Source organism: Oxyura jamaicensis, chromosome 5, assembly GCF_011077185.1.
Source record: "Oxyura jamaicensis isolate SHBP4307 breed ruddy duck chromosome 5, BPBGC_Ojam_1.0, whole genome shotgun sequence".
NCBI classification, from domain to species: Eukaryota; Metazoa; Chordata; class Aves; order Anseriformes; family Anatidae; genus Oxyura; species Oxyura jamaicensis.
In genome coordinates, this window is record NC_048897.1 from 48,174,040 (window position 1) to 48,317,443 (window position 143,404).

General features: G+C 46.0%; 3 protein-coding genes and 1 long non-coding RNA gene across 6 annotated transcripts in view; all 4 read right to left on the reverse strand.

The window, feature by feature from the left end:
- Positions 1-227: 227 nt before the first annotated feature.
- On the reverse strand, positions 228-9,913 carry SNAPC1 (small nuclear RNA activating complex polypeptide 1). Its single transcript, XM_035326810.1, has 10 exons — positions 9,642-9,913; positions 8,954-9,113; positions 7,618-7,758; positions 7,032-7,136; positions 5,897-6,055; positions 5,376-5,450; positions 4,704-4,766; positions 3,597-3,735; positions 2,502-2,585; positions 228-880 (listed from the first exon to the last, which is right to left on the reverse strand). The coding sequence occupies exons 1-10, from the start codon at positions 9,782-9,784 to the stop codon at positions 849-851; spliced, it is 1,101 nt and encodes a 366-aa protein (XP_035182701.1). The 5' UTR covers positions 9,785-9,913; the 3' UTR covers positions 228-848.
- A 2,267-nt stretch (positions 9,914-12,180) lies between these two features.
- On the reverse strand, positions 12,181-45,315 carry HIF1A (hypoxia inducible factor 1 subunit alpha). 2 transcript variants are annotated; one of them, XM_035326807.1, is made up of 15 exons: positions 44,988-45,312; positions 30,960-31,150; positions 30,061-30,206; positions 29,876-29,960; positions 26,887-26,999; positions 25,619-25,821; positions 24,179-24,285; positions 23,887-24,034; positions 22,857-23,077; positions 22,390-22,670; positions 21,731-21,853; positions 21,096-21,490; positions 20,133-20,241; positions 17,261-17,387; positions 12,181-17,111 (listed from the first exon to the last, which is right to left on the reverse strand). In XM_035326807.1, the coding sequence occupies exons 1-15, from the start codon at positions 45,020-45,022 to the stop codon at positions 16,960-16,962; spliced, it is 2,436 nt and encodes an 811-aa protein (XP_035182698.1). In that variant the 5' UTR covers positions 45,023-45,312; the 3' UTR covers positions 12,181-16,959. The 2 variants fall into 2 exon arrangements, with proteins under 2 accessions (XP_035182698.1, XP_035182699.1); XM_035326808.1 differs by lacking the exons at positions 12,181-17,111; positions 20,133-20,241 and having other exon boundaries at positions 44,988-45,315.
- A 5,134-nt stretch (positions 45,316-50,449) lies between these two features.
- LOC118168403 lies at positions 50,450-51,406 on the reverse strand. The gene is made up of 3 exons (XR_004751532.1): positions 51,210-51,406; positions 50,779-51,134; positions 50,450-50,691 (listed from the first exon to the last, which is right to left on the reverse strand). It is a non-coding gene; the product is annotated as an uncharacterized LOC118168403 (long non-coding RNA).
- A 31,477-nt stretch (positions 51,407-82,883) lies between these two features.
- The window catches only part of PRKCH (protein kinase C eta), a 115,811-nt gene continuing 55,290 nt past the window's right edge, over positions 82,884-143,404 (reverse strand). For both annotated transcript variants that reach the window (XM_035328470.1, XM_035328472.1), the window contains 7 exons: positions 143,325-143,404; positions 142,407-142,580; positions 128,802-128,956; positions 102,535-102,673; positions 101,500-101,688; positions 85,372-85,515; positions 82,884-83,902 (listed from right to left, as the gene is read on the reverse strand). The exon at positions 143,325-143,404 is cut by the window's right edge and continues 64 nt beyond it. In XM_035328470.1, the coding sequence (XP_035184361.1) occupies positions 83,756-83,902; positions 85,372-85,515; positions 101,500-101,688; positions 102,535-102,673; positions 128,802-128,956; positions 142,407-142,580; positions 143,325-143,404 (1,028 nt within the window). In that variant the 3' untranslated portion in view covers positions 82,884-83,755. The remainder of the gene's footprint in view (positions 83,903-85,371; positions 85,516-101,499; positions 101,689-102,534; positions 102,674-128,801; positions 128,957-142,406; positions 142,581-143,324) is intronic.

The following is a 143,404-nucleotide window of genomic DNA, read 5'->3' on the forward strand; positions in this document are numbered from 1 at the left end:
TAAATTCTAGTGCTTGTTGTTTACAGAAAATACGCAAATACAGCTTATGATTCTGTCTTTCTGCTTTTTCTGCAGTACTGTTGCCTAGCAATCGTTTCCCTGTTCCATACCTGTCCTTAATACTAAGCTTCATATTTATTTCCACGCCTGTTTCTACCACATCAGCACTCCAATTTATAAAGATCATTCTGAATTCTAGTCATGCCCTTGTACAGCTTGGTGACATCTTCAAAATTAATAAATGCACGTTGTATTTCTTCATTCAAATATACAATGATACCAGGTCTGCTGGAGACTGAGTACAATAAAAGACTTACCACCAAAGTCAATTCCAACACCTGTGGGATCAGTGATAAATATTGCTGAAGTTGCACACTATAAAACGTAGCAGATAAACTGTGAAAAATGACTTATTGTACTAATTTTAAACAGTCAATAAGTTTATTATGTTCACGGAGAAAAGATTCCAAACATCTCTCATATGGTAAAGTATTTTGTGAGCTGTTCTTCCAACAGCCTCAGCTAAAAAAATTGTTGCAAGTCAGCATGAGTTCTGAGTAATTACTCACATTGTACAAAGTAAATACAAGAAGCAACCATCTTCTTGCTCTTTCCACCTCAAACAGCACACAGCAACTTCATCTCCCACAGGCATCGCTCACCAGGTGCTATACCATGAGACTGCTAAGGTACAGCAGTCACTACCAATATCCCAGTGTCACCTGTAGTTCTGGTCCCAGCCATTTCCTACTGTATGTTCTAAGCCGTCCAAATAAGCACTTTGTGCTACATCTGACATATACAACTTGTCATTAAAATTCCCATCAGTGCTTCTCCAAGTGGATCTTCTAACGTCTTCTCCTCTTGGGGAGAGATAATTCTGAAAGGAAATAGAAAGATTTTTCTGACAAGGTTTTCAATCTATCTTCTCTCATGGGAATGACTAAAGTAGAATTAATTCTGCACAGAAAAAGGAAATGAATTAGATGAGCTCTTGAGATCTCCTCTTAATTCCTCTCTGCATAGCTTTAAATATGAAAAAAGTCTTTCTAGATTCTGTGGCATATGATATCAATCAAAATATTAAATACAACTCCACTAATTAACAAAATACTGTACTTTTAAACTAATTCAACCTTGTCAGCTTTCTGTTCCTCATGAACTCTCAACATTTCATTGTGAATTTGACACACACAATATTCACAAGATTAAGCACAAAATTGCTTATTGGTATGTTTTAACGCTTCAGGTTTACTGGCAAAGCTATCTGGAGAACTCCTGGTTTAAAGTCAAAACATTTGGACATTAACAACTTGAAGGAATAAATAAAATCAAGTACAATATTAAATGTACCACTGTGCCTTCAACCTGAACATCTAAAAGTTGAATGACTTCAAATTGTCTACAACTAACTAAGGTGATCAGAGGATGTAAATCATCTCAGTACCAAATACGTTCTTTAAGAGGAGAGAATATAAATGTTATGCCTCACAATGAACATATTTTGATACTTACTATTCTCTCTTTTAAGATAGTATCTTTCTGTTACATGAATTTGTGATAGTAAGTTAACTTAGTATCTAAGAGGTTAGCTCCTCTCCCTGAGAGGCTGCCTGTAAATGAGATGCAGCCGCAAAGCAGAACCCTCGACTCTTCCAAGAGCCCTACTGAATGAGGTGTCTCAAGAAAAAGATGATGCAGTTTGCTCTGGACAGTGTCTGTTCCATGGTACTTATGTTCCCCTCAAGTGATAATAACAGACACAGAGCAGTTTGAGATTAACATAACATAAACTAAATGCCTTTGATGTGTTGTACAGCAACTCCACCATCAGCTTTGAGAAAACTGGTTTACCAATGCTTCCAAGTAAAATTTACTTTATTTTCAGCAACACGAGTGACATCAACATCATCCATCCTTCTACATTGGTTCCCAGATTCCTACCCCAACACTTCCATATAGCAGAGGGAGCTATTACCATGTATGTATACTGGAACTTACGCCTCGAAGCATTACCCCGCTGAAACTAAGGCTAGATGGGAAACTTCTACGTCCCTCACTTCCATGACAGTGAAGGCAGCAAGGGCTACTCTGTCTTCAAGTGCAGTTTACAAAAGTTCCCAGAGGTACTACTACAGCTATCTTTAATAAGTAGGGATATAGGAATCACTTTTTACACATTAGTACTCTTCAAGGGAGATTTATACTATAGGAGAGTAAATAGTCTTTTAACTGGACTAATTTTAACACTGAGCACACTATAATGAATTCTACGTACAAAACCCATGATTCACAGGATTTTGCCGTCATGTGTGCTTACAATGAACCCTCAGAGCAAAGCTTCAATTTTCATGCAACAATTTACAGGCTGAAAACTAAACTAGCTTTTGCAAAGAAGCAAAACATGATCCAAAATACCAAGTTTTGTTTCAGAAAAAATACAGCATAGTATAAAGCTATTAAAACAAGTCTCCAGCTTGTTAGAATTTCAATCATCATACCTTCTTCACCTGAGTTATCTTCTTCTGTGATTATAGGCATCCCAATGTGCTGAGTAACAGTTTCCTTTTCTGCATGCATCTCACCTGTAGATATATTTTTTAGGAAAAAATGTCAGTTATTTTTTGTGTGTGCGTTTCTGCACCTCAGATCCAGCAGTTAAGACTGTTCTCTTGCTGCTATCTCAACTTTCCTGTCAAACGCTGTGAAGAAACACTGACGTTTCAAAGTATCTTCATATGGCTCAGTAGAGAAATCCTCAATAAAAAGTAACTAACAGTACAATCTTAGAGCGTACTAATCACCAACTACAGTTCAGAGATTATTCAAAAATCCCCTCCCTATTCCCTCTCCAATACTTTGTCTACTGTTCTAAAGTGAAGAAAAATTGCCCAATGCCCACCTCTGAAGAGGGTTGAATTTTCTCAGAAGCTCTTTCCTAGCAGAAGCTAAAAGTACATCAGAAAACAGACTTTAGAACTTAAAATGAAATCACTGTCTTCAAAGTAAAGTTTATGCAAAACTACTTTGTTGCTCAAATTTATGTAACCTCTAATAGTTAGTCAAGTGATTGACTGAAGTGGCTGAGCAACTTTTATCAGCTTAAAAGTCAGACATCAGAAAGCTGATTTCCTTCAGAAGACAAAAGCCATTTACCATGTTTTCTGAACTAGGAGACAAAGATAAAAAGAAACTCTTGGAGGACCAAAAAAGGAAAAAAAAAGGAAAAAAGAAAAGAGACGCATAAGCAGGGATGCTCAAATATGTGGAAAGAAAATGCAAAAAAATGCACAAATCCAGATGTCATAAACACTATGATAGTAAAACAAACCACCCACTGAAGAGTTCATATATGTCAAAGATCAGTAAAAATTCCCAGAACTATTTATGACACTTCAGTTTAACTATAAACAGCATGCAATCATGTCTTCCTACCTGAGTAGACTGTGGAAAACTGACAGAACAGTTCAATTATGACACAGGTAGCACAAAAGCTTTCCTTAATTTTTTACCTCCAGTAAACAATAAAAATTTAACCCAGCTGACTTAGCTAGCAAAGTAATTAATAAACTTCTGCAGTCTCTCCAGAAAAATACCTTTGAATTCCAAAGAACCTCTTCTCAGTGCTGGATGTGGTCTCCTACTGTTTTTTTTACTTCGGCTTGGAGATTTCCTATCTGATCCTGATTCAGAAGATTCTAATTTTACTTGACGATGTCTTCTGGATTTGGAGGCCTAGAAGGTAAGCATATGTATAAATGATAAAAACAAAAGTTAAACTGCTACAACCACACGTTGTTTTACATCACCAGTACTTAAGTCAGCACAGACCAAAGCACCAACTTCCTCATGTATCAGAGAAGGGAAGGGAGGAAGGGAAGACTCCCACTAGTTAGTTTTTCACTTCAACATGACAACATTAGAACTGATTCTATGATTTAATGAGCCCATAGTTTAAAATTCAGGTAAAAAAACTTCCATTTCTGCTCACACCACTCTGTTGGCATCAACTTACACTGTACTGCACACCACTGCATGTAAGCAAAGGGAACATTTCCAACAACTGCTGCATCATAAAGCTTATCTACTATCATATTTTTCTTTGGTGCCTAAAAAACAGTATTACTGCATATTCACAAGTCTGGATAGTTCATTGTGGATTCTAGAGCTCTTTTTCATTTAATAATGCACTCTCCAATAATTGATTTAAATAAACAAGGAATTATGTGATATTTATATAGGTCTGCCATAAAAAGGCAATTCAGCAATGTTTTATAAGTAGTACTTATTGAAACAATGTTTCAAAAGTTTGCCTAGTGACTTTAAAACCTGAAGTTCCATTTTCATAACCATCTTCACAGCTTCAAATACCTACGCCTTGTGGAATTTGAGCAATTAAAATCACAAGTATTTTAAAATTCCATTTACATAAAATTCCATCTATTAAAAAGCAGAGTACAGACATTAAAAGATATCCTAGAAGTGAAAATCCCCCATGCACAGATCATATTGCATTGCTTCCCTAAATCTAACAATAGTGAGGGCTTTAGGTTTTCCCACTGTGTTAGTTATGGAAACTAGAACATGCAAAAGTTGAATTACAGAGTGCAATTTTAACTTTCTGACCAATCACTTCCATTGAACTGGTACTTAAAGCTACTACTAAAACCAAATACATCCCTATCATCAAATTTTGTATCTACCTCAACAACCGCAGAGTAAGACTTGTATTTGATTCTAGCCAACGCACTTGCTCTTTCAGATCCCTGCAAAGAAACAAAAAGATCATTCAGAAAAAGTTTTTGTATGACAGCAATATTAAAATGAAATATTAAATTAGATTTGAGCAATATTTCACTATGCTTCTAATTCTACAATAAATGGTGACAAATTGTTCCTTAATGAAAAAATTTTCAAACTCCATTAAGAATGCAGAGCATAATTTTGGTTGCTTTCAGTTACGTAACCCAGCAGGAGACAATAAAATCTGAAACCTTGTATGTTACTCAAATTCAAGGTTGAAGCAAGCAGGTGAAAACAACACAAGGGAATTATGCAGCATAAAAAGTGGATACTGCATTTCGTTGAAACTCTAGGAGGAATCATAAAGGAGTTTGGCCAAGAAAACATGTCTCTTTCCCCTCCTTACTTGAAAGCGGCCATAGCTTTTTATTATAAGTGTCCAAGAACACAGCAGGTTTAACAGAAAACAATGCAATTTAAAAAAAAAAAACAAATCCAAACCTCACTAGCTATTCTTGGAATTTACTTTGACATGAGCTCTGACATACACCACTTCAGACCACTGTGATCTGAAGTTAAGAAAGTAACAGAGTTTGCTTGAGCAATGTAGCAAACAAGTTCATTCTTCTTACTTCTGATTCTAGTGAAGTTCCCTCCTCCTTTTTGTTTAGCACTTCATCAGCTTCTTTAGCATTTAGGAATAACTTCTGAAAAAATACAGAAGAGAATATTTTTAAACAAAATAAAATTCACAAAGCAGTTAACAAATTCAAGAATTTTGAAAAACAAAACAAATATTTAAGTAACTACATATGCTGATTTTTTCCCCACCAACATTACACTACAGCCTTTCCTCGACCCCAGACTGTTACAGAGCTATTTCCCATAGGCATTCTAATACTATCCCCAAACCACTTCTTCCAGGGCTTACCTTTAAGCAATCATTTACATTATCACAGAGGCAATATAAGCCATTGTCCTTCCACCACACCACAACTCTGCCTAGGGTTTTACTTATTCCGTGCCTTCAGTGTTCCAGTTCCTTCTGCTTGCTTCTGAGATTTACAGACCATGTTCACAGGTAATGACACGAAGCTAGTTCTAACATGTTCATGTAATCTGTTAGTTGCCACACCATAATGGTATTACCTACCATTCTTTTTTGCTGCCATTCCTGATGTTCCAAAGTTATGTCTTTAAGAGTAACTACAAATTCATCCTTTATCAAGCTCAGGGCCTTGTCTGGCTGGGATTTGTCAGCTGAGATGACACATTTCATTTTCTGATAGTGCTCATGAATATTCATCAGTTCCTAAAACAAAAAAAAAAAAGATCATTTTCAGGAAAAAGAAGATTACAGTAGTAGAGTGATACCAATTCTCACTGAACAAAACTAAGGTTATATAAACTGTTCTAGAGACCACTGCAGTAGCAGATGAGAGAGATTGTTTCTATCAGTTCAGTTTCAGGGAGCTTAGCAATAATGCTACCAAGCACTTTGCCATCAGTCCACCAACTAAGCAACAGAAGGAAGAGTACCTTTCGTTATTTAAACTGAGAAAGAAGTCTCTGCAAGAGCTGATCCTTGGTACCACTGAGATTTCAGTCTGATATGGTAGTGTATTTTCTCTTTGGAGGAAGCATTTTGCAGTCTATTCACACTGTCATTTCACAGATTACTGAATTTTTGTAGTACTGTAGTCAACCTTACTGATGATACATATTTGCTAGCAGCAACTGGAAAAATCATGTAAGCAAAGATATGCTACTGAGTCATAATGAGCAATGAAAGCTATACCCTGCTTGAATTATTTATTTACAAAAAAATGTTACCTATTAAATGAAACTATGTTTTAAAATGAAAAATAAAGGTTTGAGAAAACTATAATCTTGCAGATCATTCATTTTCTGTTATGAGTACCTAGCTTCCAGCTGAAACTTGCAGACATATCAAAACAAACCTGCTTCCCACAACCCACAGTTTTCCATTTTCCTTTGCCTAAGTGACAGTTTACCATTTTTTCCCTCCCCCTTTTACATCTTACTGAGCCAAAGCCTCAAAACATTGGATTGTATGGTACAGGTAACATATAGTACCAAGAGGTACCACAGATCTTCCAAAACATTCAGAAAAATTGCTGGCAGAGACTACTACCTTAGTAGTACCTTAGCATTCCTTTCTTAAGAAGGCTCATAAATGACAATCTTGGGCTAATTAGGGAAGTAACAGCTCTCAGACAACAGAAAAACAAAAACTGTGGTTAATCTATTGTTTAAAGTTACTGTACCTCCAACACGTCATTAGTGATGAGGCTGCTAACTCTGTTACTAGGGTCCTTAAATTCTTCTTTAAATTCATTTTCCGGAATCTTCTTTTTAGTTCTGTAGTTTAGCTAAAGCAGAGGACAACATTTTGTAACTTAAACAGTCAATTTAAACTGCACCTCCTCTTGAAAATCTTTACTGCATATCCAACAATCAAGAGATGCTCAAAGGCATAAAATTAACTCATCAACAATAGCATGCCACTTCATTGTCAAGTGCTCAGTCAGCACTTTTTGAAAATTATTCCCTAGTCAAGAATTTAATCAAGCACACAAACTCAAGAGCTCACCATTTCCACAAATCATGAGACATCTCAAATCTGATAAGAACATTAGATACTGGAAAAAAAAAATATTTTCAGGCAAGAAGCACACTACATTCAAACATCCTCTAAGCTTTGTATTACATACCTAGTTATATAAAGCAAGACATAGTACATCTCAACACAGCACGAAAGCTAAACTAAATAAATTAGTGCTGTTGAAGTGCTAGCCATTGAAAGGGAAGATACTTTATTAAAAATGATAAGCTATTAATGTAATAACTAACTAGCTTTGGCATGGCTGTGAAATGGAATGCTCTGGCAAGTCGCAGTGTCCTAAAGATGTATGCCGCATCATAATGCTGGGAATCTATCAGATCCTGTTGAAACTTCAGGATTTCAGGCCAGTCCTTTAGTGCGATTCTGATCTGCAACAAATGAATCATATATTGTTACACTGACAGTGTATTTCAGTGAATAAACACAAATACAGCTGACACGCACAATAATTGGATGTCTGGAGCAGCATGCCACACGATCACAGAACTATAGAAAGGATCCTACTATAACACGTTACTACTATCACGAATTTTGCAGATAAGCTTATTGTACTGTTGTGTTAAATATTCTTACTGCAGTTGCTGACTATGATAGTGGTAAGGGACAAAAGTACTCTATATCTGAAAAAGTTAATTCTTCATACTCTGAGGTGTCTGAAACAAAATGCACTCCTAGGAGGTTCCCATTCACTAGATAATGAGGAAACAATACTTATACCATGACCTGTTGTCAGTGAAATGTTTATTAAATCTCTCATTTCTTGCTTTTCCTCCTCTCCCATCTACTCTGTCCTCTTAATTTTTCTTCTACCTAAGCTACCTTCCTTCTTTGACGATTCCTGGACTCTCTAACATTTGCTACAGCAGCTGTTTTAAACTTTCCTAAATTCATCTCTGTAAAAGGCACGGACTTCTTTGAAGCTGAGATATGAGATGTAATAGGCATCTTTGCTGGACACTTAGATTTGTTTCCTATGTAAAGAATTTGGACTCAGTTGTTAACATGCACACAACATATGTGACAATTCCTGAATAAACCACTTCTCCTCGCACCGATTTTCCAACTGCTTTACGTACTGATCTCCTCCCCTAAAAGCAGCAAGCAGGCACATCATTCAGGCATTCAAACTTTGAACCTCTTTACAAATTCCACTTCTGGTTAACAGGAACTGGAAATAATTTAACCTGCCTTCATTCTCTTGAAATTCTAAGGAATGATTGGGGCTGCAATGGAGTTTTCCCTACATCTGATGAGTGCATTCTCAGTTCCCACTTTGAAAACTAGTCTTCCTCATTTCTTTAGTCTTACTAACAAGATTTCTAAGAACACAACTACAGTTTAGAAGGTATAAACAGTACTGTAGTCACGACCACTTAAGTTCTCGAACCCAATGGTGTCTGAAAGATTACCTTTTCCAAAAAGACCTTTTGATCCTAAATATTTTTACTTTAAGAAATTGAAAGGAAACACCCCACCCAGTTCTGATGACAAAACAGACACTACAAAATACACTACACATCTTATGTGTAGTACCGCCTGAGAAGGAAACCCAAGAACAATTACCTTCTGTTTTGGCTGGCATAGCTGCGTATTGTAAAGCCCATACAAAAGGTACAGAGCACCAACTCTAATCTGGAAAGCATACGGTGGCAAGAAGTACTGCTGTGCCAGTTCTAAGGTCTTCTTTGTGAGCTTATTCCTCTCCAGAGCTCTTATTCTACCACTAAAGTAAACAAAAAGGAAGTATGTTAAAAGCAAGTAACTATAGAAGCACAGGCTTTACAAAGTCCCTAACGCAGAAACAAGCATCACGTATTTTAAAACACATTACCACAGGGCTCAAGTTCTGTGAAGCGTTTAAAGATGGCCAGGCCCAGAGGTCTCACATAGTAATCCCTTGTAGTGAGATCTACAGTGAAAAATGTGATACCACATAGTCGTATTTTTTTATATCATTTCTTAAGGAGTGCACCAAGATCCTACTACTATACTATTGCTATAGTTCCTACTATCAGCGTTCAAACTCCGTGTGTAATTAGTATACAAAATAAACTGGCCTAGTACTTGATAGAACAACTGATTAACCACTTTTCGTTGCCCTTTACCAGCCCTCCTGCCAAAGCTCTCCCGGGAGCCCTCCCTGAGGGAACCGCGGCTCACCAACACCCCCTCACCACCCGGTGGGAGCTCGGCGGCGGGGGGCTGCGGGATGGGGGGCACAAGGGGACCGCTCCCTCCGTCTCCCACTCACTAGAAGATGGTGTGGAAGCGACGCTCCCTCCACAGCTCGGCGAAGCGCTCGAAGCGGACGGTGTCTGCCTCCTGGAAGGCTCCGAGCAGCTCCTCGCAATCCGCCTGCAGCCCAGGCACCGAGCTGGCCGCCGCGGCCGCCATTTCGCGCACGCTCAGCCGGCCCCCTCAGAGCGGCCGCTCATGCGCCCTGCCCCGCTGCCGGGGCTCCGCCGCCGGGAAGGGGGGGCTGAAATCAGCCGGGGCGAATCGAGCCGTGTCCCGCATGCACGGCCACACGTAGGCGGTAGGGTCGGGCTGCTGCCGAGCCGCACGTAGGGTGCCTGGGCGCGGCTTCGGCGAGCGGGCGCCGGCGGCTCTCCCGCCCCTCAGCCGCAGAGGCAGCCGAGGGAGCCCCCTGCGCCCCGCCGGAGCCCAGGTGGGTGGTGAGGGGAGACCCCCCGGGTCCACCCTGACGGGGGTGGGCTGAGGGAAGGGGGTCCCGAGCGCTGCTGGGGGGCCGGGGAGACCCAGCGGGGGGAAAGGGGGTGACTGGGAAGGGAGCGAGGGGTGCTCCCCTGCCGGGGGGCTGCTAAAACCTGAGGGAGTTTCTCGTCGTGGGCAGGGGGATGGATTCACGAGTTGCTTTCCTGACGATGAGCTGCGGAATTAATGTTAAGTTCTGGCTCTGCCGCTGCGGTGTTCCCCAAACCGGTTCGCCGTTAGCATCAGCTAACCCATCCCGAGGCTGCTGGTGGAAGCTGGGCACTGACAACCGCTGCGTTATAACCTCCACAGCGCTCGGGGTGCAAAAACATCTTTCTCTATGAATTTTATTTCCAAAAAGCTGTTGTTAAGTGTCACAGATCGCTGCTTTCATTGACGAGGGGCAGGGAAGCTTTAGCAGAGCTGTTGCATGTGGTCTGGGCACGTTTCAGCAGCTGCCAGGGGAGAGCTACAGCTGGTGGGGTTTTGTTTGTTTTCTGAAAAGACATTTTTCGTCTTATTTACAAATCATGGAGTGACTTCATTCCTTCGGGGCCAAGCCTGGCTCTTCATCAGTTTCAGGAGTAACTTCATTTAAAAGGAACAGAGCTTGGCATTGCAGTGACAGTGTGTAAAGCTCAACCAAGTGTGTTTTCGGAGGCTTGAATTGAAGAGCGCAGCGAGTGTTGCGATTTCTCAGAGATGCTGTTTCAAGAAGCACTAGGTGGGTTATTTTTTTATTATTCTAAGGCAGGTGGGGCTGCACATCGTGACACTTCTGTTCCCTAAGAGGATGTAAGACGTAGTGAGGATGAGGCTATTGTGCGTGCGTGTTAATGCGTGATAAGTCTTGCAGAAAATTTGGCTACAGTGTAAAGAATGAAAATGCAGAGGAGAAAAAAGGCAACAAGTTCTTGCAGAATTCCCTTTCTGTGCCATTTACGGTGAAATACAGTGTTATTTTTTTTGGTTAATCAATCGTCCGCTTAGTTTTCTTGACTCTATCTGGTCTGTGTTTTCATTCAGCGCTCCTTCAGATGCTATGTTTTAATTGTTCCTTGGAAGGCAGTCTGTTAACAGTGTGCTGGTTACTGTATCCTCTTCATATTCTTATTTAATTCCTAAATGAAGGGATGAAGTCCTCTTTGTCCTATTAATGTCTAGCTTATAAGCGGCAAGTTAAGAACCCATTCATCCTGTGTAGATATGGCTATAAATAACGGGTTTCTTCAGTTGCACGCAGTACAAGAGAACTCATTTATTTTTTGAATGCCTTACGTGATTTAGATCGTATTTGCAAATTGAAAACGTGAAAATCGTTTTCATGGATTTTCATGAAAATGAATCATGGATATGTTTTATGGAAGTGTAATCAAGCTTCCACATGTGCAAACCCATCACTTCTAATAAGTAACGGAATCATACTCTACTGTGACAGCAGTTCTGGATGCAGAAGGCATGCACACTTCTTCCCAGCAAAGCAAAAATGTGGTAGTAGATTCTGAATTTGTGCAATAGGAAATGGTATTCGTTTAAGGAGACAGTAAGAGTCCCAAGATCTTGTCAAAGTATTTGCATGAGGTGAGAGCAACTGAAATCACCTGGAAAAATCCTTTTGGATTTAAAGTTTCTTTTGTTACTAAGGGTGTTCTTGTTTACCCAGAGGTTTCCTTTAAAATTTCTGTCCCTCTGGCTCTGCATCTGTTGCTCTCCTTTCTCTTTAGCTTCCCACAGGAGAGCCTACACGATCACTGGTGTCTGACTTGTTGAATTGTATGCCTAACCTCTTCTGTTCATGGATGTAGTCTGTGTAATTTAGGTCACCATTCTGACCAAGGCAAACGGGATTTGACTGTAACAGCAAGACAATTTATAAATGCCACTGGAAAACAGACCACATGTATGCTTAGTGTCAAAGTTTGTTGACTTCAGTAGCAGGTAGGTCATGCCTCCAAACACTGATGGAGTTCTAGTTGTGCTGCACAGTATTTCTTTAATTCTTTTTAAATTATGTTTGCCATCTCCATCTTTTAGAACAGGAATAACTGATGAACAGAAATCACAGACATCAAAAATTAGAAACAAACCCTCTCTTTTATTGAATTTTATACTGTTACACAATCAAAAAGAAATACAATCACAAGTATGTCAAAATGTTTCAAGAGAAATACCAATTGCAATAGGTTGTACTTGGTTCCAGAAAAGAATTTCATTAAAATATACCACTTTTTCATGAGAGAATACTGCAATTATTCACAAAATCTACCATACTGTATAAATCCAGTAGCAAACTCATAACCTTTAGGTAACTTGGCAAGCCTTGCTCAAGGTAAGCAGGGAAGCAGAAGGAAAAATGACAATGCATTTTTAGAATGTGCATCAAATTCACAATTCTCCAGACTGGAGCTTTCTAGGGAGTCAAGTGTCTGATCGCTAATGGTACTTTTAATGAAAGCTGGATACCCAACTCATGAGTTCCTATGAAAGTACTGGCCTTTCTACAGAGTACTCCTGGCCTGTGAAATGTTTGTTTTCATGCTGGGTAATTACAGTTTGAATAATCTGCATGAGTGCAGTGCCATCTGTGCGCTGTTCAGTAGCAGCTAATCAGAGGGGATGGGGAATAGACGACTGACCTCAGGCATAGCCTCTAGTGCCTGCTGCACAGCACCAGGGTGCTCCTGGCTCCCAGGGTCATCAAAGGAAATGAGTCATTCAGCACTGTGACAAGAGACAAAGCCTGACAGCAAATCCTAGTGGAAGAGCCCACATCACCTATCTGCCTTTAGCTACCCTTGTTTAGCTGTTAAAAAACAATTTAATTAAATAATTTAAAAATGCTATTAAATATGCACTGGTTTAACCTGTAATGATCAGATAGTTGATTCCTATAGCTTTATTTCATTGCAAGCATGTAAAGTTTTAATTGTTCTTTCTGGCCTCAGTCTGTGACTTTAAAGTAATTCATAATTACTGTGAGGGAGGTTGTGTGTACACAGATATTATAGAAATGGAAACTGATCATAGTAAATTGCTTCAATTTGGTTTTCCAAGAACAATCTACAGTCCAAGCTATCTTACTATATGAGTGGAAGGTGCGGTTAAAAGTGCGCACTTTGGACTCCAGGCTACCTTTATGGAGTATAAAATCTGCTATCCAGCAGCTCAGGTGTAATAGGGACTTCTTTGGAGCTACAGCTGTAGTTAACTATGACTACTTTCAGGTAAAGGACTAAATGTCATCATCATAAATTCTTGTCAAAAAAAGGCCTTTAGCTTTTAACAAAGCCATCCGTGTCCTTGATGAAGACATCAGTTAGAATCCATATGCAAAAAATAATTGCTATGCCATGAGGAAGACATGGTGTGACTACTGCTGCAGTCACAATAACCTACTGAAAGCTATCTTTGTTATGCTCAGCTTATGGGGAAATGATAATTTACCATATTTCATATGCAAAAGCAAATACTACATCCAGCTGCAGTTTCTTATTTATTACTGGTGAAGAATAAGTGCTCTAAGTAGCAAGTCAAAGAACTTACTCAAAATTGCTAATAAGAAAACCTCTAGAAAGAAGTGTATTCTTCCTCCAAAGAAGGCTTACAATCTAGGACTTTATAGCCTGATGCTAAGGAAAAAAAAATTAAAGCAGCTAAAAAGGCTACTTCCTGATTTTGTAAACTTGCAGCAGTTTTTAGAGCAAAGCTCAGACTACGCCAAAGCAGTTACTGTTACTTTTCCATGCTTTCTTCAGCATTTCTACGAGCTGAATAACTGTTCTCAGTAACTGCAGCACATCATTCTTGGTCTTAAAAATTAATGTAGCTGTATCCTGGAAGCTAGAGCTTCCACAGGGGAAGCCCTAAAAATGAATGGGGGAGTTAGGGGAAAAAGGGGAACATTTGTTACATCTATGTGTAACTTTACAAGCTAGTTTTCAGGTTGAGGCTTTTTCTTTTTAATCCTCCGAAGTGCAAGCCTCTAATGGGTACTACACTTCAACTACTCCAAGGATTACTTATTTCACTCACTTTTACAAGCATCGTAAACAAAATGCTATGCCTCAGTAGTATGTATAATAGGAAATGTATGAGTGGGGAAGATTCTTAGAGGAGATGATGCTCATTTAAATCCCTGGCGGCTGTCATTAAGAACAAAGATGATTCCTGCTGGTTCATAACCATAGATCATGAGGGTCACTTACATTTTCTCCTCCTTGTAATATGGATTTTTCTCTCAGACAACTTGCTACCCTCTTAAAGTACATTAAAGAAGAACTCCAAAATAAGGAGTAAGCAACAGAACTACTTCAAATAGGACAACATAACATTTCTAGCAGGAGATGAAAAGATGGGTCAAAGCTTGGCAGAGAAGTAAGAGAAGCAGAACCCACTTGTACTTCTCATGTCTACCAGACTCTCCTCCCTATCTCACCTCCTGTCAGTCTATGCAGAGCTAAGGACAGGGGTTGCCCCTGCCAGCTGCTGCCTAACTTCACTATTACAACTTCTGCTGCTAGAGAAAGCAATGCTAGGGGAAGTGTGCATCCTTGAGGCCTCACACAGCGGTCCTAGTGCTTTTATCCAAAGAGCTTCATAAGCTTTGCATACAAAAGCTTTATTACAATTCTTTAATACTGAATAGCAGGTGTATGTATTCAAATTGTTCTCTCTGCACAGATCTTGAGCTCTAGCATAGTGTATCTACATGCTTTCCTCTCTATGAACTTCTACTCAAACTAAGAACGATGCAACCATGTTCTGCTACCAGTGCTTTACCTTTCTAAAGCTACTGACTTTCTAAGTCAGTAGCTAGTAGTCTCCATGTAGTTTCATTAGCACAGCTGTGTCAGTTTGAAAAGTGCTTTTGCTTCAGTGAAACTGTAACAGTAATTTTAAAAGACAGGTTAAGCTTATGCACAGTTATATTGATCTCAAAATACTCTAGACGAGTTCAGTGAAAGCAGTTTCCAAAATAAAAACAACAAATTTTGTGACACTCCACATTTGATTTCTTACACTGAGATATGCTGCTTAAAATAGTTACATAGGTATGAATGTACGGACTATCTTGACCCTATTTACACAGTACAAGGTTGTATCAGTAGTATCATGTTTTATGACAGTGAAATAAGTTACCTAGTCAAAGTTATGGAGTCAACAGCACAAGAAACTAGAACAACCTTTCTTTATCGTGGAGTACCAGCTTCATTTTTCATCAGGCAGTTTTGCAATTTAAAACAAATCTTCAGTTGACCACTCTTGTGAATTTTACATTTCCTGCTTTCCAGTGTTACCTTGATAATGCTTCCAGAGACAAGCCTTTAAGCTGTTCGTGAGGAAGAATCTTTCCACTCTGAAATAACACACATGCTGTCTTTGTACTTTCAAAGTTTGCTAACTGGTAAGATAACATTAAAAAATTTCACGTCTTTGGCCGGCAGTAGTACAACACTGTCTAGGAGACTTTAGTACTGAATAGTCTCAAATAATTAAGCTGGAGATGTTACGATCAAAGCAAGGAAGCAGTGATTTCCAATGAACTCTAAGTTAAAAAGGGAACACGGATGAACGATAACCACTAACAAAAATATAAATTATCTCATTTTTCTCAGATAACACACTCCCCAAGGGGGCCTGGTCCACATATAGTTTATTGATGTAAGAAAACAATACAGTTAGTGTTAGATCCAACCACAAGGAGCAAAAGAATGAGTGAATGAAGGTTTTGTACAGTACATATAGGAAAATAAGATGTTTGTGACAACTATATATTTCTAAATAAAAAGGCTTCTAAATATATTCAAGTTATTGAAATCTACATGAAAACATATGGATGTTAATAGCAACAAGGTGCGTGAAACCAAAACATCAAAATATTGAGCAACTCAATGATGTACTAGATAAAACTCTAACAATGCAAGATGTTTTACAATCTGCTTGAAATATCACCTATACCACACAGGGTAAGCTGAACATTTAGATTTAAGATCATACACAATATTAGCATTAACTTCAACAACTACAGGCAGGGATTTTTTTTTTAAGCTGGCAAAGTGACTACTTTAAGAACATCAAACTCTCTCTAAATTGAGAATGTACCCAAATAAAATGCTGCTAGCCCTTCCCAGATAAAAACCTTTCCCTTTGACTAACCACACTCGTTTAAGCCAAAAGCATAAGACAGCATTTAAGAACAATTTATATTACAACATGACTAAAATAATGACATAATCCAGGTTTAAACATGATTTCATAGGCAAACAAAAGATTCTTCTTAAAAACTAGTTTTTATAAACGCAGAATATATTGCATGAGGAACTGCTGGTATTTTTTAAGAAAATATATTGTGCGATTGTGGCTACAATGCACTGCTGCAAAGCATTGTTGTTTCTTATAAAAATTATTAAAATAAAAAAACTCAAACATAAACAGTAAGAGAGCACAAGTCTTCCAGCTACCTATGAAGAGCAGGATGGAAGTATTGCCAGTTGTTCCTGTGTTGACATTATACTAATGATAAATTTTGGTGACCAACTCCCCAGCCAAAAATAAATATTTTTTAAAATCAGGTGCATATTTCTAAGCTGCTATTGCAAGTGTGTTTTAAATGTAATGGACTTAAAAGTGTATGTACCAAAGAATTATAAAAATGCACTATAGTTTGAGTTACTGTTACATAAAGAACGTATTAAAAAGACTGTCAAAATAAGTAGAAAGGGGATCAAAACTGAACTAACTGAATTAGTGCAGTACTGTAGCCAGGCTTCTAAAATCAGATATAGAAAATATAAATAGACTGCTTTAGGTGATGATTCACCAGTGTCCAAAAAAGGAACAAGTATTGTGAAAGCTCAGTTAACTTGATCCAGAGCTCTGAGCAGTTCTTCCCCCTGTAGCAGGTTTCTGTTGCCTTGTATGGGAGCATTTACTTCACAATCATAACTTGTGAGTTGGGGTAGTCCACTTTCATCCATCGACTGCCCTAGAAGTTTACTTGCTATGTCTACAGAGGAAGGGGAAGGAAAAAAGTGCACTTTATTCACTCTCCTCCAAAACTGTTCATAAACGAGACACGTTTGGTAATGTTTTTCTCACTCGGTTCTCTTCCACGCAGCCCTCCCATCCTCTACATATTTAAAAAAAGATACTAACCAGTTGATAGTAGAATGATTGTCTTTTGCTCCACTCCATTATGACCAGTTGTTTTGCATGCCTTTACACGTTTCCAAGCAAGCGATGCATTTCCTCCACGGTCACCTGTCTGCTGGAATAAAGACCCCTAGAAAGAAGTAAAACAAAACTTCTTTATTGAATACTGTATCCTTCTCGCCTTCCACATCCCTCTTCCAAACCTTTTCCAAACCAGCAGTTCTTGCCACGAATTTCCGATGTAGGCATTATTACAATTTAAAGGGGACTTCGTTCAGGACTTAGAGAAAATATATTTTCAAGTACATTGGCCTTTAAGATTATTTAGAAGAAAATAGGATCTGATTTTTATTTAAAAGTAAACAGGATCAGATTTCGAGATCTCCCTTACACATAACAATTACTAAATCCTGGTTATCGCCAGCTACCATGCTTGCTATTAGCATGGACATGTACACACACCCACACCCATTTAATTACCACTGCTCTTGGGTGAGTAAGCATCAGGTTTTCACTGAAGTCTCTAAGGGTTTTCTGCACTGGAATTAACAGCGTGGACAGGAGATTCAGGAACCATGGTTGGTTGATTTTATCTAAATTTAAGATGTAAATTCTGCTTGCACTCCAGTTATTGCCACCAACCCATCTGATCCGAGTTTTGAGGGGAATGCAGTCCCAAGCCTTTCTATTGCAGATACAGCACCTTAACATAGTTTTTTGGCAGCAGCATACCAGGTATGGAGATCAGAAAGGTTTTAAGAGCTCCATATAATTAGCACAAGTAAGAAAAAGCCACCACCGAAACAGAAGACGGGATGGAAGGAGAAGCTCCATTTTAGTAACAAGTTTGCTAGCAACTGTGGCTGAATCAGCAAAGCTGTGTCTTGTTAGTAGTAGAGACTTGCAAAAGAAGAAAAAGCATTTCAGAAGGCTGCCATTTATCCTGAACTCTTAAAATAGTAAAGGTCATGATTTCAGGTTATAAAACACACATGCAAGTCAAAAAGACAGTTGTATAATAGAAGTTAAACAACTCAGAAGCTGCATTTCATAGTAAGGTAAGTCACCTACATTGTTCCTGGTTTAATTTTTTTAAACTGTGAATGCAATACGGCCCTCCATATCAAGACAGATTTAACTCACATTTTTTCCTTTAATGATTTGGATCATTATTTCATAATATTATAACACATTTTTCCCTTATCTAATTCTCCTGTTTTCTAAGAACAAACTAAAGTAGTATTGTCTTTGATTATTTTCATTCTCGGAAGTCACGGCACGTTTTTTCACAATCCCAGTTCATCATAAAATACAGGTCTGGATTTAATCTGATTTTTGTTCTGTGCATGTGTAAGGCCTAGTTCATAAACTCAAATCCATTTTGGAGAAAGAAGCCAGATGACAAAAGTACATGATTGTAGTAGTGTCAGTAAGACCCAGCTACATGGAAAAAAATCAGCTTCTGACTGTGCAGAAACCTTCAAACTAGAACAGTTTTGTCACATACAGGAAAAAAAAAAAGGGTTTAGCAGAGGATGAAATTTGAACCTATAAGCATTAAAAAGGCACTAAACGTAATAGTGTATGTCCACTATAGTGGTTAATATAAGACTGCTTGTGTTCTGCTATTTTAAAATATCTATCAGCAACGCTCTATCACAGCCATAGCACCACTGCATGAGAAAAAGGCAATGAAAAGCAATAAATGTTTTAGCAGAGCTGTGAATTCTTAAAGAGCTACTGGTAGCAACAGAAGAACATGCATGAAAATTGCAAAGCGTTTAACAAATAAGGACAATGGCATCAGTATGTTGCTTGCTTTTTATTAAAGTCTGCTAGGCTCATAGAAAAAAGGATGTATGAATGCCTTCTCAGCTCTCACAGAAGAGGCCAATGGTAAGGCAGTACACAGTGACTTGTCGCATTCCCAAACCAGAATGCTAACTCAGGAATAGTTCATAATTCAGAGGAAAAACAACCCTGCACTGTAAGACATGATGGATGACAACATGTAGGAGATGGATCACTAGAGGAAGAAAGAATCTCAAAGGCTACAATGCAGTAGAGGAACTAAGAACTAACCACTTAAAAACTTGAGAGAAGTGGGAATTTGCAACAAAAGCAAGAGGAGAGATGCAGTACACAGCAAAGCCCAAGGTTTCAAAATACTAAGAAATGACAGTAAGTGTCAAAAGATCTTAGAGACAAAATACCCTTACAGAAGGCAAGAAGCTTAATAGCCCCAGTTAAGTGACAGAAGCCTAAGAATACCTAAAAAAGTTTATTTTTGAATAGCTTAGACTATGATGAGGTACTTGCTATCACGTACTCAAACTAGAGAGACTGTGCATGAAATGAAAGTGGTAGTAATGCAAGTTTGCCAGATTGTAAGAATTCTACTAATTTCCTTATAGATCAGATGCTCTTGTTATCTGACCAAATTAAAAAAAAAAAGAAAGCAACCTCAGACTCAATGGAGAAATGATAGGAAGAAACATAAGAACACTGCAGAACTCACAAATATGAAAACTGAGTTTCAAACCAGGAACGAATAACAAAATAGATGACAATTTTGCCTTATATTGTGCATATTCTACTGACGAAGCCTGCCTCCTTGCATGTATGTTCACAAATAAGCATCTTCTACCTAATCAAGAAATGTGCTTGGGTACAGAGGGCACTTTTGAGACAACTAGTAGTAAGAGATAAAAAACAGTATCTGCATATACGAGGGAATTTCATGCCCAAACAATCATCTCTGATCCCAAGAATCCATTGCATACCAACAGCTAAACTCAGGAGTCTGCACTGAAGCCTCGATTCAGAAATTGCAAGGTTAAAAGTGAATATTTTAAAATGGTAAAACAAAACTCACAATTCCAACTGCCTGAAAAAGTGAACCATCATGTTCCATTTTTCGTTTTCTCTGAGCATTATGCAAAGCTAGCATCTTTGGATTTAGTTCTTCATCCATTGCAGTAGATCTAAGAAAAATTGATTCAGGCTGTTAAGACGTTTCTACTATCCTCAAGCCATTCTTTTTTTGTGGACACTTACATACAATATGACAAAACTGAATTTATGCACTATACTAGTTTTCTTTTGTAACTGACTAATTTCAACAATTATTGTCTATGAGCATAGAAAATGTTAGCATTTAATCTTGCTGTGAAGCTCAGAATGAGTTTTAGCAAAAAAAAAATTAGGTCTGTAGGAAATAACAAAGCATAAAAGTTCAGCAATTCATTTTCTACAGGAAGGAGGGAGGGAAGGGTGAGGAAAGGTGAGTATTTCTATGTACAGATAAAGCTTCCGTGTATCAAAGGTCTGACATTCTGATTTTGTAGAATTTTCTATCATAAAATGTGCTACATATGCCATCATCTGTCATTATGAATTATAACTAATTTTACAAGTAATCCGTGTAGCACAGAGACTGTAGGTGCCTCTTACCTCTTAACAAAGTGGACAAAAAATATCAGAAATATTGTGTGGGTATAACTACCTCTGAATTACCTACTGCATTGTTTTTAAATGGCTGCATGTCAGATAAAAAAGCAGAATAAACTTACAAATGCAGTTGGCATATAGTAGCTGCTGATTATATGAGATATTTATGTAAGAGCTACTGCAAAAAAAAAAAAGCTGCCGAGAAATTAACTTTAGGGAAGATTAGTTTATCAAAAAATACAGTATGAAGTGTCCGGATTTCAACACATCAATATCTACTTTGAAGTAGAACGAACGCTGAATATAACATACACCAGTTGCAGTATTTAAAAGCACTTTGCATCTGATTTCTTAAACTCCATAAAAGTGAGCTTCATTTTTAAAATACCTTTTATTCAGAGTGACTGTTAGCAAGCTGGGTGTTCCTGGACAAGGTTTTTCTGTCTGATCCAATGTTCCTTTTCCTGTTCTGATTGGAGATGCAGTTCGACTCCTGTTCCCACTGTAAGGTGACGCTGGGGCACTACTCGTGTCATTGATTATGTGGACAGGAGATGAAGGAACAATTAGCGTCTTCACATCATCCACACGTTCTGCCACCGGTTTTATTTCATCAGCAGTAGTCGATGGCGTCTGAGTCTGCTGAAATATGGTAATAGTGGCTGCGCTTTGGGAGCTGGAAGAACTGCTTTCCAGTGGAGAGAGCTGATCAAAGGAGCGTAGCTGGAAGTCATCATCCATCGGGATGTAAGGAGCCAACATCTCCAAGTCTAAATCAGTTTCCTGGAAAACAAAAGAGGTAAAACTTACAAATAGGTCAGAACATCTCAGCTCTGACTTCATGGCTCCTTTAAGTCTCTTCATTTTACCAAATCCTTAGAATAATTATTTAGAATTTATTTTAATAACATGTTCCATAAAAGAAGAATGAGGTCCCTGAAAGTTGAAAGCATTCTAAGAAACTGAGAAACACACTGAGAATAAGTATGAATATGATACAGATTTCAAGATAACATATATTACCTGAGTAGAGAATGGATTTTTTGCTTCTGTATCTATCGCAAAGAGTTTCTCCACTAATTCCAGTTTGAATTCATTAGCCATATCATTATCCACATCAAAGCAATAGTCATTGGGACTACTGGGCTGTGAAAACATTTTGAATGCAGTTTTAAGTTTCTGTCATTACCTTATTTTATGGTGTATCTACAGGTGGTCTTAAGTGTACGAATATAAAAACTAATTCCAACCTGTGGTTGCACAGAACTAAAATGGGAAAGGAAGACATTTACATTTATCTGTACACATTTTACTTCACCCCATTTAGGAAGCACACGATTAGTTAGAACCCAGAAGTAGCCTTTGCAAGTAAATTATTGCAACTAATTTGCTGTTTGCAGGAGTCAACTCCGACTCATCCTTTCTAGAAAGACCAATCCCAAGCTCTTCTTTCTGTCACACGTACTACTGCATGCATTTGCAAGACTCACCTCTATGAAGACATAGTTCTGCCTATGAAAATTTATCAGTTTCCTCAGAGCATGGTATGAGCTTAACTAAGTCACAACCTAGAAATAACTTTAAAATTCATGCCTTGGCTGCATCTTTAACTAGATTTGCTCTACAAGCCCTAACACAGCACATACATTTTAATGACAGTATATCCAAATTACGTAACTTACCTCAGGTGAACTTTGGCTGGTACTTGCATCAGAAGGGCTGGTTGGCTGCTCTTGCACCTGAGGCATGGTAAAAGAAAGTTCGAGTGTCTCTGTGTTTGGCTCCAGCTTTGATACAACTTCTCTATTGAGTGCAGGATCAGCATTGCTACGAAGTGGCTTTGTAGTTTCAGAGGCAGGTAGTGGGGACATTGCCATATTTATATTCTGCAATTTCTCACTGGATGAGGGGAGCATTACATCGTTATACAAAGGAACTTCATCACATTGTTGTTCATCAGACTCTATAAAAATTAAAAGAGACCATCAACCTAAGTAACAATACTGAGCGTGTCTATGGACCTCATTAAATTTCAATAGTGACTGAAATATCACTAGGCAGTGATACTCAGAGGTTATTTTCTGAAGTTTACTGTAAAACACTAGCTTTACTAATTAGCATGCTCTCCAATTTAAACACACACACCCACCATTACTGCTGAAATCTAGAGAGATAATTGTGTCTCCAGCAGCTGGAGCCAGCACAGTTAAAGCATCTGGTTCCTGTTTAAGTTTTTCAAAAAGGTTGTTGGTATCATCCAGGTCATCTTTGCTGAATATTTTGGTCATTTTCATATCTGGAGACTCCACCGGTTTCAGCATACACTCAGTTTGTCCAAGGGAAAAAATCAAGTCCTTCTGAACAATTCCACTGCCAGACAGAAAGGAAGATGATTAGCAGAAACAATTAACACAGCTAAAATTCAGCCTTAATAGTTTGTAAGTTGCAAGTGATTAAAAGCTAACAAAAAAATATTTCCTCAAATGTTATAGACAAAGGAACCACTAATTCTGGTGCCATAAAAAGGTGTCAAGTAAATAGGCATACTTTTCAGAAAGCATCAAAAAAGAAAGAAAACAAGCAAAACAAAAAGGTACAGATCTTCAAAAAAAAAACCTTATATTTGTTTTAAACAAATGTACCATATGCTGGTAGACTGACACTAGTACATTCACTAAAGTTTTGAAAAAACTTAGGACTACTCTACAGTTGCAGGAAAATAGTTAACATGTCTGCTTTAAGTTGAAGCTTTCAGTTGAAAGAATCCTAAGGAAGATAAATAGGATTAAGATACCATTATTGCTGCTCTGACTGCATCACCAAGAATGATTAGTGAAATAAATTGCTCCAGACTGTGTACAAAGACTAAGTAAATGTATGGAATGAACATAAATTCTCAGATGTTTCCATCATGACAAAACCCAGAAGAGGTTGGTCCTGTCCTCATCTGCCTGCAGAGATCTTCCAACTGGCATCACTAGATCAAAGTGTGTATTTATTTCTTTTTAAATACAATTGGTAATCCATTGACTAGCAGTATTTTAAGTAAAAATCTAATTGGCAAGGAAAATAGCAACATCATATAGCACATTGAACAGGGGGAAAAAAAGATGCAGGGCTGTCAGAATCTGAGCCTTCAAAGAAATCACGTCAGAAATGGCAACCTCCACTCAACTTACCTCAACACATAGTTTACACACACTATGCACTGCGGCTGAGAATTCTTAGTGTTGTATATAACAGTTGCTTGAGTTTCAACCCAGACATAGCCACCTTGTTTAGCAAGCATTCTGTACTGTCCTGTTGTCACCTGCCCTTTCGTGAACACTTTAAAAAAAAAAAGTGACATCAGCTTTAACCACAGGAAAAAAGTCGGTTTTCAAGATAAGTATTCTCTGCAGATTCGTATCTGCAGTTAAAAGAAAACCCTTGTTATTCTGTTTTCCCCTGGTGCTGTATCTTTTCACTTACTATCATGGTGTGTTTTGGTCAGATGATCAGAATCCAGCGCATGGTAGTACTCATAGATGGAGCGACCCAGGAGTTCCTCTGGCTCGTATCCCATCAGCTCTGTAATTCTTTAAGACAAGGGAGAAGTTGCTAAGTAGAAGCAGACACTGAGCAGTGAAAATACTAGAGCACATGGATGCTCTACAGAGTTCTTAAGAATCTCTCCCATATGCATTAGCAGCAATGGTGGTTTAGTGTGAGTTCATTTTGAAGTGCTATATTTTTTAATGATTATTTAAAAGAGAAGTTTCAGCAGGCACAGGATTTTACTTCCCACTGAATATGTATTAATCATGTCCCGTGATAGACAGGATTAAGTAAATCCCTGCTCTCTAGTCTTTTTTTTTTTTTGCTTAAAGGTAGACAAGCTACTTGTGGATGAGAATATACAGCTTACACAAATATGAGAACATAATAAAATTATGAAGATATGCTTTAACAGTTTTAACCATGCTGCTAAGACAAATTAGGCATCAGATTTATTCTTCCCACTGTCAAAGGGAACAGTATTTTCTTCAGCCCCTAGAGGGCAGTGCTAACTCGAAGAAAGGATTTCTTTGGCCCTTTTCTTTGCCCTATTTTACACACACAATGTGACCAAATAAGTACCTTTCTGCGTGATACCACAAATCCAAGAAAGATGAAGGTATGGCAGAGGTCAAAAAATAACCTGCACTAACATACCTTGTATCTAACTGCAGCAACTAATTAAGAAATTAATTTCTGGTATAAATAAACGGAAAGTCTTAGCAAGCAGTAACAAATACCCTATTGAAAAAAACCTTAAGCCAATGATTTCTTTCACTTCTGTTTTTCAAATTTGTCCAAAGTTTCCAGAGAACAGTAAGAGCAGTATGTATTAGACTACGTCTGTGATTTTTAGCAGAATACAAAATTTCAATTTCAACAGCAGATGTTATTGCATTAAAAGTACGGAGCTTTTTTTTTTTTCTTGACTGGAACAAGCAGATGCTGATCTCCTGAGGAAAGGGTGGGGATGAAGGTGTTGCAAGGAAATGTGCTTGACAAATATTATACATGTACTCTTTTCGGTCATCTTCAAGGATATTAAAATCCTTCCTATCTTTTTCGGTGTCAAGAAGATTTTTTTTCATTCCACTTTAATTGTTGCCACAATACTAATGGCCAGTTTGAACAGGCAGTGGAATTATTCTCAAGTTATAACCCTACACCTTCCTTAATTTTAAGGATTTGGCTTTTACATAAGACATCTTGATCAGTTAATGAAACCCAAAGCATCCCACCAACAGCTCCATTTCACTGAAGAATCAAGTTATGCTTTTACATAGTCTCACTCCAAGCCCTACATTAGCCAACACGTGCACAACTCCTGCAAATCCTTCAAACGAGCACAGCTGTGAAGCACAAAATATAGATTACCTTTCATCACAATAGGAAAATTTCATATCGAGACTGTGACGACTGAGGAACGTTTTACTGTCCAGTGGGACCTCGATGTTGGATGGGTGAGGAATAGGTTCACATATCAACACCAAGCACGTCATGGGAGGCTTCTTGTAGCCACAGTGAGTTTGATTACTGCATGTGTCGTATACACGGATGTGCCCAGTGCAGTGCAGTACCTGTGGGACAGTTACATTTAAAAAGAGACCAGGTTGTTTTCTGTCAGACCACACAGACTGCACTTCCATTAGCACCCACTGAGGGAGATCTCCCCTCCCCACCCCTCTACACTGTGTTATCAACAGCCAGGTCTCTTCCTCATGCTACGCAGGCTGCAGTCAGTTCGCTGGCTGCCAACTCCTTCCTCCCTGGTGTTTGCAGAAGCAATGCTAGAAGTTTCTGCTTTTCTGTCTGTTGTTCTTCTTTTAAAGTTATATTAATTACACTGGTAAGCAATTACCTCAGCAAAAGGCATCCTACTATGTCAACTTGAAAGCTATGGTAATAGTAGCAGCCTCCATTTTAGATGTAAGAAGGAGAAATCAAGTGTGTTCTTCAAAAGATGAGCAGCTTTGCATTTTCTGCCCCCCCTTCTTCTTAAAAAACAACATACTGAAGTAGAAATTGTTTTCATACAGCAGCAAAGAGGAACAAGAAACAAGTTGTTTGATCAAGAGTAAGTTTAAAAGAATATTTTGAGCTGTAATGCCACTTCATACAGGAAAAGGTTACATTTTTTCCACAGGAGAAAATGCATTCATTTCAGAGTTACCAGACTGGGCTCTTTGTATTCTGATTACTACACAGGGATAGCCAGCAACTTCAGAAAGGACAACATACAAGTCCTTCTGAGAGACCTCGATGTTGCATTTACAATGCCAAACCAAAAGGAATCAGGTATCAGTGCAAGTGGTGTCAAGTATATTTTCTCAGAGGAGGAGGCTTTACACAAACGTTTAGTAATTGTAATTTCTAATAAACGAACAACCTCTAATTTAAAATGGAGAATTAATTTAAAGGCTTTTGAAAAACTAATTTTAAAACATTGTTTCAGTTACATCTCTGATGCACTCAGCATTAAAATTCAGCATATTGAAGCACAATCATTAAATTAGTTAAGTACTTACTGAAACTCCAGTTCAAGTTACGTGAGGGGAAAGTGTTGAAATACAGCAAGTTATGCAAGTTATGACATCTGAAAAGGAAGCTGCCAACCTATGCAAGTATTCCTTTGTATTCATTACCTTCCACGTAGCAGACTTTATATTCACTGTTCTTCCCCTGCTAGTCAGTGTACACTTCATTCTGAGAAAAAAGCTGCGCTCCGTGTTTTGTTCTTTGCCCTTTTTCACAGGACCTAGCAAAAGTAAATAGCAAACCAATTCTTAAACTATTGGAGCATCTTCTGAATGTATTCAAAAAAAAATAATAATAATAAAAAAAAACAACTCAAAAACCCGTGTTATAGAACTGTGGAAAAAAAAAGGCTACTAAAACTAGAAGCACTTTTTATTAATAAAGTTTTACAGAATGAGTTTTGCTGTTAGGTAGGTAAAAAAATGAAGTTTCAATGTTTTAAGATCAGTCTCATATTTGTAGCCAACTCCACACTCCCAGATTTCAGGAAAAAGGCAGGGAGAGACTGAGAATTTAACATTTTAAAAGTTGTGATGGGGGACGAGAGAAGAATATACAGAATGAGAAGTCCTTTAAGCTGGTTTGTACTAAACAAGATCAGTAATTCACTGCAGGGAAGCCCACATATGCTTTGGGCCAATTCCTCTTCAGGAGTGCAGTATTTTAAGCAGTATTTTAAGATTTTAAATCAACACTTAATTCTGAATTTTATGTTTAAATGCATCCGAGTATTTCCACAGGGATTTACACTCGTAGAGTAAGCAGGGACCAAGTTTTTAAACACTTATTAGCATTCTTGAAAGAAGTCAAGACAATCTGATACAAATTAATATCTGTGGTACTAGTTTTTTAGTCTTACTTGCTAGCAGCGGGTTCTAAATTAAGTTTTTGCCTTTATAGAGAAGAACCTTCCAAAGTCAGTTACTAGCTAGGCTATTCAAAAAGCAAAGCCTATTTTGGGCACAGAAAACACAAACTGATGCTATCAGGAGAGCTGCAAACAGCTCGCTGTGCATGGACGAAGGCAACAAAGCACCTAGGAGAAAGAGCAGTGGAAAACAGTGAGCTTGCAGGGTGGTACTAAAGAGCAAGGCCCAAATCATGGCAGTGTGGAAGTTCAGCACACACAAGCTTACTTCTGATACAAGCTTCTATAATAGTTTGCCCATCCTCCACAGGCAGCAGTTGCGATGAAATTCTTTGTGGTGGTTTGCACTACCAGCTTGACAAAATTCATCAGAAAACAGGAAAGCCACTACGCTGCTTTGTCTATTGCTTCCAGCAGATGCAAAGCCTAATGGGGAAAAGCCTACTCTATGCCACATCATAATCCTCAGTAAAGGAGGAAAAATAATAATAATGCGGAGTTCAGAGAAACAGCCTTATTTCATTATGTTTTTAAAAGAGCTAAAGCAACCTAGATATTCATAGTTGAAAGTAATGCAACATTAATGTTAGAAAGTCCTGATGCTTAAGGCTCTGCTTTGAGCAGCAGCTGTAAAAGAGGGAGCAACTCTCTCAAGTCTGATTCAGCACTGGACATTATTTTTAAATTCACCAGCTTGGAAAGTAAAAAAGCAACCTTCTAAAATCAGAATGCAGTTTAGTTTTTGCCAATGGCAGCTGTTTTCATTTGCACCTGCACAGTCCTAAAGAGGAGTGTTTAATACTCAAATTGCAATAATTCCACTGATGTAAGAAGTGCAGTAGTTGCAACCTGGGAATAATAATAAATATAAAAATATACTATTATTACTGTAATTTAGACTTTTGTCTGCCAACTTCATTTGCGAAAGAGATTTAGTAATAATGTTTTCCAGACATTGTATGCCAGTCTGGTCAATTTAGACATGCGAGAGTTGGTTTGCATGAAACTCACTCACACTACATTTTTAAGAACATGCTTTTGCAACGAGACCAGCTTTTACACTGCTTTAGTGACTTTTTGCCCCCTCCAAATACATCAGTGTATTTCAAGAGGGGAGAACAAAGGGGGAAATGTCTAATTTAGCCTTAAAAATACACTTCAGTAATAGGGGCAGGGAAGTCTAGAAAATGGTTACAAAGTCAAAGTCAGGGCCCTTAACACAATGATACTGTATCTGGTCGCTTCCACTGAATTAAATACAATTACAGTGATACAAGAAAGCAGAGGTCAGTCTTAATGACATGGTAATTTATGACTATCTGGATTCAGAGTCTATATAACCCTCTTGTTTGATGAAACAGGAATTAAAGAGGTCCAATTTTAGATTTATAACAACTGAGTAAAGCAGATTTGTTTGGAGACATGCATGTTGCCAAGTCTTTAGAGTCATTAACAAACCTTCAGAAGACTTAAAGGCAGTAAGTAATTCATGGGCATTTGTTAAATCCCAAAGCGTACAGCATATGTGAATATGGTGTTCTATTCCCTTCCATGGAGGGAGGAAAAGTCTGAAATCTGTGAAAAGATACCAATTTCATGCACCAATTAAAAGGTGCAGCGAAGCATAAATCCCAAAGCCCAGAATTAACAGTTGCTTTTTGGGGCTTTCCAAGTGTTCTTTTTTATTCTTAACAAAGCAAAGAGCATTGATATCCCTAAGACCACTACCCAATTAGTTTTTCTGTGTCCTAAATATACCATCACCTCTGCGTACTAAATGTAACACCACAGATTTCTAGAAGAAACCATTTGCTTTTCAGCTGTCCTAAAAAGACATGCTGAGACTAAGAAAATGGACCAACTTCACTTCTCCATACACTTCTATAGCAATCACTTAAGATCATTCTCACTCAACCTACCTCTAAATTAATTTCTTTCTTGTAGGCATGCTAATTCTTACAACCCTCAGTAATTCTGTTCAAGTCATTTTTTTTTTTTAACATTAAAAGTGTACTAATAAAGGCTTACATATCCTAAATTAGAATATCTCCAAAACTTTCTGGCTATTTCTGTTTCTAGCATCTCTGAAAATGACTTACTTGGAGATCTAGGCAGCAAAGCACACTAGTACGTTCTCTCAATTCCTTTATCTGGCAGATATCCAGCTGTACTAATGCCAATAGGAGCTATCCATAAGTAAATTAAATAGATTGTTTTTTCATTCTCACCATTTCTGTGCGTAAGCATTTCTCTCAGCTCTTCATGGTCACACGGATGAGTGAAATCAAATACACTGTGCCCCGTCAACTCAAACTGCAAAAGTAAGAGGTATACAGGTGTCTAACTTTATATGTACAAAACCGTAACAACTTTCACAGAATTGGAGCAGTCTTAGGAAATGTCAGTATTTCACCTGAGTGAGTCCCATACACTTGTTCACATTTTCAGACATGTAAATCATGTCCCCATCTTCAGAGAGAACCATGACAAATCCATCAAGAGCTTTCAAGTAGAAACAGTTCAGTTCCTTCTCCATTTTGGCTTCTGTCTCCAGCTCACCTATAAGAACCCACACATTTATATTGAAGTAAGCATCAATCATTCTTTGCTTACTATCAGGAATGACTTCTGGCACCAGTCTGCAAGGAGCCAATCTTCCAGGACTGTTCAAAAGTAGTATAATTTACTTAAATAAGTGATCAATTAAATTCAAGGTCTACCATGAGTCAGAGAAAATCAGAGTGACATTTAACATCTGTGCTTTGATACATACACCAATAAACCTTCCGCCTTCAGGGAAGTCTAATCGGCAAAAATACTACCACTTGCCTCAAAATGACCTTACAAAGTTTTCTCAGGGGCTTCCTAGGAGACATTTCAGAGGACGTCTAACAAAACTACTCTTCCTCACGGTATAGGTAGGCATAGATGAGTACAAGTAACTAGTACAGCATCAGTGGCAGATGTACCCTCAGTTAACTTCACCTTCAGTGGAATACAAATCACAAAAATTGCTTGCAGTTTACACTAAAGGGAAACAGTTCACTAAGCCAGCCCTGCACCAGCCTTCTACAGTTTAGTAGAGCACAGTTGGAGTAACTTAATTCCCTAGGTTAAAAACAAGGGTTAAATGAAAGAAATTAACTCTGGGAGAAGGTACAAAACAGAGAGGAACTAAATCCATTAAATTAAACAGTGGCCATATTTTCTTGTGCCATCTTTTTGCTGAAAGGTCTTCTACCTTTCAATATAAAGGACATAACTATTAATTGTTTTTCAACTGCTAATACGTTTGACAATTCATTCACTTACCAGCATCCAGCAGCTTCCTCATTCGCAAGTAGCTGATGGTCAGCCTCATGATGGAGGCCTTGTCAAGGTGGGCGCTCACCGTGTGTGGAAGAGGCAGCTGATGAGCAAGTTCATAGAATACTTCTGATTCTTTGCTTCTTCGGCATCGAGCTGCGTCTCTCGATTTTTCTTTCCTGCGTTCAGAACTAATCCTATATAAACAAAGTTTGAGGTTAATATGAAAACTACAATTCTCTTAAGTTCAATTTGAAGCTGTCTAAGCTGCCCAGGAGCCAATTAACCAGTTATTGAAGTTGGATAATTTAAAACCTCAATTTATAAATTTAAATGTAATTCTGTATATACAGTTCTGCAGCAATCGGGCTCTGACAGAATTAGATTCAAAACCACAAAATCTTCCAGCAGAAAAAAGACATCTACAAACTCATCAGTTCTTGCAGTCCTAGTCTCATACCTTGACTGCCTCCTGAGCCTCCAAAACCTCTCTCCTTCCCGTTCCTTAACCCCTAAAGTCCATCCAAAATACCACAGTTTGAGTTATTTCTGGTCTGATGCTCTGGTAATATCATTTACACTCTCCAAGTTCTTCCTCTTACCACCCCGTCCCTCACATGCTAAAGCTGTCATTCATCCTTACAGAGCCTGCCAAACAGGTCAGATAAGCAAGCCTACCCATACAGCGTGAGGTGTCCTGCTTTGCAAGTGCTTCAAAAAGTCCCCTTCCCATTTCTTCCTCCAGCACAGCCCCTCGCACTGCCTCTTAAGCTCGCCTCCCCCGGCGTGCATCAAGTCAGTGACAGCTCGCTAAGAGCAGACAGACACAGCTGTGCTCCCCAGCCAGAATCCCAATAACCCTCCCTTTTCCAGGTGCCCACATCAGTGGAAAATAACTCCACTGAAATGTGCTTTTACTTTTAAATGGACTATGGAAAGTAGTACCATATGGTTTTGCATCTTTTTTTTTTTTTTTTAATATATACACACACATATGTATGTGTCTTTTAAAGGCATCCCATCTTCTTACATACAACTGAGATGCAAAACGCAGTTGCACTGATCCGTAGGATCCCCTTTTTTCCATTTATTCCAATGCAAGTTGTAAGATAAATAACATGCCCATAAACACTGCTTTTATAATTCAAAGCACATGATTGTTACCATAAAGAGACCAAGCGTCACTAGTTAAAGATGACAGAAGATAAACCTTTGTTATTCTGTATTATATGTGCTACCAACAGCTTAGGAAATACATTTTTCTTATTTCAGTAGACTTGAAAGGCAAGCACTAGCATTGCCAATTTCTCATTGCTAAGTTTGTGAAAAAGAAAATCTTTTTAATTAGCACATTGTCTTGCGAGAGGTACCACAAATGACAGAGGAAAGTGATTCACTGGCTGATAATACCCGGGCAATAACAAACAGGTTCAATGTAAGCAGTTAAATACATGCATAAATAATGTGCTGCTCGCAACAGCCATAAAACCTGCTTCGTTTGTGCACGAGCATCCAAGTGACCACACTACTGGTGTATATAAGACCAACCTTAGAAGCACGAATGCCTTGAAATATTAAAGAAGCTTGAAGAGTTGTTTTGAAGACAAAGCGAGCCATCAGAATTTCTTCTGTGATTATCTTATTTTTTTCCAACTTTGGGAAGCTGTAAGGCACGGATGGGATATCCGTCTCTACCCCCACCGTGCCTGTCTTCTTACCCCTTCAGCACTGCCAACAGCAGCAAGCATTAAAAGCTTAGTTTTCAGAATCCTCCATTTTATAATAGGTAAGGATGTGATTATTTTATCTCCTTTGTGGCAGAATCAGACTGCTAGGTCACAAAACCAGCACTACTTTGTCATGAGAAACATTCATATACCAAAATAATAGTAATGGAGCCCTTTTGATAAGTAACTTAGGGGTATATTAGTTAAAAAACAATCCTGATATGCAATAAGTTGATCAGTTTCTGTGAGTATAGCTTATGTTCCTCAAAAAGGTAGTACAAAGCAACTGACAATCTCTCTTATTGCAGATTTCTTTCCATTCAGTCTCAACCTGAAGGCATATTCCTGCTCCAGAAATGGGTGTCTTGGTCTCAGAAGCTTGAGGCTCCCGACGTGCAGGTGTTTTCTGAATGTCATTACTAGCAGCCTGAAATGCTCAGGCTGAAACAAATTGAATATTGAATGTACAATACTGAAAAAAGTATTTTAGTAATTTAACCTAACTGATTAAATATTTCTTACTGAAGTCAGGCCTTGAGTATCTTTTCTCTTGGAAAGAAACTAAGGGTAAAGGTGAAAAGCCATTCCCAATTCTTTGTCCTTTTTCTGGACCACAGATCTCACCTATGACAAAGGTAAAACAAGTAATTATGCTGCCTTTGACAGATTCATCTTCGTACATCTGCTTTTTCCCTTGTTAGCTACTCATTCCAGATCCCTTCACCTGTGAAAATTTTGCTCTACTATACAAATGCAAGGGAGAATTACCTGAAGTACTTCATTTCCCTCTGCCTGGCTGCCAGAGCCTTGCTATGGCTTCCCTTTAAACTGCAGGCACCACTTTTATGTAAAAAACTTTTTAAAAATGGAAATAGCTGCTCACCTCACAAGTTCTCCCTTCCTCTTATGTTTTCGTTGTGAAAGCTCCATGTTCTTGAAAATATTTCAGCCACTTTCTAGATTTTGTTTGGTCTTAGCACACCCGACAGCAGACTTTGACAGAAAAAGTGAGAACTTTTGGCCAAAAGTGAGGCCATTGAATTATTAATTACCAGCTGAAATACTGCTCAAACCAAGCTCATAGCACCACTGTTAAAAATTAATCCCAGAGCAAGAGAACTGGGTGCTGCCGGCTGGAGCTCTGCCCGCCGTTACAATGGGCAGAACTCATGTAAAGCCAAAACGCTGGTACCAAGTGCTGGCATCCAAGTGGCAGGCTCTGCTCTCCCTCTTGCTATATATTTCCTTACGAGAAAGGCTACTACTATAGATAGATGCTTAAACTGTACAGCACAACAGCTTGCTATTTTTAGCTGTTGTTGAAAACTAAGCTGTAACTAATCTGAGTAAAACCCAGCAATTTAAATAGGAAGATTAATCTCCAACTTCAAAGAGCGTTTCTTTACTGGATCAAATTAATGGGGAAAAGGTCTTTCACAAATGAGGTTTAATTACCAAGTGAAGTCAGAGTTACCTCAACATGGGATGTCACCAAATACAAAAAAGAAAGGCAAAAGAAATCCTTTACTGTTGTAACTAATCTGAGCTTTGTTGCTTCGAGTTGCACAAAGTAAATGAGAAAGCATAGTTCATGCAGCTGCCCACAAATTTCTGCGTAGTCAATTACAGGATGGTAAGTTCCCATACAAAAATACATCTCTGAAGCGAGCTCTCTGTCAGCTAGAATAACATCGGAGCTCAAGGAAGGGGCCTTTAAACACTAAGATGTGAACTGGCACTAAGATTAAATAAGTCACATAATTGAAGACCCATTTCAGAAGTGCCTGTGCTTAAAAATCATGGTCTCCACAGCAGACGTATCCTGTACGGGGGATGGGAACCCAAGTCCCATTTAAAAGAAAACAGCTTCAGCACTATTGCAACCTTCTGCTACCTGTTTCGCATAAAAGAAAACCACCTAAGGATTCAGAAGAAAGATCTCCATTGAAGAGTAGATTATACATGCAATGAAAATATCAGAAATGCCCATTCTAGGCAGGAAATTGCATGCGTTTTCAGGTATGTTTCCTGCCCAGTTTCAGTGCCAGACATTCGTTTCTATTTTGTGTTTCCACCACCAGAATACAGAAGCAGAAATCAATCTACCGCAGGACACACACAGCAGCTCACAGAAAGCAGTGCTCTGCTGACAATTTTAAAACCAGTACTGGGCACAGCTTACACGTAAGAGATGTTCACTTGTAATGGCTGAACAAACAACCGAGTTCCCAAAGCTACCCAAGTCAGACACCCAAAGCAAAACCCTATTTCACCACTGGGATTCACTGCAGCTGAACGGAGGGCTCAGCTGAAGGATATTACCCAGGCTGCCCCAAACGAGAAGGGCTTTAAAACAAGGCAGGACGAACATAGAGCCAGCCCAGCAGCCTTCAGACAGAGCCCACCAGCAGCAACCACACATGCAGCAGTTACAGACGTCAACGCAGCCTCTGTACTCCTGTAATTGTGGCCACACGGACTACTGGGGCCACAGCAACTTTCTTAAACAACGTCTTACTCACTGAATCATCTCAAAGACCCCACCACAGCACATTTCTACAAGTGGCTCCACAGTCTGCTAAAAATAATCCTCCCTTTTTCCCCTCCTCAAGTATAAAACTAAACCACAGTCACAGTGAAAGCTGCCTCCTTCCTCCTTCCTTAACACCACTAACAGAGACCAAGAAGAACCCTGGAAAACGCCATTAGTAACCAATAAATTGAAATTAAAAATTGCTGATGAGATTTAAGACCTGCACACCGACCAATTTCTATACATGTGGCATATGAACTTTGTCTCCTTCTCGTTTCTTAAATCATCACCCAGCGTCAAGGAAAACTCTACATTGTGTACACAGCACTACATTCAGTTTTATTTTCTTCTGTACATTGCTTTACTGCTATTTATTTTCTCTCCTTTCTAGCTGCACACTCATTCATACTGACTTACTGTTCCTGTGCTTAGATTTCTCCTCTGTAGGTGTTTTCAATTCCCATGTAAAACACCTGCTGTGCACACAGGAATTAATCCAGCCTCATCTTTCCTGATTCAGGTCTGGGAACATTCTTAAAAAAAAGTTAAACATCTCGTGTTAGTGATTCACAGTCTCCTTTTCAGAATTGAGTGAATTTGTATACTGCACTTGAGCAGTTTCACATAAGTGTATCACATGGAAAGAACATAATCCAAATGAATAACGCGCCTCAAACGCAGTAACATCTCGTTATTGAGCTGTAACTGGCTTCCAGTTCTGATCTCCTTCATTTCCCAACACAAGATTTCATACACAGTGTTTCCGTGTCAGAAGCAAACTCTCCCGAGGATGTCAAACTAGTGCCAGCAATACCAGACTTGAAAGACCACCAGGGTCACAGAGACCACATCTGACCACATCTTCTACAGCACAGCTTTGGTTTTTCTTCTTTATGCAATGAACAGGACAAGATGTAGCTATCGCAACAGAACCATACGTGAACACTGTATGTTGACGGAGGGTATGTGAACTCAGAAAGGAGATGTGTAAGCGGCCTGGATTTAGCCCCTCATTTTCTCCTGCAGTTGGAAGGAAATGATCAGCCTAAAAGGGAGCTTCTGCCAGCGCAGCTGTGCGGGACAGAGGCACAGCTCCTCGTCTGCAGCAGTGTCCCGGCAGGTACCCCCACAAGGGCATCGCCGCACTGCCGTAACCAAAACCTCACACCGACAGCTCTCACCCGCCACCAGGCAGCAGTACACGTAGACGTGGACTCACCAGAACAGCACAAGCTGCCCAAAAGCATGCTAGAGCAGGGCCCTGCTCTTCAGGCTACACTGAACATGCACTCGTTTGATTTCTCTGCGGTTAGATTCAGGGCTGCTGGTCACAACGCTTACCAAATTCTTCTTCCATGGAAAGAGGACCCAGCTGAGCCCAGCGCTTACCTCGAACTAGCGCAGCACAATTCAACTTCCATAAAGAGGCCTTCATAAGAAAACCAGGTTTATAATGTAAGCAGAGAGCACCACTCAAATCTGCTTTTTTAAACATACGGCAAGTGCATGATGAAGTGTTTGAAACAACACAAAAACAACCCCCAGCCCATCTTCTGCCCAGCACATGCAAGGAATATGCCTTAAAAAACAGGAGGAAAGCCAGGCAGTGGGGTGAGGAAGAGGGGGGCCAGAGAACCTTAACCCCATGAGCCGCCTTGCAGGACTGCCTGCTGCTGGCACCTGGCCCCCTGAGAGCAGGGAAAGGCATTTCAGGCGCCTCTCTCAACACATAACGCAGAGTCGGAACTTCCAGGTGAAGGAATCATCGAGGGACGGGCTTTCCAGGAGCTGTAATGAACTTCCATGCAAATTTTCCACAATTTTTTCTTTCCAGGTTGGTTTGGAAGGGTGCTCCTTCCTTCCTGCTCCAGCCGTGCTGCACAATTAGCACAAGCTCTCAGCTTCCAGCTCACAATGAACTCCGGGGTGCGGCTTCATCTCTCCTGGCTTTGATGTGATTTGCTTTTTAAGTATCACTGCTTTTGCCATTATGGCAAATCTATCAGTTTTCCTTATTTTGTAATCTGAGTAGAATAACCAACACCCTCATCTCCTGCGCAGTCACGAGCATGTGATCTTCTAGATTAAAGTCTTGCTCGTTATGAATTAATGAACTTGAAAGCCCAATAATCTAACACAGAAAATCAGTTACTATAGAAAAGAAGTTACTATATTAAAGAATCTCTAAGATTTTAAAAGAAATTTAATGGTGAAAACTAGTGTAATTTTAAGGTACAGAAGCAACACTTCTATATGTAAACTATTGGTTAAACTTCATTCCTTTCTACATTTTCTTCAGACAAAGCAATTTAAGCTGCTTTCTTTACATTGCTGTGGTTATTTAAGGGCATTTAAATGCCACCAAAAACCTCTTAACTGAAAAAAAAAAAAACTAACAAGAGCAAGCAGACAGTTCAAACTGCGTTAGCTTCTGAACGAGCAGTGCTTTGAAACCCCTCGCTACCTGCAGAGTGATAGCGGGGGCTGGCTCTCCTTGAGAGCTATGTGGTGAACAAAATACAGTGAGAGGTTTTACTACCAGGACCACGAGGTCTGTATAAACAGACGTCTTACAAACAGGTAAATGATGGCATAAAAGAGCCAGCAGCAGCCTGCCACTCCTAAACCTAGTGCAAGACCACACTTCCAAGATTATCCATCAACTGTATTTGGCCTTGTGCTGACCTGGAAACCCTCCTCCTCCCTGCTTAGAAAGCGTAAGAAGGTAAAAGCTTCCAAATTTAGTATTTCTAATTAAGAACACGGTGAAGTGATTCTGCTGTCTTACTATACAGCGTAACCCCCATGTATTTTCACTGTGCATAGTAATTTACTGTGTAAAAATAATCATAGGACATACAAAGACTGTAAGAAAATTCTCATTTTTTTCAACCATGTTATTTGGCTTTTTTTTCTTTTAAATAGCTGTACTCTACCCTTCAGGATGAATGATGTATAGTAGTTAAATCATGCTTATTACTAAAGAAAAAACTACACGAAGAGGATGTCTGGACATGGACAGAACTAACCTTCAAGTGCTCTTCCCCCTTCAACACTTGCTGTTAATAGCTCTTGCTTCAACCAAGCTCACAAAGAAAATGCAAAACACATCCCCAAGATAGGTTCATCACTTTACCTCGCAGCTAACACTGTTTTAGTTAGAAACTATCTTCAGACAGGTGGAGACTCAAGTTCTCCAGAGCAGAGGCTGAAGGTTTTTCCTCACTGCTTCAGCGCAGGTTCTTCGCCTCGTTTCTTCACCTTGCATTCCTCATCTGCTTTCGCCTAGCAGGGTATTTCATGCTCAAAGGTTTAACAAATTAAAAAAATAGACATAAGTGACATAAAAGTTTATTTTTCTATATGAATAAAGAACAAACAGATCCACTGAGCAGTCAAGAAGAATGCTTACATCAATAGCCAGGATAAAGACCCTGCAGCAATGTCAGTTCCACAGCCAGTACATTCAATAGTCTGCAAGGAAAAAAAGCCTCTTCTGAAGGACTGAGCACTGAATATTCCTGTTATCAGCTGAATCACTTCCATTTAGAGTGTCCCATTTGCAGTCTTTGTACTTGACATGATTGCTTCAAGTCTTCTGTTCTGTGGAATATATTCCCATCTCTTCCAGCAGGTGTAAGCACAGGAAAAACATGAGGAGGCGAGCCTCTGAACTCCCTCCTAGCCTAGCAGTTCATTAATTACTCTCAGTTGCGAGCAGCATGAAATAATTCCACAAAAGCAAGGTTCCTGGCCTCGGTGTTCTTTTCCTTCTTGAAACATTATCTTCCTAAACCAAAACCAGATGGGCGCTATCAGTTAAGACTGATGGGAACACGATGCATCCCGGTAAACAACACGGGGCAGCTTTTTCAGGTAACTTGTCCAGGATTATAACAAATGGACCTGAAAGGGACACTTAGTAAAGTACTTGGGATATTTAATAAGTTGTTTGGTAAAACCTTCCGCTGCTGTAAATATAACAGCAGAAATTTCTTCACACAAACGCGATGATTCAGTTTCCTCAATTCTTCACTTGAAATTCAGGCTCTATTTTAACATGGCGAGTTATAAAAATCTGTTGTAACATCTTTCCTCTGAATGCTTATCAAGTATTCATTCATACCACCCCAAATTAAACAGAATTTGCAGTTTCTCTAGAGTCTATAATGCACACAGTGTTTATTATGTATTAGGTATCTTAAAGGAACTCCTAATGGATCTACTTGCAGCACCAGTTCTCCACCGTCTGCAGACACCGTGTGAAATAGCCTGGTAAAAACGTCTCAACATTTTAAAACCCATTTTTGTACAAGTCACCGTATCATCAGGCTGCAACAGAAAGCAATGACGAGTTATGCATATGACCAAACTCATCAATGCACTTCAAGGTATCAGTTCTGATATCTTGGATCAAATCCCCAGGCTGGTACGAACAGGCATGGCTTCAATGAACCCGTGCTAATTTACATCAACTGAGGCTATGGCTCCACATCAAAGAAGCCTGAAGCATTCGTCACCAACATAAACTGTATTTAAAAATACATATATGCTGGCATGTACTCACTTGACTTCATGCTTCTGAATTTCAGAACTTGATTTTCATGGTTTTATTTTAAGATAAATAACAGATCTCAGTAGAGGAAAAACTTAATAGCATTCACATCCAACTCTGATTTGGAAACCTGTATCTTTCCTGAATTTTCTGTCATTAATTAAAATGCAAGGCTCCTCTTTTTCTCCTGGGCCATTTCTGTAGTTCCCAATGTCGTGAACGCCCCAGGCATCTCCTGTTTCGGAGCGATACTCGGTGCAAAACAGATTCTCCTGCATGCCCTTCTGCCTGCCCTGATACAAAAGAGGGTTCTTGAGAGAGGCTCCAAAATGCTCAAACTTTCTCAAATCCCAAAGAGAAAGGGCTGTTATGACATGAAGAGATGAGTAAGGCCTACGTTCTTTCCATGCATTGCCTAGGATTTTTTGAGGCATGTAAACACCTGCCTATGTTGAGATAAAAGCAGCATTTGGGCTGATGACTCGTAATCTGGAACATTCCTTCCTTTTGGACATCAGCTAGCAACACAAGAGGTGGGAAACAGGTTACTACACCTTGCTAAGGTTCTTGCAAGATGTGTTTTTGTTTTGAAGTCACTTTGTTTTTAAAGAACACATGGTAATCTGATCTGTATTTGCATCTCCTTGAAAGAGCAGTATCATCAGGAAAATCTGGGTACTCCCCTTGCCACTGCTGAACCAGGCGGTACCTCCCACCTGGGTTTACTTCACAATGCATAAGAACTGTTTGGTTGGCATATCACAACACCAAGCTCTTCACAACTAAGCAGAGACAATGCTGCTGATTTTTCCCCCCTGCAGTACACAAAACTGAACACAAACCCGGTGGTTTCTGTGATACACCATCCCCCCGAACTCTGGAAAGTCTCATGAGAACCTAGCTGAAATCCAGCCTTCTAACACACATTAGTGTAATTTTATTACCGTGCAGAACAAGCGCACAATAATTTAATCCATTTCGTTAGAACGGCTCAGGGAGAGTCTCCAAGGCTTTCAGATCAGAAGCACACCAACAGGCACACTCGTAGGAACCTCAGAACAGCTCGTGCTTACACCACAACACTGCTGGCATTCGCTGGCACTGGTAAGAGTTGATTTTGTTCCTTTTCCACTTCACCATCAGTAATCAGAGTCCTGGAAACAACTTTATGAACTCCAGGCATACAATTCAAGGATACGAAGGAACAAAGGTCTACAAGCTGTGCTCACAACATGCAGAGGAGGAAGTAAATCCTGGCTGCTGCACTGCTGCCCAGTCTTACTCTCAGTAACAGGACGGCCTCTCTCCAGGAGGCAGCAGGATCAGTACGGCACCGCATGTCCACCCACCTTCACAAGGCTTACAGAACCCTAACATAGCCTTAACCTAAGCTAAAGAAGCTCTCGATGGCCATTCCTCGGGAAAGAGAAGCCTACCAGAAAACGTGGATCACAATTAGAAGAGGAAACAAGGTGGATTATCAGCTTTCTGCCCTCACCGCAGCCCGAAACGGGCCAGGGTAAGCCTCCAGAGGAACAAATAGCATTTATACAGAAGATGCTTCCCAAAAAAGCTTTAAACTACATAAAATTAAAGCCTTTTTACCATCCTAGCCCCCCGACACATCTACAGAAGACCTCTCCACATGGACCATTCGCAGCTGTTTCAAGCACACCAACCCAAGGGCCCCGGACAGAGCAAGTACCACTAAACAAAACCCAGAAATCTACTGCTACTTCCATGAACATGCTACCAGATACTCAAACCTCCACTGATACAAGCAGACCAAAGCACCAAGAACTCAAAATTTTAAGAAAAATGTATCTGCAGTAGGCAAACCCTCCGCAGCTGTTCCTCCCTGATTTTCTGTGCCTTGATAACCAGGAGGCAGAGCTGTAGCAACGTGCTGTTGCCTTCATCTTTAGTGGGCACTGAAAAGTAGATTCAAATCACTTTTACTAAAGACACTTCAAAACCATTTTGCGTTTGAGGAAATGACAAAGAACAGACAACTCAAGCAATACCATTTAAGTCCTAAGGCAAGCCAAACAATCCAGAAAAATCCAGAAAGCAGTAAAAACAACCACTTCTATGTAAGCCATAAACCACTCTGCCCTCCCCGTACCTGCAAGCAGATTCTGCATAAGAATTTAGCAAGGTTTCTCCTCTTCGTACAACACAGAAAGGTACAGTATTAGTATATACAAAAGGGTTTTGTATTAGCTTTCAACCCTGTTAACAGTGGCTCAGTACCACCAGCACTGAAAGAAATTAACAGGCAAAAAGCAGTGTACAATCCTAAAAACCTCACATAGGTTTAAGAAGGCCAGCAGCAGTCATCGCCCCTTTTGTAGCCAGTGGCACAGGACCAGCCAGATTCTGGAGCTGGACCTCAGTGGCAGAGACGGAACAGAAAAACCAGATCATCCTCTTAGATACCAGACGATACAGTTCAAGTCCCAACTACGAGAAACTGAAAAGCTGAAGTTTTTCTACAAGATGCTCCAGTAAGGATGTTAAAACATAGTGCTTTATACCGCCTGAGGTCCCAGACTGGGCACTCAAAACTACTTTTTAAAAACCTTCTGCTAGTCATTCTTATTTAGCACTCATACCATTAAGCACATCTGCATTTATGCTACAAGTAAGGATTTAAAACAATCCAAGATTCATTTTCCCGATGTATCCATTTACCAGCTGCAGGCCCTTACCAAAGCAACTGGTGACCCTAAGTGGTGCATTTACTTAGAGCGTGGCAAGATTTGCTCTCCTAATAGCAAAGTGTCATACCACAGAACTGAGAAAATCTTCTCATGGCACAAGCCATCTGCACACTAGAGTTTGTTAAAAGAAAATTGAGAAAGTCAAACTTCTATACAAGTCTTAAATTTGAATAAAATGGGAGTTAATCAGCAAGCAAAGCTCCCAACAATGCTCTTTTATTCACTCCATACGCAGAAACAAACTGAGTCCTTGCAACACATGAAAAAAGATCAGGAGCACACAAAAATGGCCCAGCTACTGAGGAACAGCTAAAACCCACACAGCTGGCAACACAAAACAGCATTACCCGTACATACAGGGGTCAGGAATCCATAAGAAATCAACTGAGATCTACTGAAGTTCGGGACTGCCTAACAGAATGGTTCAAGAAACCCGTAAGGGAATCTGTGCTTACAGTTACTAAGATGACGAGATTTCACTTATGTAAGAATGAGGGACACACTGGGTCAAATTTCATAATTTCTGCATCCCACAGCACATAATTAGCAGACAACAAGCTTCACTTTAACTCTCGAGAGCTAAACGCTACCCAAACACAAGCACACAGAGGGATGAGGAGCAAAGTGAGACCAACACATGGTGAAAGTGAGGTGCACTACACCTACAGTCAGCTGAAGTTTTATCATCGAAGGACAGACTGGAAGGTATTTTCCCTACAGGTATTATGAGAAGGGACACTAGCAAACCTAAAGCCTTCTAAAACAACGCCGGTTCTTGAGCAATGCTTGGGATTTTCAATAAGTTCTCTTGTGAGCTCACATCCTTCCTTTTTTTGCTTAGCCATCTTTGCTCAACTGCAGACTCGCAGCCCCAGGATGAGCATACCACAGACACAGCTTTATGTTTTAATTTAAAACATACCCTACAACAGAGGTAACCTCAATATTCCTTGCTATTTTATAAGAAACATTCCCAACCTTGAACTCGGTCTACAGGAAGCAGAAGGCAACAAATGCTCTTTCTTAAGCTCTCCCTTTAGGAAGGGCAGGATAAGCTATGCATACTGATTCTTACATTCTGAAGAAAGCAGATTACATCCAGGACAAGGAAATTGCAGAAAAAAAGTACCCAAGCGGGAGAGAATGGTAAGTAAAAAATAACAAACACTCGAGGACAAAGCAAACAGCAACAGAAGAGGAAAAAAAAAAAGTCTCAGAGCCCCTTTCCAGCCTTGCCACCAAATTAGGCCAGCAGAGCACAGGACAGAACAATCATTTCTGTTGCAACATTTTCTCTGCGGCTTCTCAATAGTTATTAGCTTTGAGAAGGGGGGAAAAAAAGGTTACAGGACTGTAGATATTTCATTAGACTAAAAGCTCCTGCTCCTCCACCCCCAGCACCGCTCCCACAACTTGAAGTCATCGCTCAGATGATCCCGTCCTAGAGGTGAAGCCCAGGGGCACAGCACACCGTACTCCCGAGCCCCACGCTCTGCCTTCACGGCTCGGGCTCAGCACAAAGCTCAACATCCATTTTAAAGGCCAGCTACTCTGACTCCCTTCCAAGGCGACTTACGCGCTTCGTACTCCCTCCATTTAGCCTGCTCGGATGACCTCCTGATACAAAAGCAGAGATAACCCATCTAAAAAAGAGGTACCGGTATCAATACCAACAAACGCTGTTTTCTGAAGATGGCAATCACAGCAATTAATCCCTCCACAAAGCACGCGGGGGGAGCATCCAATCGAAAAAATCCGATCACCTAAATACTCCAACTCCATAACTTCGCTACGTAACAAAAGCTTTCAAGGCTTTTATTCCCCCCCCCCTTTCTAATTTGAGCTAGCAATCCGCGGTGAATTATTCATACTTCTCAACTCACATTGTTCGGCAGCCCTCCTCCTCCTCTCCCCCCCCTCCTCTCCCCCCTTGCTTTTCTCAAGCTCGGTAATCTAAAATCTCCCCTTTCCGAACAAAACGCGGGCAGAACGGGGAATCAAAGCCTCGGTGGCCGCCCCCAGTAGATCCCACCCGATCCCACCTCCCTTTCCCCAAACAACCGCGGCCGCCCCGAGCTGCCCCCAGCACAACCACTTAGGACCCCGCCAGACTTCCCACGGCACCGGTGCCGAGCCAGACGCGCACATTTCCCCTTCGGCCACCCCGTCCCCACCACGCTTTCCGCCCCCCCCCCCCCCCCCCAACCCGCTCTCTGGGTTTTTAATTACAAACACACCCTGCTCTACCCCGCCGCCCCCAGCCGGCCGGGCCGCAGGGCGCTGAGGGGCCGCAGCTCGGGAGCCCCCCGGGCAGCGGGGAGCCGGGCTCCCCCCGCCGACAAAATGGCGACGTGGACGAGGAGGAGGAGGAGGAGGGAGGATGAAAGAACCAAGCGCGCTGCGGGGAGCCGGGCTGGGAGCGCGGGCCTCGGCTGCGGGAAGGGAGGAAGGGCGCTGAGGGTGAGGAGGGGGATGCCCACCCGCTCCCCCCGGTACCTTTTCTTGTCGCTGACGCCGCCGGGGCTGTCCATGGCGGCGGCCTGGCTGCTGCTGCTGCTGCCGCTCGCTGTCTGGCTCCGGGGCGGCTCCAATGGCCGCTGAGGGGCGAGGAGATGGCGGCGCGGCCGGGAAGGGGCCGGCGCTGGGGCCGCGCGGAGCTCAGAGCATCGGGGCAGGCGCCGGGGCCTGCGCCGGGAGGGGAGGTGCGGGAGGAGCCGGGCACGGCGGCGGGGACGGCGGCTGGAGGCGGCGAGGGGCCGGCCGGGGCTGTGCGCGGCGGCGGAGGAGGAGGAGGAGAAGGAGGTGGCAGAGGCGGGCTCGGCCGGCCCGGGCCCTGCGCTGCGCCAGTGAGGAGCGGCGGCGGAGCCCGGCCCCTCGGCCGCCGGGGTCAGCTGAGCAAACAGCTGGGAGGAGGGGGCCGGCACTTCACGTGGAGAGCTGTGTGCGGGGCGGGACGAGGCACGACACACGACATCTCACGACACGGGGCGCGGGCCGCCCAGTCGTCCTCCCCGAGCCCGGCCGCGGCTCTGCCCCCGCACGGTCAGCGGGAGCCGAAATGTCGTCCTCCCCCTCCCCCTCCCGCGGCGCTTCTTCAAATTAATTTTTTTTAAAGCCTCTCGTCAATTCTTAGCTCCTCTTCCCCGAAGTCATAAAGGCTCCCAGCTAACGAGCTGAAAAAGTCACGTTAATTAAACGGAACCAGGTGGGCTAGAAGGGAGAGACACGGACAATTAATCACAGCCGAAGCAAGCTTTCACCACTGAATAAAACACAGTTTTTACCCCCAAAACCCAAAGCGGGCCGCCGGGAGGCAGGACGCGGGTTGTAGGGGTGCTGCTTGCCCCCACACCCGCCCACGCGTGTCCGTGTCCCCGCTCCGCGCCCTCCGGGGGGCGCCCAAGGGGGGCCGGGGTCGGGGGGGCACCGGCCGGGGTGCTCGGGGGGCAGCGGCCCTGCAGCCCCCGGCAGCTCCCGCAGCCGGCTCGAGGCTGAACCCGGGGCCATTGCAGCGGGGCTGGGGGCACTGCGGGCACCTCCTGGCCCGAGGGGAGGCAGCCCCGGGGCGGGCGTTGAGGGGTAACCTCTGGGATGGGGAGCCAGGGCGCGCTGGAGGGAGGGAATTTATGGCCGAGGTCTACGCGTTTAAAATTAAAGGCTCCGCAGCCATCTCAGCTATGTTCCCTGAGTCGTAAGTGTTTTCAGTTCTGTGGAGAGGTGGGAAGGGTACGAAGGGACTGCAGGGAGCTCTGAGACTCCAAGGGGGCTGAGGGGAGGCCTCATGGCCGCCTGTAGCTCCCTCAGGAGGGGAGCGGAGGGGCAGGCGCTGAGCTCTGCTCTCTGGGGACAGCGACAGGACCCGAGGGAACGGCATGGAGCTGGGACAGGGGAGGGTCAGGCTGGGGGTTAGGGAAAGGTTCTGCACCCAGAGGTGGTCGGGCACTGGGACAGGCTCCCCAGGGCGGTGGTCACAGCACCGAGCCTGTCACAGGTCAAGAAGCACTTGGACACCGCTCTCAGACACATGGCATTAATTGTGTGTGATCCTGCGCGGAGCCAGCAGTTGGACCCGATGATCCTTGTGTGGGTCTCTTCCAACACTATTCTGTGATCGTGTTGGTTTCCTCCAACAGGAACTATATGTGATCATACGGAGCTGAGCCATATGACACTACTTGGTCGCCATATGACACTTCTCACTTCACAGTTCTGTGGTAATGATACCTTTTAAAAAAGAAGCTTTGACAGGCATATGTAACATCCTCGCCCTGCTGTATGCACATGTAATGTTGTAGGAAACACCTGCAGGGCAAAATGATGTCGTTACAGTACTGTATCTTCCTAACATTTATGCAGTGGTCTCTGCGCTTCCATATAATGAGTCCTTTTTGCATACAGACATGGTTGTTTTTAATTTCTTTTGAAGAAAAAGCAGTGACCGTGACATTTAATAGAAATCACAGGAAATGTCTATATGAAACAAAATGCCTGCACCAGTCTGAGACACAGAGGAGACACAGGTGCTATAGACTCCTTTTATTCCTTTAAGGTTTCTCATCCACATACTGACAAAGCCCAGCTTTACTTAGCTTATGAGATGTGACAACACGATAGCCCATGGCAGTGTGGCTGTGGACTACTGCTATATTTATTGTTCTCTGCTCACTGGTGCCTCAAGAAAAGAAATAATCAGAGCAAGACTCAAACTCAGGTCTCTTGCATAAGTACCAAGAAGCCAAACAGGAGCTCTCAGATACCTCATCTTTCCAAATGAGATATAGCCAGTTAATGCACTCCTGCACAGCAGCCATGCACTGTTTTAATACAGTCACAGACTCACCGTAACAGCCACCGAGGAGTTTCCCTGGTGAAACAGGGGGATGCACTGGCAGGGGCAGAAATGTCATACACAGTTCAGTGCCACCTTCCCCACCAGAGCCCCTGTCACTGGGACGCACCAGGGGAGTTTTGGTAGTGAAGTGTTGCTAGCAGAGGTACTTCCCATGCCTTAGAGGAGGCTGGTGCAACTCTGAGCAACTGTTTCAGCTTCTCTAATGTGGGTGTGAGGATGAAGTGGTTGCTGATGAGCTGCCACACAGCAGTGAAAGCCTGCTTTGCACTTCAACTGCGGTCGCAGTGCTCACACAAAGGTGATTGTGCTACCTTTAAAGACCAAGTAGCACTAATGTGGTCCAGACCAAGGGTTGCCTAGCTCTAACGCTACAGACCTCACCTGATCCCACCCAGCACTCTCTTATTTCCAGTCCTTTAGCTGTCACTCCTTTGCATGATCATTAATTTTGGTGCCCATAAGCACTGATGTTTCAGGATTCACTTGTACACCTTTATTACCATTATCCAAATTTACATACTGCACAATGCATCGAAGCAGTTCCTCGCTGAATGCTCTCATGCTAGGTTCCGATCATTTTAAATAACTGAGGCACCAAAACCCTAGATGTGTTAACAGTCTCTGAGCAAAAGACACTGCAGAAAAATCTCGGTGTACAAATTACTAACATTGCTCAATTTAATTGTTCAAAGATGTCGGACTTCCCAGCATGAACTGGCTGAGGAGCTGTGAATAAGTGTTGTGGTCTCCTTACTAGACACATTTCTCTCATGCCAAACATGCTTTCCCCAAGCCCATAATAAAGAATACTGCATCAAAACCCAGTTGTGTTTCAGGATGATGTTAGTGGAAACTTGTTCAGCAGTTAAACATTTCATGCTACAGCATCTCTAGAGGGATGTTAAGCAAATATTCTCCCCACCATCCTCCCCTTTATTAAACTTTTGAGTCACTAAAACTCTGCATATACATTTTCTTTTCTGCTTTGCCAGTGACCGATAACAGAGCCTTGTTACAGTATAGCACACTCACTTTTCCTGATCTTTATTGCTGTACTAAGTTCATACTCCAACTTACATTAAAAGAACTTCCTGAATAAAATACTGTTTGCATATGACTAATTAGGGCAAATGCAGAGAAGGCAAGCTGTTGAGTCAGCAAGTGGCTCGGTGAGGACAGTGGCAGGGATTCAGCAGCAGAACAAATCAATGCAAAGATGTGAGATATGCTCCCGTCTGTGGCTTCAGATCTATCTGCTGATGGGCTGAATATCACCACGATGGGCACTGCATGCATTAACTCTCGGGACCCTATCACACCCTCATCAACATTGACTGGCAAAACTTCTGCTGACTCCAGTGGGAAGAAGTTCAGGGCCTTCATTTTCTCAGGCATCTTTCTTCCAAAGAACATTTAGATTTTTTGAGTATGGATTTCCACATGGGGGATGTTAAAGAGAAACAAAGGCTCCCTCCATTTATGTCACTTGAGTTGGTGACGCACATCGCATGGGGTGACACTGTGACAACCAACAGCTCTGGCTTTCCTGGGCTTTCGCTTGGCAGCACAGCTCATTACATTTAGGGAATTAATGTTCATCGATTCAATAAATAAGCATTGTGCTACAGTGAAGGGAACATACCAATCTATCAATATTTGGCCACAAAACATGCCATGCCCACGGAGCCCCTGTGGGAGCATCTACTTGAAAGGGAAGTGCCAGAAGGTCTCTAAGGCTGCGCAGCCCCTTGGCTCTGCTGCACACTCGCTATCAGCAATCTAAGGCTCGTTACTATGACTCACCGTGCTTAACAATGCAAGAATCTGAGATGTCTGATCGCCAGCTCCTTTCACAATAGAAAAGTGAAATGAAATTTGAATTAAATTCAAATCAAAACATTGATAGTGAAAGGCCAATGCTGCTGTTACTCAAATATTGTCTGAAACATGAGCACACAAGGGGAGTCAGAGTCTCTTCTTGGCATCTGTTATTTCCACTGGTCTTTCCTAACTTTAGTTCCTCTCTTTCTTGTGCCAGGATCTTATTTATTCTTCCTTTCACATTTGCACAATACATTTGTTTTAAACTGTGACCACCTCATAGAGCCTGCTTGACTCAGTGCACATTCAGACATTTGGAAATACTCTCCTGACTTTGATTTCTGCAGAGAAGTACACCAATGTGGCTAGCAAATTCTGCAGTATAATAAAAGCACTATGTCCAATTCAGTGTAATTAGATTTGAGGGAAGGATTTTCTACCAATGAAAGGAATTCACCAGATGAAAGCATGAGGCAAGCATGCGCTCGGCAGGCTACGCCATGCAGTTTCACCAGTTGGCTATATCCTGCCAACCCCAGGCCACTCCTGGGCAGATACTGCAAATTGTATGGTGGTTTTCCTGATGTGGACAAAAAGCAGGATGGAATTTTAAAATTATCCTTACAGAAAAGAAGGGTTTGTGGTCGAAGCCCTGGATGCTTTGGTTACAGGCTTCCCGCAGGACGCTGTACAAATCACTCAGAGAAAGGATTTCAGATCTCATTGCTGCAATCCTTTGCCACATGCCTAGCGGAGGAGTTCACGGTGTGCCAGGCATGGAGTTCGGCTCCTCTTGCAGCACACGGGGAGACCTGGGGACTCCAAAACTAGCTGAGCAGAGAGCAGCTGAGATGACCACAGCGGAAACACTGAACAAAGAGCACTGCTTGGATCTGTGGCTGAGCCAAGGCCAGGTCCAGTTTTTGGCCTTCAAGATTATTTCCCCCTTCTCAGGATCTTCAGCTGTTGTCTCTGGCCTGCATTTGGCACTGTGGTGGGACTTGGAAAGAGTAGCCAAAGACCCGGGGGCAGACCAGGCTCTTGGGGTTCAGAGATGTGTATTCTGTCACTGTCCTGTCCCACGCAGGCCAGCTGTGGTACCCACATGGGGAAACCTCGCTCCTCTCTGGGAGCTGTTTCCCTTTGGCCCTTTAACTCCTGTTTACAGAGAGGCACTTGGGGATGTGGGGGAGCTGGGTTTACATCCTCACTCCAGATCAGGTAGAACACAGATTTGGGCACAGGTTTGCCCCACTCTGCATTTGGGGGGGGGGGGGGGGGGGGGTGCAGAGCTGCAAAAAACACAGGTTTGGTGCCCCTCATCTTGGTCCTGAGTCCCTTTGAACACCCCAGGCACTGTCTCCATGGCCGTTTGTCCTGCTGTGTGGCACGGGGACACAAACTCTTCCTCCTCCTCCTCCTCACCTCTGCTCACACACCCAGAGCTCAACTTTCTCATGAGGCCGCAGTGACCAGCGCGGCACCGTCTGTCATCACACAAACAAGCAGGGCACTGGCTGTTTTTACCTGTGACCAAAGTGTTTTTAACCTACGTCTCAGAAGCCAGCAAGACACTCCCAATCTGCCAATCAGCCCATAATACCTCATACCTACCAGGCTAGTTTTACTTTCTTCTTTGCCCAGCTTCCCTTTTGAAGGTACTACAAACGCAAGTGAAATGCCCTGAGAACACACGGGGGAAGCCAGAGCAGCAGCCGGCAGAGGCAGCATGAACCCTGCTACGGTCCGTGCCTAAGTTATAACCCAGAGCAGAGGGAAAACGCATGTCTCAGAAGGTGAAGTGGTTTCAATTTCATGCAGATATCTGACTCCTACAGCTACTTATGATCAGCAGCGACGTTTTGAAAGAAGTTTCTTTTTCCTCTTTTTGATCTTTTTCATCCCTCCTACCGAGCCCTTTGTTATGTTACAGCCTGGACCGCAAGTTTCTCACACAAACCAAAAAAAGGCTGAAATAAATGCAAAGATGAAATTGAATGGGTTTCACTTGTAATTAAAATGCAAAAGGGAACAAACTATTTTACCCGATCAAACATTGGGAACTGTTTCAAATTCTGTTTTCTTCCTGTTTTGGCATTAAAACACGCTTTCGAAAGATACAGTTTGTTAAGTGTTTCTACTTAACATTTCCCCAACTTGGATCTAGCTGAAACACAAAGGACTTGAGGTTTTGTTTGTTTGTTTGTTTGTTTTCCCGCAACACATCAAAAATGCAGTGCAAGCTTTAATGACTACGTCTGTTATAACATGCCTTTTGGAGGACTGGAGGCATTTATGGGGGAATGAGGTAATTAATATATTACTTAGGCATGCAAAGACAAGTTAGAGGCAGCTGTCTCTCTTTGCTTGATATGGCAACACAATCATTAAAACAATGGCTTCTTACATCTGTGTTTTTTTTTTTCTTTCTTTCTTTCTTTTCTTTTTTTTTTTTTTTTTCCTTTTCTCTGTGTTCATGGACCGCTCAGGTTGTTTGTCGAAGGCAAAGCTTCAGGAGATCGCCATATTTTCAGGACCAGTAATTTCTGTCTCAAACACACTGTTCTCTCCTTTATTTGAAGTAGCTACATGAAAATCAATACCTCAGTCCCTTTAAGGAAATGCTGGTATTAAAATAAAGTCGAGAGCTCCCATGTTCTAGTTTCGACCTCTAAAACACGACTTTTATAGAACATCCATTTCTCTTTCAGACTCAGGTACCGCAGCATCTGGGGTCCACAAGGGGGTGAAGGAGGTCTCAGGTCGCACCGCATCCTGCCTTGCAGGAAGCCAGGTGGGTAGGTTTAGGGGCGATGTTTCTAAATCGCAGGGTCGAGGAGCTGATCGTTGCTCTAGGCAGAAATAAGCACTCTGCCAGCCTGATAACAAGAGAGCTGAGACACAGCAGATTACAGTTCCTTTAATTTTCTTCCAGTTAATTAAATGATCAATTGCAGTGTTGGCTTTCAGCCATGGCAATGCCAGCTTAAGTGAGCACTCCATTTTATGAGAGGATAATCAATAGGCGTCATTTACAGCAGCGTTACAGGTTTTTATTTTAAAGCCAAATATCAAAATGCAGAGCAAAATAGTGCTGTTTTCAAAGCAAGTAGAGATCTTCTCCTGCCCCCAAAAACATCCTAATGAAGGGAAGGATGGCACTGTAATTACAGCTTTAGCTTGGGATGTGTTTTCACTTCTCTGCTTACCATAGACTTCCTGCATGACCACAGACAAAACACTTAGGCCCAGATATGCAAAGATATTCAGGCAACTGAGATAAAAATCAGCTGGAATTGTGTACATAAATAGTTTGTGGATTTGGGCCTTTGTAAGAGAGACTGGGCTCCCCATTTACTGAGGGGTAGTAGGCACATCCCAGTGCTACAGCAGAACTGCAACAAGTCATGTCACAGAAGACATTGGCCAAGTCTGAGACCAGGAAAGGCAGCAACTGAACACCTGCAAGGTATTCGATCACAAAGCAGCATCTGAGCACACTGCCCAGTGTCCTCTCGAGGCGTACTGTGTGCTACCAAGTGCTACCCACCTCCATCAGCAACATCTGGATTCCACCTTTGCTAGCTTCCAGATATTCCTTGGTTCAAACTCTTTTTTCCCAAGGACTGTAGCTGGAGACACAGCAGGAAGGGTGAGGTGTGGGGCAGTGGAACAAGGACGACCAGCACTGGGCTGTCAGTGCAGGTGAGAAAATTAAAGAAAAAAAAAATTAAGGCATATCATGGACTGGGGCATTCCCATATTGTTAATGATGAAATCCACAGTCCTATCAGGTTATGGTAGGTTGGAGCTAACAAGCACAGCACTTCAGAGGACAGGAAAACCCTGGATTCCTATGTCAGAAGATGTCAAGACAGGATGGAAAGTGTCTGCCAAGGAACTAAGTAAGCAAAATTCAGGACCATAATGACAAAGTTGGTGCATCAAACCTCTCTTAGCTATCTGAGATCAAATGTTAAGTAATTAAACTCTTTATCAATAAGAGGCAACTCATGAGCGTGGGAAACAAAGATCTCATAGCAACTGGATCTAGATAAGAATGACCACAGACCTCACCATTTTCAGAACCAAATGAAAATTTGTTTATGCTGCCCACTTTTGCTCAATACAAGTCTTTAGTGCATATAGGTATTCATGCACTCAACAGAGAAAGATATATGCAAACTAATCAAGTTTTCTTTTTCCTGTCTTGGAAAGAATAATAATAATAATAATAATAAAGTTAGTTCATGGATGTGATTTTCAGTTTTAGACGCTTGAAAAACCCTCAGTTCATCATGACCAAAATACCTCACCAAAATCTAGACAGCAAAGTCAGCAAGTAGTTAGTTCCATTTCATCACTACTTCCTGTCTGCTGCCATTATTAAAAGAAAAAAATGCAAAGGAGCATACCCAATAGCAGCTCTAACAATAATTTATGTTACTAAAACTGCTACACAAAGCTGAGAGGAAACAGTACTGCCAGCAACCTCCCCCAGGTAAAAGCAAGCACAGTACAACAGCTTGTGGGTAATTGATAGGACTAGCATTAAAACTAAGCCATATTCTCCCAAATCAGCAACGGAAGAAACCTGTTTGGCAGAGCAGAGAGTGGTTTCTGGAGAAGGAGGGATCCATCCAGCTGCAACAGAAGCCTTGTTTTTGCAGGTTTTTGAATTGAAAACAAACAAACCCAAGTCAACCCATCTATGTGAACTGGACCAGGAATTCACAGAGAGTCTCAGCAGCAGTTAGAGGTGTCTGTACTCCTAGAAGTGGTTTATTGGGCAGGAACATATGCCTGGCTCCGGTGCACGTGGTGTAGAGCTCACCTGGTACTCTCAGCCTGACGTGTCCAGAGCACCGCACGCTCACCCATCTCCCAACCATCCCTAGGGCTTGGACAGACAGAGAAAGCCCTACAGTGGTAGTGGTAGTGGTAGGGGGAAGAAACTCTTGGTGGTATCTCAGGCTCTTCTGTAGCCCACCTGAGACTGAGCAATGCCTCTCACGGGTGCAAGGTGTTCCTGGCTCCATGCTTCAGGCAGTGCCACACAGGACAGGCAGGGACAGCCACGCTGCTCCAGCTGTGTGGCTTCTCAGTGGAAAAAAAAAAAAGGAAGCATAGCCACAACAACAAAAACCAGCAGAAAATGCCCCTTCTTCCCTCAAAATGTGAACAAGCAGGCTTGGCTCAACCAAAAGGTCAGCTGGTTGCCAGCCCATTGACTTCTTCAAGATCACGTACTCAGCCAGTGAAATTCCCAGGGATGCATCCCAAGTTTCCAAATTCACAGATCTGTGCAGTAACCACTAATCTTCCTGGCAGGGATTTTTACAGGCAAAAAGTCCCTCATTTTTTTTTTTCCTTGTCAAGAAGAGACAAGTAGCTAGCATCTTAGGACTTCATATTTTTTCCATGTAAAGCAAAATTATCTTTAAAAAATGGGTTGCAAATGATTTAAATAAGCTGAAAACTAACAGGGAGCAATGTTTATTTGGAAAAAAAAAAAAAAAAAAAAGAAAAAAGGAAAAAAAAAAATAGTTATCTCATGTCCAGGAGCCATCATTAATTTGAAAAGTTTCCACATGACCTCAGGGTTTCTGGAAAATGTATGAATATCCCACAGCATCTGCTGCATATGATGGTAAAGAAATTGCCACTGTAGCCACATGGAAATAGTAATGAAGTTTCTGTCTGTGACTTCTGAGGCAGCACAGCCAGGCTGCTTTTTTAAAAAAATAAACTTAACTCATGCATACGCACGCTCACCTGAAGGATGCTGCTCCACACACGCAGCCCAGTTGCTGGTGGTGGGGCTGGGGCCTGTGCCAGTTTCCTGGGGCTGGATGTGGCCAGGAGTGCCCGGTGCCAGCGAAATCAGGCCACGCTCCTGCAGCCTCATCGGAGGGGTATGAGGAAAAGAGCGTTTCCTGGAGTTAGCTTACACATCTGATCAGAGAAAGTCAATCTCATCGATGATTATCTCTCCTTCTGGTGGCCCTCTCTAATCTCTCCCGCCTGGGAGGCTCCTCCCAAATGCCTCATTGCTAAACAGCAATTAAAGCACAAGTCCATTAGCAACCCTGTGTTATAAAATGGCTCGCAAGCCGCAGAGCGCTCTGAAGCCTGGATGTGACAGCGGGGCTCTGGCTTGTATCTGGCTGCTTTCCAGCACCAGGAACATCCATCACTCACCCTGAGACCTTGTCAGGGTTCATGTCCCCTCATAACTCTGTCCCAGCCTTTACGAAGTGCCCAAGCTCTCTGCGTGAGGCCGGCTGAGGGAGGCCAGGACATGGGTTGGGCCCTGCAGCGGGTGACAGGAGGTGGCCTGGCTGATGGTGACAGCAGGCCTGGGAGGCTCTGGCCAGCTCTTTGGGTACCACAGGAACGGGGACAGTCTTGATGGAACAGGAACAATTAGAAAAATGGGCAAGGGGAGTCTATTGCTCACATCCTTCCTGAGGTGATTTGGTCTCATTTTGATTTAGAGCAAACTACAGCACATATGCCAAGAGATGTGCTTTTGGGAAAAGGTATTTCTGGGCAGAAACCAGCCCCTGAGTCCATCCAGCAGAAAGCAGCTTGGCAGAGAAGGACTGGGAAGTCCTGGTGAATGCCAAGTTGAACATGAGCCAGCAATGTGCCCTTGCCACAAAGGTGGCTAATGGCATCCTGGGCTGCATTAGACACAGCATAGCCAGCAGGCCAAGGGATCCTTCCCCTCTGCTCAACCCTGGTGAGGCCACACCTGGAGTGCTGGGTCCAATTCTGGACACCCCAGTACAGGAAAGATCTGGGCATACTGGGACAAGTCCAACAGAGGACCACCAAGATGCTGAAGGGACTGGAGCATCTTTTATATGGGGTTGCTCAGCCTGGAGAAGAGGAGGTTTGGGGGGATTTTATCCATGTGTATAAATACCTGAAGGAGGGTGAAAAGAGGGTGGATCCAGGCTCTTTTCAGTGGTGCCCAGCAAGAGGCAATGGGCACAGACTTGACACAAGAGGTTCTGTCTAACCATCATGAGGCACTTCTGTGCTGTGTGGGTGACAGAGCACTGGCAAGGGTTGCCCAGAGAGGCTGTGGGGTCTCCTCCTTGGAGATCTTCAAAAGCCATCTGGGCATGGGCCTGGGCAACCTCCTCTCAGTGGCCCCGCTTGAGAAGGGGCTTGGGCCAAAAAACCTTCAGAGGTCCCTGCCAACCTCAACCAGTGTGTGATTCTGCAATTCTGTGATGCCTCAGAGCCTGGCAGGGCAGGAGAACCAACCACTTTCCTCTCCAGTTCTCAGCTTATCCCCAGACCATGGGCCCAGCTGTGACACCTATCTCTCCATTTACACTGCCAGGAGTGCAGCAGTTAGGAGCAGGGGTTTTGTAAAGCTGAGGTGCAGGGGTTTAAATGAGAAACCATCATCTGCAGTGCGCCAGGGGTGTAGGTGTGGTGAGGAGAGGATGGGCAGCGAGATGGAGCTAAATTTGTAGTCCGTCCCTTCACAAATAATCGCTGCTCTCTCGAATTGATCACTGATGTTTTGCAGGTCATAAACATCAGCTCTCCCAGTACAAAAATGGGACATTTCTCCAAAATATTTTGCATTTGGCTGATGCTGCTGAGTGCGTGAGCTTCCAGACAAGCCATTTCCTCTTTGCTGCATCATTTCTTCTGCATATCAGCATGGTCGACACCATTTCCCCTCTGATGAAAGAAGGAGATAAAGAGTTACTTGGAAGGCATCTGTAAGAGCAGAGTGAGGGGCTGGGCTCCTTGTTTGTTTGCAGACTTGGAAAGATGACGAGGTGAGCATGGGAGGAAAGAGGCTTTCCCTGGGCATGCTGCTGAGCTGTCCTGGGGAGGTCTCTGAGGTCCCAAGCAGCACAGGGGATGAGGAAAAGGATGGAGGTGACTGGAGAGCACAGGAGTAGTAAACATGACTCAGGAGCAAAGCGGTTTCAGCAGAGGGATGGCAATGCACAAGCAATAAAATGGGAGCTACCAACAGCACGCTTCCTGTAACCACACACCACATTTGCTCAGCTTTCCAGGAGGCACCAGGGAGAAGGAGGAGGGATCTGCCAAGGAGCCATGGCCCGACCCCTACCAAAACATCACCATGGACACAAAAGATGAGGAGCAACTCCCATCACAAACCTGGAGGGGTGCCTGGGGGCAGGGAAGTGTGAGAGGTGCCGCAGGCAAGAGTGCACGAGTGAGAGGTGGGAATAGGATATGGAGGGGCTCGGTGGTGCTGGGGATGCCCAGCCACCCCATCAGTGCCTGTCTGCTTCTCCTGCCTAGGACAGAGGATTTCTGCCGGGGCAAACAGCCAGAGCCACTTGCTGAGCACTGCTGCTTCTGGAGCGGCGCTGCCATCGCTACTTTCGGCTGTTTACTTTAATAAATGCTCTCTGCAAGCGGCCTTTTAATGGCATCTTTTGCCTCTGGAGGATGTGACGCGTGGTAACAGCCTGCAGAAACACCCGCCCGTCTGTCTGCAGAAATAGCCCGAGCAGGGGGCTGTCTCCTGAGTCACGCTGGAGAAAGCGGTGAGCTGGCTGGAGGCGACCCAAAACCCCTGAGTTTCGCAGAGACCGGCAGGGGAAAGCTTTACTCCTCGTCCTTCACAGCCTGATCTGCTGCCGGCTGCCCCGTGCTCTGCTCACACTCGTGAGATGTGTCTTGTGCTTTCCTGCACAGGGATTTACTGACGTCGGTAATTCACGGAAAGCCACCGGATATTAAAAGAAAAAATGCACTGGGATTAAAAAACATGAAAAACATAAAATATTAACAGCAGCACTGACTTTAAAAAGCCTTGACATAAGTAGAAAATGGAGCTGGAAAGTTTCATAAAGGTTTCAAGGATGGATGGTAGTTTGTGGCAGAATACTGCTCTGTGACAAGTGTGGAGGGAGCATCTGGGGGCAGAGGGACCCAATGACATACATCTGCCTTCATGTGTATTTTGGAACATGATTTATTTGTGTTCATTGAAATGGCAGCTTTTCTGGTAATTTCTTCCTTTCCTAGCAAAGAAGCCTTAATCTCCTTACTGGAAATTGTACTATTTATGCAGCAAATCCTGCCTCTGAAATTGCTTGAGATCACAAGTTATGTAACCTGAACAGATGGAGTTTGACCATATTTTTTTCTGTTTGTCAATTCATATTACAGCCTGAAGAGGCTGCAATCATTTATCAGCTCATTTGCAGCGTAGACAACATAGAGCAAGGAGTTCAAATATGAAGTTAATATACTCACACGTAGCAATGCTTATGCCAGTGACAAACCATCACTGAACATCAATGATAATCATAATGCTTATTAAGGACTTTCCTCGTTCTTATGAACATAGTAAGCATTATGCACGTAGTAAGATGCACATTATATCATGACCGTCATCCTGCAAAGACATGAATATGGCTGTATTTACACCGGGGTGGGTGTGATTATCTGCAGCTTTGGTGTGAAGGTAGGTCTCTGAGAGTGTCTGTGAGATCAAACAGATGAATAAGGGGGAAGGAGGAGCTGCAGAAGGGCTGGAGCAAAAACAGGCCAGGGAAAGGCAGCCAGAGTTAAAGCCCTGATTAATGCTGCCCGGTTCAACCCTTCAGCAATATTAAGTCTTAAAATGATGAATCGTCCACCCAGCTCCCAGCTGATCACGTGCATGCCCTATAGAAGCCGATACATAACATACAACACATGGTTTTAAAATTCACATTAGCTTAATGGTCCTCCTGTTAACACTCACGAGCAAGCAGATAAAATCCTGAAGGGCTCAATTATGCTCGTAGAGATTTTATCAGTTTTTTTACTAATGTGGCTGTTCTTATTACGCGTGATTTTAAACTAAAGTGAATCAAGGCCATAGGGAATTAGATGGAAAAATATGATGAAAAGGGATGGGAGGGAAAAGTAGCAAGCGAAGGTTATTCCAAAATAAAATAAATATACATGATGTGTCTAGGTGTCCTTAAAATTGAACGGGGCTTGATCAGACAAGTTTAGGGGAAAGAGAGAAAAAAAGAATATTTTGAGCACAAATCTGGTTTTCTATCAAGCCAAAGTTCAACCAGGGCTAAAAAAGCCACCGAGTTTAAATACGGCCTCAGTCCAACCACATTATATACTTTTATTCCGTTCTGTGGGAATGTTTAACGTGACGCGCTTGCATATTCGGGACCAAGCTGCAATCTAAGGCTTAGCCCACGGCGAGCAGCTTTGCTAGAGGAGAGCTTTCAAGAAAGCCTCAGAAAGCCGAAACTGAGCTCCTGGTATGATGCAGCACTTTTTTCCAAAGTAAAACTGAAACAGAGGCACGATGCAAGATAAAACCTTCTGGTTTGATCCCATCTTTCACTTTGCTTAGACCTAAATGCATCCTCTGGTTCCTCTTTCAGGGGACCAGCCTAAAAGATTTAGTCAGGGAGCTGCTCGCAGCCAGAGGCAGCTCCATCAGCCCCTTCCTACCCTCACTATTGACAACAGATCTTCCTCTAAAAACACTTCAGATCAGGACAGTAAAAAACAACTCAACAGGAGCTAAGGGCTTAAACCCACATATAGCTGTGGCCTCTGAATTCCCCCAACCCCTTAAACTTCAATTTTTCCCTTTCATAAAGTATTTAAGACTTCAGAAACAACAACAGATTTTAATGAAGCATCAAGCCATGGAAGTTGTTACAAAGACAAGTTGATGGCAGAAGGAATAAAAACTTCAAAAAAACTTCAAAGCCAGCCCTGATTTTAGCCAGGGAAGTGCCATTTCTTGTGCACAGTGCTACGCAGCACCTCAACCTGCTTTCTTCTGGGCTGGGGGCTTTACATACCTGGTACTGCTGATCTGACAAAAAATATATGGGTTTATAATCCGTTCTGGATCCTGGGCAGTGATTAATATAGTCAGGTGCTGTTCTATTAGAAAAAAAAAATCTTATCCCCTTTTTATTTATTTTAATTTCTTTCCACAAGGAAAGAAAGCACACAAGCCTGTGCTCCTGCTTATAAATGCATGTAAATGTTTAGCTGAACAAGATTTTGCTCAGGCTTATGAAGTGCTCTTTCTTTAGCATAGCTTTTCCCTGGATGATGTAATTTACTTGACCGGGTATTTTCTCCTCTTGCACAACTGTGTTAGTCGACCTAAGCAGCTTAATCTGAGCGCCAGCCTGGCACGCGGTTTGCCAAATGGTTGTGCAGAGCCCTGCGAAAAGATCTGCTATTTTTGCAAGGCAAAAGGATTGCTTGTCTGTGCCGGGATACCTTTCAGATGGATGTCAGTCTGTTTGTGTGTAAGTAGGTCTCAGAGCCCCAAGGACTCGCGGGCTGGCTGAGCCAGACGCGGTCGGAGCAGTTACCTAACAGAAGCGATGCTAAAAGCAGAAAAATGCTGTTTTTCCCTGTTTTTATGGTGCTTATCCAGGGTCAGAGGATTTAAAGAGAGTGGTCATGATTTAAGGGAGCACCCACAGCCCTGGCTGTGCTGACAAGGTCCTGCCTAAAACTCCAGCGCTGCAAAGCTCTTGATTTTAGAGCCTGGGTTTGTGGGGGACTGGGGAAGAAAAAGGAGGGAGAAAAGAAAAAAGTAGATTTCTTTTTACTGGGTGAGATTCTCAGACAGGGGAAATGGGACAGACTGATCACCTTCAGGAAGCACATTTTATTTAATACTAAAGCAGAGGCTGCAGAATGTTTGTCCTGTCTGTAAGGCACTACAAAATGCTTCAGCATCACTCCGTCTGTCTGCCCTAAGGGGTGGGATAATTAAGGCTGTGCTGTCTGAACCACTGATTTTTTGGTTCACTGATCAAAAACTTGCTTAAAATCAACTTGAAATGAAAATTTCACTCCCTATTTTGTTGGGGTTTGGGGGAAGCTGACCTTTTTCCGCCTTTCACTCCAAATTATTAATGTAATTCAGACAATATTCAAGGAAACAAGTTGTCATTAGGACTAGGGATGTTTCAGGAAAAACAAAACACAACAAAACACATCATGAGTAGTTTTATCACTGTAAACATACTTCCTAAATTCAACTCCGGTGTCTCCGAAACTGCCTGCTCTTGCGGTGACATTTCTGCCTGGACTGCTGACGGTCTCGGCATTGATACGCAATTCCTCGCCGTTTCTGCAGATCAAGGACTTCGGTTTGGTACGTCCAATCACATCTCCCTCTTGTGGCTACATCCAAGGACTCAGACAACCTGCTGTTTATTGTATGGGATTACACGGGTTGCTCCTTTTGCTAGCACTTAATTTTCCAGCATCAAACCTTGCTGATGACAGCAAGGGGATGTTTGCGAGGCTGCAGCACAATTTCTTGCCTTGGGTTTCCCAACAAGATGCCACCAACTGTGCCGGGAACACAAATTCCCCAGAGAGCACGATGCAAACCTCCAAGTCCCATAGCATTGGCTTGGGGACACTGATGTCCAACTGTGGGGCAAGAGCTGAGGGTCTTGATAACCCCACGCCACCCCAGACAGCTCGTCACTTAGACAAGTCACAGCCCATGCCCAGCTGAACAAAGCCAGTGAACAGGCATCCCCGACGAAACTTGGTCTTCGGAGCAAGTTTTGTCCCCTCTTGCAGAGGTTTCCCCCTAAACAACAACACCACTGCAGATCAGCGTTCCCCACTTGCGCTTTACAAATAGTTGCTTTTATAACAATATTCCTTCTCCTGCTAACGGTCTCACAGCAGATGATATTTCATGTTGATGAGGAAGCTCTTGAGCAGAAGCCAAGCTGCCCCCCAGGCAAAGCAGATTTTTATTTTATTTTTCTTCCTCTACAGTTTAATCAGTAGGACACTAAGAGGCCAATGCTGTGCTGCAAAGGTGAGCGGCCGCCTTGGGATGAGATTTTTCCTTTCTCCTGCTCCCAGCAACAGAACCAGGAGCCAGCAGCCACGCTGTCTAACACGAACCCAACCGTCCCAGTCCTCTGCCCCCCTCCATCAGGCTGACGGCAGCGCCGCTGATTCGGGGGCACAGAACAGTCGGTGGTCGGCCCACCTCTCATTTGTTAAGGAGTCAGCTCTACCTTTTAAGAGGAAATGGAGGACATGGTTCGAGTTCCCGTTTGTGTCCTTGCCACAAGAGGAAGGCAGCTCCTAGGTGGCTCCTGGCAGCTGTTCAGACGGTGTGAAAAGCCACTGAAATTACATATATACGTACTTTTATAGCTCTCCTGTCTGAAAGGGTCAAGGCTGGCTGCTGTGAGGGAAGGTGTTTCTAGACAAACATTAATGTGACGCTCTGTTTGCGGGAGGTGACTCAGCTACGAAAATATGTGCCTTTTATCACACATTTCTAACTCCGTGCAGGAGCAGGCGCAGGGGACACGGCGCTGCTCATTCTGCGGTGGGCTCCAGCTCAACCTCTCCATCCAAATGATATTTGTCTTCCAGGGAACAGAGCTTCACCTGCTGTCACGCTGTACAGACTAGACGCTTTGCAAGGGGTACGTAGCCAGTCCCTGTGGCTGGTGGTGCTTTGGTGCTCAGCCTTTTATACAGGGTCACCCCAGGCTGAGAGCCACAGGGGCTGCATTGGCTGGGACTTTCCCTGCCCTATTCTCATCAGGATCAGCCTGAAACTCATCCCAGTGCCTTGCCTGGACCCCCAACAGCCCGGGACAGGCTGCTGAGAGGTTGGATGGATGAGAGCAAACCCCGTTACAGCGAAGGAGTTTGATGGGGTGGCCTCAACCCCACGGGGATGTGCCACAGACAGAATCCCTGTCCCTGCTCCCCTCTGCAGCATCCGAAGCCCGTGGGGTGGATGATCGGCACCGCTGATAGGGAAGGACATCTTCCAGCATGGCCTCGGCTCTCGGTGACTTTCCCAGGAAGGAAACGAGCGGGTGGTGAGGCACCCTGCCACCTTTCCCCAAGTTTCCTCCTTCCGAGAGTCAGCACTTTATCATATCGCTGCCGGAAACTATTTAAAGGCTCCTTAATTAGGCTGTGGTCTCGGGCAGTTCCTGTGCTGACTGCTAGATGGGCCTGGGCGATACCACGCGGTTCGTTTTATCAGGTGGAAAAAGTTTTTGTGTAAACCGCAGTGAAACGGTGCCTTTGGCTGGCTGGAGGTGGGGGCATGCGGAGGAGGGATGGGGCAGTCGTCACAGGCAGGATTTGTTTGTCAGGTGCCCTGGTAGGAAGCAACAGGCTCCAGAGAAACTGGATTTCTGCAGGGCTCACCTCTAAAGCACTTCCCAAACCCGACTCCTGGTGCCTGAGCTGATGGGAGCTGCAGCTCGGAGGAAAGTCACTCAGCATCTGAGATACTCATGGTGTGTTTTTTTTAACCACATCTGCCCACGGAGCTCAGGGTCAGGGCTGCACTTTATTTTTGGATCTGAAGTCTCACAAAAGCCTTTTTCAGGGTACCACCAACCACCCCAAGCCCTGCCTCGGGGTACCCTGCACTGCAGCATCTCCACTTCGTCCCCCACTGCTCTGGGGCTCCCGGCCGCAGACTCAGGAGTGAGGGCAAAGGAGGGACTTTAATCTGCTTCAGGCTCATGGAAGAGGCTGAGTAAAAGCTTTAAATCACTTGCTGAAACCATTGTTAAATTAAGTTGTTAGATCAGCTGTTTGCTCAGCTAGGAAACCTGCTTTTCGGCTGGGAAGCCTAGCTGGTTTCCCTGATGCTTGGGCCAAACCCCAAGCAAATCAAAGCCACGTTTCCTGAGTTAGGTGGGACCCAAAGCCAGAGGCTCAGGGACGTCTCCTTGCTGCCCAGCTCCTGGCAGATGTTTCCCCCATTCCTTACTGACCTCCCCACCAGTTGTTCACATCCCCATTAACGGGGCAAGGCAGGAGCTCGCTGATCCTGCCCGGAGCAGGGTGCACAGCACCTTCTCCATCCCTCTCATAGCCCCCAGCATCCCCCCTCCCGCCCCCCAAATCCTTCAGCTGTGTCCTACAGCTCGTGGCTTTTCCCTGTACGCAGGGGTGCCCCTGAAGACACATCTACATCTAGTTGTACAGCGCTGCGTACACGCCTGTGAATATTGTCGTAAGTCACAGGCAAACGTTTCTCCAACAAGTGTCCAGAAACCGGTGGTGACCTGGCCCTGCCTGGTGCTGTTTTTTCTCACTCTCACTCCCACACACGCAGCAGAGGCTTTCAAAGGCAATAACAACTGGAAATAGATTTCTCAAGAAGCTCAAATTCAGAATATTTTCCTCTGCCTAGGCAGGCATTTGACAGTATAATTCTTAAATATATTTTATTGCTATTAAATTTAATCCCCGTGAAGGATTACATATCTGCTTCATTGCAAGTCTGGCAGGATTAGCAGCGCAGTGTCTGCTCAGTGTTTTAAAAACATCAAACACGAACACAGCCCTAAGCAAGAAACCTTTTCCGAGGGCTGCAAAATGCCAGGGGTCCGGGGAACTGCTGGGTGGCAGGACCACTGATGGGTGCCCTTTGCCGTTTCATCTGCCAAAGCCTCTGGAGAAGAAGCTGCAGGAGCCCGTGCTGTTGCTGCATGCAAATATTTCAAATTCTGCTCTCTGTCAGGGAGAAACCACTGGCTTCTGCACCGCCAGCCAGCCAGGGGAGCAGGAGCTTGGAGATGTTCTCCATGGGGTGGAGAATTCAAGGGTTTGGGGTTTAAATATTATGTGTGATGTGGTCATTGCATGTGATTGCATAATTTTCCCTTTTCCTCAGGTAGATAGGTGGAAATGAAGGCAGCGACTGAGCACCCTCTCCATGTTAGCCCATGTGGACAGGGACAGAGGTTACAGGACCCTGCGCTCCTGGCACTCAGGATCCACACTGGGGATGTTAAATCCTGGCTGGAGCGGGATGTGCAGCCCTGGGATGGGATGGGATGGGATGGGATGGGATGGGATGGGATGGGATGGGATGGGATGGGATGGGACAGGCTGCCTGTCTGTGCCCAGACTCACCCACTTCCATCTGTCTCTTTAAAGTGGATCTGCAGTTCCTAATATCTGCTGAAACTCAATATCGTTTGTGCTAATTAATGGCCTCTCCAGCCCAGGCACCAGCCTTAGGCAAATCCAGCCCCCAAATCCCCCAGAATAATCACAAGAGGCCTGATGGCAGTGTGCGAGGTGCTGTGTGCTGCAGTAAGTGGGTATGGGGCACGGCTCGGCCGGTGGGCTCTGCCCTTGGGCCCCAGGGAGCTGGCACTGCCAGGCCCCCTGTGCACCACGCGTAGGTATAACGCAGCGGGAGAGGCACAGCTGTGGTGCAGACACGATTACAGTGGCTCTGGAAGAAGAGATTAGAGAGCAAGAACTGCTCCAAGAATTGCCCTTAAAACTCAGGCAGCAGATATGAACGTAATCTCCAATTACCTCTGCACCTCCGCAGCTAAGCTCAAATTCCTCCTAACTTTCCTTTACATCAAAGACAAAGAAACTTGAGAAAAAAAATCAAGGCAGCAAACAAATCACAGAGCAACGAGGACTTCTCAAGCAGGGAGCCAGCCAGGCCCCTACTCATTTGCCTAAGAAGAGCCCTGACGGCACAGACAGAGGCTTGCAGTTGCTTTCGGAGCTCAGGTCACACGGGAAGGCTGACGTTAAATCCTCCCCCAAAAAACCTGCTGCTGGGCTCAGGTGAGTCTGTTTTAAAGCAGCGCTTCCAGATTCAACGCCATCAGATGCCACTGTGGGCATCCAACACGGGACAGAGCACTCTTTGCAGATGGCCTGGCTGGAAGCAGACCTCTGACTTAGGAACTGGCGGTGGCTAATTCATCACCCAGCCCGCTGCAGTGAACGCCGCACAGTTTATACACTCCGTGCACAAGACTGATTGCTCTGGCAGCCAGCGGTGCTCTCCTGGGAAGTTTCCTTTGCATTAAGTGCTCCTGACACTAATGTCGGTGCCCAAGCAAACACATTAGGATGACTAAAACGGCAGCGCTGCTGGGAATCGCGGCGTGCGCACGCGGAAGGGCAGCGGCAGCGCGTCTCGGCAGGGCAGGACGGGGGAAAGCACCGCGCTTTTGTTCGCTGGGAGAGCCGGGGAGGAGGCCGAGCCCTGCTCTCTTGCTGGGCCTTGATCTTGCCTGGTTTAGCTTTGGCTGTGCAAGGCACCCAGCAGGTGAGCAGCTCCCTCCTCGCAGCGCTCCAGATGCTATTTAAGAAGCAGGCCCAAATATTCTGCATGAAAATCTCGTGCGCATGGCTCACGCTCAGGTGAAGTGTTTGGATTTGGTTGTGCTCCGCACAGCCAGCTCACAGCCTGCTCTCAGCAGAAGGATGCTGGTGAAATAGGGGCTGAAACCAGCCAAAATTGAAGCTCTTTGCCCAGGGTATTGGCGCGGCACAGCGCCGAGCGGTTGGGTGCACGGATCTGTGCCCAGGTCCTTCTGCTGGGAAGAACCTGAGACCCGGGGGGACTGTAAGGGCTGAGTGGGAGTACTCGGCAGTTCTCCACGCCGAAGATGAAAAAGACTAATAGAAACACTTAATGGCTTTTGAAACAAGAATAAAGCAGGCAGGATATTTTTAGCAGCCCGCCCGCACTTGCCAACACCTGCATCCTGAGCGCCAACACCCAGCTCCTCTCGAGGTTTGTGCAGGGCCATCAGCGGCAGCCCAGGGAAAAAGGGCAACGGGAAAGGCTGGGGTGGGGAGTGCAACCTATAGCATCCCTCAAGGGGCACCTCTGAATGTCCTCAGGGACCTCGGTTCCCACTCTGCACACCAAAAATATATTTGTGCTTCAAAAATGCTGCACTGAGCACCACCAGAGGTGGTGTGGTGCGAATACCCAGTGCTGCAGGAGAAGGACTGAGGTGGGACTTGCTCGGCGAGATGTCAGCAGCTCCCTGCTTTGCTTGGCCCTGCTCTTGGCTAGGGGCACGGCAGCTCCGTCTCCAGCCAGGCCGTCTGTTCTGGGCTTCTTTCTGGAGAGCACAGCAGTGGCTGCCCTTCAAAGACAATTCCCCGGTTAGGGAAATGCTGAAGCGCTGCGAGTGAGAATTTCTTTGGAAATCACACTTCAAAGCAGCGTAAAAATACAGAGTGGTTCGGTGTTTTGCATATTTCCCTACCACTCCAAAGAACGGTTAGGAGCAGGTTGATAAGCAGGGTTTGTAATTATCCTCTGTGTTTTTCCTTTCACCCCCCCCTCACCATTATTTTCCTCAGAAATACACACAGGCAGTGGAACGAAGCATTTTCCCATGAAGGACTACCAACGCTAGGTTGTGTAAGTTCTTAGGAAATTACTGATTACTTGTTTGGGTTTTGATATTTAAAAAGTGTTGTTGTCTGAATTTTCCAGCGAGAAATTCAATCTTGTTCAATTTTAAACAAGAGTTATCCCAAGCCAGCAATAACATTTCTGAAGGAGCCGGTCATGGAAAATATGTTTCTGCGAACTGTTCTCAGGACAAGAAATTTCCTCGGAAAATCTAAAACTTGAAACAAAATGAAAGTTGAAACCTGGGGGCGCGGGACCGAGCTGGAACCGCCGTGCGAGAGTGGCACGTGGGGATTCAACATGCTGCTGCTGAAAATAAGAGGGCTTCTCTCCTTCACCAGGGTGGGCAATGGTCGTGCCTGAGATCTCAAAGGGCTGCCCCACATGGGAATGACAACAGTAAAACAGTTCATAGGGGCTGTTTATAGAGTTATAGGACAGAAATCCACATGCCCCCGCCCATTGCCCCCTGGGCTTGGTGCAGGTGTCCGGCGTGGTTTCTCCTTGCGCGGTCGCCTCTTTGGGCCTGCCCGGGGCTTAGCAGGAGAGGCAGAGGAGCCGCCTCCCCACTGCAGCTTAGGGGTACGCCGGCACCTCCCCACCTGCCGCAGGAGCCCATCTGCAGGCTTGCCATGCTGTGAGCTCACCGGGCTCCTTTTCCAGCCCTGGAGATCCAGAGGAAGTTTGGAAAAGGGCTAGACAGGGAGGAAAAAAACCAAAGGGTATTTCAGCCCTACCAGGGACTGTTAGCACCGATGTGATAAAGGCGATTCGCTAGCAGTGGTTATGATTTGTTTGGGAAACAGATTAATTGGGAGCCAGTCTGACACAGACCTTTCTCCTTTCTCTTCCCCTGTATTTATTGTTGCCTCTCAGAGCTGCTCGCTGTGAGCTAAGGGCAGGTTGCAGAGCTGAGTGCTGCAGTGAGTGTGGTGCTCTTGATTATTCATGTCCCGGGCCAAAGGGGAGGATCTTCGTAACAGGAGGCCACGGGCAATTTCAATCTCCTTCTGAAAAGCCGCGTTTCATTCAGGCATCCTTTGAGGATCAGAGTTTCTCCATCATCTGAAGCTATTGCCTTAATCTAAATTGTTGGTTCAATTGCTTTCCATGAATTTAGCACTTAAAGGGATTAGGACAAAAAGAACTCTAATTTTCCTTCTGACCTTTTAACATCATCAAATGAAAGCTGGGACACCAGCAAAGGAATTTTCTTAAGTCAATAATTGTTTTGCAGTGACTGTACGCTTCTGAGCCACTAGTGCCGCGGCCCTGACGGCCGCTCCGTGCGTCTAACAGAGTCATCCGCCGACGTCTTTGGGATTTGGCTTCACGTTGGCCTCGCCAACAGGACAGGACTTGCAAACACAGCAGGGAAGCAGCAATCCAAAGACAAATCCTTGCGGGGAGGCCGCTCTGCTTGAGCCCCAGCAAGTTCTCTAAATGGGATCGTATTGAAATCCTGACCTCGCTTGCTCTGAGGCTGCCGAAGCTGCTGCCTGCCCTGTAGCCAAAATTACTTACTTCTCGTATTGATGTGTCAAGCAACTGCCATGAAATCATGAGGTGAGCAGAAAGCTGCCGGCATCCTGCGGCACTTTAGCAGAGGGATCCAGAAGGTGGGACTCAGGGTGATGCTGCACTGCAGGGAGCCGTCTCTTGTGACATCCGTGGCACTTCCAGCACAAGGAGACCCTGTCAGGAGCCTTAGTTTAATCCAGGACCAAAGTACAAGGAGCCACAAACAAGAGCTGCAGTGTTGCAACGCCGTTACGCTGTCACAAGCCATCCCAGCTAAAAATAAACCGCTGGGCCAAACCGGAGCCCAGACTTTAGACTTTCTTTCACCAGATGCTGTGAGGAAGACGCCCATCAAGGGCACTCACTCAGAAAGAGCACAAACAGCACACATGGTGAGATGAGGTTCCCTTTTTGCCTCTCCTCTGAGTGTAATTTCCCCCTGTTCCAAGCAAGCCCTCCAATTACAATATTTTTCCCCCTCTCATTGCTTTAGGGTATTTCGGGTAGCCCCTGGGAGGGTAAATCCCTGTGCAGGGAAAGGTGCAACCAACACCTTTGCTTTAATGCTGGGTCCAAGCAGGATACGTCCTGGAAAGGCTTTGATTCAGAGATGCCAAAACACTTCCCAGATATCTCTGATGCTCCACGGAGCACGTCTCAGCGTGGCACCTTGCTGGGACACCACCCAGTGAGGTCAAAGTGCTTTTTGGTGAGCATCTCTGTGCCACAGGGTTTGGGTCAGGCACACCTTGGCCGAAGCACAGCATCACCGGAGCCCTGCTTGGGGCTGCTCTGCAGGAGGTGCAGAAATCCCTGGGCAGTGCCATCCCTGATGCTCTGTCTCATTTCTTTAAGTTACTGGAAGGTGTCAGGAAGTTGTCAAAAACACCCCAGTCCTGTGGAAGATGTGGGAGTGAAACTGTGCCCAGGCTGGATCAGTCCCTGAGAAGCACAAGGGCTTCAGCAGCAGCAGCTCCTGTCTCCCTGTGCATGATGGTGACGCTGCATCAGCCTGAAAGGCAAAGCAGAAGGCTCCCGAGCACCACAGGGCTTTTAGTGCCCTTCAGCTTGTGTCTGCTGACGGCAAGGCCAGGCAGAAGGCAGGCAGGCGGTGCGATCAAAGCAGCTGAAGGGTGCTGTCAGGGATGCAAGGTGCGTTGCAGTTCCCTGCGTCACCCCAATTCACTCTTTGGTCCCAGCCCTCTTGCACTGGCCTCCAGAGTTTATTTACCATGTATACCATGTATACCATATATATATACACATATTATATATATAATATCATATATATCATTTATATCATATGTATTTATATGTGTGTGTGATATAAATGATATATATGATACATATGATATCATACACATGACATACATATATACGATACATTTACATACACATACAGACATATGTATATGTCTAAGCACTGCTCTTCTGGGACCTCTGGGGACACAGTTCCTATGAGATCACGGAGACCACGCCATGCCCTGTGCAAGGATGCTAGAAGAAAACAAGGCAAGGGCTGGAGCCCCTAAAAATCATGCAGGGGAAAAACACAGCCCCTCTCACAACGGATTTAGCCCCTGGGTAGTTACTTGTTTCTTCGGTCTGAGTCTCATTGCTGTGTTACTGAGCGGTGTCCTGGCTGGGTGTCCTCTCCTCCACCCACACCACCCCGGCTCAGGGTCCTGGGGCAGAACAGCTCCGGCAGTCGGGAGGGAAACACGCTCAGGTTGGAGCTCAGCGCCTCGCGCTGCCCGTAGCAGCACCACAGTGCCGCACACGCTACTGGTTTCTTTGTTTGTCTGATTGTTTTTAATTTTGTCAACCAGGAAACAGCTCAGACTAAATTTTCTCACTTTTCTGCAGAAGCGCTCGAAATTCTCCAGAAATGGCCTTTGAAAACATTCTGTTCTGAATGTAATCTGGAAGTTAAAAGGGAAAAAGAAATGCTGCCTGCGGCCGAGCTGGCCAGCAGTGGCTGAGTCTAGGAGTTCTGCTGCATCATTGTTGAATTTGGCTCTTCCTAATGTCAATACCTACTGGGCTTTTAGGGCTGCATTAAAAAGATAAAAAAGGAACCAGACAAGGAGAGCTCAGGCCAAACTTTGGTACTATTAAATTCATCAGATGCATGAAGCAGCCGCTCTAAAGCCCAGAATCAATATTTTCCCATCAGAGCCCCACACAAAACACAGACTGGAGAAATTTGGGAAGTTTTGATGGAATTTTGTTTGGAAGCTTCTGGCTTGGCTTGGATGATTGCGAAGGCCGGGCTGGATTGGAGTCAGGCCTGCAGGACGTGTTTACAGGAGCTCTGAGCAGGTAAATGTCTGACTGAGCCTTGCACGGCCCCGCAGCTGCCTGGGCCTGAGGGGCATTTGCTTGGCTGCAACCATTCCCACTGGGTCTACCAGCCAGGAGACTGGTAGATTTTGGGGGGACAAAGCTGCTCTGCGACCACTCAAGTTTCCTCGCATGAAAAAAAGCGTTTCCCTGCTGGTTCATGTGTCCTAAAATACACTGGGGGAAGCCCAGCCAGCTGGCGCAGAGCAGATAACAGCCCCACAGCTCGCACCCCCCGTTACCCCCCTGGCTGTTTTTCTGATGCTGTGAGGATGAGAAGTTGTTCTGCCGCTGCTTGAAGGGTGAATTACTGCTCTGTGAGCAAAGCAGCAAGGTGAGCCTGTCGGATATAACTCGTTTCTGTCAGGAAGGGAGAAGCTCAAGCCAAGGAGCTTCTCTGCACAAAAGCAAAATTTGTACGGGAATTCATGCCAGCGAGTTATTACATTGCTGATCAAAGCGAGCTTGAGATTAATGGCGAATCAACACATCCAACACGCAGATGCACACGGAGAACATGCCTGGATGAAGGCCTGTCTCAACCACTCTCCAGCTCCGGGAGATGGGAAGGCGGATGGGAAGGTGGGGCAGCAGTCACCGGATCCGGCTTCATCCCGGTGGAAGCCAGCGTGACACACAGGCACCTGGCTTCTGAGGGGGAGAGAAAAACCAAAACCAACACACAAACAAAACCAAGGGCAGAAAGACAAAAAAGCCCTGAGACAGCAGGGCCTGGGAAATGTCCTCAGCTCAGTGCTGGCTTCCTGGAGCTGCTGCTGGAAGCCATGGGCACACAAGGGCCACCCCAGTGCTCTGCCACATATGAGGAGGCCGAGCAGCTCCTCAGGCAACCCAGCACATCCCCTCGACCCCTTAACACCCCATTCCCTTTCCAAAGGAGCAGGATCTGGCCCTGTGGGCGTAGCAGGCTGAGGCCTCAGGGCTCTTTTTTCCTTTCCCTTGGTTTTATTTGGATGGATTTGCCCAGGATGCTGGGACAGGCTCGGCCGCCCCGGCGGGACGGGTGCTCCTCAGGGATCGGTGGTGTTGGGAGCTCATCACCCGGCGCCGTGAGGCAGGGAGAGATGAGCCACAGCTGTCGGGAAGAGGGGAAACGGAGGGGTGAAGCAGTAGGAAGCTCTGATAAGGAGAGAGCCATAACCAGAGCAAATACTGAGTCATGCGGCAGCAGCAGACGGAGGAAGAAGAGCAGTGTGCTTCTTGCAATGTCCGACTTGCTAGCTGACGCTGCTCAGGAGCCCCAGCATCTGCTCACCCACCACATGGGGTCCCAAAAATCGGCCTTTTGGGGCTGCCTTTCACTGAAAATGGAGCAAGGAGGAGGAGATGCATGCCCCAGCAGTGAGTGCAGGTCTCCATCCCGCAGGGCTGGCTGCGGCGCCGGGCAGGAGGCCAGAACAGCGCGCGTTGTTTGCCACGCGCCCCGGTAAAACAACACCGGTGGCGGGCAGCGTCACCGCCGGGCTGAGTCTCCAGTGCTGCCTCCAGGAATGCAGGAGTGGGGCTGAGCCCCCTCCCTCAGGCATCCCAGTGTCTGAAGTGAGACCAAGAGCTGCCGTGGCTGAAAGCAAACAGAAGGAAATAACCAAAAACCAAAAACACACACACACACAAAAAAAAACAAACCCCCAAAACACAACAATCCAGCACAATCCAGCAGCTCCCCAAAACACAACCTGAGGGCTCTTTCCTCCCCTCAGCTCCCCAGCTGGTGGGACACCCCTGGTGGCCATGGGAAACCAGCAGAGGTCCAAAATAACCAACAGCCAAAATAACCACAAGAAGCCACGGTGGTGGGCCAGCTGGGGCTCCACACCGCAGTCGTGTGGAGGTCGAGGAGGGTGCTCGATGCTCCCTGCGATGGGAGAGGAGAGGGCCCGCCTGTCAGCACCAACAGCAGCCACAGTGGTGGGGACTCCATTGCCCATTGTTTTGTGAGGAAAAGTGAGTAGCTCCGGCTCTGCTGTGGTGCTGAGTGATGCAGGGCTGGGATTTCAAAACCACGGCAGCAATCCGCTCAAGCAACACGGGCCTGCTCAGCCCTACGAGATGGGCAGAGCCACGCTTGTGTACGTCAGCTTCCAGCACTGACAGAGCACAGGAGCAGTACGCAGAGCTGGGAAACGAACAACACCCCCCAAAAAACAAAACACGGCACAAACAGTGATAAAATCACCTTTTCACAGCTCAAGTTTAAACTTTCTCCTTGGTGCACACTGCTCCTCCCAGCCGGGGAGCTGAAGTATCACCGGAGGATCACAGCCGTAACAACGCGGAAGGGTGAGACAACGAGGAGCTCGCGCACAGCGCGGCACGTCCGCGGGCTGGCGTGGCCTGACGTGGCTTTGCAAAGACCTGTCCAGTCACTGACTGACCTGCGAGAGCCCAGACGCAGCAGAGCGCAACCTGCAAACAGATCAGCAGGAGGTGGAAAGTCCCTCTGTGACTAGCAAGTATGGACAACCCGAGGACATGACCTGAGGGGTCCCCATTTTGGCAGCGTGTTGGAAGCAGCCTGCCCAGGAGCATCCCGCAGTGACACAGGGTGCCGTGGAGCGTGGCTCTGCGTGGCCACCAATGCACCGGTCAGCACGCGGGGAAAACACAAAACGTTCATCATGGGCTTTTTGCCACGGGTGCTTGCAGCTCAACCAACTCAGCATCGCGATTTCGTGCTCTGTTGATAGCGTGGTGTTGAGTCGTGAATGTTCACGAATCCTTTTCAACGCCTAGAAGACCAGCTGCAGGTGTCACAAGGAGGTCCACGCATCTGTATGGCACACACACCCCGTACACAGCTCTGGTACCACTTTCCCACCCTCCATCCTCTTCCCCATGGAAGAACAGGCAGAGAAACACAGGGGGGCTGCCAAGAAGGACAACAGCCCCCGCAGCCCTCCAGCTGCTCCTCCCTCGCCCCACACCACCCCGAGACCGCGGGCACCGCAGCCACTCTCCTGCCCTGGCCATGCAACAGCCGCGGCACATTGCATCACCCCCGGGGCAGGGCTCCAGCACCTCCAAGCCAGGGGGGTTTTGCCAACCGGCCCCACCCGGATGAGAGGAGACGGGGAAACGCTTCCCCTGTGCCCTGCAAAACACCCGGGGCTTGGGGTCATTTCTGGGCTGTGCCAAAGCCAAGACCTGGTGAGCAGGCAGACAAACGCTGCACCCTCCTCGGAGACCTCCGTGCAAGCTCGTACCTGCTTGCGAAGACTCATCCCAGAGGGACAAGGTTTTTAGGTGCCTGAAATTGTTGTTTTGGGCACACATTCAGATTTACCCATTACAGGCTGCACAATTTTGCCCAGCAACACTCCCTTGCAGACCAAAAATTAGGGCTGAACTGGAGCAATTAGCATCCGATGAAGGGATGGGGAGGTGAAATTTTAAGGTCAAAGCGGGGCCTGGATGCTGCTGGGAATTTCTCAGTACCACTGTGAGAGAAAGACTGCCCACAGAAGTAGCTCTCCTTGGGCTGGAGAGCGCTTGATGTTCCACCTCCTCTGCATGGTCACGCTGCGATGAGCTCCATTTTCAGAGGCTTCCTGGCTGCATGCAGGGGGCAGCCTGCGGATCTGTGACCAGCACTGCAGGGGGGAGCCTTAAAAACAGATGCAAATCTCGTTCATAAAATAATAACATTACAAAGGGCTTCTGGCCAGAGGGAGTCCGTCAAACCTGTGGAAGAAGGGGCTGGTACCAGAGGCTGGTAGGGATCTAAGGGTGCCCAGCTTCGTCCTGCTGGGGGCAGCTGAGGCAGGTAAAGCCACCACCAAGCATCACCGTATCACACCCACAGTTTTTTGGACTTCCTTTGTGGTCTTCTCTATTTTTGACCTGCCGCCTAATCGCATAAGCCGCTTTCCAGAGTACCTAAAGCACTTGCAGCTTTCATTGACCTCCGCTGGGTGATCGGGTCCTCCAAAAACAACAGCAGAGGTAGTCAGGAGGGAGATGCCAGAGCCAGCCTTGGTTTGACCTGGTTTCTTCACCCGATGGTCTCTGGGCTACAAAGAACAGCAGGTGGGCAAGGGGCAACGAGTGAGGGGCTGGCAGTGCCCAGCAGGCAGCTGCCACCGCACGTTTCCCTGGGGCAGGCCAAGGTACCTGACCAAAAAAAATCTTGTTTACAGCTCTCCCCACACAGCAGAGCCTGAACTGGAAAGCCAAAACACTCAGTGCACTCTCGACTCCAAACAAACAGTGGGTGTTGGGTTTTAAAGAGCATGTCACTGTGACCTTAATGGCCCACTTTGTGCGTGGTGGCATGGAAGGGAGCCCAAAGGTGAAAAGGCTTAATTAGTAATACTTCAAGCTGATTACCACGGCCCATATATAGGGTGACCCGCATCTACTATCACTTAGCATAGTAATGACTAAGTGCAGCGTGTGGTTTAAATATCTCCCTAATGCTGAAGCTAAATGCATCCGTAGCCCTAACCCTCTAATTGACTGATTCTAAATATGATAGATTAGCTTTCCATCTCATTATATGCATCTAATCAGGGGATGAGGGCGTGTATACCCTTAGACACATGGTTTTTCATTTCTACTGCCCTACAACAGCAATTACAAGAAAATTACCTGCATGCTCAGCTTTGTTGCAGGCTTATCTCGTACCCCATCTCCGAAAGCTGCCATATTCACTTTATGATGGTAATAAAAAGAAGCTGCAAAATCCTGCTTCTATTTGGATGCCGAGATGCAGAAGTGAGGTGTTGCCTGTCTGACCTTCACCTGATCACCCTAAATCTGATCCGGGCTCCTGCTGCCCGTGGTCACTGCCCCACGGCCAGCAGTGCCCCGTGGGACAGGAGTGGGAAGCAGGGGGGTCTTGGCACAAGCAGCACTTTGGGCCTCAAATTCTGCCCCCTGGCAAGGATGTTCACTCTGCTATAGCTGCAAAGAGGCCGCCTGCTTCTGCAGCCCTGTCACAGAGAGTGCCTGTCCCTGCGGCCTCCATGCCCGGCTGCAAGGCCCCGCGCACCAGGCCGCTCCACGCCCCTAGGAGCTGCTCATCGCGCCCCGGCCTGAGGACACGGGTGGGTGGAGGACTAAGGCAAGGTCCCCGAGTGACCTCATGTGCCTCTTGCAGCCAAGCACTAATGAGCTCGCTGTGTTTAGGCTTTCACTCCAGGTCTGGGTAGCTCCAGGCACCTTCTTGCTCGTGCCTTGTGTCTGTGTAGGAACCAGGCCCCACGAGGGGCTGGGGCCCCCTGTTGGACTTCTCTTGCTCCTAAGCCAGCTTCTAGTGCTTGGGAGTGCCCTGGATACACCCGTGCTCCACCAAAATTGAGAAGCACCTACATGAAGTCACCCTCAGAATTTGGCCAACATCAAACCAAAGGCCCAGAGTACCCTTAACATCACGCTGGATGGTCCAGACCTGTGGACCTCTAGATAGGTCCATATGCAGACACAGTAATTCACCACGGGGAGATGAGCCACGTTATGATTTTGTCATTTTCCATTCAAGCGTCCCAGGCAGTGATTGCAGTTTGGGGATTTTCCAGCTCAGACAAATTACTGGGCTCCACCAAAACAGCTACAAGACAACCCAATTTTGGGTTACGGAGTCTTCACCAGCTAGGCAGGAGCTGATCTGCCTGCAGGAGGGAAATGCCTGCTGTGCACAGGAGACTTGGGGCCATGGTAAATTGTTGCAGTGCAAGGAAAATTAAAGGAGCCAGGCTAACAGATCAGAGAAGGCATCCCGAGCTGGCAGGGGAAATTCTTGCTCATTAGGAGCAAAAACAGAAGACAGCTTTCAATTGCCAGGGTGTAATTTAGACCCAGGCTCTATGCAGCAATTTTCATGGGTCTGCATGGAGCCCCAGTGACACTTGGTGATGAAGGTTCCCACAAGTGAAGTCCAGGCTTAGCTGGCTTAAAGGTCACACTTGCCTTTTTTTTTTTTTTTTTTTTTTTTTTTTATTTCCTCCAGTTAAAAATGAGTTTAAAACTTCTGAGATTACCATTTGAAATGAAACATTGTCCTGTGACATCCGGCTCACTTGTCTGGTTTCCTTAGGCAGCAGGTTTCCTCCAGTGCCCAGGGAAGTGGCAGAGGCCCCGAGCTGAAGGAAACAAACACCGTGCCTTCCCCTCGGAGAAAGGGCTAGCGAGGAGCGAGAATAAAGGGCCTGAGAAGCAGCAAAGAGAAAGATTGCCCTAAGGAGAGCAACATGTTCAGATCCGTCTATCAGATAACAATACTTAAGTACAAGCTTGAGAGTGTGTTCACAGAGCTTAAAAATAATAGTGACTCAGCTCTAGGTGAAATACTTACTCATCCATAACGCTGCCTCCCTGCCTCAAGTCAGGAGGTTTGAGCTACCAATGGTGCCGCACTCGCTCCAAGTTTGGGACAACAAACATCACAGAAGCTAAAGGAGATCTCAGGCAGTGTCTCGGCATCTGCAAACCAAACGGCCCAGTTCTTGGGGCAAATGTGACCCTAAGTCTCAGTTCAGAAAAAATCTGTGGTTTAGAATCAAGCTCCAACAAAGGTTCTTAAGTTCCTCTTTCTTCTAGACTGCATTTGGGGAAAAGCAAGACTTGTGCAAAAGGCATCTCTGGGCAGCAGACGAGCCTGTAATGACTAGGAGGCCTGGAACTTTTCTGTGTCTGCGTCTAGAATTAGATTAGATGGAGATATATAAAATTGCCTCTCACTCCCTGCCCGACCACAGCATACCTTGGCTGGTCTCCAAAAGTGGCCTTACTGCCAGCTCTTGCAATGTTCTTCTGTCTTGGCACATCTGGTGGCAGTGGTGGCCGTGTTGCTGTTGTTGCCATGGCTTTGAATGTCTTGAAATCTTTTTCCTGGAGTCAAGTGAGATGAAGGGGAAGCAGGTTTAATTTAAGGAATAAAAGCTTTATTTCTTACTGTCATAGGAAACCTGAGACTCTGACCCCAGCCCACGTTACATGTTTGGAAATGAGAAACCAGATGAATAAACCCCTCTTTTGAAGGGAGGAGAGGGAGGGAAAGAAGCTCTGGAGGAGCTGAGTCACTGGTTTTGAGCAATCATGAGCTCCCTGCTAAAATCTCTCACCTCCACTTTTCTAAGACCGCTTGCCAACAACAGTTGTGGGAGCTCAGAGCTGGAGCAGGAGAGCTGACACCACAGGCAAGTTAAAACTGTTTCAGGGCTAAAACCTTCATGCTGACACGTTACCTGCAGGAGCCCACACCGCGAAGCCTCTGTCTCTGCCGGACCCAAGCTTGCCTCACGCTTCCTTCCTGGGATGAAAGGAGCAGGGCACGGTCCTCGGCGGTTCTGCCCGGCAGCCTTTTGCCACAATGGCTTCTAACTCCCACCATCTCCAAGACTTGTGGCCTGCAAGCCTCCGAGATCAAACCGGCCTCACTGAGAGCAAAGTGTTTGCCTTCCCCGGTGTGATGGGGGCAGAGATGAAAGGGCAACTTTATCGCATGCCTTTGCTAGCTGCCTACAAGTGGCCTCAGGCACTTCTGAAACACACTCCTCCCTCTCGGTCACAACCTGGAGCTGTGACCCCATTTCTCACAGGACGCCCTCCTCTCCCTTCTCTTTGTGCACTCTTAACACAAGGCGTGAGGGGGCAGACAGCCTGCCTTCCCTACGGACACCACGGGAACGCTGGCTGTCCCAGGCTTCCCACCACCTCAGTCAGGACCTGAAGATGCTCCGGCAGCCGAGCACCAGCACCACTTGTTGTTCTTCTGCACTTTTTGACCTCTTGTTCTTCTTACGGGCTTGGCTCCAGCAGCAGGGCACTGCCAGAGGCGATGCTGAGTGCGGTGCGGTGCGCAGGGGGCAGCGGTAGCACCGAAGGCGAGAGGTGACACGCTTGTGCAAGGGCTGATGCAGGAGCCCAGAAATGCTGCTGAACGAGCCCCACGTGCAGCAATGATACGACATGTAAATGCCTTCCCCTTCTCCTCCCTCCCTCCCGTGTCTCCTGTACGCCGCGTGCCCTGTTATATGGGTTTGGAGACAGGGAGGAGGCTCCTGTTTGGAGGCAAGGGACCGCACTGTGGTGGCTATACAAAAAGAATAAGAGATGGAAAAGTACATAAAAACCATACCGTGCCTTCTGTTGGTACAGTTTTAGCACCCATCTTTTGGTATTTGCCATTTTCCTCCAAGCTCCAATGCCTGGCTTCACATCAATTCATGGACCCCAGTTTTCATCTAAATAAATTATAATTACAAGACTTTCCAGCTCCTATTGATGTGGAGGAGAAATGCAAGTCAGAATCTGAAATATTCATAATCCAGATGGAAAAAAAAAAAAAAAAAGGAGAGAGAGAGAAAGAAAAGAAAAAAAAAAAAAGAAAAAGAGAAAGACTTTGACATTTATTATTTTGGAAAGCTCTTGATTTCTGAATGAGCCGTGATTTTCAGAAGACCTGACTCATCATCTTTGAATGCTGGGGTTTGGCAGCCCTGTATATATTTAGTAATACAAACCCTTGCAGCTTCCAATGAGAATCCTAATGGCATGATAAGACAGATTTTTATCTCTCATTCACGTCATTTCCAAATATCGGGAAATTTAACTAACAGCAAGAGTTGTAAAAGCTGTGAAATGCTCTCCCTGGGGAAGAGCAGAAGTCCCGTGACTACCCACTTGAACAGCTGAACAATCCAGCAGAGCACGCAGCAGGGAATAGCTCTTTTTCTTCTGGCTGGGAAAGAGCGGATGATCCCAGACACGTTTCCCCTTTCATTTCTCCTGGCTCTGGGCTTTGCTAACCAAGGCCTCATACCACAGCCACTGGAGCCTCTTTCCTATCCAGCTGGGGAAACAGCAACTTCTGCAGGGGGAGCGCACAGCTTCAAGAGAAGATATTGTTGCAAATCATTTAGGACTTCACAAGGAGTAAGGAACCTGTGCCAGCCCTTGGGAATGCATTCAAAGCATCTTTACCCAGCAGTTAGAATTGCATCAAATACATTAACATCCCCGAGGCACTTGGAGTCTAGTGAGATTTTTTTTCCATTGCCTATCAAGCAGTGGTATTAAAAATGATGTCTTTGGCAGCACAGTCAGCCTGAGTAGATGCAAGATGATTTTAATCTGTTCATTCTAGACCATCTGCTTCTTACCCTCAACTTTCAAAGGCCTTGAATGAGACGTAGGCCATTGAATTTTATAGCTAAATTTCATGAACCTCTTTGAAAATGAAAGGATTGCACACAACACAAATTTAGAGACATCAAAGGGACCTTCCCTTTTCATGCAAGCACTAAAAGCAGTGCAATGGGAACTAATTATAATTTGCTCTATTGCCAGTTTTCGCACTGGAGCAAATACAAGCGTTTTATGCTTTAAACCTTACAAACCTGTGGCTGCCAGCTTAATATACTCCTAAAGCCAAAACCAAATTAATAGACTAAAACCATCTTGCATCCACTTAGGCAAGCACTGAAGCCAGAAGAGCTGTCAGGCTAGCTCATGGAGAAGTTCTTTTTTGTGTGTGTCTTCCTGCTTTGTTTTGAAAATCAACATTTCTTTACATGTTCAGTGGCAGTGTAAAAACTAATTTGGCTTTTTCAAAAGTAACAGCATTGCACAGATACTTTTTAATGAGCTGATCTTAATCCACGCTGCCGACAGAGTCTGGAGGGAACACAATCGAGATGGCAGCTCCTCGTGAAAGTATGGCAGAGTTCAGGGATCTCAGCCAGATGTGGCTGACTCAAGATCTGCTGACTCGAGTGGCTGAAGTCATTACGTAGACATGTAAGTTCCAGGCAGGCAATGGGGGGGAAGAGCTGCCCTGAATTATGAAGCAATATCCAGGTGAAATTGTGAAAATCGAGGACATTATAGCAGAATATTAGGCGTCTAGTCCCAACACGGATCTGCACATGCTGTTCCACGAGGGTGGTGTGACCCTGACAGCACTTGAAATCAAGAGAAGTGAAGCTGGGGAAGAATCTCCCTTTGATACTTGATTCTTGCCCCATCAAGTTAAAATCCCCTGGGACAAAGCAAGCACTGGCTGGCCAGAGCAGGAGCTCCTCCAGCTCTGTGTGAGGGCCTCGGACACCATTTTATATATCCCAGTGATCTACAAGCTTTCTGATTTACAATTCAGAAAATTCATACTGGTGCACCTACAGACGTGTCTTAGTTTCCATTCCCCAAGCATTCAGGACATGGATCGGTGGGTGAGGGACCTGCTACACCAGTACAAGTCTCCAGAGGTGAATCTTGCATATGCTTCATGCTCTCAGTGGTATAAGCAGAGCTACTTGGATGCTGGGGCCATGGAGACAGGATCTATTTTGATGCTGAAGGCAAGACTACAGCAGTAGCTTCTCCAGGAGGTGAAGGCTTCGTTTCAGAAGGTCTCCAGAGTCTCAAGGAATAACACAACCAATGAACGCCTGGGATGGTGCCAACATGCTGCCAAAAAGGCCTATCAATTATGATTCTCCTGCAGTGACAGTGACTTCTCCAGGGAAGGAGATGTCATTCGTAATCCTTGACAGCGAGAGACTCAAAAAGCTGTCATCACAGAATTCATGGCATTTTTGTCATCACAAAATTCACAGCAAGTTGCTTACACAAATTTTGGTGCTCCCACTCCTGGTGGTCAGGTTTGCTGCACTTACCCCTGCAGAGGAAGCACTGCTGCATCAGTAACACCGGGATACTGCACGAGGAGGTGCCTAGGGCCATGTCTGCACCAAACATGTGAACGCTGTGCTTAATACCCACATGAACATGATGGCACAGTGGCCCCTTCACGTAAATGCAGTCATCCCTGTACCATTTCTTCCTATGTGAGAAAGCAACTCAAGCTAGCCTGTGCAGCTGGTTCTTGTATCATTCTTCTGGATATCCACTCTTCCTTCTCACGCATACATCCTGTCCTTCCTCCTCTCTTGTCCCACTTTGAAGACGCTGCGTATCTACAGGTCAGCAAAAGCATTAGAGGCTGGCTGGATGTGATGTGGCCAGATGTTCATGGAACGGAACAGACCAGAGGATGAAGCCACGCTTAGATGAAAGAGGAAATGCTGGAAATTAAGAGGGAGATTTGGTACAATAGACAAGCACAAAAGCAAGAAGTGTCCAAGGGTAACTGAACCTGTGCCCCACCTCTCAAACACTTCAGCAAATGGTTTAGGCATGGAAGTAAAAGGTAAAAGTAAAGTAAAAGTAAAAATTCTTTTGCAAGAGGTTTTAAATCCTTCTCCAGCAACTTATAACAGCTCAAGAAAGAGGTTATAATCCTGACATAACAGCTTCAAGCCTAGCACGGAACACAAAGGTGTGCCATGGAGCTACAGAAAAATCACAACTTCCAGAAGAGCACAGAAATCACAGTCTCATAGTCTGATTTTTGTTTGGTTTCTACAAACTGCACTAAAAATTGCCTCAGTCTGCCTGGCAGAGGCTTGAGGCTGCAACTGATAAGTGCCCTGTGAGTAATAAGCCCTTAAATCTAAACCAAACCAAGTCACCCCGTTTCTGAGATAAGCCTAATCCTTCTCATGGGAGAAAGTTGTCCTTTCGTGTTACCTATTGGTCAACAACTTTGCTTTCAAGGAGATCGCCAGCTCTGCAGCTCCCATCACAATAATGCTACAAATAAATTAAGCACTGCCACTTTGGATCAAAATTTTAATGAGGCACTAAACCCACAAAAGGGGCTCTGTGTAGCATAATTAAATAGAATGGGCGTAAATAAACAGTAAGGTTTTACTAGTTACAGTATAGTTGAAAACAGCTGGGATGCAAAGAAAGGAGCATTGAAGATGCATGATGTAAAAAGGCATTTCACAGAATGCAAACACTAGAACTTTTCATATCGCACAAACAGTAAAACACTACGAGCACATGACTTCCCTTTGATTTGGAAGAATCTGTGTGGGGCACAGGGCACTTGTTTTTTTTTTCCTTCTGCTAGTCAGCACAATGAAATATTTCACATAGAAACCCAAACAGTGGCAAAGAGAGCCATTTGTCCTTCAGAAAGAAATAAATACTTCAGAAACAGGTAAAGTCAGTAGGAACATCTGGTTCGGCCAGGCCATGGGATGCTGGTTCATGGCTCTGAAACGCTGGACAGTGCTGGGACTCCACAAAACAGCCTTGCAAACAATCAGAATTACTACAAGTCTGTTTGGCTCAGAGCTGCAAGACGCTTGATTTGTGCTCACGCCGACTCCTCAAACCCACTGCAGGCTGCAAGCGATGACGTTCAGGCTGAGCCAACTAGCTCAGTACTCAATTCTCCATCTGCATCAGCTATTTACAGTATCACGTTTGTTCCACCTCTGTCAATATTTGATCAAAGAGCTGAATAAACCTACAAACACAGGAAGGTTTCAATTTCACATTAAGGTAATGTTGACAGTGGTGCTGCTGTATCATGTAAAGTCAGTGCACTGTTACTTCTCGAGAATGAAATTTCTGGTAAACCTGGTTTTCATTGCATTTCCCGCCAGTCCTCCGAGCAGCCCTTCCTCAGAGCCATAGCTATTGCTGCAATTCCGAGCTTGTGAATGAAAAGTTTCTAAATTCATCTTGGTTTATCATCGGAAGAATTCCTTCTTCAATGGGAGTCAGAATGGGCTCCTCTTTTATAAAATCTGGATCGAAGTTGCTCACGTCATCTTTGGATTTCTGTCAAATAGAAAAGACAAAGGGAAGAGACGTCAGAAGTATGTATCATTTGCCTGACACTCGCTCCGCATCTTTACTCTGGTCTTGAGTGCAATGAACCTTTACCTCCATAACCCAGGCAAACCTTACCGAGAGTTTTTTTCTGGGGTTGAACTGGGAGCAGCTGAGTAGCCCCACAGAGCCTCGTACAGTATAAAGCCTTTCAGAGCCTCTGCAGGCTTTTGACAGGCAAACCCCTCTCTGATTTAACTGATACTACCACTGAAAGGTTGCTTACCCCGACATGACAGGGCAGGGCACATAAATCAACTCCCTTCCTCAAGTGTCAGCGCAGACCCAGCCATTCCAAGTGGTTATCAGCAGTGTTTCCAATTAGCTGACTCCACACAGCCCTTCCTTATCTACAGAGCGTCTCAGCTGGGTTTGCTGGGGGGAGGGGGGTACACTCCTCTATGTGCGAGTCATTAAACTTGCACAATAATGAATTACTAGGTCACAGGAAGACAAATGGCTTGCCTCCAGGTGCTGGATTCCTCGCTGCACAGTACAAAGTGGAACTGTTTACAGTGCAGACAAACAAACGGAGTTTGTGGCACATTTTGACAAGGCACGTGTTTTTCCTGCATCCAGAACAAGATCTTCTATTGAGGCTGAAGTCTAATGTTTCCAGATTCTGCGCAGCCCATGGATGGACTGAGGAGGATGCCTTAGCCTTTCATTCCGGTCAAGAAGCAACTCCAGAGCCTGACCTCGTGCTGCTGCAGTTCCCCTGGATGCCTGGTCCCCCAACCAGGGAGCTCCACGGAGCAGGACTGAGCACTGCCACCAAGAGTTAGCAGTGTGACCACAGCATGGGACACGGCCACCCCAGCTGATAATTTCAAAGGCAGGGAAGCCACAGAGACGATCCTGGAAAGTCTTTCCGCAGGGAGCAACATCTCCTATCGTGGAACATCCCCTGGGCTGTGTGGCACTGGGAAAAGGGGCAGCCCTGTGTTCTCTGCAGCCTGTTTGCCATGTGAACAACTCAGCTGGTAGTGGCCTGAACAGGGAATGCTCTGCAGGGTGCTGTGCCCAGAGAGACAAAAACAGAGGTGTTGTATAGAGAGAGACAAAAGCGAGGCAGCTCAGACCCAAAGAGGCAGGTGGAGTGAGTAGAATGAGGATTACTTACCCTGCTTTATATTTGGGCAAGGCAAAGGGCTCAATCTGCTGCACCTGCTTCTGTAAACCTGCATCTTTTGGCATTGAGCTGGCTTTGAAAATCCAGCATGGAGGGGAAAAGCGACTTGTACAACACCATGTGGCCAACCAGTGGCCAAGCCAAGATCTCACCTCCTGGGTCCGAGGCCAGGGCTTTTTATGTCAAGGTTGCCCTTCCTCAACCTCCTTGGTCTCACAGCAATAAACCTCAAAACGCCCAGAAAAGAGTAACAGGACCCTTTCCCCCACCCCTCCCTCTCACGTACAATTCGGGGCCTGAACGGTGGCTCCATCTGGCGCTGGTTCAGCAGGTCCCAGTCCAGCTCTTTGAAGTAGGGGTGCCGCAAAATCGCGCTCTCACCGCCCAGCGCCGGGCTGCCCAACCGCATGCTGGGGTTCTTCGTCATGAACTGCAAGACAAAAAGGGCTGTTTGTTTCCTCCCGTCCGGCAGGGCCACAGGAGAAGGACCCATTAGCAGTCGCACAAAAGCTTGTCCTCAGCTTTCCTGTTGAACCTAGTTGCTGGCCAGACTTCTCGATTTCATTGTACTGGAACTGTGTGCAAAGACCTTGACTCACTCTCTACAGGAAGCAGTTTGGGCGTATTTCTCCCTGATCCCTTCTATTTCAGTCAAATCCTTGGTTACCACAACCAGAAAAGAAAGTCAAAGTGCATCGTTTGCAACATTATAGATGTTGCACAGTGTTTTGGGAAGTTATTTGTTTACATATTAATTTCTCAGGCATACAAGCTCACTCTCAAATGCTGCTCGCCAGCCAGCCAGGCTTTGGACTGGAGTCAGTCCCGAGCTGTGTCTTTTTCCTAAACCTCAGCTCGCTGAAGTGCAGCCAGGAGCCTCCGCTTTCCTTCCTGTCATCTTAGGAAATGGAGGAAAATGAGCAAGGCGCTGGCTTTCACAGCTCCCAAAACCCTGAGCAGATAGATGAGTGCTTACAGGTGACCATCCCCTCCTCTCCATGGCGGAACTCCAAAAGAGGTTTTCCTTTTGTAACATTTTTTTTTACTCTGCTACTAGTGAAGAGATCTCAAGCTTCAGCCAAAGTGCCCCGATTTGCCAGGGAGCCATGAGAAAAGCCATCGATCATGCACACAGCGCAGAGGGCCGTGGCGGGTGCCCTTTAGATCCCGACAGGAGTGATGAAGTGTGAGCGCTACAGGTATTTCATAAGGGGAAAGAAATATCGAGGGAGGAGGGGAATCCTTTCCCAAGGCAGGAAAAGAGCTCGTGTGCTTGTTAATTTAGGGTTATAATTCTTAAAACGTCAGGGAAATGCAATCTTTTCCTTCCCCTCGAGTATTTCTAATTCATTAGAGAAATCAGGTTATGTTTAAATGGGGAAAATAGCCGCTTGTATTTGCCTATTGAAACAGCAGCACAAAGCAAGCTTCACTCTGGTGGAGGTGTCCAGACCATTTCCTTGAAGATGAAAGAGCATTATGTTTAGCAAACAGCCCAACCAGCCAAACCAGACAATCGGTCACTGTTTGGGGAGTGACCAAGTCTGCTGCATCTCGGCCGTGGGGAAGTGAAAAGAAGGGGAGGAGCAGGGAGAGAGCAGCTTTGCTCTGAGCACAGAGCTTCTCAGCAGGTACAAATTCTCCTAGGACGTGTGGATAAAAGGTCTGGGCATTCCCTACCTGGAGAGGTGACAGGGAGAAGAAAGAAGATCACCAGATTTGTTTTAGATGTCTTCCCAGTGCTCCTGTCCAGAGGGTGCTTCAGAATCAGATTGGATGGGTATCTGCAGGGTATCTCAGGGTATCTCAGGGTATCTGCAGCTCAGGGACCCCACAGGAGCCCAGACTCTGCTGACATGAGCACAAATCCCCAGCTCCAACCTGACCTCCCTCCCAACCCCTCTGAGGACACGTACTGCCCCAGGGTTTCCTACGGGACAGCTGTTTTCCACCATCCCACCCAAAACCATCAGCAGAAAGGGCTGCTGAGTGCACCCAGATTTGTAAGAGCGGTCACCAGGACAGGAGCAAAGGCAGCTTCTCTTCGGCTGGGGCCTTCCCATGCTCTCCCCGAACTCCTCAGTTATGCAGTATTTTTCCAAGGTCAGGCAGGCCGAGTACAAGTACAACTTGTGTTTCCCCCTGACCCTTTCAACCTGCTTTTGTCCCTTCCTGCCAGCAGAAACCAAACATAGCATTTTGGTTTTTTTTCCCAAGAAACTCTGGCCCAAAATTTCTGTTTGATTCTGAGCACCAGACAACATTTTGGTTTCCAAACCAGAAATGGGTCAAGCCAAAAGTTCTCAGAGACCGGGTTCAGGCAAGCCTTTGCAAGCCTTTACCTAAACTTCTTTGGTTTGCAAAACAGGCCAGAAATCTGTTAAGCCCCTTTTTTATTTGTCTAGAAATTCCCTGCCCAGCCTCTTTGTCCCCACAGATGGATATCTGCGCCTCACTAGCTGTGATTTGCATTGCTGGAACATCTAGAAAGCTCAAACAAGATCAGAGCTTGCTGGTGCTGGGAGTGGTAAAGACCAAAACAGTCCAAAAAGAGAAGACAGAGAGGAGAGAGAGCTGGGAATAAGTCCCATGTCTCCTGGCTCTTGACCTACCGCCTCCTCCATTACACCAGGAAGCTTCTGCTAAACATGTGTGTGGGGAAGACATAAAAGAAATTAATCTCTGGAAAGGTAACATGCTTTGCTTGGGTTCCCATTCATGCTCAGCCATATAAGACCAAAAACCAAACTGGACTGCCCACTCCCAGACCAGTTCAGGGCCCTGGGATATAAAAGTGTGTTTACATTCCTGTTTGCTTGCTTTACTCAACGTGATGCCAAAATTGCACCAAGCAAAGGCACCCGCTGCAACAACCGGAGAGCCAAGGTAAATGCATTCCTTGCTGCTTAAAACATCCTTTTTGTTAGGACAATGAGGATTAGCCAAGGGCTGTCCCTTGAGCTGGGCTGTTCTGGGCTCTGAGGAAACAAAACCCAACAATCAAAACAAAATGACTGCTTGGGGTCCAGCAGCTAGCTCCGAGCTGCGTGGAGAGAAACCTCAGCTGACGCCAGGCAAAGGGCAACCCAGGCACCCTCTGCTCCAGGTTAGGTGCACAAAGGAGGCAGGAGGAGGGTGAACGCTTCACATTCGCCCACTGCTGGAACACGTCCTCCCGGCTGGGTGCTCAGAGTGGTGCCGGGCTGCCACAAACCCCCTCTGACTTCATCCTTGCCTCCAAAAACAGTGAGCCGGCTGGTGGGATGGGTACCTGAACACACAGCACGTTCCCCAGCTGCCAGGCACACGTTCAGCCCGAGCCCATACCCATGGCTCTGCCCATGAAAGCAGCACCTCCGAAATAACCAGCAGCAGGATAGGTGCAGCTGTGTGCTCAGAGCACAGACACTGCCCCGTGCCCGTGGGCTGGCTGTGCAGGAGGAAGCTTTTTGGATATGCAGCTCATCTTTCAGCTGATCCCTTCCGCTGCATTCAGAAGTAGCCAAGCTCTGGAGCTGGAAAAGTCTTACCAAGTGTTGGCCCCAGAAAGGCCAGAGTTAGCCTCTTGCTTCACAATTAGGCTCGGGTTGGATAGTCTCAATGTCCTTCCAAGTACAACTCTCCAGTGCTTTTTGCAGGTGGTGAAAGAGGTCTGCAAAAAGTTTTCCATGGCAAAATGTCACCTCGTAATGTTTATTATCTCTAATTTTGCATGGTAATCTGAAATGCAGAATGAATCTTAGCCTCTGGCACGCAGAGCCCCATGAAGAAACAGAGAAAAAAATCCAACCGTAATATCAACAAAGCAAACCAGAGATGTTCCTGAGCAAAAGGAAACACATCATCGCCCACATCCAAAATGCCTCCCGGCAAAACCAATAGTGAGCCTATCAGTCTTCAACCCAGACCAGGCCATCGAGCCCTGAGTGTGATCACATCCAACCGCGGGGAATTATCCCATTCCTGGTGTAAAGAACCCCTTAGGGCATCCAAGAGCCCCTTTGGGCTTCGCCAGGCTGCTGAGCAGACTGGAGCGAGGCTGTTGCTGACCTCAGCTAACCCTCTCAGCAACACCACGGCCAAAAGCAGCAGCTGGAACGAGCCCAAAACCCATGACTTCATGAAATCGTTTGAAAACATTTACTGAAAGAAAACGCAGCAAGCCACGGCAAGAAATTAAAGAGGTGGAGATCAGTCCACGGACGGCCCATGAAGTTACAAGGAAAAAATGCAGAAATAGCAGCGCCAATCATGGGGGAAAATCTGCATCAGCCCCCAGAGCTCAGCCCGCCAGCACGTGATGGAGGGCAGGATGGATGTCACTGCCACAGCAGTGTGGGGACCCGCAGCAATCCTGCCCCTGGGCTGCTGCGTGACCTGGACCCTGCTGGGCAATGCTCCAGGGATCACAGCTGAGGGGCAAGGCTGTGCTGGGCTTCTCCAGGGCTGCTTGTGTGCAGCGCTGCCACTTCTGTGTCATGAGGCAGGGCGGGTAACAAGTCAAATGGCTTGGAGGGCGGTGAAGGGATGTTTGCAGACAGCAGATGTTTGCAGGCACTGATTTCCGTGAGTTTACAGGTTGCCTTTCTCAGTACTGGAGTCCTGACAGGTTTTGATGTGACTCATTTGTGTGTGATTTGCATCGGGATAATTTATGCCATCAGTAATATTACACAGACTACATGAAGTCACAGCACGTTTTAGGAACACAAATCCAGACCCCTTCCCAGAAGAAGTGCACTTCAGGAGAGGAATACAACCCCACCCTTCACATCATCACCCATCTGAAAGAGGAGGAAACTGTTCTCCTACTAAAGAAAGGCATAGGTGTGCCAGCTCCCGTGGGACCCAGCTGCACTGGACAGGCTGTGCTTACCTCGTAAGAGAAAGCATGTGCCCCCGAGCAGCTCACCTTTCAAATGCAAGCCCACAGCAGAGACAGAGAGCATCCTCATCTGGCAGACAGGGAGGAGAGGAGCAGAGAAACTCATCACTTTGCTGAGCCCAAGGGCAGTGTGCCACAGATCTGACAGCAAACCCTCGGTCCCACCTCCTCTCCATCACAACTTCCACTTGCCTCCAAGGGTCCCTGGTCAGGGCTGTGCAATCAGCAGCCCCTAACTGCTAAAACGAAGCAAGACTTCCCAGCTCAAGGCATTAACTTCTCCTGTCTGATGGTGTTTCTGGAGTTGCTACCAAGGTGAAAGGCAGCCCACAGGAGATTAACGCCCCGCAGCCTCCCCTCCAGTAACAAGGAGGAGTGGGGAGATCGGGAGATACCCGACGTGCTCACCTTCATTAGGATTCATGAGCTAAACGAACGGGGCAGAAATTAACTGGAAAGGAAATAAGATTTCTCAAAGATCCATTTGATCTCAGACAAAAGGGAATCGTTATATAAATAGAGCAATTACTCTAATTAAGGCTTCCCTCCATGAATCTCTCGGCTGAATGCTGCAGTTGCTGAACACAGTTCAGTTGCCCATTATGTAAGGCAAACAAACCCACAGGCCGGGCTTTCCTTAGCCCTCACCCAGCCCTAACAAAGAGAAGACGGATGTATGGCTCTGGTTGTTAATGTTGGTTTTATTCGTAATGACTGCAAGCCAGGAGGCTTTAGCATAGCGTTTTTAAATTATTATTATTTTTTAAATAAAAAGCTGCTTTTTTGAGTCAGTCTTGCATTTTGGTCTCTCGGGCAAGGCTCCCACCGCTCTCCATCACCACTGTAGCAGGGCGATGCTCATGTGGCTAGCTTGCCATGCGAGAGGTCCCACGGCACAGCCTGGTCTCACTGAATGCTGCCCCGTGAAGCGAGCAGGGTGGGATGAGATCTCTCACAGGGACCTGCTCATTCTTAGGGCAGCTCAGGGCCTGGTAACTTACACTGCAGCGATTCGGCTGTAGGCGTGAGGCAGGCACGGGGAGCCTGAGTCCTACAACCTGCAGCGAGAACGGTGCTGCTGAGAGCAGGGCTTGGGGTCACTGTGGTCTCCTGGATGCTGCCTCTGCTTTGCATTTGCCCTGACTGCAGCCGCTAGAGACCACACGGCATTTCGGCTTTCCACCCAGCACGCAGCAGGACTGATTGCTAAAAGGCATGACTTGTACCAGTGCAGTTCATCGTGGTGCTGAGCCAGGATAGGACCCACGTGTGCATGTGGCACCTCTTCCTCCACAACAGGGTCCTGGCTACAGAAAACTGAGCAGCAGAAAGCCTTCAGTGTAGAAAAGGCCTGGTGAGTGCAGTGCCAGGACTGCATGAAAGCAATATGGGGGGAGGGAGACAGAGCATGAACTCTCAGTTATTTCCCCTTCCAAATAATATAGGGATGGGAAGGGGGGGTAAAAACCAGTCGCCTGCCCGGCTCCTAAAAGCCAGAAGACCTCCAGAGGTCCCTTCCAACCTCAGCCCTCCTGTGACACTAAGCACGACAGCAGTCACATGCTAAATGTTCCAGCCTCAGGCAAGAAGGACAAAACGTCAGTGCAGTGGATATTAAGCAGAGAAATTTGCTCTTGTTCTCTCCTGGTGCAGAAAGGGCTGCTCGATGCAGCCGAGTCAAAGCTCGAGGGAACAAGGAGGATTAACTGCCTTGCAAACAGTGCCGAGCGAGAGGCTAGCAAAATAAACCAGGTGGACAGAGCCCCTCACGTGTGGGACAGGCACATCTGGCTCCAAACTGCCTGGAGGTGCAACTTGGCTGACTATCACCTGGAGAGAACTCGGCCTAAAATATGGAAATTGAATGGTGTTTGAATAGCTACAAACTTCCAAACAAAAAAAATCTACCTGTTTCCTTGCCTTCTGCCACCCAATTTAACTCATCCCCACTATCGCAGAATAAAAAGGCCGCAAGTACACAAACACCAAGCACGGGACCTTTATACTGGCCCCGGATGGTAGCTGGTGATTTTAGACACTTCTGCCTTTGGTACGCCTGTAATAAAAAATAATCAGAAATTAACTTCAGTCATTAGATACCTGGATTATTCAACATAGGTTTTGGTCAAAATGTCCCCCCAGGAATCTGTGTTTCCAGAACTGAGCAGCAAAACCCAGCTCCCACGTGGTCACCTGCTGCAGGGGCTGCTCGCAGGTTCTAAATCAGGCTGCTGTTTTAAAATCACCCCGACTGGATTATAGATGCAGCATGGGGATACGCAGGTCAATTACGGAATCGATACATCAATCAGGGTAACACAAACACGCAGAGGGAATGAGCAGCGCACTTATTAACGGAGTGGGGGCATGATCCCACTCGCTTTTTAACCAGGGGTAAAATCTCCCTGGGGTTGCCGGGGAAAACAATTAATCCTTTTCTGATAGTCTTGTCAAGAGGAACCGGGCATTTATTACACAGCCCTGGGTGGCCTATTTACATAGGGTCAAGTACAAAGGGGACTAAAGTGCCCCCAGACAAACCTGTGAAGGCCAATTAGGAAAAAAAAAAACACAGGAAAATACTTCAAAGGAGCTTTTCCATGGTCTTGGTTACATTTCGATTCTTTTAATTTTAAAGTTCCTGAAAAGACACAGCAGGTCAGAAAGGTCAACACTGGAAGGACGAGTGGACAAGAAAGACCTCCAGCCCTGAATAGTTCGGCCAGTCGGAGATTTATGGCTCCTACCGAGGCGCTGAGACCTCCCAGTTAGACGCACTGGCTCGCTCCTCTGGGGCTGGGCAGCCAGAGACGGTCCCGGCTGCAAGGGAGGAAGGATTATTCCCATGGCCAGGTCGGAGCCAGGTTCTCAAGGGAATTCTCGGGCCTTCCCCCAAGATTAGGTTTTAATGAACTCCACCAAAATACCCTGGAGGGTCTATAATCGCAGTGTTTATCTGGGGCAGAGCAGAGAAGTGAGCCCAGGCCACAAGTCTTAGGCTCAGCCACAGAAATTGCTTCTTCCCAAGCACCTGAGAGCAAGCAGAAAAAGAAAAGGAAAAAAAAAAGGTTGACACAATGAATGCTGCTTCACTTTTTTTCTTCAATTCTCTGGCAGGAAAGAGAAGGATGAATCATAATCGACACTACAATAGGCAGGGTTAGGAGCTTTTGCTGTGAAGCAAATCTGAGCCTGCATGCTCTGGGCTTAAACAAGGAGCTAATTTCAGCCTATTGGAAAGGGAAAGGTAAAAGACCTCATGATGAAAGGTAAAATACCTTCACGATGAATTTGGCTCTGGCAAGCTACATGGGGATGGTATTAGCTTTCTTTCTCAGTGAATTATTCAGAGGCATGAGACTTATTACTGTGGGGAAGAGGAGCACATCAGAGAGGGGTGTGATCAATCAACAGAGATTGAAATCACCGGGGAAAACTGTTTGCTTTCCAAGAATTAAGAGACCAAGAGACAGCACGCTACAGAAGTGGATATGCAAGCTCGAGCAAAAGAGGTATGAAGACAACCTGTGGTGGAGCTCAGCCTCGTCACTTAACCACGCTGCATGTTTATGGCAGAAATGGTTTAGGTGAGAGATCATTTAAAACTGCAGAATTCCTTCTGCTTGGGGAACAACCATCTCCAGAGTCCTGCTTTCGCTGCACAGGCTCCAGAGCCAACCAGGAAATGCAAGATGAAAGCATTTTTAAAAACAAAACAAAGAAAAAAATGTTTACACAGATCCAACGTAGAGATTCACAGAGAGATTCAAATATCTGCCTGACTCTGACAGCCAAAGCTTAATCAAACTGTGAAAGGGGATTTATGGAGACTGCCAACTCTGAAGGGATGCCAAGGGGAATAATTTATTGGCATATTTGAAGGCATTTTTAATATCTGCCTTTGTTAGCTGGCTCCTCAGCTCTGAGAATAAAGCACTGAGCTCATCTAGCTCCCTCTTTTGATTTCAGTGGCTCCACCATTGTGTTGTTCCTTCTTTTATTCTCCGTCTAAAAAAATCCTCCTGGCATCTGCTTCATTCAAACCCAGGTCCATTCTGGCGAGTCCAGCACTGCACGTGAAGCAGATTATCTTTTTCTGCCCGTTTCAAAGAAAGAACCTGCTCCAGATCTGTGGGATGCAATTGCAAAGGGGAGACGTCTGCCTCGTGCAGTGACGTACGAGAGACGCGGGCAACGTTACACCATCACCATCTGGCTGCTCTGTTCCACACCTCATCAGCGCTTCGGGCAGGACCGGGGAAGAAAAACACGGGGGTTTGGTCAAGCTCACACAGCAGCCAAACTGACCGCCCAGGACTGAGGGAACAGGCAGAAAGGCAGCAGGAAGCACATCTGTACTGCGCTGGGATGTGCCAAGCAAAGCAGAGCCGAGCTGTCTTGAGTCATACGTTGCTTGCTGCAGCACGCAGGGAGGATGCGGACACCTACGGTGGCTGTGAGCCGATGACAGCTCTGACTGGTTCTGACCTCCCAGTAGCCAGGTGGGTTGCACCCCAAGCAAGGACAGTGCATGGAGAGAAGAAACATCTCCAAAGAGCAGTCCAAAAGGCCTCACCCTCCGCGATGACTTTCAGAGGCGAGCAGCTGTGTACCGCAGGCAGCTCGGACCACGCACATCTCTCCTGGACTCAGATGTCTAAGAAACCAGTCCCTTCCCTCCGCTCCTCTGTCACTGCAGGCTGCTTGCTTGGATCCTGTTAAAAATCTGTCTCTAAGTCTGCTGTGAAAACTCCCTTCTCTCCTCATTAATGACATTTTCTAGTTGCTTACAGCCATGGGACCAGTCTGGTTCAGCAGCAAGCGCTCACAGCAGCGAGCCTAAAGCCTTCCTGAAAACAACATGTGCAAAAGAATCTCACCAAGACTTTAGGCGCTCATGGTGGCATCCCCTCGCCATGGAGTTTATTCCTCCCACAGCACAGCTCAGTCGTCACTTTGCTTTCTGCAGCTGGGCCTGGGTGGAGTGCCCTGGGGGATTTTTCTTTAATTTCTCTCCGATTTTCTTTCTCCTCAGCCTGTTACAGTAAGTTCACACAGCACAGCCAGGGTCTCCAAGGGCTTTGCTGGAGCCGTTATCCTGCGTCCAACCAAACCCAACTGCCCTGTGCTCTGGCCTCACCAAGTATTACAAGTTTCTCGGAATTTCTTTGAAGTGGTAGGAGACAGCCACCCTCAATCTGCACTCCCCAGAGATGCCTGGATTTGATTCCTACACACATAAAAATAATATTTCTCCCTCATTACAAGCCACCACTCCTAATTCCTGAGAAACAACAGAAAACACCACTCATTTCGCTGGAAGGTCAGAGGAGGGTACACTTCACATTTACTTTGTCCTCATCTCTTACCACCTGGAGAGGTGGAGAAGAGCCCCAACATACCCCCACTTTTCCTACTGTTATTTGACATATTTTCTACGTATGAATAACCAAACAGCATAAAGCACTTCTACAACTGACTACCGGTGCCCTCCAACTTAACTGCTTGTTTCAAGGTAGAATTTGGCCATGTTTCCAGTTAGATGTGCATGCTTCCCTCCTCCCCAGCTAGAGAGATATCGCTGCTGGACAACACACTACCTGTGACACACAAGCCACCAGCAGTTTGGTGTGGGAACCCTCAGGGGGCTCCTGCCTGCCCTGACACTTACCGGAGGGACGGAGGGACCTAAGGCGGCCCCATACCTGCTCTTCTGGGCAGCAGAGGGATGACAAAACTTCTACAGAAAGTTTTGAGCGGCTTTTTTAATTAGCAAGATGAAAATTGGCTGAGCTGTTGTGGAAGGGCCCCAGTCTCTCTGTCTCCCTGAATTAAGTGACTTGCTGCCATCTGTACTGTGACATTCCTGAGCCCTTTTTTGCTCTGCAGAAAAATGTCTGTGTGCTGCCTCCTCGGAAAGGGGATGAGCTGCCTTGCCAGCAAGCACTTGGTACTGAATGCTGCTGTAGGTACTAGCTGTACACACAAGCCACAGAAGCTAAGGAACTGAGAAGACCGAGTTTCTTGGGTTTGGTCTGTGTCATGGGCTCGCAGGAATGGGAGAAGGCTTTTCCTTCTAGAGCAGGACTTCTTTGACTTGTAGATCAGGCTTCAAGGCTGTCTGGAAGGCTGCAGTTGGATTTAAAGCATGGGACTTTTAACCATTCCCCCTCCTGCTGCTCCCGAGATCCACACAAGCTCCCTCCCAGCTTCTGACAAAAGCCAGGCAGGAGATCCCAGCTCCATCACCTTGTGCTCCAACAGCCAAGCCTGAGTCCATAAAACTTGGGCTGTCAAAGCAGGTCCTGGCTTCAATGACCCTCAGAACATCCTTATTCCCACGACTGAGTTTGAAGCCCTAACCCACAGACACTACAACCCCTTGGTGTTAGCCTGGCAAAGGGGATTTTAACCAAGTCTGCAAGAGCAAAGCATAACATGGGGTGGGTGTTTAGACCTGAGCGGTGTTGTTGGGGTTCAGATGGCACCAGATGAGCCGTGGGGGAAGTGAACTCAGTGACACAAAGCAGCAGAGCCTTCACAAAACCAGAGCATTTGCCTTGTGACTCAGCGTCACTTCCAGGTTGTTATTCTCTAGAATAACAGATTAACTTCAGGTTTCTCTTTTGCATCCTTTTCACTGTATTGCTGACATCATTTCTTCTCTGAAATACGGGTCATGTTTGTTCTCTCAACAGAGCTCCCTAACCTTTCAAACCCTCCTCCTCCTTCTAACACAGTTACGCTCTTCGCACTAATGCTCGGGCATCTGTACCACCCTGTGCTGTTCCACCCGCACTGCTTGGGACTGCAGGCTACTAAAACCACAGGCAATTTCCTCTGCACCTTCCTCTTCTCTTGCCTGGTATTTGTTTTTCATATGAAAGCCCCTCAGAAGGGGAATCACCATTTCTGCCTAGTCCTAACTCAGAGAGTTTTCTCCAAAATACTTGTGTTTAGCCAGCTGGGGGGCAAACAAGCATTCATCTTATTTGTGTCCCCAAAATATCCAGCCGCATGCAAGGCTGCCCAAGCTTCACTTTTTGAAGGAGCATTTCAGCTAGACCAGAAGTGCTTCAGAACTCACATTGCTACTGGAGGTTGGCACACAAATGCCAAGAGACACCCTCAGCTTCAGTAGGCTCAGCTACGCCAGGAGTTCAGGAATCTGGGGTCTGAAGGCAGAGCCATGTTAACGCCTCCCCAGGGAGATGCTGCTTTCTAACCCCCTGCTGTCACCTAGCCCTGAGAGTGAAAACATCCAAGGTGCAACTCCTCATCCAAGTCTCCAAGCCTTTGGGCCAACCATTGCTACTTCAGTCGATCAGCCCGTGGAGTGACTCCAAAGACCTGGTCCTTCTCTCCTCACCTGACACCAGACTTGGAAGGAAAAGTCCTGCGGCTTTCCCTCTGAGTTTCCTTCCCGTTACCCCACTGGCTTTTGAGCCCTGATTCTCCTTATGTCTCTTCATTCTCCCCTCCAGCCAAGCCTGACTGTTACAAAGACAGCACGATTGGATTGCATTTGAAAAAGTCATACACGAAGCAAGGGAAACCTGTGCCAAAATACAATGCACCCTGCTTATAGGAAACAAGAGGATTGTATTTCATTTTACGACTCAGCTTAATCCCAAAGCCTCCAGCTGCCTGGAAAGCCATCCTCTTTGCTCAAGCACTTTTTGCTAGTGACAATTCACAAATTCAAAACATCAACACGCTGGAACAAAGCAAACTCCGGCTGCACTCTCACCATAAAAGATATGGCACAGCAATCTCTGCTCTCAGAAAGCCTCTGCTTGCTCAGGAAGTTTCTCTTGCACAGTCTCTTCTTCCTCAGACACTGGTGATGACTCAGTCAGCTGATAGCAGAGAGCATTTGAAAGAATTATTTGAAAGAAAGCAAAAATATATTCAGATTGAGATGAAGCAGGCTGAATCCATTCAATTTTCCTTTTCTGCATTTTTTTTTCCTACCACGAGCAAATCCATTCCCAGTTGGACTTGCTCACACAAGAAGCAGGAGAGCTCAGTTTGAGCCCGCTCTGCCTGACTTGAGCCATCATTCCATCAATTCCCCAGTGACACACAGCAGCGGTGTAGGGTACATGAGTGGGATTTCCTTCTTTCCTCCTCTGGGAGCATCGACTCCAGCAAAATCTTGCTGATTTACACCGATTTAGCTCTGCCCTGCTTCCAGAACTTCAGGGAAAATACCACGGACAAAGAATTAAAAAGGGAAATAGGTAAAAACTTCTTCCGGAGCACAAATCTTTCTGCTTTGAATTCTAAACAAGGTCCGAGGGCACAGAGTTTGTTTTTGTTTTCCTTGGTAGCGGTGCTCAAAACCACATTAGGAACACCCACCCACCTAAATGAGGTCCTACGGATGTATCTTGGTGATTATCAGGAAACGGCAACGACGAACAGGATGCAGTCTTCAGAAACCAGGTGATTTCTCATGGGGGGAAGTCGGTGGGTGACACACAGTTATGGTAAACGAAAGCAAAACAAAATAACAGCATCCATGAACCATGTCCTAAAAACTGTTATCCTTGTTTATAATGAACCTCTTCATGTAGACAAACGATCAAGTGCTTTCTAAACCTAGCCATGTGCACTTGTAGAGAATCTCTTAGCACCTACACCTAATCGCCTCTTCCTGGCAGGGGAATTTGATTTCAGTTTCAGAGCTTTGCGTCACTCAAGTGACCTGCTCAAGGTTAGAGGCCAGAACTTTTAGGGAGGGGATAATCCAATTATTGAGGCTATTAAGGCCTCGGTCTGCAATATGAGAGACCCCAGGTTTAATTCCCTGGTCTTCCATAGATTTCCCATGCCATGTAATTACTTATAATCATTTTTGTCACTGCAGCAGTTGAGTGCCCTGATTTTCTAGAGCTCTTAATATCGTGGGTTAGAAAGCACTGTCACAGCTGTGAATCAGGGAGTTCGAGTTCACTTTCTGTTGAGATAAACCCAGTAGTGATTATTGGTGTGAACAAAGATGCTCACACAGCAATGATGTTATATTTACTAAAAATAACATCAACATCAGAAGTAATGATAAGCAAATCTACTCATTTAGCAGCTAGAAAACCTAGTATCTTCTGTTAAAATAGCTACAAGGGAACAAACAAAATGGGTTCCCCACTCTGTGTTACACTGACTACTAAAAATACTGTCCTACTGACACACTGACATACTATCGGTACACGGCAAATATAGTACACAGCAGTGACCGCATTTGTTACCATTCAAAAGAAATTAAGGCATGTGTTTTTTTTTTTTTCATTTTAATCTAGAGCCCAGAGCATCTCATGACAGGACGCTTCCTTCCTGTTAAAGTCAACATGCTCTGATGCTTCTAAAACACCACAAGAAAGAGAAGGAATTAAGGAGCTCTTCTAGCGAGCAGGTCTGAACCCAAAAGCAGCCACAGAGACATTGCAGAAATTCAGGCTGCAGTGAACTATCAGCAGTGCTATAAAACTCGACACAAAAGTCACCTCCAGGTAGCAGCCACCCAGGGAAAGGAAACACTGTAGGACTGAAGGTCCAGTAAAAATTTCAATTCTCTCCTGCCATCAGTTAACCACAAGGCTCCTGGCTACTGCTCTAAATTTCAGCCTTTTCCCTGGAGTTAGAGTTGTCTCCTGGAAGCACAGTGCTTCTCCTTTCACCAGCGGCACTCCTCATGTTGTTGTTTGCTAATCCCAGAAGAGATCTGCTGTTGAAAGTTTGGGTCTGAATATGGCTTAGAGCAGCTTGGTGTGAATAAAGTTTGTGCTGGCTGGCTCTGTGAGGTTCCAATCAGAATTAGGAAAATAAGCGTTTCTTCATTAAGAGGCTAAAATGCACACCGTATTTTAATATATGAAATTCCAGATATGATGAGCATCTGGCCCCATTCTACCACTTTTATACAAGACACCCGCCACAAATCTACTCTACTGTTACCAGTCATTGCAGAAAAGGACTTAACTCACATACTTGAGAGTACCAATCCAACAACAGAAATGGCAATGAGTCAGAACTTCAATTTTTAATTACAAATTGTTGTAGATCATTTCCAAAGCCCATGAGGGCCTTCAGCATGACAAGCGATACCTCCTGAGCACATCCTGTGATTTCAGAACACAACCCTTTGCCTCCTCAAGAAGTGGACTTTACACTCAGTTGATTTTTGTCAAATTTATTAGATGCACTTTCAGCTGCGGCATGTAATTGCTGATTTACTATCTGACAGAAAGCTTTCAGGAGCAATCTTCCAACTTCTGGCTACTAGATTAAAGATCTGACAAAACCAAACTCTCATCTCTTTTAAATGGTCCTGTAAATCATTCATTATCCCATTTCTTTGAGTCAGTTCTGTACATGTTATTATGAATTGCTATCTTATCCAACTATTTCTCTGGCCCTCTATTACCACAAAAATTAGCAGTATTAAGACTTAAATGGATGTATATTCACAGTGCTTTAAAGTATTAAGTGATGTGATCATCAGCAGGAAGTAGTCAGTAGCTGAACAGCCAAGTCAGGTCCCCCGGCTCCTTGGTTAACACCCTTATCATTGAATCACCTTTTGATTCATGACAAAGCCAGGGAGTTCCAGTACGCTAGGCTGTGTTTGTACATGCACAGCCTGAAATCTTAGAAAGTTTCATTCCCGTGTCGCAGGCAAAGATACGAGGCATAAGATAAGAGAGATCCTGGGAAAATTCAGGAATACATGCTAGGACTACAACAAGGACTAGGAGCAGCCAGCAACAGCTCTTCTCAAACTCTTTGCTGTACAGACCCTCTTTCCCCCCCCAAACACAAAAAATCTTTTCATGCAGGCAGACAGCAGTCCAGCAAAGGATTTTCAGGAAGACTTTACTTCATTGACACTCTGGTCACATGGAAATCACAGAACTGCAGAATCACAGGATGGTTTGGGTTGAAATGGACCTCAAAGACCAACTAGTTCCAGCTCCCTGCCATGGGCACAACCCCTGCTCCCAGCCCAGGCTGCCCAAAGCCCCATCCAGTCTGGCCCTGGGCACTGCCAGGGATGGGGCAGCCACTGCTGCTCTGGGCAGCCTGTGCCAGGGCCTCACCTCCCTCCTTGTGAAGAATGTCTTCCTTATATCTAACCTAAACCTATCCTTTTGTTCTCAAAACCATTACCCCTTGTGCAGTCATGCAGCTACAGCTGATAATACCGTGTATACCTGCTCCTTCTGTTCTGGAAGATGACCATATGCAGTAAATCATTAAGCCAGCAAGGGAATGCCCAGAGAAGCAGACATGCACACACTGCCTGCCAAGTTGGCTGCTGAACCGTATAAAGGACATAACTATGCAAACACACTGAAGTGTGGCAGGATTTTTTTTTTTCAGTTTATCCTTCATTCCAAGATAAGAAAGGGTCAGGGTCAGGGAAACTACAATTTCTGAGTGCCCATCCCCCAGCCCTGTTTTCTTTTGCTAGATTTAGGCTGAAGAAAGCCAGGAGAGGGATGCAGACAAGTGGCCGAGGGAACTCACTGCTTTGAGGATTGCCACTGCGTCCTGCTGGAGCCACGTCGGGTAGACAACTTCGTCGTTCAGAATGGCCTCAAAGAGGTCGTCCTCGTTCTCCGCTTCAAAGGGCGCGTGGCCGCACAGCATCTCGTACAGCAGCACACCCATGGCCCACCAGTCAACGTCAGGGCCATACAGCATCTCTTGCAGAATCTGAAAAAGGGATGGGAGTGAAACATCACCCCTTGGGGTTTCTTAAACTGAGCAAGGGAAGAAAACAGGTTTGGAAACATCAGTGCAGAAGATCTTGCTGTGTCCTAACAGCTCTCTCTGCTAGCCTGGCTGGATGTCCAGGAACATTTATGTGACCTCAGCCTGGGAACCCCCTGCTCTACACTAAAGTACAACAGATCCATCAAACAAGTGCTGAATTAATTTGGCTGCTCACTGGGTCATCTTGGAAACAATGTCTTTGAAATTACGCTAGGTTTTATCAGGAGGAAAAGGGGCATTTCAGCTACCCTGCTGAGCATCAGAAGTGGTGGAGCAGCCACGTGCATGGGCTGACACTGCCTTTTCCCTGCCCCAGGAAGAAATGTGTACACGGCTCCAACAGCAACACTTTCAGCTGGGGAGGGGAAGGAGCACGAGTGTGTAAGAAGGCACAAATGCCAACCACAGACAAAAATCATCAGGCAGCATCTGGAGGACAGCTGTTTCTTAAAGAGGTGTTTATTAATTTTGTAGTGAGGTTGGTGAACGACAAGGAAGGGGAGCAGGTAGAAAATGGAACGGGGGAACGAGGGAGAATTCAATCTCCTTCCAAATCAAACTGGGACAGTATCTGTGTGTGTGCCTCTTTCTCATTTTTTTTTTTATTTTTTTTTTTACAGCTGTGGCTCCACTTTTAACCTCACCTTTCCTTAAGGAAAATACATGCTTATCTTGGTGCCTAGGAAACTTTGCACCCAGCAGACAAATAAGGTGTAGCCAAAGACTCCAAAGAGCACACCAGCTGCTCAAAAACGAGTTTGCTTGGTCAAGAAAGCTTCCCTGTACCTCAGGAGCAATGTAGTCTGGTGTACCGCAGAAGGTGGCTGTGGTGATGCCATCGTGAATGCCCTCTTTGCACATTCCAAAATCTGCCAGCTTGCAGTGCCCCTCGTAGTCCAGCAGCACGTTGTCCAGCTTCAAGTCCCTGTAACGAGAACCATTCACCAGGTTGCTACGTGCTTGGAGCGGCCCCAGCACAACTGGAGGCTGCATCCCAGGCCTCACAAGCTTAACCTGTAAACTGGACAAGCCTCATCATCATAAAAAAATAAACAGAAGTCATGCAGGAGGGGTTTTCTTTTGCCTCATCTCTTACAAAAGGGAGGGAGGAACAAACATCATTCTGCCGAACGGCATTTAACATGGGCAGGTACTAGACGAGTTCGCCCACATGGCTTTCCAAACGCACCACAAGCCCGACTGGCAGAGCTCCTGCTCACTCAGCTCAGGGACTCACTCACTGGAGCAGAGGTTGCCAGAGCTGTCAAATTGCGTAAGGATGCTCTGATGCAGCAAAACGCGCCGCACACGACACGCTCCAGCTCGGCAAAGCGCCGCGCCGGCGGGGAGCAGATCCTCGCTTCTCCCAAGGTGTAGGGTTTAGCTCCAGGACTGCCCTTAGAGGGGTGGACCTGACTGATAAATCCCACCTGGCATTTTGTCCAAGCTGAGAAGGAAATAAAGTCCCTGCCAACACAGTGCCATGTGGGCAGGGTAAAGCTTCAGCCAGCACGGGATGTAAAGCCTTCAAGTCTTCCCACGTGTACCGATCCCAGCCAGACTGTGCTAACGAAGAACCAATCTTCCCCTGTGGTGCTTGTTGGGGTCAGTGCCTCCTCGTTTCATACCTGCTTCCTGTCACGAGAGTCCTGCAGCCAAATGCCATAGAGAACAAACCACGGAAAAGCATGGTTTCCAATACCTCACCTGCAACAGCCTGCAAGCACCTAATCAAAAGCAGGCTGCCAAAATGACAGAGCCCTTACAAAGCTTATCAGGGAGATTGCCTCAGGGATCAGCCCGCAGTCCTAAGTGCTGTCAGGACCATTACCAGAGAGCACAGGGTCATCTGCAGACTTAGGCAATGCCTTCCTAAAAATACATACTGGCTCTTGGCACCTCCGCTTTTCAGCTGTCAGACGAGCTCTAGGCACTGTCACAGATGGAGGAAAGCAGCTACGATGGGACTGCAAATAGGTCACATTTCTAGTTTTTCTTTGTGCATTTAATTTTTTTGTTTCCAGCTTTGGATTAAAACTGCACCAGTGGGGGCTGAAAAGGTATCTTGATGATTGAGCATGCTTGGATATAAGTTTATGCTGCTTCTTGCACAAGATGCATTCGAACATCTCTGTCACAGAATGAATTTCCAGGTCACAGCTCTTCCACAGAAACTCTCTCAGGTATGGCTAACCTTTGCCCAAGAGTTTTGCAGTCCTCACAGCAGCTCTGAAGCAGGGAAATGTTACCACCATTTTACTGAGATTTTCAAAGATATTTGGCTGCCCAGATAGAAATTAAAAAAGTAAATACGTCTGAGGGTTTCAGGACCCCTGTATGAAATCTTTGTTGGAACTTGATCCATTTTGCCCTCTGGTTGCAATGAGGAAGGTGGTAACATAGGTGGCATCTCCATACCAACATGAAAACCTGGAGAGAGCTGAAATCTGGATCCAGCCTGATCCTGCTCATCCTCTGTCTATGATCCTGAAGTGGCAATCAGGCGGTTGACTGCTCTGTCTTGCACTAACATTTCTACAGCCCACACCACCACCCGAAGCCTCCCTGGAGCTTGAGACAAGCTCTCTTGCAACGTCACTGTTACAGTGGAAAGATCTGTGCCACATCATGCTAGACAATTAGAGCCACATCCTGCCCTAAAGAGATAAGAAAAAGTATTATTAGCTTCTTTTGAATGGATGGGAAAGCGAGGGTTGGAGGTAAAGAATTTGCCCGTGTACACCAGAGCTAGGACTGAACACCAGCTTCCTGAATTCCAGCTCAGGATCTTAATCCTAAGGTCATACAACATCCTCTCTCTCCAGCTTTTAACATAGTACAGATGCCAGTAAAAACTCCTCTGTAAGGATGCTGCCTGTCCCAGAAGGCTGGCTAACTGGTGGCCAGTGAAGTCTGGAGGTCTAGGACAGTGCCCACGCTTGTCTTACGCTGCAGTGTTTGCTCTGGGTGGGATGCTCAGCAGAAGATACTTATTTTTCCCCTTCTTAGAATTAAAAATGGCCGTTAAGCTGTGTGGGCAAAGGCTTGTCTTGTTACGGATTAGGTGAGCACAATGAGAGGTATTGTATGTGCTCGTCCATGACAGTATGCCTTCAACAGCGGTTTACAGTCAAAGCTCCTGTTGCTCTTCCTTGTGGTTACTGGCAGAGCAGGGAAGCCCTCCGAGCATAAAGGCAGGCCTTGTTTCCAGGAATCTGCAGTGATGTGGTTAAAATGCGCAGTTTATTCTTGGCTTGCTTTTAAATGCAGCAAATGCCTTTTCAGTCCTGGGCAGGTCTGACTTCTGGGGGAGGGTGCACCTGAACATGTGACTGGAAGGGGAATTTTGGTGAACTTGCTTGGAGATCCCCCTTCCAAACTTCCCCCATACTCCCCAGAACACCCACCATGACCTGGCGTGCTTTGGGAATACCTCAAAATACGCCTTCAGTACGTCTGAGCCAGCAGAAACGCAGTCACGTACCTGCGCTGAACAAGCAGGTTACCGTCCTGCACATAGAGCCTGAGGAGCAGAGGCAAGATGCTGCGGCAACTCGGGGCCTGCTCTGCGGACCAGATCCCCGAATGCTGTGCCACTTGTCAGCTCCTGCCCCGCAGGACGTGCTGCAGGAAGCCTGCAGTCCCTGCCGGCTCTGTAACGCACTGCCCTCATCACACAGGAGCTTCTGCAGGTGCACGAGCGCTCTGCGCTTGCTGCATCCTCCCGGAGAGGCTCTATGGATGTAATTGCCGTTAAATTTCAACTGTCTGCCTCTTGCTGAGCTAGTGGAGTTTTAACCACATGAGGCAAACCTCCAGCCCTCTGGCTGCTCCGCGCTGCATGTTAAATCCATTAAGAACGCCTGTTGTCTCCTGCAGTTGGGCTATTGGCTTCTCCCGGCTTCTTTCCAGAAACGTGAAACCTAAAACTTGCATTTTCTATTTTCACATAACCGGTAACAAGCCACTGATCTCCTCTCACTTGCTCAGGCTACGTGTGTTTCACTTCAGAAGAGGACCTCCCGCGACCAAAGGGGCTGTTCAATGCCTTGCCGGGCCCACAGAAGAAGGCCCCGCAGGCCCCGTTGGCGCAGGCCTCGAGGCCCAGCATGGCAGCAGGCAGCTCCCTCTGGCTACCCCGGGCCCAGCCTAAAGCTTTCTCCGGGAGAGCTCACACATGGTGTGCAGCTTTTGCTTCAAGCAATTCCAGAAGTCATACGCTCGGTGCTTGTGGCTTTACGTTGACAGGGCTCCCCGTGTGTCCCACCACGTGAGCCAGGCCCGTCACATGAGAGGAAAAACACTGACAGGTTTCTAAGATTTACAAGGAGCTCTTCATTTGAGCAGCAAGGATTCCGGGAAGCTGATGAAACTGGAAGCCATCCAGCTCACAAAGCCCAGATCTACCTCATTTCCTTAATACTTGCATTTTCCATTCAATATTTTTAGCAGCTCGATGAAGCAATAACAGCAGAAAGGTTTTCTGAGGGCTGCATTTCTAAGGTCCTGATGAGACTCTGCCTTAAGCCCGTTGCTGGCAAACCTCCCTTGGAAAACAGACTTCATCCCAACTCAGAAAGGCAGCTTTGTCCTTACACGCAGTTACGGCACATCGGCTTAACGGCATCATTTTATTCTAGGCCCAGAAGAAATGACAAAACGAGCTGCCTAAGCGTCACTTGCTGGAAGAGGTGTTCTTCATATGTCTGCCACTCGAGTCTGACATTCGTAAAAAAAATGAAATTACAATTGCAGATGATCCAGTCCTTTCTGAAGCACGTCAAATACGATACCCCTGCACCACAGAGCTTTGCCAGTGAATAGGTGTTATACAAGTACCTGCCACTCGCTCTGCTCGGATCAAGTCACGACACAGAAATATATTTTAAAGGATGAGGCTTTGTATTTTTTTCCCCTCTTTTGGCTTCACCACCCTGTTTTGCAATGTAGTAAGGATCTTTTCTGCAGGAGTGGGGGCAGCAGAAAATGGCTTCCAGTCTGAACTGCTCATGTCAAGGTTCTTCCAGGTTTGGTAATCCCAAAGCCCAGATTAAAGCCTGTAAAAGCTCGGTGATCCCATCTCAAGGCAAATACTTTAGTCGCAAGAGATGAAGATACAGAGCAGCAGCAGCTAGCCACAAACATAGCTGCAAGTAGCATAACGCTGCAGTCAAATGTGAAAATATGCATGCGTATTTATATTGTACATATACAATTAAAATAAAATACCCAAACCTGGACTTAGCCAAATGATTTATTTTTGGCATTTCTGAATGCGAACCTTTTGATTTTTTATTCTTCATCATGCAAGGTCATTTAGATATCCCTTTGGAATGAGCAAATGTGCATTCAAACCCCTCTTGAAAGCAGGGACTAGATTTTGATTTTTCTCCATCTCTTCTGTTGAAGTCATTTTACTTTGTAGAAATACTGAAATCTCCATCGTGATGGAGAAAAACGTGTTTCTACTGCCTGCTCTGGAAGCCAGAGCAATACACGTTTCCAACTCCTGCTGCTCCAGTGAGATTGTAATTATTTTTTGTAAAACAAAACAACTTCAGCAGAGGAGAATGAAAGACACTTAGCTCGCAGAATAGCACAGTTGTTAAGATACTTAACTAAGAGGAAGAATTTCCAGGATGGAGGCCCTGCTCCAAATGCTGCGGTCAATGCACTTAAACCAACACTTCCATTACATGAGGGGAGCAGGAGGAGGTCTCTGTTTTATGAAAAGCCCTAAACAACCATGCAAAGCTAACAGTGCTCCAATTTTCCTTTGCATACATACATAACATTAAAAATGTAATATTTTATTTTACTTGAAACCAGCATTCTCTTGGAAACAAAAAAAAAATTATTCTTAAAAAGTCCTAACAACTATTTTGGGCCCAACTGAAGCAACTTCCTTCCTTCCTTCTTTTCTTCCTTCTTTTCTTCCTTCCTTCCATCCCACACTAAATTTTGAGGGCTCAACAGCCAAACTCAAAGAAAATAATTGTTTCACAATGCCATTCCCATTGGTTTTGGAATAGGGATCTCCAGGTTTGGTTCCCAAGGTCTTATACCACTTTGGGAACTAAGGCTGGGAAGGGAATTAAGGAATTTTGGAAATAATTTCCAATCCCACGTGTTTTAGGTTTTAGAGAACTCGCTGGTGCTTAACATTTCGTTCTCAGAAAATGCAAATCTTCACATCTCCCACATTCTTCAAATAACAACCAGGCATTATTTATTTTTATGGTCAAGTTAATCTCTATAACCAGAAATTCATATTTATAACCAGAAATTCATCAAGGAAGACTTAAGCAAATTTCCTAAGCAGCAGCATAGCTGAGATTCAGCAGGTAGTAGAAAATACTGGCTAAAGATACTTGCAATATATTCTATCAGAGCTAAGACTTAAAACCCCGTCTGAGCTACTGATATTTGTTTAGCTGCTGCCACATCTGTAGGGTAGGGAGAAATACTGAAATCACAAATGAAAAACCAGGTTACCAGCCTTTGAAAAAGGAAGCCACAAAGCAGAGATCAAAAAAAGATCAGGCTGCACCAAACTTGGGAAGACAGCTTGAAAGCCTGAGGTTTGTTGCTGAAAAAAAAAAAAAAAAAAAAAAAAAAGGAAGAGCTTTTGCTCCCTTTCAGCCTTGGAGGCTTGTTCCAGTTCAGCTCCTGTGGTTCTTTAAAGGGGAAAATCACCATAGCTCCAAGAATCTCATTGTGCTTACAGAAAGCACAGAACTGAAGGAAGACCTGGAGGTATCGTACTGCGCCGTTGTACAATATCTAACCAGTGTGCGGCCATTAATATACAGCAATACTTGGGGCTGACGTGCTGATAGAGTAAGCCTTACTTTATGCACCCACAGCTTCACAACTCAGTCCCTAGACCTCTGTGGGATTCAATCCTGATCTCTCCTAGCCTCAGCTTTACAATTAAATGCGGAAGAGGATGGCGGAGCTGCATGCTTCATCCTTCCAGGTACTGCATGGGGTAAAGGAAAATACAGCTCAGGGACTGCAAAATGTAAATTCAACTTCTGGTTTTCTTGAAAAAAAAAAGTTTCTTGTGGCTACAGAAAGCGTTCCATTTGGTTTCCAACCAGCCTCTGACTTGCAGTGACAAACTCTTTCAGACCGCCGGTGTGCGCACAGACAGCCTGTCCACAGCAGGCGTACCGCAACTTGCAGTGTCATGGGACAGCAGTGAAGGGAAGATCTCTCCCGGTATATTTAAATAAATTCATAGCAGAAAGTAGGAATGAAACAGAGCAAGGTGCCCTTCTCCGCTGTCCTAACAACCAGAAGTTATTTTCAAAAGCTGACCACACTCAGCCATTTAGTGGCCTTAAATATAGCCACAGCGGCTCCAAACTGAACTTCTGCGTTTCTCAGAAACAAAGTAAAAGCAGAAATGTAACATAATGACACAAGAGTAACATTCAGACCCAGGATAAGTGGTAGAAGTGCGTGAAACTCTGAAAATTATCACCCCCTGCTAGGCCACGTAACAGCTAACAGCCGCTTGTCCTTGCTGCCTGCTTTGTGCGGCTGGGAGGGAGCAGAGCCCCATGGGGAAGGTCGACCCCACAGGCATCTCAGCACCTGAGCACTTCCCCAGCCAGGAGCCCAGCACCATTCCTGGGGATTTTACACCCTCAGCACCCCACAACACATCTACCCAGTCCACGGAGGGCTGTGGAGGGGGAATGCAGCAGAGCACATCAGAGCCCCGTGACATTTCTCTGCCTCACTTAAGCCACCTACCCTGGCATTCAGCACAAAAACCTTCTGAAATGCTCTGCCCTGTGCGTCGGGAGAAACGTGTGATGGATTTTGGCCACCCGGCCTCCGAAGCAGGCTCCACCTCTCTCGCAGACACCAGGCTGGCACACGGTGATGCAACACGCACTCCTGTCGGGGTCAGACACAAAGCCAGGATGTGTGGCTGACCTCTGAAAACTGAAGCCAAAGCACAACCAAGGGCCCTTCTGGAGGGCAAGGTGGGTGTTTGAACTCAGGCAAGACAAGGAGATCCTCACAGCCCCCTGTATCTGTGCCCATCAGCATGTCCAAAGGCGCTCTGTATCAGCCCCATGCACTCAGCAGAGGACTGATTAAGCTTTAAAACCTATTCTTGCTCAGCCACTTGGGCTTCAGCCTAAACCCTGACTGGCAAGCACCTGCATCCAGGAGCGCTCTATTATTATGTTTTAATCTCAAAGTCAAGCAGCCCTCCGAGCATAAGGACAAGTTCCTGCAAGCCACCTGCCCAGGTTAGGGCAGCGCCATTTGGGGTTTGGCAGAGATGGGCTGGGCCCGGCGCTCCAGGCTCCCTGTCCACCTGACCCCTTCCTGCTGGCGGGGTCCCTCTGCGAGCCGCTTCCCGTGGCCGGTCCCTTCCCGGGCTGCTGCTCGTGCCTAAGGGGCTGGCTCCTCTTAGGGCAGAGCAGCTGGCGTAGCTCGGGATCCAGGGCCTCTCCGATGGTTTGAAACATCAGCAGTCCCACCTCCCCTCCCTCCGGGCACTTCAGCAAAGTGTCTGTGGAAGCTAACACAATTACTGACGTGATTTCATTGCTATTGAGATGAATGGGCATGATTCATCCTCCAGTTAAATTAGAGTGCTAGGCTAAAGCATACAGGCACAGACTACAAAAAGCCTCGGCGCACCACAGTGTGTAATCACAAAGCTCCCATCACGTTGGTGGGTCCGAACCCAAGGGGCGCAGATCCAGGGGGACCCCGCAGGTGCTTCGAGTCCCTCTAGGGTCGGGCACACCTACAAGAGCTTCCCCTTTACCGTATCCACGGTAGCTGGGAGTGAGCTAGTGACAGTCTCCAAAGGCACCTTTACAAGGACAGAAGGACATTCTTGTGAAATGGGGCAGCAGAGAGCCGGGGTCATTACTGCTGAAACACAGACGCGCTGGAGATTGCTACGTTGGAGTAATCCCAAAGATGGCGCAATCCATATATATTTATATGTCCACATGTGTGCTCATACCTTTCTTTTTTTTAGTATATATACATGTATACAATACATGCATTATTCGCCACACTTTTATGTGGTATTCTTGTCAGGAAAAAGGAGTTACGCTCGAGGTATTTCGCAGAATCCCAGAGCAAACGTCCTCCCATTGGGTGCGGGAAGGAGAGGGGTGGACAGAAAAAGGCTTCGTGTCCAGCCTTGGTATGCACACCACGCACACCCTCTCCGGATGAGCTGCCAGGCTGACTGCCTAGTCCTGTGATAGACTCCTCGGTCCCACTGGGCAGCAACGCTGGAATTTGCTGGCCCAGAAACCATCATTTGCTGAGTTGCTCCCAACAGAGCTGCTATTTTATCCTTGCCAAAAAAAGAGGGAAAGAGAAAAAAAAATCCCAAACACAACCCTTCTTTCTGTGAGTCCCTTTGCCTGAGGTCTTCAGAGGAGGTGTACAACAGGCCTGAGACCCAAATGCACGAGCAAGAATAAGATGTGGACTGATGACGGATGGTGCCATGAGAGATTAAAAAGCATAAGCCTGTTATGTCACCTTGACAAAAATAGAGCAACATCGATTCAAAGCCTGATACAGAAATTAAAATGAAATCAGGCCCGTGCCCACTGTACAACGTGGTCTCAGTGCTTCAAGATGGAGTGGAAGAGTTACCCAACATGATTAACCATCACCAGCGGCCCACAGCCCACCCTAGAGCTGCTCTGAGACCCTGTCCCAGCAGGATCAGAGCAGGACCACGTTGCTCAAGAGGCTCCTCTTTCCAGCAGCACAGCCACACGTCCCCATTTCGCCACTGTCTGCCACTAAGCCTGCCCTGGGGGAATTAGACGGTAGCTCAAACCAAATCGACTCTTCTGAGCTCTCCTTGCTAATCTCACAGCTGCTCGTGAAATCTGCCCTCCCCACACTCAGCCTCTGAGGAGGGACGTTTCACTCAAGGAAATACCAAAAGGAAAAAAAAAGTAAATAAAAAAGAAGTGGCACCATCCATCATGATCACGTGTGCAGACTGCCTCTGACAACAGCTCGGGCAGCAAACAAACCTGTACTAGTATTTGTAATGCCAGCAGGGCTTTGTGGGGAAGAAGACACTCCTGAACTGAACCTGTACGTCTAGTCAGGCTTCTCCATATTCATACAAACGGCTAAGATTCACTCCACTCTGACCCTCATCCTGAATCCAGGGAAATCAGCAGATATCCTGTCAGGTTTGGTCGATTTTGGATTAAGCCCTTAGGAGAAAAAAAAAAAATTACTTAACCTTATTAAGGCTCTGAATTACAGATCCAGATTTATAAAGCTAAAGCTACAGGCACTAATCTCCTTCCTATAATTGACTGAACAATGCTGAAGGCAAAAGCATTCTGTATTTTCAGATGGGATTTTTAAAAAGCTTTGGTCTCTGGATTTCCACTGCCAAATTTAGTATTAACTTTCAAAGAAGCATTTTACTGGGTCAGAATAGATGGTTTTGAAAATCTCACCCTCCCCACAGAATTTTTACGCACACGATGAAGGAGCAGGGTCAGTGCTAGTGATACATTGTGGGCATAAAACGCACGGACTGTGCTGGAGGGGGTACCACCTAGCCCCATCAGAACAAATTTTAAACGTACTTCCTAGGAGATGCTGTCTCGAGATGTTTGTTGTAAGGACTGAGACCATCCCTGATATCAGTGGTTCTTTTTTTCTAAGACTTCGACAAACCCGTGGGCGCACTAAGTGCTTTCCTGACTGCTCTGATCTCTCTGCTTCTCGCCACAACAATCGCTTAAATAGCAGCAGTGAAATCAGATGGAAGAGGTATTTGCAAGAGCCTAGCAAATGGGTTGTTATCCCAAGAAGTTCTCATTTCATGTGTTGCTGTTCCCTCATTACAGGTGATTCACTCCAGGCTCTGCAGAGCCCAGGGATCCTGGATAAGCAGGGCAGAGCCGGGTGCAGTTCCTGGCTGGGCATGCCAGGCTCCCTGCAATCCTGCTCCCACTTCTGGGGACTCCTCCCAGCTTTGCACCAGGATGACAGGGACGGACTGCATCTCATGTGCCACCCCAAACGCCATGCTGGTAGCAAACAGGCCCAAAGCCACCCATGAACAACGCTGGCCTTTCTCATCCCTGCTTTGCATCAGTTCCTTTGCCCACGAGTCTCTTTGGTCAGGGCTCCCTCTCCAGTTCACGCAGGGACGGGAGCTTTCCCAAGGCAGTTCGGCCCCTCTAAAATTTGATTCACCAGCTGGCAAGGGCAGTTAAGTTTCCAAATTAGTTGCCTTAGCTTGCTGGCTGATTGCAAGCACAGCAGAAGGAACTTCGAGCAGGAGTCAGTGCTCAGCTGACATGGTCACTGCGCAGAGAAGGCTGCCAACTCCCCTTTCCTGTAAGACGCGAAACAAATGAATCAGAAAGTGAAAAATAAGCCCTGCCTCAGAGCCCCTCTCCTTTCATAATCCAACACACAGAGTACCAGCTCCAGGAAGGAGACTGGGAAGTTTGCATAAAGGAAGCACAAGGGGCACTTTCAGGACAGGAATGGGAATAATGACTAACTTTGGCGGGCAGCGAGCTCTAGCTATGTTGGAAATTTGGGGATGTTGCCCGTGTGCCTTTCAGTTGGCTGATTCTGAGCCACTTCACACTGACTCTGTGTGCTCACTCTTCTTTCCAGGACCAGGACACCTTGCTTACTAGAAGGTACCTGTGACAACTCTTCTTAACTCACCCTTTTTCAGGCCAGCACCACAGATCTCAGGACCCTCAGGTTTTACTGTTTGAATTGGGGAAGATCTGGAACTCTCAGGTCCCTCTTCTTCACACTAGCCTTTACTATATGCTTATGCTTTTTGATTATAAATCCCTTTCTACAAGAAGAAGACACCGCAAATCCTCACTGATTTTTAATCTAGGGAGGCAAGAAACAACAGGCAGAACAGAGAGAAATCTTTGCTGAGAGTTGTGATGACACCACACCAAATCAAAAGTTGTTAGAATTAACAATACTGTCCCTAAACGTCCCATGTTTATACAGGACAGAATTGCACAACAATACACATTGTTTATCACAATACCAAAGTCAGCCAACCTGAAGGCAAAATGTTTTTCATATAACCCTTTGTCTGTGCTTGCTAGAGGTACAAACACCCAGGTGACATCTGCAGTGCATTATTTTTTAGCTCATGTCCTCACCAAAGCTTAGCACACTCCACCTACAAGGGTATATTTTTATTTTGTGGCAGGAAAGCGATTCTTAATGTTATTGACAATCCCAGTGGCTTCAGTCATCGAGTACACCAGACCCATCTACTCAGTCAAGTACCGCTACTCTCAGATTAGGCTGCTGTTTTCAGATCTTCTCCCCATCAATAAATAATTGACTGAGGACTAATGGAAGACCACAGAAGCTCAGGGGAAGCAGAATCACTCTCTACTGTCCTGAGAAAAAGGACCAAAAATGGAATTATTTTAATTTTTACATGCTGAAATGCATCAACCACAAAAGATACATTAAAACTGATGAATTTCTGGCACTGTTCTAGATAGGCTAGGCAGACAAGGAGCAATAGGTGACCTCTGTCCTCTCTGCACTTTTGGGACAGCACACACACGTGGTTTATCTGTCTCCCATTTCTGTTCTCAGGCAGACTTCACAGCACTTTACTTCACAAATGGTTTGCAAACCTCTTCATGATTTTGCATGAGAAATGATTCCACGCTAGGGTGGCAAGAGCAGAGAACGCTGGGTGGGGATGGCGGGGATGGTGCTGCAGCCTACTTTGTGCTAGGCCACAACAGGAACGCAACCACACCATGACCCAGCAGCTACTTGCACATCAAGATTACATCCCTGTGCATTGGGAATCAGCTTTTAAACGCATGCCTACTTTCACTTCCCACCCCGCATTGTCCCTGCGGTGACTTGAGAAGCACCACAGTGATATGAATGCAAACCCAGCTTGCTTCCTCTTCAGCCCATGCCATGCCCTTTTTTTTTTTATTATTATTTATTACTTGTTTTGAATCTCTGCATTTCCACACACATGCCTGTCTCCACAGCCATCCCTGCTACCTGGAACTCAGCCCTTGGGCACTTGGTGCTCTGCCCCTGACCGAGTGCTTGCACTCACACCTGGCGCCGCTGGCAGCCTGCATCACGGCTGGAGTGACTCAAAGCAGAGAACGCCCAACAAGAAGAAAACCCTTATCGTCAGCCTTTCGTTCCCTGCAGAAATCAAAGCATGCTCCCAGCGCAGCTCTGCCAGACACAGAGTGGGTGCAGCCGACACGCAATGTGAGGTCTGAATGCAGCAGGCTCTGCCACGGAGCTAACCCAAGCTTCGGGGACTGGGCAAAACCTTTCTGCAGCACATCCAAAGATGAGGCTGTACAACTTTCTTTGCTGAGCACTTCTCCATCTCCTCTTTCTACCTCAAGGCGAAGTGCTCCGCAGCCCGATGGCTCTGGTGCCCACAATGCTCCTTCATGCCACAGACGCCAAGCTCCAGCACCAGTGACGCATTGCTCAAACATGCGGTGGCTTGCTGTTAAAACCAGCAGCCCGCCCAGCAGAGCTCCTCATTGCCCTCGATTGCCCTGGGCAGCTGGAGCTTTTTCTGGCACCTGAGTAGCAAGCCCGTGGCTGTTACTTCATGGGCAGAAATGAGACAGAACATGGATTCGGGCTCAGCCTCTTCCCGCATCTTTGAAGGAGCGTGTTCAGGTTTAGCACTGGCCAGCTGCTGAGGTAGCAGCAGGGTTGCCATTTATAATCTAAGGAGAGCCAGGTTCCTCTTCACGGTGATGTAGGCCTTGTTCTCCAGCTGCATGGCCGTGCTACTTCCCTACCCAAACCTGTCCTTCCCTGCTGTCCTGTCGGTGATTTTGGGGTGCTGGGCTGGTAACAGTGCAACAACAGCCTGGGCATCCAGCGCCTCTCCACGTGCTACAACCAACCCCAGCAGCAGGAGCATGGCACAGCAGCAGCCCTCACCAAGGGCAGAGGACAGCATTTCACTTTACTCATGTCACAAGCAGTTAGGGGAACCAAGAGACTTCTCAGATCGCCCTGGCAAAGCTGTGCCGTAGTACTTCAGCTGCCACAGTACTTCAGCTGGCCCCTGAGCTTCCCATCACATGCCCTGCTTTCTGCCGAATTCCAAAGCATTTAATCATCTCACGTATTCTCCTACTCTGCAGCGCTGTCCCATCGCACAGGGTGAGCTGTTCCTAGAATCAAGTACCACACAGACGAGTAAGACTGGAAAAATCTCTCCCCTCTGCCACACGAGTGCTATGTTGGCTTGTCATTGGTACAAACCGCAGATTACTTCACGATTTTCCAGCACCCACAATCCACATCATCAGCCGGCGAGTGGGCTGGCTTCTGTACGCGTGTGAACCACAGAAGGGTTAACCCTGCAGTGGGCTGAGAGGAAAAGGGACCGACCTATACCCAGGGCTGTGACTCACCAGGAGGGGCTGCGCAAAAACAGGGCTTTTGGAGGCAGACGGAGAGGTGAGGAATTTCTCCAGGGATTCCTCCCAACAGACAGCAAGGAAACAGACGCGAGAAAGGCGGCTCACCTTTCCCGTAACTGAGGCGGATCGGGTGGCTGCCCTGCCAGGGGAATCGCTATTGTCCAGCCCATTGTTTTCAGCGTGACTAAACAGGGGACGACAGGAGACTAATTGCTTCACTGAAGGAAAAAAAACAAAACAAAACAAAAAAAAAACTGTCTGGAGAGACCAAATTATTTTGTAGACTGTTGTTGTTTGGGTCTGTTTCCATCCTGGCTTAACGAGCATTAATGACTTCAGTTGCACGAGGATGGGGGAGGAAAGCTATTAGGGTGGGAACATGATCTACACAGACCTCTCTTCTTGCTCAGCACACGCTTCTGCCACAGACAGCCTCTACAGCCAACTGTGTGCCCCATTTGCCTGGCCATCCCTCCTGTGGACCATCGGAACAGGGAAGGTGGCCGAGAGCAAAGCGAAACATTTAAGTTTTCCTTTTCCATCGGTCTGACTGGAGCTGCCAGACTTGAGCAGCTCCAATACTTCATTGTGTTAGCTGTACTCAGCAACTTCTGCAGAAAAGCTGCTGTCCCTTCTCAGCAGCAGGGAAACGAAGCGAAAACGTCCCAAAAAGGGGGATGCTCCAGGAGAAAGCACTAGAACCCCATGGCTGCAAAATAAAGCGTAGGTATTTTGTTTTGTTGTTGTTTTTTGTTTGCAGAAGCCACGCTGAAACTTCTGAGACTACATCTGGTGCCCAGAGTGACAGAATTAATGCTAGAGCCAAGACACATAATTAAAGTTCTTCCTTATGTAACAGCACCTGGGACACAGCCACTCACTTGGCTGAGCAGCCCTACTGTTATAGGCCAAAAAAAAAGGGTAAAAGTGAGCAATGCCTGTGTTATGCCAGCCACTACATAAAACCCTGCTATCTGGTGTTGGCTTCAGGGAACTGGGGATGAGGAGCCTGCAGGAATGATGTGCTCTCATCTATAAACCAACTCGGCGGAGGGACAGCTGTCTCCTAGCTGGGTGCATCCCACCGGGAACAGACCAGCTGGAACCAGCCCAGGCCACAGCAGGAACTTCACCAGGCAGAGGGAAAATTTCACCATGAGTGGTTATAAGAATGTGAAGAGAGTAGGAGAAGCTCTGTTAGTCAAAGGATGACTTCAATTAACCTGTTCATGACAGAACATGGAGATACCTGACGAACCTGTGCTGCGTTTCACTCAGGTGCAGAGGTACCAGCTAGGCCTCCAGAAGCTGTCCTGTGACACCCCCTCATTTCACACATCCTGGGTCCAACGTCAGCTTACTGGTTCACAGCAATGGTTGCAATTTGTTGTCTTGCCTCCTGACCTGTGGGGATCAGGTCACTTTAGAGGTGCCACCAGCTGGTGCTGGGAAGCAGCCCCAAAGAGCTCCAGCAGGAGCTTCACCGGACTGCCCAGTGGCCTGGGGGATGCCACCCATCCTGAAGCACCCTGAAGGCTGCTGTGAGTGGGAAGGCTGTGGTGCAGTAAATAGGACAGGCTTCAAGACAGTTTTCCATTATTTATATCACACAAAATCTCTCTCTTCTCTCTGGGGCTATCACTGTCAGGTTAGTCACCAATTTGGGCTATCAGTGAGCTGAGCAATTTCACTAGATTAAAAGAGTGCACAGGGAAAAAATGCTGAGACTTTCCACTCATGAATCAGACTTTTGCCCACTCAAACTGCAGATATTTTGTGCCTTCAGAGGTTCAAAAGCCAGTCTCACTTTGCTCTGACTCCTATCCAAACCATCACGATTTCCGACTCCTATCCAAACCATCACGATTTCCATCAAGAAGCACAGGTCAGTATCGCCTTCCTGAGAAATGACAGGAAAATATGTCTCAAGTGGCTCATTGACAGATAAAAGCGATCTATTTAGCAAATATGGTGCTGTAAAGGCCTTTTCCAGGGATACCGAACAACTGGTGAGATCAGCTGTGAGTTACACCGATCACGTCCCAACCCTGCCACCAGCAGACCGGCTGCCGTCAGTCGGCCACCACAGCACTGCCATTACCTCTGCAGCTCAAGGCGTGAGGCTGCCTTCAAGCGAAAGCAGCCGCTCCGCTTCGGGCCCTTCAGAGCAAGGTGTGGAAGGAAGGACACAAAGGAGAGCTGGGCCACACGCCGTAAAGCTATCCGCTGCTGGCTCTGTGTGATCGATTCGTCCCTCAAACAAATTGAAGCATTCAGCCCCTGTTCCGCTCAGCCCGAGATGAATATGGATACAGAGGCCGTTTCCTCTTCCCCGATGTTTTTGGACAAACCTCGCTGCTTCAAGTGAGAACAGCCAGAGCCAGATTTGCTGGCTTGCTTTCTCCCAAGCAGCACAAAGGAGATGGAGAGCTGCAGCCCTCCTGTGGGTTCCTCCCCGGCCCCGACGGTTCCCGTGGAGCAGAACCAGCAGGAGCAGCCCTTGCTCCATGCCCCTGGTCACTGAAGTTGGGGCAAAACAGCCGGGCAGAGCTCCGACCTCTGCTGCGGGTGGGCTGCCTGTTTGGGAGCACAGCCAGCTGGCCAGAGGCACAGCAGCTCCTTGGCTTTCTCGTTTATGTCGAGGCTGGGCAGAGATGCAGGAAGTGGTAGCCCACTGCCAAGATCTTTGCTCCCTTTGCACAGCAGAGGCTGAATGCAGAAAGTCTGGCTGTAATGCTGCTGCTTGGGCACCGGGCTTTGAACCAGTGATACAAGAAATACTGAAATGGCAAGCTCCAGCTAGGAAGAACAATTATAAAGCAAGAGGAAAAGAATAAGAGAACACGCAGACAATGGCAAAGGCTAAACTAAGCTGATATGATTGTGTTAAAATCCCCAAAACATAGAAAACCATCTAAGAATTCCTGAGATATTGGCAAACTGAAATACAAAACACAATCATTCAGCTTTTAGGCACAAGTCAACGAGGATACAGGACCTTGCTTGGTGCTTACTACATTTTCCTACTCAGGTAAATGTCAAAAGGAACGTAACCAGATCCAGACAGGGGAGGAGAAAACCTGAAGCCCTCTTGCTAAATGCCATGCACTGGCTCAGCCTCCGACACGTGTCCCACAGAGCCTGCCTGCTGAAATGTGCGGCAGCTGCACAGCGCCATCACACTCGGCCTTGTCTGAAAGATGTTTGAAGGAATAGCTCCTTACCACCTCTTTTACCACAGGGATTTACACATGACAATTTCCCTGTGCTGCTTTCCATGCTTTCCCCCCTGCCCTCTCCTCCAGCCTCCCTTGGTTTCCTCTACAACACACGAAGCCACGACACACTTCAACAAGGCACCACGATGCTGCTGCCTGCCCCAAAACGGCACGGATCCAGGAGCTGAGACACCTTGCAGTGCCCCATGTTCCCTCGCTGCTCTGGTGGTTCAGATGTGAATATTTGCATCCCAATTTGATGAGCTTGGGCAGGGCACTATGCCTGGATTTGAGATTCAGCCAGCAAATACACTCTCCTAGGTGGAAGTAATCTTCCCGATTCAGGAGCACTTCTCCACTATTCCTGTGCTGCCGAGAGATTTGTGAAAGCTGCTTGGGATGTTAATAATAAATCACGCTTCTGAAATTTTAATTGATTCAGAAGAAATCAGTTCAGAGCGTGGTGTATCTCTGCGGTTATGAATGCATCACACTTTGTATACAGTATTTATGTATAGAGTTGAGACTTGAAGGCTTTGCTTGCTCCCATTCCCATTGTTGTCAGCTGGAATATCTCCACTAGCTTTAGTGGAATAATAATTGGGTAATACAATTCTGAGACTAAATTGTGCCTTTAGGCACAGCCTCATAAACGGGAGGATCTCAATCCCATTAACAGCAAAGGTGTTATGACTCAGAGGCCAAATGATGAGCAATGCTTTCCCCTTGCTCCATGGGAACAAGCTTTGCAATTTACATCCTGGCCTGTGCCAGCAGCTAGCTACAACCCCCTGGCATGAAGAGGGCAGAAGCAAAGCCGTGCTCGCTGTCCTGCCCAGGGCACCACGGACATGAGATGTGCTCCTTGTTCCACAGCAAGGCCAGGCTGACAACTCCATCCGACAACCACCACACAGTGATAACGCCTACTGTTGCTTCTTGAGGGGCTTAGGGAAGCTCAGGCTACAGTGCTGGATAGACACTGCTAAGGAGGCAGAGCTGCTCAGCACCTGGAGTTTCCAGTTTGTAGAGTTACTTTACAGTTGGAAATTTTCATTCTTTTTTCTGGAATAAAAGCAAAAATTTAAGGATTTTCTTCCACAGAACTTCAGAATGCAAAACTGACAGCAATTACTGCAGTGCTACAATATAATGTCTGAAAATTTCCACTGTAATTATTTCTATTTTATTTATGCACTCATTACAGACAGCTGATGACTTTGAACTAGAATCTGAAGACAAGATGATTCAATTGCTCCACTGATAATAGAAGCTGCTGGGTGACTTTACAAAATGCCCGTTTAAATAAAAATGGTGTATGCACATGCTCAGCGGCACAAACAACAAAATCTAGGCATTGGGATTACTGACCAAGGAAACGTCAGCAGCTGATCTTGTCACAGATCGAGAATAAGTCAAATTCTGCCTGGAAGGCGATGGCAGTTGCTGCAGGCCAAGTACGTCAACAACACCAATTTTCTCATTGTCACTCTTACATCTCTCGCAGCTTCACCCACTGCAACATGTCATGTTGCAAGAAATCTTCCATTTCAGCAAGTCAGAGGGAGCAGATGCAACAGCATTTCATCGGCGTAATCTTTGTTTTAAAAACATTGTACAGAACATTTATTAAGGTTGACAGGGACCTTTTCCTCGGCTATAAATATCAGCCTCCCGAATGCTAACTCATGGGTCATATTCTCTGACATTAACGCTGAAAGCTTCCTCGATTCAATGTTATTTCTAGGATGCAGGTGGGTACAAAGATCAACAAAATGACTGGATTAATGCTGGGCGGTTCTGGAGATCTCAGAGCAAAAGTTTTCAAAATTGGGTGCTTACAATTTTTAGCCTGAGTGCCCTCGGTATCAAGGAACAAATTAAAAGTCAGGTGAGCAGTTCTGGATTAAAAAAAAAGGTAGCCATAATATTTTGGGGCAGGTTTAAAAAATAAATTTTGCATGACTGCCTATAATTAAAATATTTTCATTTTTAATTTTTCTCCTTCTCATGCCCTTCACTCCTTCAAACAGGAATAGAGAATGCAAGAAAAGCAGTATTTGTAGATACAATCATTTCTTATTTTCAGAAGTTCAAGCCCAAATATTTCCAAGTACTCCGGGACCTAAAAATTTGAGTCTAATTCTGGGCTTCTTCATTTAAGAACTTGGCTGCAATCATGCACAGCGATTTCTTGTATTGTATCTGCATGCTTTCTAATTGTGAAATGCCTTCGTAAGGATGCAGTAGTCACCAAAAATATCAGAATGCAATTCACATCTAATGCTTATCCCTGACGCAGATGAGCAATACTGCTTATTTTTATTGGTACCAGAGTTACCAAGAAGCACCAAGCCCTCTTACCAAGCACTCGGTACATGAGAGTCCGTGTCTGTAAGAGCATAGCATGAAGTTATTACACGCAGAAGTAAAACTACACCAAAGGAGAACAAGAGTACCAGGGCCAGGCATTTAGGAAGAGGTTATCCAGCCCGGAGGCAGCTGGATGAACCAGACAAACTCTTGAGGCCCCTTGGAGCTCTGTTTTTAATGATTTATACAAACTCATCATGTGCAGGGTTTGCAGGTTTCAAATCAATCCCTTTAAATAAGCATAAAGGAAAAGTAGACACTAGCAGAGCCAAAAAGTTCTGTGGGCTATTCAGCAGCCCTTAGTCATGTGGAAAGTTGCATTGAAGTTCACAGACTATATACAGTGGAGTCAATGGGGCACAGAGATCTGATATGCGGATCTCAAAACAGGACTGCTCTTCGTAAGCATAACTGTAAATCAGGACTGAACCGTCCGGCACAGTGACTGATTAAACATGACATGGAAACTTGAAAGGCTGGTTTTTGTCTCTGCCCTTTCCATTTGATCAAGTGCAGAGAAACAACCCTTTAAACTGTGCATTTGAGAGCTCAGCTTGCAAGCATGCAACAGCCACATCTTAGTGAAAAATTACCTAGTGGAGGTACCCCCTATAAGCACAAATCAACTTACAGAGCTGTTGACTCTCACACAAGATAGCTGCAGACATTACCGCACTCCCCACGCTGAGAGACATTCCTTTATATTCTCTAAAGCTGAATGAAGCACTTTCAGGGACTCTAGCATGAAAATTTCTCTTCTACACTAAGCAGTTGCTGTAGGGACTGGGCTGCTGGTATGCTACTCCATGCCAATTTTCAGCTTTTAGCCGATTTGCTTCACTTGTTCACCATAAAATCAGCTTATATTTCATTCTTTCTGCTACTCTCATGCAGATCCAGCCCCCCCCTTTTTTTTGGTCCTGCTTCCATGTATCTACTCCAGCCCTCCCGGCCCTTTGGTGAAAGCACCAAATCCAGGATCCCACTGAGATCTCAAAGCAACAGGGACCAGATCCCACAGCTGAGGCTATCCCAAACCAGGGTGGGGAGGAGAGAGGCAGCAAACACACCTCCGGGTGCATCTAGCGTAGCATATTCACCTGACAGTTTTCAGAATACTTATCCAGCTTTAATATACCTCGTGCAACAGAGATTTACCTTGACTTGCTAAGAAAGCAAAGCTCTGCACAGCAGCTAAGCAGAGCAGCAGGAACCCCCAGCCAGCCTCCCAGCCAGCCGCTTTGCCTTGCAAGGCACTGCTGGTATCGGCGGCAGCCCCAGCCCAACTGCCAAGTTACATCCCTGGGGAAAGCCTCTTGACTTCAGGGGAAACCAGATCTGCCTCCAGATGTGAAAAAGGGCAACGTGAGATGAGAATAAACAAAATCGCCTGTTGCAAAAAAAGAAAAAAAAAGAAACAGAGAGAGAACATGAGGGATCCTATGTCCACAATGTCTCGACCCATGGAAAAAGCAAACAGCACGCTAATAAGGGTTGCTCTGTTAGCAGTGGCTCTGTGTAATTAGGAAAGGCATTCAGCTTCTGTTTTCAGCATGTAATTTTTAATTGATTTTGCTGAAAGAAACTTTAGTGTTGTTTCAGTTAATAAGAGTCTTTCCAGCAAAACTGGTCTCCTTAACAGGCTTATGTAAACCTTCCTCCAAATGTCACAGGCTCGCTGTTTGAATTGGCAGTGAATTAACCTGTTGCAAAAAACTCATTTCCTATAAAAGCCAGCAGTCATGAGACATACAGCTGCAGACCTGACGGGCCTCCTGCACTAAGGAAGGTGATGATTTCAGACACCTGGCCGGCACCCAGCAATCTCTGCAGATCTCAGAGGAGAAGGAGCTTTTCCTTGTTGTAAGGAGCACCGCACACAGGAAGGCGATGCCTGCAGATAACACACAAGAAAGTAAACACTTGCCATTAATGAGCCTATCATATTTTCCCCAAGAGCTCGTGTTCACCTCCAAGACAAGACCACGTTCTTATTTGGGTAACTGCTTAATTACCTTTTGCCTTCCAAAGGGACCATGCGTGCTATTAAACACAGTCAAGTGACGGGACCTACTTAATGCTTTGCTGCCTTTATCTCAGTGCCTGGTGCCGCACTGGAGCACAGGGACTCCGTGCACACCATCCCACACTCAGAGGCCTGACAGAGCACAAGCAGACCCCAAGGATCTCAAGACAGGCCACCCGCAACAGAAATCAGACATAATGGCAACAGGATCAGCTAACTAGCACGAGCCCTCAGAATTAAAAAGGGTTTTTCATCCAAAGAAGCAGTCCTTTCCCAAGCTTTCTAGCCCAGCCTTTTGGTGCTTCTGGCTTTTAACCAGCCACACTGGCTGTACCCTTAAAGATTTACCTGTCATTGTGCTGTGCTGAGAGGTGAGCTGGGCCACGCAGCTTTGCTATCCAACCCCCAGCAAAACCAGCCCTGATGTGCAGGGTGCACATGTGACACTGCTTCCGCTCCAGGTAACTGCTGACCCAAGGCTAGTTCAGGTACCTCACCATGTACTGCATCCTCTGACACTTCCACGGGTAGCAGAGACATTCCAAAAAGCAGCTGTTTCATCACCCCTTCATCTTCCCAGGGAGATATACTTGCAGAGGCAGAGGAAGAATCTTTGTCTTAAAAACCGAGACCATGCCAGCAGGTTGGGTTCATTGCTCTTTGTTGCTGCAAAAAGGCTGCTACCTTTCTGAAATCTAAAATGTCTGCAGGGCAAACCCCTACCCCTTTCCCCTCCTTCAGGACAACCCAGTTTAAGAAAACATTTGCATTTGCCTTCAGTATGCAGGTATGATGCCATTATTCAGGGATATCTTCTAGGTGACCTTGGCAAGTGGACATAGCCACCAACAAAGCTGCGCACCACCCTACACAAGGTTTGAACTGGAGGGCAGTAGGGCAGATCAGCCATTCTTACATACTGCTACCTGGAAGGAAAATTATAAAGCCTCATAATTCTTTACTCTCTCTTTGTTTTTAGAGACTGCAAGTGGACCAGCTCATTTGCTCCGTGTAAGCCACTGTGCAGTCTCATACTGCTCAGCTGTGAATGCTGTTTTGTTTTGTTCCTGGCATGCACAAGAGCCAAAATATGCTTCCCACAGCCTGGGAACTGCTGAACTGAAAAGTGAAAGTCGGGAAGCGCTGCCTCAAGAAAAATAGGTCATAGAGGCTTTACATAAAGATCACAAACAAACCTACCAACCTGCAACAGGGCCCAGCACGCTGTTTTCCTTTAGAAGCATCCTTAATGAAAGAAGCAGTGCAAGAAGAGTGCCCTGCGAGCAAAGATTTTATCTACAATAGCTTTGATTATCACCTAACCTTTTCCTGGCAGCGTTCATCGTGAGCTGATCCCAAGTATGTCCTTGTCCTACCCTTCTGTGGTTAGGGGTGTAGAGTATGCCATGATTTGGTATGTTGAAAAGCTCATTTTCATGTCTGCTTTCATTCTAGCTTTGTTCCTTCTATGATAGGATATGGAACCACACTAAACTTGTCAACTTTTTTTTTTTTTTTTCAGGAAGCAACTATAAATAGGCACTGCTGAGATGACAGCTAAACCTCAGCTCAGGGCAAGCCAGAAATGTTTTCTTGTTCAGGCCAGAAAGCCATCTCTCTTTTGCAGTGCTGGAAATGAGAAGAAAAAAAAAAAAAAAAAAAAAAACACACTGTGAAACTAAAAGCTCACTAAAAAAATAAAACCAAACAAATATGCACACACACATTTATAGGACTTCTGTTCTGGGCAAGGCTTAGTAACAAAAAGCAGACTTTCACTGAAGTGAAGGGCAACCACTGAAAATTACATCAATTGCATCATGAAAATCAAATCAGCCTGTATGAGCACCAGTCCAGCACCACGCCAGATTGTGATGTTAGAAAGTCCCATCCAACCAACACCATCTGCCCAAGGAACCCGATTCCATGGGCATGGGCTCACGGTAGCAAATACAGAAATACTGTGCTATAGATATTTCAAATTGGGAACATGTGGCTGGAGAAGGACTCAGCAAACGCCCAACATTCCTTGTTACCAGCATTGCCACCACAGCCCAAAGTGACACATTTCAGCTACTTCTTGATGAACTTTGAGTGCTCTCTCCCAGGCTTCTCTGGCTTTTGAAAGGAAAGAAGACCCAGCTTTTGGCAGTACGTGTTGCAAAAGCTTGACGTACCAGGAGAACAGTCATTGTGTTGGTAAATGCAGGCTGTCTCCTGAATTGCTTAATCTTGGAGGGGTAGGGGGTGGGGAAATACAGGATTGTTATACGACAGGCCAGCCCAGAAGAAAAACATATGACGCAGGGTATTTCTAGGCTAGTGACTTACTCCACTGACCCCGGGAATCCAGAAGAGGCTCATTGAACAGCTTTGGGCAAAACGCTTTCTGATCAGGTTTTTCCTGGTGTCCCTCCCCGCTCCTCCCAGCTTCCTATGAAAGCACTCAAGATTCTGATAATAAAATCATCAAACCCCTTACAGGAATGCAATGATTCCCTTGCAAGTATTTCCTTCCCAAGTGCAGGCTCCCTCCTGGTGCCCAATTTCACACACCTCTCCAGAGCCTGGTGTCTGTGACCCAGCATAAGAAACCTCAGCTTAATACAGCTATAACCAGCAGCTCCCTCCCCTTACACCTTCCAGAATGGGGTCTCCCTGGTGATTAAAAATAAATAAATAAATAAATAAATAAACAAACACGAACAGAACTCTCACCCGCTACATCTACCCATTGCAGCTGAACTGACCTGGCTCAAAGGCTCAACCAGCCTCCTACCAAGATCAAAGCCCATGCAGTTGTTGAAGCAGCTTTTCAATTACTCCTCCAGTTTCCATCACGAATCACAGCAGCACTCGAAGAGTGCCAAACCCCAGAGGGATCGATTACTCCTGCCCTGTGACAGGCAGCGGGCTGAAGGGTACAGGAAAAGCTGGAAGCGAAGTGGCATTACATTATGTGCAGGCACAGTTTTGCTGTTGAATGATTGACAATAACTACTGGATGTCACTATTTTGAGGATAATGTCATTTGCGTAATTATCTGGCAGGGTCTCTCTTCAGCAGCTGGCCTTATTCACGAGGGAAGAATCAGACTGAAATCCAGCTGTAGAATCAGTAGATTTTCTATTCGGTGCAGACAAACACTGTGCTTTAGAGGCTCAATGCGTATGGGATATACATCCCTGGTAATTTTCATACTCTCAGGACCTGGAGAATATTCCGATGACACTCCTCTATTTTACTGTGCCGCATATATCACATGATTTCATATTTTAAAATAATGTAATATTCTCTATCTTCACCTGACCATCTGTTTCTTACAGAACTCAAGCTAGGAAGAGAAAGAGAAGTTGCAGTTCCTTGTTTTATCTCACAATCTCACCATCAGATGGGAGATGGCCCTCCGCACCTCCCCTGGCCCTTTCACCAGTTTACCCCTCAGCTTTTCTGTTTGCAGCGTATCAAAACCCAGGTTTAATCGATACAGGAAAACACCCTGCTGAACACAGAACAGCATCACCTGGGCTGAACTGTGCAAAGCCCAAAATCAAATGGCATTTGGCCCAACCCACAGTCTGACAGAGACTGACTTGCACTGGAACTGCTCCCACCCCGGACCCCGATGCAGGTCCTGCTGTACAACTGTACCCACGCACAGAAAACAGAGGTGACGTTATTCTGCCCTGTGCTGCGTGCCACAGGTAGGACTGAGCAGGGTCACAGCGGCCCATCCCCAAATATGCCTGCTTTGCTGATGGAATCCTTGCAGCAGTATCCAAATGAAACAACTGACTGCTCCTCCTTCCCAATGTTCTGGGCAAGAGGATACCAGGGGCGTTATGCAAAGCATGTCAGGAAGAAACCTTTCTCTTTAACCAGACTGTCTCAGTACAGGCGTCTCCTTGTTCTAGGGTCCTGTGCCACTCCAGAACAGGTCTTGCTCTGCCCTTGCCTTACACAGGAGATGCTGGTCAAACAGTCTTGCTCAGGAAGGCCTCCCCAGGGCAGACAGGCTGGCTGATCCACGCCGGCTGGTCCATGCCTCGATGTTTGGCAACACAGAAAGGAAAAAATATAACCAAACTGCCCTCCTGGGCACGGGGAGAACAAAAGCAGGGAGCTACATATGAGAAAACATTTCCTGAGTTCAGCCCTGAGATCTGGGGTAACGGTGATCCGACCCCGGTGCAAACACAAAGATGCCAAACACAGACATGGATAGGAAGGAAAACCTCCTGCTGTAGAATCATGGCAAGAACGAAAAGACAATTAGTAACTGAGCTGACTGGCACTGAATAGGTACGTTGAATAAATAGGATTTAAGCATAGTCTCATAGCTAATACAGGGAAACAAACACACTTGGGCATAACCAGCACCGATCAGCCTTTAAATAACAAGGCATATAGCAGCAAAGGCAACAGCTGCTTGTATTTACCTCCCAGAAAATCTAGGAAGGTTTCTCTGAATGCCTGCCCCTGAATCAACAGTTTGATACGTGCCCCACAGCAGCAGCACAGGCCCGGAGCAGCACAGGGGAGGCTCGTGTCGCTCAGCGGCTACCACCCGGCAGCCAGGCAGACCTGTGCTGAACGCAGGCACCTGGTAGGGCAAAGCAGGGGCAGTTCTGGGCCGATGAGCAGCCAAGTCCGCAGAGCGATGTGAACCGACACCAACACAAACATCCCGTGCCTTGGAAGGAATGCGTGTTTTCTACGTGTCCGCACATATCACAGGAATACCCTCCTTATAGACAACAGAGCAGCCAGACGTTTCGCTCCTTCCTGGAAGCTGGGTGCACCTTGGTTATTGTGCAGTGGGAAAGTGGAGGTACCGCCCTCCCAGCTGACAACTTGTTCCTGGTGGGCAGCAAGTGACAGTTATTTACTCAGGCAGAAAACTCAAGTTATCATCCCAGCCGTGGGGTTCAGACAAACAGAATGAATGAAAGCAGAGCTCACCGATAAATGATGCCTCTTTCATGGAGAAACATAAGGGCTGAAATAATTTCGGCAGCATAGAACCGGGCCCGATCTTCATCGAAGCGACGCGACTTCTGAATGTGGAACATCAAGTCCCCGCCATTTACGAACTCCATCACAAAGAACAGGCGATCCTTCACACACGCAAACACAACAGATATGAACAGCGTTAATCACATCCTCCGTCAGGCTTACAATTTTCTAAGTATTATCTCCCAAATAAAGACAGATGAAGTACCCATGAGATGTTGGGGGAAAAAAATCCTGATTATTTCAGGAAAGATTAAGGCAATACCAGGGAGATCTGATAATACCCCTTTGCCATGCACTCCCTCCACCTCCCAGACTTTTGCCCCCAGGAATGATCTCCTGTTTACATGTGGATTGGGCATACCAGTAGGTGCATGCTCATCACTAACAGGCTTCTGTGGGGTTTGTTTTACTGTTTAACGTGAACCCAGCAGTGTGCGATACCCCTTCCGCAGCACTTTCTGAGATGAGCAGTCAGAAGAGAAAACTGTAAAAAAGACATTTACTCCCTACTAAGCTCCCTACTTGCAGCTTTCAGGGGGCAAATTTTTTCATAATACCCTGTGTGTAACCAGACTGCAGCCTCGCCACGACAGCACAAGAACTGTGGAACAGCAACAACAACTCTGTCTCTGGGGCATCCCGACACTATTCCTAGGGAATGTGTGTTGTCTTACAGAGATTTCCTGCCATACGCTTTTATGGCAGCTGCCTTTTAGGCCTTCACATCTTGGCTTTCCTGGCAGCTCTGCTTAACCTACAGATCTTTGTGTGATGAAGGAACTGATAAGGACAAAGTATAAACCCAAGTCTCTACTGGGTAGAAAAGCAACGGGTTCAATAATGTTCAGCTCATTAACCACAGCTGCTGGGCTCTGAGGTTTCTTTCTTAGCTTTGTTCCGGTTTTTGCAAAAGTCTCCAGATAGGGAGACACTTGCTTCAACTCTGTGTGTTTGATGGTCTGGGTGCAGGCTCAGCATGCCAAAGGGGTGCCCACTTAGCTGTGAGGGAAAGGTTACAAAACGATTTGTCACAAAAGTAAAGCCTAGAAGTGTTTCAGACTCTTTTAGCATTTCCCCTAATGCTTGTTTCAGGACATTCAGTATTGATCGTTTCAGTTTTACTCTGAGTAACAGGAACAAGCAGGCTGGAGAAGAGGCATACGATTCACTCGAGATCAGCCAGCCTTTTACTGGTACAATTTGCCCTCCTCGCCCCACAGGCCCCTTCCCAGGTCTGACACGAATCACCTACAAGCTAGTTTTAAACCCTGTCAATTTAAGAGGATAAGCATTGTTAGTCTCCTCTTGCTGGCAGGCAGCCAGCTTGCAACGACTACTGGAATTAACGTCCCAGGATCCACACAGAAGTGGAATAAAAAGCAGCCAGGAATCCTCTCGATCCTCTCCGTACACAAGCAGGAGAGCAAACTGCTTGTGCCAGAAGAAGTCAGCTTGTTTCTCGTCACCGTCCTGGGCTCAGATCAACAGCTCTTTGGGCTCCTTCCAGAAGCAGCAGAGCTCAGGTAGGTGGTTCCCAGCAGGCGAACAATGAGCTGCGTGCAGCACCAAGGCCACGCGCTACGTGCCACTTCCAGTCCCCGCAGACAACAGCGCTTCATTGTTTCGCTCCGCTCCTATCTTAGGGCAGCCGAAACACCCGGGCTGGCTCGTCTGTGGCAGCGGTCTGGTGAGAGCAGCACAAGCTGTGCAAAAGCACCGGCGACCTTGGGTGTTTGGCCGGCATCAGATTTGTACTGCCACAACTGTGCTGCAGTTGGTTGAGCTGAATCTGGCTCTGCTGTGCCTACCTGTTCTGCAAGCCCTCCTCCAGCTGCGGCGTAGCTATCGCCTCTGCCTTGCCAGTTGGGCCAGCTTTTACATCTCCTTGTTATTCCTTCCCGCCTCCTTCCACACTGATCACTCCACACGCCACGTGCTTACCTAGCTCAGCTTGCTCAGGCATCTTTTCAAGCCCACACTTTTTAAAAAAAAATTAAAAGAAAATAAAAAAATCCCTCTTGCCAGGTCTTCTACAGGAAGTAATTTAACTTACAGCAACCTGACAAGGTGTGTGTGTATTTATGTAAGATATATTCTTGTATAAACATGCATACAGTTAGGAACCTTTATTTGCTACTCTCTCCTTAAAGGTAAGCTTCAGGGAAACAAAGTTAACCCTTCATCTCTCAAAACAGACAAGTCCTGCTGCTCTGGTGCTGGCAAAACTCCAGGGCCTATCTTACATCGGGACCTACTTGTATGTACTGCAGTGCTTAAAGGAAGGTGCTTCTTCCTCAGACCTTCAGGTGAGCACTGAAACAAATGTAAATATGGATTATTTAATTACTGAAGCTCTCCCATGTAGGCCTAAAAGGACTTTTGACTACCCAAATTTTTATTTTTAACTAAAAACATGATTTTATTTTTTTAAAAGTCCAGCTGTCTACACAGTTTTCTAACACTTAGAAACCCCTTGTATTTGCTGCAAAAAAGAGCAGGATGGGCACTACAACTTGTCCATAGCACAGCACTTGTGCATTGGCCCCCGACACACCTGGCAATAAGTATTAGGAAGCTCAGCACTAATGACCAAGATCTAAGAACCAAGCAAGGTCTGCTGCCATTGTCACTCTTAAACGAGGAGGTCATCAGCTTGCCAAACTGCACAGACCAAACACTCTTCCAGGAATTGTTGATAAGTGAAATAAACAGTGGTATTTTATGGGGAAAAAAAAAAAAAAAAGGCAATTTGCAGCACGCAGAATAAGAGCGGATAAATAGCTTAAAAAGGGGTCAGGAAAGGAAAACCTTAAAATAGCACTTCGGATACTTGAGGGTTTGACTCTCCCTGCCTTTCCTGAGGCCAGGCACTGTGAACACAAGTGAGAGGAGGCTCAGGGTAGCTCTGCTTGACGTTGGTACACTACAGCTCCTCCCTTGGGTACACCCTCAATTGCCAGGAATTGCCAGGTGGAGTCGTGAGCCCCCTTTTTGAGGACTCCTCAGGGGGAATTGGGAGGGGGAGAAAGCTGGAGTGTCTTTGCCAGGGCTCGGTGCTGCAATCCTCACAACTGTTTTCTGTTTTTCATTGCTCAGAAGTTTTCCCTGATTTACTATCTCGTCTTGACGTTAGCAAAGTAAGAAAGAGCATTTGAGTCAACAGGAAATGGTGACGCTAAAGCCTCTACAGCAGCAGCGGCCGCATGAGGAAATCACATTGCACCATTTCTGTACTGGGATCGAGGCGAATAAAGCCACAGAACAATTGTTACTGTAAATAAAAGAAACACTGGGAGGAAACGCAACGTCCATGGCATCAGGTGGGCCCATTTCAAGGTTGGCCTACGTCTCAAGATTAGCCCTGACAACTGAAGTGAGAGACAACTGGTTGTTTGTCTTGTTAATGTATTTGTTTGTTTAAATGTGAGTTTGCCATGTCTGTTTGTTTGCCTGCTAGCAGGACAGGGGCCACTAGAAGAACACACTGTGTCCTAAGACCAGTCCAGGTACTGGTGACCACACCTATCAAACACAAGCACTCACCAAACTCCAGTTCAAACACCGGTTTAGCCCTTTGTCCTCACCAGCTCCACTAGGAAGCTGTTTTGAATCCTTATACCTTTCCTCCTCAGCACCGTAGCAGGAGGGAATCTAGATATTATTAAAAGACCATCCCTTCCCTCCCCATACCCAAAAAAGGTGAGTGCAAAGGCTAGTTTCTACCCACTTCCAGCTAAGAGTCACAGCCGATGCCCATGTGTAAGCCACATGAGACCGGTGTCACACCAAAGACCTCTGAAAACAACTAGGGTGAGAGCCTCCCCTCCCTTCACACTGCGTCAATGTGGCAGGGCAGCACCGTCACCCCAGTTCAAGCAGCGTGGAGGGCAAGGAAGGCAAAGAGACGTATTTCCTGTGTGCAGACAGAAGAAAATAACAAAGCTGCTGTGCCATGGACAGGATGGAAGACAGAGAGGAATTCTCTCAAGAGAGGCATTGGTGGAGGAATTTTGCAGAAGCTTCGTCTGTAGCTGACCGCTGCTACAGAAGGCAGCATCTTGAGATGAGACCTGGTCCAATGTGGTTTAGAGAAATGGTCCAGTTTTTCAAAAAAAAAAAGTCATCTGGCTCTGGAATTCTGCTACGTTTGCACTTCATCCTATTGGAAGTAATTCATGCATACAACTCCTTAGAAAATTAGCTTTGGGCTTGATCTGAGTTCACTGAAGCCAAAGGGTTTCCCCAAGAAAACAGTCATTTTTCACTGTTTTGGCAGTTTAAGCTCTGCAGAGCGGAAAGCAGGTTTCAAAATTATCTCCATAGAGAAACAGCTGTGTCACCGCTACACAGCAAAAGTTTATTGCTTCCAAAAATGAGTAGCAGGGCTTAGAGACCTTGTAAGCAAATCATTACAAGATAATTACAAGAGCTGGCAGGCTCCCTCAGCGCTCCCGATGTTCCCTTTCTCCCTTTGTGGTCCACAACCCCCACACAAAGCACTCTGCCCTCGGTCTTGCTGGGAGCGTGCAAATAAGCGGCGCTGTCTCAGGACCAGGCTTCAGCAAGCCACACGTCCAGCTCCGCCAGCAGAGCCAGTGACCATCCGTATCTGGGTCAAGGCGCTGGACCCGGAGGAGGAGTAATAAGCAGGTTTGTTTCCCAATATTTACTCTCACAGGAGTAACACAACCAGCAACCACGCTCCGACGCCGCTCTGCGCCTTCCCTCGGCGCCCAGCCCTTCGGCCGAGGCAGCGCGGTGTCCCCGCGGGCTGCCCGCCGCTCCCAGCTAGGTGGTTTGCAGCAGGACAGGCTGCTCAGATGGGTGAGTTACCCTTGGAAGCGGTTCCAACCCGGAGAGGATCACAGGCACCTTCAGAAGGGGCTCACCACAAAGGAGTTGCTGGAGCAACCTTCACACGGGAGCTGAAGCAGACCAAACGAGCTCAGCCCTAAACGGCCGCGTGGTGTCGAAGCAGCGCTCGGCTGTGATGGAGCAAGACGCCAGTGCCAGGCAAAGATTCGGTCCTTTGATTTCAAATCAGAGTAGCTACGTGAAGCAGAAGAGAAGAAACAGCTCCATGTGCTCGCTCAGCTGGAATTATCTGTAGGCATTAGTTACGCTTCTTAAACACAGTCACAGCGACGACTGCCACCGGCACCTGCCACCACGGCCCCAGACCCCCAAACGGACGAGGCAGTGGAAGGCATCAGACATTACAGCAGCCTGCTGGCTGACCGCTGGTGCTCTCTTGGCCATTTTCTCTCTCTGCTTCAATGGCTTCTGAAGCATGTGCCAGCCCCAGCAACTACTTACGCCCAGGAGAAATCAGACCAGGCCAAGGGAGTGCGTCGCGGATGGCACTGTACAGCCCCGGGGCTATCAAGATGGGAGAGATTGTGGTGGAGATCGTGGTGTGCCATGCCACACCCGAAGGGCTGAGAAAAGGAAGGCTGCTTTCTTCCACTGCTTTTTGTTTTTATTTTATTAGCCAGAAGGAGGTGCAGTGAAAATTTGGACTCGGAGGTGGGGTAAGCTGCACGCTGCGCTTCCTTGTGGCTCGGCTGCGCTGGAGGTAGTGAAGGCACTTCTGAGAAGCACGGGTCGCTTCCCCCATTTCAGGCTTCTTCATCTAGGAACTGCTGCCGTCACTGTCACAACTGCAGAACAGCGCCGTTATCGCTCACTGCCCCACGACGCCGCTGACAGTGGGCACAGCGCTGCCTTCCCTCCGCAGTGGCAGCCAGGCACACAAACATCGCCTGGAGGGTAACAAACTGGCTCTTGCCATTTGCATAAATAAACTCTCTGGGGTCCCTCAGGGTAATGGCTGCCCCGCGTGTGCATGCGTGCACAGCGCAGCATTAATGCTGAGCTAATTCCAGAAGAGCTGCACAACGACAGCCACAACCCAGGCCAAGCCGACGGCAGCCGCGGGTCCCCACCTGCTCCGAAAAAAGTCCTGAATCCAGCTACGTCCTTCAGACTTCAGCCCGTGTCTTCTTCACTGCTGGGCTGAAACATCAAACTCACAGGCTGAAGAGTTTTTGTAACGCAAGGTCAACTGTGATCATCTCTCTGCGACAACACAGCCTTGGAGATCTGCAAGTGAACCGCACGCACCTTCCCTCCCCATCCCCTCCCCTCAATCACAGTGGGATTGGCTCATTTTATGGCCAGAAACCTTCACTCAACATAAATGCAAATGGACGATTTTTAATCTAATCTTCATGTGTATCTCTTTCACTAGAAGCAAAACAAAGAGCCCAAAATCGCAGGCACTACATCAACTGGCTAAATTACGTACAAGGAAAATAAGCAAAAACCTACGTAATCGCAATTCAAAAAGGAAAAAAAAAAAAGCGCTATCTTGGCCACTAAAACAAAATCTCCTAAAAGTAAAATACAACACAGAATGAAAGAAGAAATAAAATCTTCCCCTCCAGACCTTATTAAATGGCACAGAAAATTACATAAACACTCCTGCCCACCTGAAAGATGAAAACCCGAAGGGCTGGCTGAACTTAGGAATAAATTCCGGGATAAGGAACTAGAATATATCAAGCTGTACACATCACTCATTAATCAAAGATTTATTGGACATCTGCACCCCCCAGCTAGCTGCTAACATCCCGGTGTCTCAGAAGAGGGCAGCTCTGCAAAGATCAAGCTGTTTTTACATCTCCCAGTTCAGAACAAGCTACGGGAATTGCTGTTCCCAGTTTAGATTGATCAACCCGAGACAACTCTGGCCTGTTTTTCAAAAATACCCACTACTTGCAACATCTCCTGGCCTCCGACTGCACTTGGGGAAAGCCTAGAGACCTCTGAAAGCTCAGTTAAAGGTCTGCAGGAAAATCTGAGCTGCAAAACGAAGGCTTTGTGGATCCACCCTCTCACCTGAAACACTGCCTGCAAAGCAAGCCAGGTTCAAAGAGATTTAAACCTAAGGCGCTGCGGGGTTGAGCCTCAGCTAGTCAGCTCGTCTCTGTCTTTTGATAGCTCCCCTCCCTTCCTCACAACTAACTGGCACTTGGCTGGTCACCCTGTTAGAGAGCTGGTTTCATTTCAGCCCTTTTAATGCCACAACTTCCTAGATTTTAAGGCCAAAGGAAAATATTGCTTCCACTGACTGCGGCTAACCACGTGCAACAGAACGTCCTTTTGTTACCCTTGCGCTAAGCTCGATAGCTTTGCTAACAGGCACACTCTCTCTCAGAAGGCACTGCAGATGGAGACAGATGTTTTCTTAGCTTCATAAAAACACAAGTAGCCCGAGTCCCTCAGCAACTAGGGCACGAAAGTTACACTAAGTGGCTACAGCAGTGCTAAGATGACGGTAGGTAACACTTCGGGTCAGATTTTCACTTCGGCTCCTATCACCTCGGTGCGCAGTGTCAGTGTGGACACCCAGAGAAGTTCACAGATAAAATCAGAAATGTCAGCCTGATCTTGTTCCACCTTCTGAAGCCAAAACCACTCTGCCTACTAAAAAACAGAGCCACCCTGCCCTGCTCGTTCCCGCAGTGACGAGCCCACCAGAGGTGTGATGGTGCGTGTCAGAGATAAGCCGAGCCTTCCAAGCTCAGAGAGCCTCCCACATCTGTTTTACCTACAGGTTTAACCGCTGTGCCAGCAGAGATGTCATGGGTTTTTGGTGGACACGACCACTACAAAACCACAAGAAAGCACGGTTTTGAGCAATGTGCCTTTATTCCGTGTCACACAGGAGCGATAAACACCGACCCTGACTGCCCAGCCGGTGGTCACAAAACGCAGTGCGCGGGTACCCGAGGCACACGGCGGTGTCTGGGGTGCCCAGCAGGAGCACAGGGGAGAGATGAAATTCCCCTGTACCTATCCATGTCAGACAGCCCCAGAAAAACCTAGCTTGCATCCCCAGGGACCCAGGTAAAGCACAGCACAAGCTCGGCCAAGCCTGACTTCAAAAGGAGCCTGCAGCAAGCCCCCAGCAGGGTGCCTGCCTCCCTTTCTTGCCAGTGTTTATGACCAAAAAGCATTGCAGACCTTTTGGAAAGTGCCAGGCCTACCAACACAACGTTCCTGTCACCACCATCATCTGATTTGGGCTGCCAGCAATGAAACTGAAGCACAAGCTGGTCTTCCAGCACGGCAGCCTGGGGCTAGCACCAGTCTGGATGCTTAAGAAAAGGGGAAGAAGGCCCAGCAAGCTTGCAGGGAAGCATCACAGAGACGCACTTGGCTGTCAGGTGTACGCACATAGCAAGTCGTACCTCCCGACACGCCACAGGGGGAAGGCTGGGGGTTAGAGCCTGGGAGACGATCAAAGCTCTCCTCCCGGCTCCCAGCGGGCTCCCCCTCAGCGCCCTTCAAGCAGCACATCAAAGAGGCCTCACCGTTTCCCTGTCTCCCACCAGTATGCTCCAAGGCCTGTGTCAGGATGCTTTTTCACCTCACCAGACCCGGGAAGGCTGCTGCTCACTTTCTAGAGTCCCTTACCTCCACCTCTGCCCCGGGGCTGCCCTGTGCTCTGCTCACTTTGTGACGCTGTGGAGCAGCTGATGGAGAACCAGGCTGGTTCTGGAGACCCCTGGAGGATCAGGACCAAAGGATTCCCCTGGACATGCGAGCACAGCCAGTCTTCTCCTGTGGCCCAGCGGATGGGGGAGCAGTCAGCCGGCTGCCCTTGCTCAGTCCCACCACTTCTGCTGCTGGTTGGTAGGCTCCCACATGAAAATTATGCCCTTGTCAAAGGTTCCAGGTTACCTTGAACACTCAGAGGAGGTGAAATACAGGCTCATCTCCATAAACACCTGTGGCACAATGCCCATGCTGACCCCAGAAGAACTGTTTCGGCGCTCCAGGAGCCAGAGGTGATGAAGAGAAACCTTCCCCTTCTGTCTCAAGCATGACATCAGCGCACAGCTTGTAAAGGGGGCAGAAAGCTGCATGCCCTCATAAAATAAAATGGTACCAGTTCAATGATTAGCTGCCCTGGAATCCCTCCTGGCTTCAGCAGCACCCTGCTAGCTATTATCTCTGAAGGACGCTTGTTACAGAAAGTCACGTCCCTCCGCCAAGTTCTCGTGTCTCACTATTTTTGGAACTGCGCACGCGGGCTCTGTGCCTCAGCAACTGTCAGCAGAGCCACACAGAAAGCAAATCCATATAACGATCAGACTAACAGGGACAGTGCTGGAAACAGCATCGCCTGGGGGACGGTCCCCTGAAAGCACCCTGTGGTCATGAGAAAAGGGATAAGGGCAATAAACATAAAAGGCAGAAACCTCTATCCTCTGCTATTTGACACTATTTGCATGGGAAGCTGATCTCCCCCAGCCCTTTCATTCTCATGCAAAAGAGGTGAGACAAAAGGATTTAAAAGCAAGCCACCTGTGCAGGAAGGATGGTGCCTAAACCCCAAAGATGACAGGATCGACTTGTTGCAAACTCATCTTAATTAAAACATTCCAGGATCTGCATTCCCCAGGATTAAATTACTAACTCCACTATTTATACGGATAGCCTCTTTCACCTGTTCTAGGCCGGTATTGTTGAGGTGTTGGATGACACCAATGGCAGGTAAACGGAAAGGAGCATTTTTGGGTGCTTGTGACCCCTAACGCAGAATCCAAGCTTATCCACAGGTCAGCCCCAGCACCTGTCAGCAACTCACAGATTAGTGCAGCGGGAGCATAATCCTCTCTGACACTAAGGGATGGCTGTAAGGCCCTAGGAAAAGCAGAAGCAAACGGCTTAGGCAAGGTTGAAAGTACTTGAACCAAGACATTCAAATAAAAAAAAGTAACAGATTTATCTCAGTTTGTGGTGAGCAAGGGAGACCTCACACAGGTGCTGCTGGAACAGGCCAAACCCACTCCCTGTGAGGGACCAGAACAACTCCATCCCTTCAGAGGAAAGGAATCTGGAGGTGCAGGTCCAAAACTGCCTCCCTCCCTGCAGAGTGAGGGCCCTGCCCAGGGCCATGGCCAGCCTCTGCCAGCCTGCTGCATGGCCAGGGTTTCCTCTCTGGGCTCTGCAAGCTGTGACCTACCTGGCAGAGACAACACTTGCAGCTCCTACCACCTAGTGGCTGCAATATTTCTCTGCAAAAAGAGCAAGAAGGCTGGCTGGAGGTCAGGCGGCCTCAGCCCACCGTGGGCTGGCTATTTGAGCAGCAAGGGTCCATGCAGCGCTTATGCTGCAGCTGGGACTCCAGAGGACCACGGTAAAGAGAGACAAGGCACAGAGGCAGCACCAAAGAACATAAAACCTTTCTGAAAACGATCGGCAACTGTTGTGAGCACAGAGAAAAAGCACAGAGAAAAAAAAAATCAGCTAACTCTAAACAGGCAAGCAAAAGTAGCAACAATATAGATTAACTCAGACAATGCACTGCTGTTTCTGGTACTTGTGCCAGCTCAGCTGAAGCTAGCTCACCCGCACTACACAGCATCGCGCTGTGCAGCACAGACATGTCCTGGGCTGTGTAAGTCAGCCCTAGGCTCTAAGTCAAAAGAGTTTGCTGGTTTGGGTTGAATATTATACGAGAGTCTGAATTAAATGGCTCCAGCTCCATCCAAACCTTCAGAACCTGTCCTCAAAGCATGCAGCATTTCAGACACTTCTGAGTTCCTTCTTCCCAGCTCTTCTCCCCTTGAGCTAGAGGGCCCATAACTGGACATGTGTATTCTAGCTGCAGCCTCACCAGTACGAAGCAGAGGGGTGAACAACTTCTCTGACCTCCTAAATCAGCCTGGGATATATTTTAACTCTTTCATAATGAGTATGATGGTTCATACTGAACTTGGCACCTACCATGAGCCCCAGGTACCCTCCAGAAGGGATGCTACCCAGCCAGATAGTCCCAGCCTGTATTGATGCATCCATGGCATCAGGCTCTTATTTTCTTTTGAAAAACAGTAAGAAGCCTCAAAATGGCCATTTCTCTAAAAACTCCTAAAGACAGGCCCACTAAGTCATTATTTACCCAGGATCTCCACTCATTGCAGACTGAAGTCATGCTTGGTTTTTTAAAAACACGACCCTTTAATACCACTTTTCCAGAGTTTGGGCTGTAAGTGTACGTCTGATGTAATTTCCACGTAACTGCAAGTGAAACCAGGTACTGTTCTGAGAAAACCTCCCCCCACCTCCAACCAAACGAAGGTGCTTTGATATTTTTAAACATGGTTTCAGGCTGACATTTTAAATAAGTGTTTCCTCTTATTTTATATATATATATAAATATATATAGACACACACATACATATATTCTTTTCTGTGTTAACGAAGGGGATAACTCAATGGCATGTAAAGAACAAGCATAAACCTTAAATATCGTATCAGCACCATTTACGCCCTCCTGTGCGACATATACCCTGTTGCTGCAATCATTCTTCCATTATGGCAAAGGGTTTTAATTATGCTTTTATAAGCAATTTGAATCTGGTTATTCTGGATTGAGGTGGGTGTCACTGAGTGCAGAAGGTGGACAAAAAGACATGGTAAACCACATAAATCTGAAACTCTTCCTTTTTTTTTTTTTTGGTAAATGCTTCTCTTTTTGTTTTTGTTTATTACTGGAAGGAAGGTATCGATCCAGATAATGAAACAATGCAGGGTTCAGGTATAAGAGGAACCTGAGAAAGACTGGAGCTAGCAGGGGCCTGCTATGGCAAGCACCACTCCCTTGGCATCCTTTCAGAGACTGACCAGGTTCGGGGCAGTGAGGGCTGAGGGGTTCTTCCCTCCACTCCTCTGATTAAAAGTTGGTCCAGAAATTCCTGTTCCAGGCTGTTCTACTGTTTAGCAACCTCCTTTTCATTTCCAGTCTAACTGTATCCATGGCCAGTCTAGACTCATTTAATCTTAGCCAGCATCTTGGCAGCTTTGTTTCCCTTCTCTGTGACATCTGCAGACATCAATCAGGTCCTCTTTTTGCTTTCCATTTGCTAGTCTAAACAGGCTGAGTTCTTCCCTTTCTTCCCTTTGCAAAAGGCTCCTCAATTACCTCACAGCCCAGCAGACCTTCTCTGCACTCACAGCAGATTGCATTCATTTTTTTACCGTGACAGACGCTAATAGCACGGTGACCTTAAATCTTCCCTAAGTTCACTGAAAATACCCGACACAGACCAGGATGCTATTTTCACATCTAAGTTGCAATCCTGTAAAGAAAGCCATGGCAAAGAGCATAGCAACGAGCTGCAAAAAAGGCTGCTGTCCTAGATCTGACCTCAAACAGCACTCATCAGTACTGGGCATTTCTGATATCTCACATGAGAACTTTGGTAAGGCCATTAAAATTGGGCCCCGCGTCTTCATATTATGGAACACAAAAAGATTTCCTTGGTTACTAGTGACAACAGCGAGCTTTGTTTCTGCTATAGAGCGTGGCTGCTCTGTGAAACCATGTAAACTGTATATATATTTTAAAAAAAAGAAGAAACACACCACCTCATTTCTATTACATGAGTCTACCCCATGGGCTCCACCCTAAAAGAGCTCAATTCTCGAACTCCATAACTGGCTGTTGCATCACCCCAATGAGAAGAGAAACAGGTAGGTGGCAGGACACATTTGAGTGCTTTTTTTTTTTTTTTGGTCTTTTTTCTCTCCTCCCCCCACCTCCCCCTTTCTTTTGTATTTTGAGAAATTTTATGAAGGGTTTATGAAGGATTGAAGCCACAATTAATAGGTGAAATTTCTCCTGTCCCTTCTAAGAGGGAAAACAAACTCTATCAGCATTTAGCAATGGACAAAAAGCAACTGGAAAGGAGCCCACACAGTCTGGAAGAGCTACACTGCAAAAATGCTTTGGTCCTAATAACAGCTTAGCTCAGGGACTCCCAAACTTACCTTGCCGGGATACTGCTGTGGCCACTGCCTCCATCCCAGCCACTCCTGCCACCACCCACGTCAGCAACAAGCTCCCACCCACATGCACACGCAGGAGGAGGCTCTCAGCTGAACAGGCAGCACGTGCAGTCTTCCACTGAGGTATACAAATCCCAAGTGAGAGAAGCAGTGCTGTCACTTGTCTTATCCACACGAGAAGAAATACCAGCCATGTATGGGCCTGATCCAGCAACTACCCATGCCAATAGAATCCCTACCAGTAACCCCAGAAGGATATTTCATTCCTTTCTGAGCAGACAGGACAAATGCAGTACTGTTAAAGTTCAGGTAGCAGGGCAGTAAGGTCTGAGATCCCGCAGCAACTGCAGGACACTTCAGGTCCGTAGGCATTTACACTTACACATTTGGAAATGCTCAATGGCATAAAAATGTTTCTAGGAAGGATATATAAGATACATAAAAAAGGCTTCCCTGATACTTCCATTTTGTCAGGGAGCTTACAAGCCAGGATTTCGTTTGACAAATGCCCATGTATCAGATGTTAAAGGCCCACAGTGCTCTGTTCACCCTTGAGCAGAGAGCTTTCTCCTGAGTTTAAAGTGGACATTTAGAAAAAGCAGGGGAAGAAACACACAGGAGAGTGCCTCTATCCTGAACATGCCAGCCAGTATCAGGAAGAAGGCTGTCCACTACCTGGGTTATACTTACAGGAGTCTGGAAGCAACAGTAGAGCTTGGTGAGGAATGGGTGGTTCCTTGCTAAGGAAAGGATGCGTTTCTCAGTCATGGTGCATTCAACATCGTCATCTTGGAGAATGACGTCCTTCTTCAGCACCTTCACTGCATACAGCTGCCCACTCTCTTTCATCTTGGCAAGCATCACCTAAACCAAAGGGAAGGGTGAATTGCAAGGGCCGAGCCCTCAGCCTTTATGAGCAACGCTGAGATTCTCGCAGCTTCTCACACTAGAAAGGTCAGTTATCTCATGAGCAGGCTTGTGGAAGCAAGTGAATCAGACTGGTAGTACGGGCATCAGCGTACAGTCAACGGCACGTGCTAGTGCCTGCAGCAGGCTTCTGCCCACACACCCCAAAGCCTGCTGTGGTGCTAGGTGCTCAAAGATCATCCACCATCAGCCAAAATGCTCTGCCAGGGCTGACCCTCTGAGCATCACCATCTGTCCCACTTCCCTCCTCGGTTATGAATTTCCAGTGCACCATTTCATGCTGGCTTTGTGGCAAAGAAGAGAAATGAAACCCCAGTCGCATTACGTTTGAAACCACTGCTTTGTTTCTTTGAAAGGAAAAGTTTTCACATGCTCCAAGAAATGCTGCCCAAACAAGTGCTAATGCACTCACATGCAGTTTCTGGTATGGGCCCTGGCATGCAGCTGTTCTGGTTGCTAATTTTCTTCTTTTTTTGTGATACCCCACTCTTCACTTTGCTGTCAGTCTTCTTTCTCTTCCCTTTTCTCCCTTCTCTCTCTAACCAGCCTCATCACACAGGGCACCAAAAGCATAGTCCTCTGGACAATCTGTATGTCTCATGATGAAATAACTCCATATACCTTGGAGCTTCTCAAATAGGGAACATGGTATTTCCCCAGAGAGCTATGAATAACACTCACCTTTCCAAAACTGCCTTTTCCCAGTACACGAAGGAAGGTTAAGTCTTTGATCCCAAGTTTGCTCGCTGAATTTTCACTAA

What these genes read in the sequence shown, in the direction of transcription:
- SNAPC1 (XM_035326810.1), bottom strand. Translation starts at nt 9,784, where the DNA reads ATGGCGGCCGCGGCGGCCAGCTCGGTGCCTGGGCTGCAGGCGGATTGC. An exon ending in GAACTTCACTAGAATCAGAA is followed by an intron (nt 4,767 to 5,375) that starts GTAAGAAGAATG and finishes GTTTCTTTGCAG; the next exon opens with GGATCTGAAAGAGCAAGTGC. An exon ending in AGATAACTCAGGTGAAGAAG is followed by an intron (nt 881 to 2,501) that starts GTATGATGATTG and finishes ATTTCCTTTCAG; the next exon opens with AATTATCTCTCCCCAAGAGG.
- HIF1A (XM_035326807.1), bottom strand. Translation starts at nt 45,022, where the DNA reads ATGGACAGCCCCGGCGGCGTCAGCGACAAGAAAAG. An exon ending in GGCGTCAGCGACAAGAAAAG is followed by an intron (nt 31,151 to 44,987) that starts GTACCGGGGGGA and finishes TTGTTTATATAG; the next exon opens with GATTAGTTCTGAACGCAGGA. An exon ending in AGTGTATGGGACTCACTCAG is followed by an intron (nt 29,961 to 30,060) that starts GTGAAATACTGA and finishes TTACTTTTGCAG; the next exon opens with TTTGAGTTGACGGGGCACAG.